This window comes from Bos grunniens, chromosome 5 (assembly GCF_055505025.1).
Source record: "Bos grunniens cultivar Pamir isolate PY7600 chromosome 5, Bosgru_T2T1.0, whole genome shotgun sequence".
Taxonomy (NCBI): Eukaryota; Metazoa; Chordata; class Mammalia; order Artiodactyla; family Bovidae; genus Bos; species Bos grunniens.
This window is the reverse complement of record NC_141169.1, coordinates 46,445,606-46,589,784: the sequence shown is the minus strand read 5'-3', so window position 1 is coordinate 46,589,784 and position 144,179 is coordinate 46,445,606. Positions and strand designations below refer to the sequence as shown.

At 39.1% G+C, this 144,179-nt stretch overlaps 1 protein-coding gene across 1 annotated transcript; it reads left to right on the top strand.

Moving 5' to 3' along the window:
- The first annotated feature begins 29,370 nt into the window (after positions 1-29,370).
- On the top strand, positions 29,371-110,131 carry LOC147371878 (uncharacterized). The gene is made up of 5 exons (XM_086400098.1): positions 29,371-29,578; positions 66,117-66,252; positions 83,700-83,811; positions 109,363-109,456; positions 109,559-110,131. Exons 2-5 carry the CDS (start codon positions 66,156-66,158, stop codon positions 109,610-109,612), a joined length of 357 nt encoding a protein of 118 aa, XP_086256224.1. The 5' UTR covers positions 29,371-29,578; positions 66,117-66,155; the 3' UTR covers positions 109,613-110,131.
- Positions 110,132-144,179: the final 34,048 nt, after the last annotated feature.

The window sequence follows — 144,179 nt, the reverse complement described above, 5'->3', positions numbered from 1 at the left end:
ACTGAACAACAACAATAACAGAATATAATGTTAACTTTTGTGTAAAGGAAATAAAAATATTCATGAACATGCAAAGAGAAATATAAGAAGAATAAACCAGAAACTAATGAGATTAACTTTCATAAAGACAGCCTTTTGTATTAAAGTCTATTTTTTCTATTTTTAATATAGGCACCTCATCTTATTTTTGTTAGTATTAGCTTTGTATATCTTCCCCATCTTTAAGTCTGGCCATTTCTGTGTGTGGCACTGAAATAGGGCACTGCTCAACTCTTTTAACAGAACCTGATGTACAGAGGTCCTTGACCGACAACCTCCAATTGCTGCACTTTCAAATCCACCACAATTTTCCCACCAAGGACATGCTTCATCAGAGATGTTCTCAGCCAAGGACTGAGAACAGTGTAGGTAGTAGAGACTGGCCACTGAAGCCCAATATGGGGGTCTCTCTAATGATTCTTCTTTGCTATGGACTCCTTTGGTCTTAGGGCTTCCCTGGTGGCTCAGCAGTAAAGAATCTGCCTGCAATGCAGGAGCTACAGGAGGCATGGGTTCAGGCCCTGGGTCCAGAAGATCCCCTGGAGGAGAGCATGGCAACCCACTCCATTGTTCTTGCCTGGAGAATCCCCATGGACAGTGGAGCCTGGCAGGCTACAGTTCATAAGGTCACAGAAAGTTGGCCGCAACTGCGACCTAGCACAGCAGAGCACCATTGGTCTTTCTTGGAACTGTGCTGCTCTCTGAGGCTCCTACTATTCTTCTTTTCCTCTTAAGGGGTCTGACCTGCCTCGCTGTTTGAAGGCTCTCTCCTTATATTCCTACTCCCTTTCCCTAAATCTTCAGATAGGCATTTTTCCTAATAAATCTCTTACGCATCTGATCCCTTCCTTGTATAGGCTTCTCAGGAAACTGACAGTGTAAGAACATGCTGTGTCCCTTGTAAAACAATTTATATTTAATTTTTAAACCCAATATAGCATCCATTTAACTGGTTACCATAGTTTTATTATATTCCTTATGACAATAGAATTGCTTGTCCTTTTCTGTGTTGATTTCTATGCATCGTGGTTTTTTAGGATTTGATTTCTCCCTTTTATGTTCCTATGTTTAGGAAATTGTTCTTTCTATTGCCATTTGTTTCATCTTATATTTCCAGAGGTTCACCAAATGCATGTTTAAGGTCTAAAATTAAACACTACTTTATCCCTCTTCTCAAGTAATGCAAGAATCTTAAAACACTTTAAAGCTTCTCACTCCCACTCCACTCACAATTTACATGCTGTTCTTGTCCAGTACTTAGGTTTGCATTTTAACCTGTCACATTAGCATGCGGTATTCACTTTAGATTTATCTATATTCATGTTCTTTGTTCAACCTTTTTCCTTCCGTCCCAGACAATATTTTCCTTCCTCCCAGAGTACATATTTCCTCAGATGTTCTCATACAGGTCTGTTGATGATAAAACTCGGTCATTGTTATCTGAAAATATATTTCTTTCACCTTCATTTTTAAAAGAGAGTTTTGATAGGTGTACTGTTGTAGGCTGACAGTCATTTTCTCAATAACATTTTGAAGACATTACTCAACTGGCTCCTGGCTCCCATCGTTGCCATAAAGTTTGCCATAGACCTAATTATTGCTCCCTTGTGGTGATCGCTTTTTTCTCTCTGGCTGCTTTTTACTTTTGATAATAATCCATTTCATTATAATGTATCTGGATGTGCATTTCTTATATATGCAGCATAATTCTCTGAGATTCATAGCTATAACCTCTTCAAATGTTTCTCTTCTTTATCTTCTTCCTCTGAGACTAATTAGATATGTTGGACATTATCATTCTATATTCTATAGATCTCACCTTCTTTTTAAACATATTCCATATCTTTGTGTCATTGTGCTACATTCTGGATAACTACTTCTGGTATTTTTTTTTAGTTCACTAATTTCTCCATTGTGTATAATTTGTAGATTAACTTTTCTCCTGGGCTATTTTTTTTTTAACATATATTTCTTCATTTGTGGCATTCTACTGTGCTATGAAAAATTTTCTGTTGCTTGTTCATATTTGTGATTTTTATCTTTTATTTTTTGACTATTCCATAAGCTTCAAAATCTGAAGTTTCTAGAAGTCTAAATATGTATGTTTTCCACTGAATATTCCTTAAGGTGCCTTGATTCCATATGCGCTGGTCAATGTTTTATTGCAACCTCCTATTTGTCTTAATACATAGGAATTCTGCAGGCCTAACATGGATATATTTTCTATAGTAAAGTATATTTGTCTATTTCTGCCAAAAGTCAAAAGATGCTACAGATTCAGACAACTTTAACTCCCTTTTAGAATGTTATGCTAATAAAGAATCTCATTTTTTTTTTACTAATTGCTAATAGATAGATTTTACCTTTATTTTTTATTTCTTCTTAGATATGAAGGTTACCCAGGAATATATTTATTCCAAACTATTAGATATTTTCTTAGTCACTTTAAAAATATTTATTTCTAACTTTATTGAATATGATCAAAATTATGGCCTTATAATATATATGCTGAAACTTTCATTAAAATTTTCTTTATGGTCAAATGAATGTCCAATTTTTAACAAAGCTTTGTCAACATAATAACAAATGCATTGTCAGATATTTGGGTTTCTTGTCAATATATTCTATGTTGTCACTTATTTAGAGGTGTCAGAGCTCATGCTGAACTAGATACACTGAATTCTGCTGTAATGATTGCATTTCTGTCATGCATGCCTTGCATCTGTAACTTTTTGCTGTATATAATTATCTTGTTAGATGGCTTTGCAGCATATAGTTTGATGACTAGTTCATCTTATTCATAGGTGTGCTTTTAAAATCTTTCTGTATGGGTATCTGTATATGTGTGTATGTAAACTCTATCTCGAATTATATAAATATTTCCATCCCTACCTTTCATACTCAAATGAAAATTTCCCTACATCTTTGAAAATAAGACATCGAATATTACTCTCTTGTTCTCCCTCAACACTCCTAATGAGACTTTAAAAGAATGACTTAATTTTCCCCTTCTTTCCCAATGACCAACTCCTGGGTTTGCTTAAGTTATTCAATTGTTAAGAGTTCTAGGCTAGTATTAGAGGCTCTTTCCTCAAAATTTAAGAGTTCTTACTCAGTACTAACATTACATTCCCTGATAGTCTATCATTATCTATGTCTGGGTTAATTTTCATTGTTTACTACCAGGCCTTCCCTCAATATTTGTAGGACAAGGACAAGAGGACAAATGAATGTCCACATACTTCATGTATAAACAGATGATAAGTCAGGTTAAAAAACTATTAAATAAAATATGCTGTATTTTCCAGTGTTGGAAATGTATTTCTATAAAATGACAAAATCAAACAGTATAGGTAAAGCTATAGTTTTTAAAAGCCAGTAGCAAGGAATTCCCTGGCAGGGACTCTTGTGTCTTCACTGCCAGGTTCAATGCTGAGATGAAAAATAAAATGTCATCACAAATATAAACATCAAATATAATTTCATCAAAAATTAAAATGTTTGTGTTTTCAAAAATATCCTTCAAATATAAACTACTCAAATTAAAACTAAAATATAATTTATAATTAAGAAAATCTTGAATTAAGCTTATTTTTAAAAGGCTGAGTTTTGATATAATTTTAAACATATAAGAAATCTTACTTTATCTTTTTCAAAAGTAAAACTATTCTCTATTTTTACTATTCAGTTTCCATCTAGTATCAAAGATTTCAAAATACACAACCCACTTCATTCATAGTATGTCTAATCTACATATGTGCAGTTAAAAAGTAATTTGCATTGTTAATAATGCAAAATATTTCTCAGTCTCAATATTCAACTACTGCAAATAGTATGCTAATTTTTTGGTACCTACAGAGCCAGGAATTGGAAGAGAAGAGAAGCAAGAAAAAAAAATAAACCCTCAGTACTAGGGAAAAATGATACTTCAACATGGAAGAACTATTGCACTCATGTTATCTCAGAGGAAGTTTTGATAAATTAATTCCAATACTTTTTCCAAACCTAAGTTCTGTGTCCCACATCCTCCATGCCCTGGGAGAGCTCTGGAGAAGCATGCTCCTGGACAACGCTCATCTCAACAGTGGGTATTTACCATGATGGTTTGTATACGCAGCCTGTGAGCACTAGCCTTAAGCATCTAGGGATATCTAGCTCTAGGGCCATCCAGTAAATTCATTTCAGACTGTCATTTTCAGTCAATTTATTCCAGTCTGTCTGTGATCTAAGCAGCCCTGTAAAGCATGAGGCCTAGGTGAGGTCCCTCTCACTTAGGTGTAAGACGAAGGAGGTCTCTGTTTTCCTCCCTTCTTCATATTCCCTTAAGAAAAGGAACATGCATTTTTCAGAATTCTTCAGATGGGGGTATATGGATATACTCCCTGAATTCTTGAATAGCAACAAATTTCCAGTGACAGCACCAGAAGAGAGGACAACTGGGCAGGATAGGATCTCTGAATATAGTTCTTTTTTGCTGCTGTTCATTTTCTTCTGTCTTTTGACTTGCAACTTTGAGATAATCTAATAATAATAGCAATATTAGTATCACTGCTAGTCTGTGTCAGGCGCAGTTCTAAGTTCTATATATCAGTTAACCACTGGTTATTTTAATCCTCATAAAACCTTATGGATTAAGTACCATTGTTATCACTATTCTATATGAGAAAACAGAAATACAGTTAAGTAATTTAATCAAGGTCACACAGGCAGTAAATGGAGAAACAGAAATAAAAACTAGACTGTGCATTTCAAGTCATTATGCTTAGCCTCTGTGCCCTGTTTCACTAATAACTTTTTAATTCTTTCTCTTTGGGGGAGGTGTCTTATTTTTTCTGTCTGGAAGAATGAAAATTTTTCTTTTCATGCTTGCAGTTCCAGAATTTTCCTACAACATGCCAAGTTATGTTTTCTGTTTTGTGTTTATCTTACCAAACCTGCCTGGAATTCAGATCTTCTTTCAAACTGTACTCAGGGAGGAAGCCCCAAACCAGCTACCTGAGAGTTAGCAGACCCAAGAACCCAAGGCCTACCACTCAGATCCTACAGTTAAGACAGGACTGGAATGGAGGGGAAGTGAGAGTCATTTAATAGGCTGGTCCTCACATTTCCAGAATCTGCCCTTATATTTGAAACAACTTATGCAAGAATACAGTAAAAACTAGATTTACATCATATTTTCCTTCCAAAATCATCACATTTTCATTCATATATTATTCATATATCTCATGAAATACCACAGCCTTTTCTTCAGCTTTAAATTTTAATCTGAACATTTTAATCTACATATACATATCGAAGATATACAATTTAACTGAAGACAGTTTTAAATGACAAGGTCAAAGAAGAGTGTAGGATGGCAAGAATCAAAAATGAAACCCGAATAAGCTTCGGCACTCACGAATTGCATAATTTTATGCTTTCAAGTGGTATCTTGGTTTCTTAATAACCTTGTAACTGTGGTGTAGTCATCTCTTAATGTATAAAAATCATAAAATTTCTCAGGCACTGGTAGATCAAAGCAGGGCTTTAAATTCACATGGAGAAAAGACATAGCTACACCAAAATCTGGACAAGTTTGAGTAGCTTTCAGAGTTCTTAAGCAGTTACTCCAGAAAACAGGCTGGGGATGGGCTCTGAGAAAGAGCAAAGTAGATGAGGAAGCAGGCAGAAGGGTGGGATACAGCAGTGGTTGGGAAAGGACACAAGACTAGGAAAGAGGTCATTAATGGAATATTTTCAAGCACAGGATGAGAAGTCTCCTGGAGGACAGACAAGAAAAACCTGTAAAATCAATGTTTTATTAATTCCCTGCCTTATTCAAAGAAAAGTTTAGGAAAGCTCATTAGAACACAGTGAATCTATCAACACTGCATAATTAGGAGTAAACAGAAAAGATAAAAGAAAAAAAGGAGAGTGGGCACTGAAGCGTACCTGGTTGAGCTCACAGACCTGGGTTTGGGTCCCATGTAGCACTAGCCAGCAGTCTGACCTTAGGACGTGGGCAGCCTCTCTAGGCCTCCACTTCCTCATCTGCAAAAGGCTAGCAGAAGGACCTGTCTTGTACAGTGGCTATAATAATGAAGCAAAAGATGTAAAAGGCTTAACATGTCAGTATACCCATAAATACTTAAATACTTAATTCTTTTATTAGTGTTCAAAGTTTTGTTCCGTGACAAGCACCCAGAATACAGCTCTTCCTGTTTGCCAATTAAATATGCCTTAATAGAAAATTGAGCTGGGGCAGAGCCAAGATCCTCTTGAAAATGCATAAGTGTTTATTTACAAGGACAATCATCAATATAGAAGGTTTCTTAACTCTATTTGGAAGTGAATTAAATTAATATTTATGTTAGGCCATTATTCTCCTTCAGTCAGTTCAGTTGCTCAGTTGTGTCCAACTCTTTGCGACCCCATGAATCACAGCACGCCAGGCCTCCCTGTCCATCACAAACTCCCGCAGTTTACCCAAAGTCATATCCATCGAGTCGGTGATGCCATCCAGCCATCTCATCCTCTGTCGTCCCCTTCTCCTCCTGCCCCCAATCCCTCCCAGCATCAGAGTCTTTTCCAATGAGTCAATTCGCATGAGGTGGCCAAAGTACTGGAGTTTCAGCTTCAGCATCAGTCCTTTGAATGAACACCCAGGACTGATCTCCTTTAGGATGGACTGATTGGATCTCCTTGTAGTCCAAGGGACTCTCAAGAGTCTTCTCCAACACCACAGCTCAAAAGCATCAATTCTTTGGGGCTCAGCTTTCTTCACAGTCCAACTCTCACACCCATACATGACCACTGGAAAACCATAGCCTTGACTAGACGGACCTTTGTCTCTGCTTTTCAATATGCTGTCTAGGTTGGTCAAAACTTTCCTTCCAAGGAGTAAGCGTCTTTTAACTTGATGGCTGCAATCACCAACTGCAGTGATTTTGGAGCCCCCAAAAATAGTCTGACACTGTTTCCACTGTTTCCCCATCTATTTCCCATGAAGTGATGGGACCAGATCCCATGATCTTCGTTTTCTGAATGTTGAGCTTGAAGCCAAATTTTCACTCTCTTCTTTGAGTTTCATCAAGAGGCTTTTTAGTTCCTCTTCACTTCCTGACATAAGGGTGGTGTCATCTGTATATCTGAGGTTATTGATTCCAGCAATCTTGATTCCAGCTTGTGCTTCTTCCAGCCCAGCACTTCTCATGGGACCAGATGCCATGATCTTCGTTTTCTGAATGTTGAGCTTTAAGCCAACTTTTTCACTCTCCTCTTTGACTTTCATCAAGAGGCTTTTTAGTTCCTCTTCACTTTCTGCCATAAGGGTGGTGTCATCTGCATATGTGAGGTTACTGAATCCAGCAATCTTGATTCCAGCTTGTGTTTCTTGCAGCCCAGCGCTTCTCATGATGTACTCTGCATATAAGTTAAATAAGCAGGGTGACAATATACAGCCTTGACGTATTCCTTTTCCTATTTGGAACCAGTCTGTTGTTCCATGTCCAGTTCTAACTGTTGCTTCCTGACTCTCCTTAGAAAACATTTATTGAGCACCAAATAAGCCAGAGATGGATGAAAAATCAAAAGCATAAAGTTCTGTGTCACATTCAAAATTTTAGCCCCGAAAAAACATTTAAGGTTTATATAAGTAGACAACTATTTTGGCCACATGGAATATCAATAAAATAGCCACAGAACTGCCTGACTTTAAGCAATGATGCTTCCTATAATGAACTATTTACCAAATATACACCATGGAAACCAAATGAGGTCATTTGCTCTTCGCCACCTTATCAGAAAGGCCTACTCTGGTTGTTTCTTCTTCCTGGAACTTGTCACCACCTGACATATCCATTTACCTGTTTATATAATATGTGGATTGAGAGTCCCAGCACTACCATCCCCCTATATTGTAAGATCTGTGAGATCAGAGACTTTGTTTCTTCCACTGCTGCCTCCCCAGTTCTGAGGTACCTGATACGTGCTAGATAATTAATAAATTATTGACGAATCAGTGACTGACTGGCTCAATCAATGATTATCTGTTTAGCTGGTAAAAGCTACATGACACTATCACAGATATTGATACTAACTTTGGAATATTTGGTTTATAATATTTCCTTCTTTTGCTGATTAAAGATTAGGCTAATTTACCTATAAAATTTACTCCTGATTTGAGATACTGGACTCAAAGTGCCATATTGTACACCAAAATAATGCACTATTCTAGAATTTTAAATAAAAAACATAGTTCTCTTTTTAATACAATAAAATTTCTCTGATAATCCCATAGCAGTTCAGTTAATCAGCTCAGTTGCTCAGTCATGTCTGAATCTTTGTGACCCCACAGACTGCAGCATGCCAGGCTTCCCTGTCTATCAGCAACTCCCGGAGCTTGCTCAAACTCATGTCCATTGAGTCAGTGATACCATCCAAACATTTCATGCTCTGTCAGCCCCTTCTCCTCCTGCCTTCAATTTTTCCCAGCATCAGGGTCTTTTCCAACGAGTCAGTTCTTTGCATCAGGTGGCCAAAGGATTGGAGTTTCAACTTCGGCATCAGTCCTTCCAAAGAATATTCAGGACTGATTTCCTTTAGGATTGCTCGTTTGATCTTCTCGCAGTGCAAGGGACTCTCAAGAGTCTTCTCCAACACCACAGTTCAAAAGCATAAATTCTTTGGTGATCAGCCTTCTTTATAGTCCAACTCTCACATACATATATGACTACTGGAAACACCGTAGCCTTGACTAGATGGACATTTGCTGGCAAAGTAATGTCTCTGCTTTTTAGGTTGGTCATAGCTTTTCTTCCGAGGAGCAAGTGTCTTTTAATTTCATGACTGCAGTCAGCATCTGCACTGATTTTGGAGCCCAGAAAAATAAAGTCTGCCACTGTTTCCAATGTTTCCCCATCTATTTGCCATGAAGTGATGGGACCAGATTCCATGATCTTAAGTTTTCTGAATGTTGAGTTTTAAGCCAACTTTTTCACTCTCCTCTTTCACTTTCATCAAGAGGCTTTTTAGTTCCTCTTCACTTTCTGCCATAAGGGTGGTGTCATCTGCATGTCTGAGGTTATTGATATTTCTCCTGGCAATCTTGATTCCAGCTTGTGCTTCTTCCAGCCCAGCATTTTGCATGATGTACTCTGCCATATAAGTTAAATAAGCCGGGTGACAATATACAGCCTTGACATACTCCTTTCCCGATTTGGAACCAGATTCTGTTGTTCCATGTCCAGTTCTAACTGTTGCCTCCTGACCTGCATACAGGTTTCTCAAGAGGCAGGTCAGGTGGTCTGGTATTCCCATCTCTTGAAGAATTTTCCACAATTTGTTGTGATCCACACAGTCAAAGGCTTTGGCATAGTCAATAAGCAGAAATAAATGTTTTTCTGAAACTCTCTTGCTTTTTCGATGATCCAGAGGATGTTGGCAATTTGATCTCTGGTTCCTCTGCCTTTTCTAAAACCAGCTTGAACATCTGGAAGTTCATGGTTCACGTATTGCTGAAGCCTGGCTTGGAGAATTTTGAGCATTACTTTACTAGCATGTGAGATGAGTGCAATTGTGCGGTAGTTTGAGCATTCTTTGGCATTGCCTTTCTTTGGGATTGGAATGAAAACTGACCTTTTCCAGTCCTGTGGCCACTGCTGTTTTCCAAATTTGCTGTCATATTGAGTGCAGCACTTTCACAGCATCATCTTTTAGGATCTGAAATAACTCAACTGGAATTCTATCACCTCCACTAGCTTTGTTCGTAGTGATGCTTCCTAAGGCCCAATTGACTTCACATCCCAGGATGTCTGGTTCTAGGTGGGAGATAACACCATCATGGTTACCTGGGTCATGAAGATCTTTTTTGTATAGCTCTTCTGTGTATTCTTGCCACCTCTTCTTAACATCTTCTGCTTCTCTTAGGTCCATATGATTTCTGTCCTTTATAAAGGACAGCAGTTAATGTCAGAATCCTATAAAAGCAGTTAATCAGACATATTGTTCTTCAGAATGTGATCATCTGTGGGGTTTATCTTATCCAGGTTATTTTCACTAGTGTCTCAGGAATTTTTGAGGTTGAAGCAAAAAGAATTATAGAGATTCTAGGAGAGCCATACTTTGATGGCTTTTTAAACCACTCCAGTAAATATTGACTGCTAATAAAATATGCAGATTTTATTTCCATAGTAACATAATTACTGTTAGACTTAGTAAATGACACAAAGTTTCTTTTAAAACCCCTAATTTTCAGTTCAGTTCAGTCGCTCAGTCGTGTCCGACTCTTTGTGACCCCATGAATCACAGCATGCCAGGCTTCCCTGTCCATCACAAACTCCCGGAGTTCACTCAGACTCAAGTTCATCGAGTCAGTGATGCCATTCAGCCATCTCATCCTCTGTCGTCCCCTTCTCCTCCTGCCCCCAATCCCTCCCAGCATCAGAGTCTTTTCCAATGAGTCAACTCTTTGCATGAGGTGGCCAAAGTACTGGAGTTTCAGCTTCAGCATCATTCCCTCCAAAGAAATCCCAGGGCTGATCTCCTTCAGAATGGACTGATTGGATCTCCTTGCAGTCCAAGGGACTCTCAAGAGTCTTCTCCAACACCACAGTTCAAAAGCATCAATTCTTCGGTGCTCAGCCTTCTTCACAGTCCAACTCTCACATCCATACATGACCACAGGAAAAACCATAGCCTTGACTAGATGGACCTTTGTTGGCAAAGTAATGTCTCTGCTTTTCAATATGCTATCTAGGTTGGTCATACTTTCCTTCCAAGGAGTAAGCATCCTGATGTTCAAGCTAGTTTTAGAAAAGGCAGAGGAACCAGAGATCAAATTGCCAACATCCGCTGGATCATGGAAAAAGCAAGAGAGTTCCAGAAAAACATCTATTTCTGCTTTATTGACTATGCCAAAGCCTTTGACTATGTGGATCACAATAAACTGTGGAAAATTCTGAAAGAGATGGGAATATCAGACCACCTGATCTGCCTCTTGAGAAATCTATATACAGGTCAGGAAGCAACAGTTAGAACTGGACATGGAACAACAGACTGGTTCCAATAGGAAAAGGAGTACATCAAGGCTGTATATTGTCACCCTGCTTATTTAACTTCTATGCAGAGTACATCATGAGAAATGCTGGACTGAAAGAAACACAAGCTGGAATCAAGATTGCCAGGAGAAATATCAATAACCCCTAATTTTATGTCAAGGTAATTCTTTGAAGGATTCCCCCTTACCATTCCTGATGTATTTGTAGGCTGCATGCATTAGTGCTCAGTTGCTTCAGCCATGTCTGACTCTGTGACCCTATGGAATAGAGCCCACCAGGCTCCTCTGTCCATGGGATTCTCCAGGCAAGAATACTGGACTGGGCTGCCATGCCCTCCTCCAGGGAATCTTCCCAATACAGGGATCAAACACCTGTCTCCTATACCATAGGTGAATTCTTTACTGCCGAGCCACCAGGGTAGTGCATATTTATAGGTTAGTGACCCACAACTCAGTTTATACAGTCAAGACTTATCCAGTAACCTCCCATGTAAGTGAAAATGGTTAAAAATGGCTCCAGAATTAGTAGGCTTGGGAGAAAATCCTGCTTCTGCCACGTACTTGCTCTGTAATGTTGGTATTTAGCTTTTCTGTGCCTAGTTTTCCCCATCTGTAAAATGGGGATGGTAACAAGAGCACTCCCCTTTTTAGACTATTGAGAAGATTAGGAGTTAATTCAGCCAAGGCACCTGAGACAATGCTTGGCCTGTAACAGCAGAGCACAGGATTTTTCTGGATTAACTTTGATTTCCCAAGAGAAATCAATAGGATTTCAAAATTATAAGACAGGGAATGATCAAAACTACCTGCATCTGCTTCATAAAGTTTCATGGAGCAGAAGTGATTCTAGTTTAGGGAAGTGAGTTTCGTGAGTTTCCATTTTCATTTCATTCCTTAAATTGTTCTACGTGACTCCCTAGAAAGCAGGAGTGCTCCAGTTCAAATGACTGGCAAAAGTCCCAAGTTCTGGCCCTTGATGGAGTAGATTCTGCTTCAAACAAGGATGTTTTGTTCTTGTAGACAGAAAATACCTTGTGCAGTTCAAGATTAGATATCTAGGAGTCAATGATTTATTCATTTCTCCTTTGTCTAACGGAAAGAACAGAAATGAATTTTGAGGCTCTTATCCCCTCAAAAGAAAACATTATTGTACTTTTTTAGAACTTTCAGACACCAACTAGAATACAGTTTCTACTTTCCTATGACAATCAGTCAGTTTGTAATGTTTTAAGATTAATGCTTACATTCTCCAGGGAACAGCATTCAACACTAGAAGTATACCTGTTTCCATGGGGACTTCTTTTTCTTTAAATTTTTTTACTTTATTGTGGTAAGAATATTAACATGAGCTCTATGTTCTTAACCAATTTTGCTGCTGCTGCTGTTACGTCGCCTCAGTCGTGTCCAACTCTGTGCGACCCCATAGACGGCAGCCCAATAGGCTCTTCTGTCCCTGGGATTCTCCAGGCAAGAATACTGGAGTGGGTTGCCATTTCCTTCTCCAATGCATGAAAGTGAAAAGTGAAAGTGAAGTCGCTCAGTTGTGCCTGACTCTTAGCGACCCCATGGACTGGAGCCTACCAGGCTCCTCCATCCATGGGATTTTCCAGGCAAGAGTACTGGAGTGGGGTGCCATTGCCTTCTCCTAACCAATTTTAAGTGTATGTTGTTAACTGAAGGGACGATGTTTTATAGCAGATGTCTAGAGCTTATTTGTCCTTCTTATCTGAAACTTGATGCCTGTTGATGACTCCCCATCCTCTTCTTCTCCAGCCTCAAGTAACAATTTTAGTCTTTGATTTTATGAATTTGACTATCTTTAGATACTAAAATAAGTAGAATCATGTGGTATTTGTCTTTCAGTAGTCTGGCTTATTTCATTTAGCAAAATGTCCTCAAGATCCATCCATGTTGCCATATCTTACAGAATTTTCTTCTTTTTAAAGGCTAAACAGCGGAGAAGGCAATGGCACCCCACTCCAGTACTCTTGCCTGGAAAATCCCATGGACAGAGGAGCCTGGTAGGCTGCAGTCCATGGGGTCGCGAAGAGTCAGGCACAACTGAGCGACTTCACTTTCACTTTTCACTTTCATGCATTGGAGAAGGAAATGCAACCCACTCCAGTATTCTTGCCTGGAGAATCCCAGGGACAGAAGAGCCTAGCGGGCTGCCCTCTATGGGGTTGCACAGAGTCGGACACGACTAAAGTGACTTAGCAGAAAGGCTAAACAGTATTCCATCCTATATGTATACCACATTTTTTCCATCCATTCATCAGCAGATGGACATTTAGGCTGTTTCCACATCTTAGTTATTGTGAATAGTGGTGCAATGAATATGGGAATGTCTTTGATATCTAAATTCAAATTATTTTGGATAAATGCTCAGAAGTAGGACTGCTATATCACATGGTAGTTTTACTTTTAATTTTTTGAGAAAGTCTCATACTTTTATCCATAGCAGCTATACCATTTTCTATCCCCACCAATAGTGTGAAAAGCTTTTAATTTCTCCACATCCTCAACAACTCTTGTCTTGCATATACATATGTATATATATATGCATGCCATCCTAACAGACAAGAGGTAATGTCTCAGTGTGGTTCTGATTTGTATCTCTCTGATGATTAGTGACATTGAGCACCTTTTCATATATGTGTTGCTCATTTCCATGCACTCTTTGGAGAAGTGTCTATTCAAATCCTTAGCCCAGTTTTTAATTGGATTATTAGTTTTTTGGTGTTGAGTTGAAGGAACTCCTACATTTCCTGTATTTTGGAAATTAACCCTGTATTAGATATGTGGTTTGAAAATATTTTCTTCCATTATGAAGGCTGCCTTTTCATTATGTTGATTATTATAGGAAACCTTTTTGGTTTTATGTAGTCTCACTTATCTATTTTTATTTTTGTTGCATCTACTTTTGGTGTCACACTCATGAAATCATTGCCAAGACCAATGTATAAAGCTTTTACCCTATGTGTTCTCTAGGTGTTTTATAGTTTCAGTTATAATATTTAAGTCTTTAATACACTGGAGTTAGTTTTTGTATATGGTGTAAGATAAGGGTCAAATTTTTTTATGTAAGACTATCCAGTTTCCTCACTTCTTTGTTGAAAGAGACTGTCCATTTCCCAAGAAGATTTCCTACAGACATCTTTGCAAGGACACTTTCATGGTAACTAAATAGAATATTGTTCTTTTGAATGTTTTCAGTCTTCAATTTCATTTAACATGTTTCCAACTAGCTTTATTATTTAGAATTCTGTCCTCTTCTCACATCTGAAAAAACAGGACTCTTATCTGAGCAGATTCCCTTTACGGATATTTGTTGATTACTATATATTGTAGCTTTTAGGCTATAAAAAGAATTTTATTTGTCTGGATTGAATCAGAAATAAAGTTTGTAAAGGTATACAGAACTCAATAAAAGAGAATAGGAAACAGACTTTTAAGAAAGGCATGTTAAAACATCTGCCCTCTACATCTATATTCCCATGCCCTCAAGTATGTGTCTGTTGATATGCAATCGGGATGGAATGGTTCACGTGGGAAAAGGAAGCTGAAATATTTACCATGGTGCTGACAAACAATATGATATTGCTGGGGTAAGGGGTGCTATGGGGAATGCTGCCCATTATCCACCCAAGCCATTTTGGCTTTTTCTTCTCAGCTAACGGTCCCCTGATTTGTTCAGTAGGGACCTACACCAGGGATGAACCATAACTGATCTAAATCGCACATTCTAATCTCATTCCTCTGGGATGTGATTGATTGATAATGGGCATGCGATATAGTTCAGCTAATGAGGTGTGGAGAAGCAAGAGAGAGCTCCTCTGCCTGACTAAAAAGACAAAGTTCTGTGGAAAGGAAAACTTAAACTTTCTCTTTTTTTCTGTCTGGAATGTGTTCTGGTTTTTGAGATGCAACCAATATTTTGTAATATGAACAAAATGTTTGAGGATGAAAGCTACAGATGATGAAGCAGAAAAACAGAAAGGTCAGAGTTCCTTCAAACAGCTGTTTACTGAGCAGCTGTATCTACTCTGAGCAGCTGAATCTAACCTACTTCTGCCATTGGAATTTTTCTAATAGAAGAAAAACACTCCTCAGTTTTTCAAGTTCCTGAATCTAGGTTTGCTCTTTCTTGCAAACGGATGTCTGAAACAGGTGCACTCTCCTGAGGTTTTCTGTAAGTCCCCAGCTAACATAGTGATATATTCATTTGGGTTCCCTCCAAAGAAGAAAAGTAGGCCCTGAGATGAGGATTCGGATGCAAGTAAAAAAAAGTAAAGAAAGTGAAACACAGAAGGGAAGGCCACCAAGAAAGAGTGCATCATCAAGACAGCTACCACTGTGGGAAAACTCTACAGACCAATTGGAAACACATGCCTCAGGGAGCTGTAAGGAAGCTGAGTTATTTATACACCAACTCATAATTTATTAGTTGATGGCTCCTCCAAGGGAGGAGCCTGGGAGGCTTAATTGTCCTGGCAAACCTGTCTACCATGTAGGAAGCAAATTGGGCTTTAGCAGTCAGAAAAAGTCCTCAGGAAAAGAAATGCAGGGACTGGTAGTTGGAAGTCCAGCTAGCATGCTCTGAAGAACTAAGAGATATGGGTTAGACATCTGCTTCAAGTAATCAGTTGCTGTTACAGACAACACATGTGTACAGTTAATGATTACATTCTCTGCATTGGTCTCTAATAAGGGACATTTTAGAAGCACCAGACAGACAAACGGAGAAGGCAATGGCACCCCACTCCAGTACTCTTGCCTAGAAAATCCCATGGACGGAGGAGCCTGGTAGGCTGCAGTCCACGTGGTCGCTACGAGTTGGACACAACTGAGCAACTTCACTTTCATGCACTGGAGAAGGAAATGGCAACCCACTCTAGTGTTCTTGCCTGGAGAATCCCAGGGATGGGGGAGCCTGGTGGGCTGCCATCTATGGGGTCGCACAGAGTTGAACATGACTGGGGCAACTTAGCAGCAGCAGCAGCAGCAGCACAGACAAAATCTGCCTTCCTGCTGACACCAAATCTAGGTCAAGTCAAATTCTTCCGTTTCTAATAATTCCCCATTAATCTGCCTCAACTGAAGGTAATTTATTACTGTCTTCCTGTACTTAGTTCAGTCAGTTCAGTCGCTCAGTAATGTCTGACTCTTTGCGACCCCATGAATCGCAGTACGCCAGGCCTCCCTGTCCATCACCAACTCCCGGAGTTTACTCAAACTCATGTCCATTGAGTTGGTGATGCTATCCAGCCATCTCATCCTCTGTCGTCCCCTTCTTCTCCTGACCCCAATCCCTCCCAGCATCAGGGTCTTTTCCAATGAGTCAACTCTTTGCATGAGGTGGCCAAAGTACTGGAGTTTCAGCTTTAGCATCAGTCCTTCCAATGAACACCCAGGAGTGATCTCCTTTAGAATGGACTGGTTGGATCTCCTTGCAGTCCAAGGGACTCTCAAGAGTCTTCTCCAACACCACAGTTCAAAAGCATCAATTCTTTGGTGCTCAGCTTTCTTCACAGTCCAACTCTCACATCCATACATGGCCACTGGAAAAACCATAGCCTTGACTAGATGGACCTTAATCTCCTAGACCCTTGCAAATGGGTAAGTAATAAATACAAATTTATCACAAAACAGAGATAGCATATTAAGAAGCATTTCAAAGGTTACAAAATTCCAATCTGTACATTTCACAGATTGACTATTAAATACATCCCAATGGGGAAACTATTAGTAAAAAAAAAAAAGATGTCATAATATGTCAGCATACTGACATTGGGCATATCTTATACTGAGCAAGACTGTTTAAAATTCTTCACATAGCATGTTCAAGCTGCATTTTAATTTAATGCCATACAGAAGTGCTCAGCTTTTGAACCATGTGATATTCCCAGTACAACAGTAAATTTCAAGAGAAAAACTGAACTGCTAAAAAGTCATGTCTGAAATTGTCCTCTTTCCCTTATTATTTCAATATATTGACCTTGGTACTCAAAAAGTTGCCTTAAATATGTTTTTTGGCATATTGGATCTTAGATTCCTGACCAGAGATTGAACCCGTGCCCCCTGCATTGGAAGTACAGAGTCTTAACCATTGGACTGCCAGAGAAGTCCCCCATTAAAACTGTTTTCTCTGATATGTGACTGCTTTGCTTGATATCAAATGACTTTACAACACAATAATAACTAATACTTGTATCACATTATATTAAACAATTTTCACATACTTTATCTCATTTAAATATCACATCGACCCTATCAGTTTTATTATTACCCTTCATTTTCATATAAGAACACTGAGACTCAAAGTGACTAATTCTAAGTCTTAAGTCAGTATTTCACAGTAAACTTTTAAAATTTACTGTCATAAGCACTGTTGACAGTTTTTCTGCAACACTTTTGTTACTTTCCCTTCATTAGCTCAAAAAGCAAGGCTCAGAGAAACACTTTAAATTCTTGTGTTGATAGAGAAATATATATCAAATTAAAAATCCAGAAAGCATAAAACCAAAACAAATATTACATAGGTATTATAAATTGTGATCTTGGGGGGATAAAAGAGTAAGGAGCTATTGTTTAATGGATATGGAGTTTCGGTTTTGCAAGATGAAAAGAGTTGTAGTGATGGCTGCACAACAATGTGAATCTACTTAATGCCAATGAACTTAAAAACTCTTTAAGATGTAAAATTTATGTGTTGGGTTTCTCAGGTGGAAATAGTGGCAAAGAACCCACTTGCCAATACAGGAGATGTAAGAGACATAGGTTAGATCCCTGGGTTGGCAAGCTTCCATGGAGAAGGGAATAGCAACCCATTGCAGTACTCTTCGGAGAAAGCAATGGCACCCCACTCCAGTACTCTTGCCTGGAAAATCCCATGGACAGAGGAGCCTGGTAGGCTGCAGTCCATGGGGTCGCTAGGAGTCGGACATGACTGAGTGACTTCACTTTCACTTTTCACTTTCATGTATTGGAGAAGGAAATGGCAACCCACTCCAGTGTTCTTGCCTTGAGAATCCCAGGGACGGAGGAGCCTGGTGGGCTGCCATCTATGGGGTCGCACAGAGTCAGACACGACTGAAGTGACTTAGCAGCAGCAGCAGCAGCAGCAGCAGTATTCTTGCCTGGAGAATTCCCATGGATAGAGGAGCCTGGCGGGCTACAGTCTATAGGGTTGCAAAGCATCAGACACAGCTGAAGCAACTCAGCATGAACCATGCATGTTATGTGTAGTTTAACCCAAAATTTTGAAATTTTCATGCTTTGAAATTTTTGAACTCTAGGGAAATAGGACTAACTACTAAGAGTCTTGTTCCATAAGGTAGCTCTTTACATTTGCCTGTATAGTTACAATGGACTTTGATTTTAAAAACTTCAATGACCTGGAAACATGCTCATGATGTAACATGAAAGTAGGTGAGGGAAGAAAGATGCAAAACCATAGAGAATAATAGCACAGATTTTTTTCCTTAAAAATTTGTGCAAGGACTTGATAGACGTTGGGGGAAAAAGGCACCAAAATAATAGTGGTTAGTTCTTGATCAAGGGTCAGCAAAAATGTTCTATGAAAGGCTAGATGGTAAATATTTTAGGCTTCATGGCACACAAAAGGTCTCAGCTGCATGTTCTTCTTTGCAGGCACACAAGGTGAAGGTGTTTACAACCCTTTAAAAATGTAAAAAACACTCAGCTCAAAGGCATACAAAAACAGGCCTTAGGCAGGATTCAACTCGGACTGACTCCTCTAAAATATCAGAGGTGTGGGTAATTTTAATTTTCTTCTGTTTTTTCTACATTCTCAAAATATTACACTATGCACACACAGTACATTTCTATAACAGAAAAATAAAACAGCAATATGTCATGATTTTAAAGATCTTCTCATATTCTGTGTGTAGTATTTTTTTTCTCCTGAGCAGCTCATAAAATTAGGAGAGTATGACTATTATCTGTTATTCTCAAGGAAACTACTCGAGGTCTGAAAGCCTCTTCCAAGAAGATGGACAATACTAAGGGAGAAGAAAATTACACATTCAGACAGAATCTGTAGTGAGACTCCCTTTTGTTAATTCTATTTGTTTGCCTCTTGTGATTCTATGAGGAAAAGGAAAGACGGTTAGATGTCACCTTTGAAGTGAGGCTGTGATGTAACCAAGAGACTTCAAGTTCTGCCTGGAAGATCCCCCCTCTGAAATAATAGTGCCACCAAGTCCGCAGGGCTTAGTTACAGGTAGTGGACCAGCTCCCTGGTGTCTGCCTCTCTGGGAAGGAAGCCGTGTGAGGTCAGGAAGCCTGGACTATGACTAGGCATGAGTTCTTTCATTGGCAGAGGAATAAAAGCAATGGGCATAACATCTGATTTCAGCTTAGTCTTGCCTTTCACAATAAAAAATTGTCAAGGAAGTAACCCAGAAAAACAAACAGTTCTCCATCTACGGGGTCATGAAAACGTTCTTTCATTGTGATCAGAATACAGGAAGTCAGTTTGACTTCAGAGAGGGGCATCAGCTCTAATTTTGAAAATCTCTTGCAGGTCAAGGTTCATACTGTCTCCATCCTCAAAGAGGGTATTGATATTAGATTATAGGAAATACAAGCCAAGTTCATGTTTTCTTATATTCCTTAATCTCCCCCTCTAAACTTAGGATTTTCCTCAAAAATTTGCTTGCTTTCCTTCATTTTCTATTCTGAATCCTTATTTTCTACTCTTTTGAATTATTCCAGTACAAGTAATCAGAAATTCTTATATCCTGGAACTGAAATTCTTATGTTTGCCAACCAAGTTTTACAGAAGAGTATTCCTGAATATCTGAGTTCCATGAAAGGAAAATGTGACAGGGATGGAATTCTTTATTTGAGACCCTTTGGGAACATGAGAGTGGCTTCATGGCGATGCTAACCAAATGGAGTCAGAACCTCCCTATATTTCCTCTGCAGCAGCACAAGGTTTACAGCTAAGAGTAAGGAGCCATTTGACTCAGAATATAACTAAGTATTTTACTCACAGGTTCACAGACCCTTCGTAATATTAATCACAAATAATAATAATCATAAACAAATTATAGAGAAGGTACTTAACTAGCATACCAGGTTTCTGGTGTTATGGCTTGGTAATAAATTCTTATTTTTCAAGGTGTTACCAAGTCCAAGCTTGCTCTGCTCACCACATGACAGGCCAATGAATCTGAGAGACGAGGGGTTGAGGCAAGGAAGAGACATTAATCAGAGAGCCCGCTGACCAAGAAGATGGCAAGCTAGCACCTCAAAATAACCATCTTATTGGGGTCTGGATGCCAGGTTCTTTTATAGATCAGAGATGAGGCGAGGTGAAGAAACAAAGTAAAAAGGCCATTAATGTTGCAAACAACTAAACAGCAAGCCTTAAGCAGGGGATGTGTTAATGTCTTAATTCCTGCCATCTACAGGTGGACAGGGTTCTGCACAAGGCACTTTAAAGCCAAACAGAGGGGGAGGGTTCTCTGAGGTAGGCCATTCTGTACAACTATAGAAACAAAAGTAATGAAAAGCAAGTCAAAGAAACAGTTCCAATATGGAGTCAGAATTGGCTTCTTCTCTGCAACAAAGGGAGATAAGGAGAACCAAGTGACATACCTTCCACACCACCCCTGCTACGGTCTGAATGTTTGTGTTCCCCCAAAATTCGTGTGCTGACATCCTATTCCTCAATGTAATGGTATTCGGAAATGGGATTTGGGGAGATACTTTAGTCATGAGGGGAGAACTCTCATGAATGAAATCAGCGCCTTATGAAATAAGCCCCAGAGAGATTCTCACCCTTTGCCACCATGTGAGAGATCCCTACCCTTTTTCTACTTAGTGAGAAGTCACCAGCTATAAACCAGAAAGCAGGCCTTCATCAGAACTTAAGCCTCCTGGCACTTTAATCTTGGACTTTCCAGCTTCCAGAACTGTGAGAAATAATTTCTGTTGTTTCTAAGTCACCCCATCTGTCGTATTTTCTTGCAGGAACCCAAATAGACTCAGACAATGACCTTGTGTGCTTTGGTTGTACATGATCTGCCCTGAGCAAAAAAAAAAAAAAATTCACTTTTGGAAATGCCACTGCAATCAGGGGCTCTGAAGAGAACTGTATTAATATATATTAATTAATGTATTAACTTTATTAATAGCTGCTGACCAAAGATGTTCTAATCTGTATTCCTCCTTGACCATTCTACCCATTCTATTAAAATAAACTCATAATGCTTTTAAAACAGCTTGTTCTTGGCCTTGTGCTAAGAGAACATTCCCTCTTGCCACTGCTCTTAAAAAGAGAGGGAGAGGAAGCAGTGTTGGAGGTGAACTTCAGCAAATGAATCAGAAGTGCCTGTGCTCCAGGAATCATGGGGCCAGGAAGGCTCCAGAGCCCTGGGAACAGTCAAAGTGCAGTCGAATGGGCTGTACTCAGGAGTTTTACATGCTCATTCCCAATTTGGAAGTCATTATCACAAGCACATCTCTGTTGTCAACTCATTAAGTAGAAACCTCCTTCCCTGTAGTCCCTGTTTTTTTTCACGTGCTTTAAAGCTTTGAAAGGGAAGTCAGTTTTGCCAGAGACAGATACACCTACAGAATACGCAGTGCTTTATTGCTCTTCTTTTCAATTAATCTTCCCTGTGCTGGCCTAGTGGGACCGTTCTCTGGCGATGTTCCAGAGGACTCTGAGACTGACCCCCATCCACCTGTCATTGTTTCCTTGGTGGTTTCATTATTTCCCTCTGTTTTCCTTGGCAGCAGCAGTTCTATTAATCGAAGTCACTTGTTTGGTGGCATGTCCTCTCTTCCCCGAGAGGAACTGAAACTCCATGTGCTGCTCTGTTGCCAGCTCACCACTGTCTGCATTTGCACTTGACTACAGAAGAGGAGGACAGTGTCAGTTTGAATCCAAATTAATCTTGCTGGGGGCCTGCAGAAACTGCAACTGCAGCAAGTGCATACATACTGCCACATCATAAGTGTGCCTTAATTTAAACAAACTGAAGTGTGGAAAAGTATAATTTAGGAAATGGAAAAATCTGAGATGATGCTTCTTAGAAGCATAATTTTTGAGATAAAAGCAAATTTGGAAGCCACTTAATTCAACCCTTTACTGAATGCATGATTCCTTCCTATAATAAAATCACCTGTAAGTAGCTCCTATGATAATATTTGGAGCATTCAGTGATAAGCGTGTTCTTTCAAGAAGTAGTTCATGCCATTTTCAGAGAAATAATAAAATTTCTCCCATATATTCAGCCAAAATCTATTCCCCTATTTAACTTCTTTACTTGAATATTCATACCTTCAACTATAAAAAATTCAATTTCCTACCCCAAACTTCAACTATTTTTAGACAGCTATAATAATCCATAAGTACTCTTTTCTCCAAGCAAGATATCCTCAGTATTTCCAACCTTTCCTTATCACATCATGATGTCTAGATATTTCCTTCTTTCCTTACTGGTTGTTTCTTTCTTCTTTGACAAAATTGCCTCTCCTATTGGTGTGGATCCCAGAACTGAACCAGTAAGCTTAATGCTGAGTGTAGAAGGAATTTATCATATCCCATAAAAGACAGAAAATATTAAAATATATGAATAGCATGTCCTTCCCTAGTAATAATACTTAAAATGTAAATGGATTAAACTCCCCATTCAAAAGACATAGAGTGGCTGAATGAATCTTTAAAAATCAATACATTGTCTATAAGAGATTCTCTTTAGATTTAAGAACATACATAGGCTGAAAGGAGGGGGAAATATCCCATGTAAACACTAACCAAAAGAGTAGAGACAGTCATAGACATCAGACAGTATAGACAGTAGAGACATCAGACAAAATAAATTTTAAGAAAAAACCTATCACAAGAGACAAAAAAATACATCGCATAATGACAAAAGGGTCAAATTACCAGGTAGATATAAAGCAAATATTGACAAACTGAAAAGAAAAGTAGATAGTAACAAAATGATAGGAGATTTCAATACCCTGATTTCAATAATGGCTAGAAATCCAAACAGAAGATCAAAAAAGACATTAGAAAACATCTTAACGCAAGTGAAAAAAAAAACGCACAACATAACAAACTTCATGGGATATAGCAAAAGCAGTATTATGAGGGAATTTTACAGCAATAAATACATTGAAAAAGTAGACAGATCTCAAATAAATAACCTAAATCTACACCTCAAGAAACTTGAAAAAAGAAGAACCAAGTAAACCTAAAATGAGCAAAAGAAAGGAAATAATATAGATTAGAGCAGAAATGAATGAAACAGGAAGTAGAAAAAACAATGAGTTTTTTTTTAAGATCAACAAATTGACAGAATTTTAGCTAAACTAACTATAAATAAAAGAAGACTCAAACTAATAAAATCAGAAAGGAAAAGAGGCAACATTTTATTTTGGCTTAGGGACCAAATGTCTCATGGAACCAAATGTCTTATGGATGTTTTGAACAGGACCAAATGTTGGCTAGCCAAGAATGAACACCAATCCTTCTTAAACTCTTCAAAAAAAAAAAAGAAGAAGAAGGGAGGAAATACTTTCAGTGGCATTTTATGAGACCAGCATTACTCTTAATACTAAAGCCAGATGATACTATAAGAGAAGAAAACTACAAATCAATATCCCTGATAAATACAGATGCAAAAATCCTCAACAAAATACTAGCAACAATTGAATTCAGAAGCACTTTTTAGTGAGGATAATATAACATGAACAAGTGAGATTTATCCTGGGATGCAAAGACAGTTCAACATATAAAAAACAATCAATAAGATACACCACACTAACAAAACAAAGCTTAAAAATCACAACATACCTCAATACATATTAAAAAAGCATTTGACTAATTCAACACCACTTCATTATATTAAACAGTTTGGGCTATAAAATCACTGCAGATGGTGATTGCAGCCATGAAATTAAAAGACGCTTACTCCTTGGAAGGAAAGTTATGACCAACCGAGATAACATATTCAAAAGCAGAGACATTACTTTGCCAACAAAGGTCCATCTAGTCAAGGCTATGGTTTTTCCAGTGGTCATGTATGGATGTGAGAGTTGGACTGTGAAGAAAGCTGAGCACCGAAGAATTGATGCTTTTGAACTGTGGTGTTGGAGAAGACTCTTGAGAGTCCCTTGGACTGCAAGGAGATCCAACCAGTCCATCCTAAAGGAGATCAGTCCTGGGTGTTCATTGGAAGGACTGATGCTAAAGCTGAAACTCCAATAGTTTGGCCACCTCATGCGAAGAGTTGACTCATTGGAAAAGACCCTGATGCTGGGAGGGATTGGGGGCAGGAAGAGAAGGGGACAACAGAGGATGATATGGCTGGATGGCATCACCAACTCGATGGACATGAGTTTGGGTGAACTCCGGGAGTTGGTGATGGACAGGGAGGCCTGGCGTGCTGCGATTCATGGGGTCGCAAAGAGTTGGACACGACTGAGTGACTGAACTGAACTGAAAAAAACTGGATAGCTGGAAATTGTTCAGTTGTTAAGTTATGTCTGACTCTTTGCAACCTCATGGACTGCAGTACACCAGGCTTCCCTGTCCTTCACTATCTTCCTGAGTTTGCTCAAACTCATGTCCATTGATTTGGTGATGCCATCCAACCATCTCATCCTCTGTCACACCCTTCTCTTCCTGCCCTCAATCTTTCCTAGCATCAGGATCTTTTAAAATAAATCACCTCTTCGAATCTGGACTTCCCTGGTGGCTTAGATGGTAAAGTGTCTGTCTACGATGCGGGAGACCTGGGTTCGATCCCTGGGTCAGGAAGATTCCCTGGAGAAGGCAATGGCAACCCACTCCAGTACTCTTGCCTAGAAAACCCCATGGATGGAGGAGCCTGGTGCAGGCTACTGTCCAGGGGGTTGCAAAGAGTCAGACATGACTGAGCAATTTCACTTCACTTCGAATCAGGTAGCCAAAGTATTAGGGATGAGCTTTAGCATCAGTCCTTTCAATGAATATTCAAGGTTGATTTCCTTTAGGACTGACTGGTTTCATCTCCTTGCAGTCCAAGGTACTCTCAAGAGTCTTCTCCAGCATGACAATTTGAAAGCATCAAATCTTTGGTGCTTAGCCTTCTTTATGGTCCAACCCTCGTATCTGTACATGACTACTGGAAAAATCATAGCTTTGACTATATGGACCTTTGTCGGCAAAGTAATGTCTCTACTTTTTAATATGCTGCCTAGGTTTGTCATTGCTTTTCTTCCAAGGAGGAAGCATCTTTTAATTTCATGGCTGCAGTTGCTGTCTGCAGTGATTTTGGAGTCCATGAAAATGAAATCTGTCACTGCTTCCACTTTTTACCCTTCTTTTTGCCATGAAATGATGAGACTGGATGCCATGATCTTTTTCTGAATGTTAAGCTTTAAGTCAGCTGTTTCACTCTGTTCTTTCACCCTCATCAAGGGGCTCTTTATTTCCTCTTTGCTTTCTGTCATTAGAGTGTTATCATCCATCCACATATCTGAGATTGTTGATATTTCTCCCAGCAATCTTGATTCTAGCTTTTGATTCATGCAGTCCAGCATTTTGTAAGATGTACTCTGCATATAAATTAAATAAGCAGGGTGACAATACACAGCCTAGCCATATTCCTTTCCCAGGAAATAACCTCAACATAAAAAGTGCTATATATATATATAGCCATCATATTCAGATGAAAAACTGAAAGATTTTTAAGACAAGGATGCCCACTCCTGTCACTTCTATTCAACACAGTCCTGAAAGGTCTAGTCAGAACTGTTAGGCAAGAAAAAGAAATAAAAGGCCTCCAAATGAAAAGGGAGAAGAAAAATTATCTCTGTTCACAGATGATACGATCTTACATATTTTGCTGTTGTTTAGTCACTAGGTCGTGTCTGATTCTTTTGCATGAAGTGTAGCTCACTAGGCTCCTCTGTCGATGGGATTTCCCAGGCAAGAATACTTTAGTGGGTTGCCATTTCCTTCTCCAGGGGATCTTCCTGACTCAGGAATCGAACTCTCATCTCCTGCATTGGGAGGCAGGTTCTTCAATAAGTCAACAGGGAAGCACAGTCTTACATACAGAAAACTCTAAAGATTGCACGCGCACACACACACACACACACACACAAACAGTTAGAACTAATAAATTCAGCAAGGTTGTAGGACAAAAAAAATCAGCTATATTTCATACACTAACAATGAACAATGGAAAAGAGAAATTAAGAAAGCAATTCCATTTATAACAGCATCAAAAATAATAAAATACTTAGGAATAAACTTGAGGACACGAAAAACTTACACACTGAAAACCATAATATATTGCTGAAAAAAATTAAAGAAGACACAAATAAATGGCAAGACATCCTATGACCATGGATTAGAAGACATTGTTAAAATGACCATCCTACCCAAAGCAATCAACAGATTCAGTGTGATCTCTAATAAAATCTGAATGGTATTTTGTTGTAGATATAGAAAAAACAATCCTGAAATTCATACAGAAGTACAAAGGACCTCAAATAGCCAAAACAATCTTCAAAAAGAACAAAGATGGCACCACAGTTCCTATTTTCAAAATATATTACAAAATTATGGCAATCAAAACAGTATGATATTGGCATAGACAGACACACAGAGCAACTGAACAGAAATAAACCTGTGCGTATACAGATAACTAGTTTCAACAAAGGTGCTAAGAATTCATAATAGAGAAAGAATAATCTTTTTAACAAATGGTGTTAAGAAAGTTGGACAACCACATGCAAAAGAATGAAAGCACAGAAATATCAATTCAAAATGGGTCAAAGACAAACATAAAACTATATGTTTTATGAAACTATAAAGCTCTTAGGAAAAAAGAGAAGGGAAAAGCTTTATGACATTGGTCTTAGCAATGACTTCTTGGAAATAACAACTGAAAGCATAGATAACAAAAGCAAAAACATAAGTGGGATTATATCAACTAAAAAGTTTCTTCACAGCAAAGGAAACAATCAAAAGAGTGAAAAGGAAATCTATAGAATGGGAAAAAATATCTGCTGACTATATATCTGACAAAGGCTTAACCTCATATATATGGAACTCCTACAATTCAACAGCAAAAAGCAAGCAAACAAAACCTAATAATAACCTGATTAAAAACTGGGCAAAAGACTTGGACATTTCTTATAAAAAAGACATATAAATGGTCAAGAGGTATATGAAAAGATGTTCAACATCACTTTGTCATCTGGGAAATGCAAGTCAAAACCACAATGAAGTACTGTATCACTATAACCAGTTAGAATGATCACTGCTATGGACTAAATGCTTGTGTGTTCCCCAAATTCATATGCTGAAACCCAATTCTTATTGTGATTGTATTGTTAAGGGCAGGGCATCTGAGACGCAATTAGGTTTGGATGAGGTCATGGGAGTAGAGCCCCTGCGATGGGATTGGTGCCACTGCTAGGGAGTGAAGAGTCCAGAGTTCACTCTCTCTGCCATGTGAAGACATAGTGAGTGACCAGAGAGCTTTCTATGAATAGGAAATAGGCCCTTCAGTTTAGTTCAGTTCAGTTCAGTCACTCAGTCATGTCCAACTCTTTGCAACCCCATGAATCACAGCACGCCAGGCCTCCCTGTCCATCACCAACTCCCGGAGTTCACTCAGACCCATGTCCATCGAGTCAGTGATGCCATCCAGCCATCTCATCCTCTGGCGTCCCCTTCTCCTCCTGCCCCCAATCCCTCCCAGCATCAGAATCTTTTCCAATGAGTCAACTCTTCCCATGAGGTGGCCAAAGTACTGGAGTTTCAGCTTTAGCATCATTCCTTCCAAAAAAATCCCAGGGCTGATCTCCTTCAGAATGGACTGGTTGGATCTCCTTGCAGTCCAAGAGACTCTCAAGAGTCTTCTCCAACACCACAGTTCAAAAGCATCAATTCTTTGGCGCTCAGCTTTCTTCACAGTCGAACTCTCACACCCATACATGACCACTGGAAAAACCATAGCCTTGACTAGCCGGACCTTTGTTGGCAAAGTAATGTCTCTGCTTTTGAATATGCTATCTCAGTTGGTCATAACTTTCCTTTCAAGGAGTAAGCGTCCAGACACCAAATCTGACAGCACCCTGATCCTGGACTTCTAAACCTCCAGAATTGTGAGAAATAAATGTTTGTTAATTAAACCACCCAATCTATGGTATTTCAGTTACAGCACCTCTAACTGATGAAGACACCCAGTATACAAAAAACAAAAAATAACAAGTGTTGACAAGTATATGGAGAAACTGGAACCCTTATTACTGTTGGTAGCAATGTAAAATGATACAGCTACTACAGAAAACAATATGGAAATTTTTATAAAGTTAAAAATAGGACTGGGAATTCCTTGCTAGTCCAGTGGTTAGGATTCTGCACTTCCACTGTAGGGGGCAGGGATTCGATCCCTGATCAGGGAACTAAGATTCCTCATGCAGTGCACTGTGGCCAAAAAGAAAAAATAGAACTATCATACGATCCAGCCATCCTACTTCTGAGTACATATCCAAAAACACTGAATTCAGTATCTTGAAAAGATATTTGCACACCATGTTCATTGCAGCACTATTCATAATAGCCAAGCAACACAAATGTTCATTGACAGAAAAATGGATAAATAAAATGCAATATATACATACAATGGATTGTTTCTCAGCCATAAAAAAAAGGAGGAAATCCTGTCATATGCTACAACATTGATGAACATTGAAGACATTATGCTAAGTGAAAGAAGTCATTTCACAGAAGGCAAACACTGCATAATTCAACTACCTGAAGTAGTCAGGCTTACTGAACTAGAAAGTAAAATGGTGGTTGCCAGGAGCTGGGGCAGGAGGAAATAGGGAGTTGTTGTTAAATGGGTATAAAGTTTCAGTCATGCAAGATGAAAAGTTCTAGAGAACTGCTATACACCATCATGTCTATAGTTAACAATACCACACAGAAAACTTAAAATTTGTGAAGAAGGTAAAGCTCATGTTATGTGTTTCTTTAACCACAGTAACACTAATTTCTGAAAGCTGACCTTGCAGGCATTCCGTGGATATCAATATCCCTAGCAAACAGAGAAACCTGTACAAGGGAAAACAGAACTACCCAAGTTTATGGATATACCAGACTTTGCAGCCCATTCATGGTCTTTAGAGTATCTAATAGCTTTGTAAAAGTGTTCATGGGTGAAAAAGAAGGAAGCACATACAGTCCAGCTGTCTCAAGACAGCCTTCAGCTTCCAGGAATAAAGTCGCACATTCACAGCTGCTTCCTGTTTTTTCAAACACCTTCCCCACCTTCTGCACATCAAGCAAGCATGCTGCAAAACGTGAGCCCAACAGGAAGCTGCCTGCAAATTCAGGTAGCTTTTCTGCGTCTAAAAGAGGTCTTGAAGATACGTTCAGAGAAATGCCAGCACAAGTTGTAGTCATTTGGGGAAGAATGAGTCTGGAAAACAAATACACAGTGGACTAGCACCAAGAGGGTAAGAACATTTTTCTGTGCAAATGCTCTCTGCAAGTTACACTGTAAACAAATACATGTGTTTTCCTTTAGGTTTTTGGCTCCTGTGGGTGAAACTAGGAAAACTCCCTGCAGGGAGTGGGGAGTATCTGTCATTTCTCTGATGGCAGGGAGGGAGAAGTAGGAGGAATGCTGTGGTGGAGAGAAGCAAGAAGGTCTTCATGGCCAGAAAACCCCAACTGAGCTCAGGGGAAGGATCACTTGAAGGATTTTTCTGTTTCGGGAAGCTCACAAACCTTTCCTGGGATTTCAGAACTACCACCTTGAAATGTGCATGTAGAGCTGATTAGATTGCATAGTGTTCACAGTAAGCTTTGATAGAGAGATTCTGGAGAATGTCATCTTAACATGGCCACAGGTGGACTAGCTGGACTGAGAACGAAGGCTCCATACTCAGCTTTCAGATAGATTCAATGAAGTAGTTCAAAGTGATGAGTACCAGGCCTCATATAGGGCCTGAATAATCTTGGGTAAAAGATTGATTTTTTTGATATAATTAAAATTCAAAATGCGAGAAATTGGTAACTTCTGGTAGCAGTACTTGTTCAGCTCCCAGTACGTGTTCTTGCAGGTTGCTTTTGCTTGGTTCCTTTTTTTTCAATCCATACTGCCAAATTAGGTTAAACTGTAAAAAATGCTTTTATTAGATTGACTTTGATTTTTTTTCTGAAATGCAATTAAAATCAATAACCACAAAGGTAAGCTTCTTCCAGTTAACTGGCTAAAGGGTTAGATAGGAGAATTTTCTTCTGTTGGGATCAAATCTCTATCTGTAATCTATACTGGTCAAAACTGGCCCATGTACATCTTAAAGAAGACCACCCTTAACAGTGAGTTAAAGGAACAAAACTATATAACAAACAAAAATCATCTAATACATTTGGAAAACTTTATACATCTAAGGGTTTGAAAAAAATCTGATTTTTTTAACTGTAAAATCTGTTCTACGTAAGAATTTCTTTGTCTTCCAGCTGACTCATGTAGCTTGGTAGAGCACCATGTCACTGTAGGTGAACATCTACTGAGGATCTCACCATGTAAATGCTATAGATTTTAAAAGTTCTTGTCTTGAGGAACCTGATGTCCTCTCAGGGCATAGATGTAACAGTAGAAAAATCACCAAATAATGACAAAGGCAGGCTGGATTCTAGTCTTGGTTGTCCCATCTAGGTTTCAATTCTCTCATTAGCAAAATGAGGGAGTTGAATTAGGTATTCACTGAAACCCCTTCTAGCTTCAAAATGTATTGCTTCTTAGGTTAAAAAAATAACCTGGAATAAAATATGTCATGTGCTAAGTGTCAGATGAGTTGTTATAATGGGTCTGAGAAGGGAGACACTGTATTGGGCTGGAATAACTAGGAAGAACTCTGCGGGGCTGAGAACATGGGTTGGGTTTGGAAAATGGACAGAACCTATGAAGGCAGAGAAGAGGAGCAGGAGTTCACAGGCTCACTCAGGAGAGTGGGGGATGCTTGAATGTGGCTTAATTAACACAGACCCCCAGATTCACCCCTGAGTGCTAGAGAAAATCCTCTTTCTTGGTGCTCTGACATGCAGGATAATAATGGTCACCTGTAGAAAAGTTTCAGTAGTCGAGACAGATGATACAATAGGCATAACATCCTCAGAGGAGAGCCACCACAATGGGCTGGATTTTTAACCCAGAGCTCTCTTTTAAAGTTTGGTATCCCTTACAGAATTTGAGAGAATAAGTTTTCCTGAAAGAAAACCACACAAAATCATATGATAATAAGACCACAGGCTCTAGGCAATGGAACAAGTCACTAAGGATAAAAATGATACTATCCACCAAGAAAGTTGTAGCCTTCTGCTTTCACGTATGACTGCATGACTCCTGCTCCTTGCCCTTTGACCTCACACTGTTCTCTCAGCCAATCAGTTTTTTTATGGTCTCCCTTGCCTCCATGCCAACTCAGGTCCCATAGCCAGCTATTTCTAGCAACAGAATACTAGAATATTCTATTATTCTAGAGTGGCCCCTTGATGCTACCATTTCTTTCTCTGCCATTCAAATCCCATTATTCTCCTCAATTCTCCTCCTGAGCTACTGAGCATTGTGGCAGAAAATTACAGCTGTACTGAGTATGTCCCCCATAAATTTTTACTTTTTAATCTCAACTGAACTATCATGAGAAACGCTGGGCTGGAAGAAGCACAAGCTGTAATCAAGATTGCTGGGGAAAATATCAATAACCTCAGATATGCAGATGACACCACCCTTATGGCAGAAAGTGAGGAGGAACTAAAAAGCTTCTTGATGAAACTGAAAGAGGAGAGTTAAAAAGTTGGCTTAAAGCTCAACATTCAGAAAACAAAGATCATGGCATCTGGTCCCATCACTTCATGGGAAATAGATGGGGAAACAGTGGAAACAGTGTCAGACTTTATTTTGGGGGCTCCAAAATCACTGCAGATGGTGATTGCAGGCATGAAATTAAAAGACACTTACTCCTTGGAAGGAAAGTTATGACCAACCGAGATAGCATATTCAAAAGCAGAGACTTTATTTTGCCAACAAAGGTCCGTCTAGTCAAGGCTATGGTTTTTTCCAGTGGTCATGTATGGATGTGAGAGTTGGACTGTGAAGAAAGCTGAGCCCCAAAGAATTGATGCTTTTGAACTGTGGTGTTGGAGAAGACTCTTGAGAGTCCCTTGGACTGCAAGGAGATCCAACCAGTCCATCCTAAAGGAGATCAGTCCTGGGTGTTCATTCAAAGGACTGATGCTGAAGCTGAAACTCCAATACTTTGGCCACCTCATGCGAAGAGTTGACTCACTGGAAAAGACTCTGATGCTGGGAGGGATTGGGGGCAGGAGGAGAAGGGGACGACAGAGGATGAGATGGCTGGATAGCATCACCGACTCAATGGACGTGAGTTTGAGTGAACTCCGGGAGTTGGTGATGGACAGAGAGGCCTGGTGTGCTGCAATTCATCGGGTCGCAAAGAGTCGGACACGACTGAGTGACTGAACTGAACTGAACTATCATTTCTACTCAACTATTTTAAAAAATTCCTCTAAAACCACCTTCTTAAAATTTCTCCACCATTCTCTTTATCCTCAAATTCTTGTTGCTCTTCCTTTTACTGTATGATAACATCTTACATCCTGCATTTTTTGAAGATTTGATGTTAGCCGATAATCACTCCCTCAGTCTTCCCTACCACTTCATCTCAGATTATGCTATATCCTCACTGAGGTACCTACATAGCTTGCATTTAAAAGGTGTTTATTATGAGCTTAGTCCTTACATGTATGAGATCACCTAATCTTTTCAACACCTTTATGAGGTAAATACTATCAACTCTGCTTTACAGATGAATAAGATGTGTGCCCAAGATCACTCAGCCAGTAAAGAACAAAACAGTAAAGAACAAAAACAAGGATTTAAATTTAGGCAGTCTCATAGAGATGGCCAACAAACAAAACCACTAAAGAACAAATAAAAATTTATATTTAGGTAGTCTCATACAGATGGCCAACAAACACATGAAAAGAAGCGCAACATCATTAATTATTAGAGAAATGAAAATCAAAGCCACAATGAGGTATTACTTCATGCTGGTTAGAATGACCATCATCAAAAAAATCTACAAACAATAAATACTGGAGAGTGTGTGGAGAAAAGGGAACCCTCTTACACTGTTGGTGGGAATGTAAATTAACACAGAAACTATAGAGAACAGTATGGAGGTTCCTTAAAAAACTAAAAATAGAACTACCTTATGACCAAGCAATCCCACTACCAGACATATACCCAGAGAAAACCATAATTCAAAAAGATATACACTTCAATATAATCTGAAGCATGCTTAAAAAATAGCCAGGACATGGAAATGTCCATCAACAGAAGAATGAATAAAGAAAATGTGGTACATATACACAATGGAATACTACTCAGCCATAAAAAGTAATGAAACGGCATCATTTGCTGAGACATGGATGAGCTTAGAAATTGTCTACAGAGTGAAGTCAGAAAGAGAAAAACAAATATCATGTATTAAATGCATATATATATAGAATCTATAAAAATGGTATAGATGGTCTTCTTTGCAAAGCAGAAATAGACACACAGACATAGAGAACAAACATATGGATACCAGGGGGAAAGGCAGTGGCAGGGGGATAGAGATGGGTAGCATGGCTTAAGAGATTAGGACTGACATATATACACTACTGTGTATAAAACAGATAACTAACGAGAACCTACTGCATATCACAGGGAACTCAGTTCTCCGTGATGACCTAAATGGGAAGGCAATCAAAAAAAGAGAAGATATATGTATACGTATGACCGATTCACTTTGCTGTATAGCAGAAACTGACACAGCAATGTAAATAACTATACTCTGACAAAAATAAATAACATTTAGGTAGTCTCAGTTCAGAGTCTGCATTCTTTCCCTGATCCTGAAGTGGGGGAAGGAGTGTATGTGTGTGTGCGCACACGCATGTGCACACATGCAAGCATGTGTGCATGTATATGGAGGCTAGGGGATTTGAACATAGTTCTGTATATATTATTTGACATTCAGTACTAATCTATCCCTTCTACCTCTGAGTTCTATCCTATCCTTACTCACCTATTCAAGAACCTTGTATCAGTTAGCTTTTGCTGTGTAACAAACTGCTTCAAAATTTAGTATCTTAGAACCACCACCATACATCATTGCTCACAAGTCTAAAGGTAAACTGGATATTTCTTGTAAGAAGAGCCAGATTGGACTAATTTCAGCTGTATTTACTCACACCTCAGTGACCAGCTGGAGGCTTGTCTGGAACTGGATAGTCTAAAATGGCCTTATTCACATGTCTGTAAATTGGACTGATGTCAGCTAGAGTGATAAAACTGGCTAGGCCACGTATTACTCATCATCCAGGAGTCTAGTTTGGGCCTATTTATGTGTTAGCAATTGCAGGATGCCCCTAAAGGCCACAAAATAGAGCAAGCTCCTGTGGACAAGCACTTTACAAGTCTCTTTTTTGCATTACAAGGGTTATCGTCCTATTGGTCAAGCAAAGTCACGATAAGGTCCAGAGTCATTTGAGAGTGTGAAGCAAAGGGAGCCACAAATACAGAAGCCTATAGACTCTGATGCATTAACTATATACACCCCTGCTCTTCCATCCGTCCCTTTCCACTGGCTTCTTCCCTTCACCTACCAATTCGGTGAAATCTATCCTGTTCTAGAAAACCTCCCTTCAATTTCATTATCCCCTAATATATAGGGGGATATCTGGGTCCATGACTGCTAGGGATTGAATGTATAACTGAAAATTCCCTGAATTAATTTCCACATAGGAAACATGATAATCAAAGGATAAGTAGTTTTAAAATGTGTAATAATCACAGCAATTGTAAAGAACTCAGACAAACAAAAAACTTTTTCAAGAAGGACTATTGTTTTATGGTGATAATAAGAAAGAAGACTGGCTTTTAGTTGGTTATATTTCTGTTTTTACATTCGCTACTGACAATGCACCCCTTTAATACGTATGCAGAAGATAAATTTTCCCATTGTCCTACCCTTGTACACCTATGCTCCAGAATCTCTCTTCTAAGTCTTAGAAAGGATGCAAGACATTTAACCTTGAAGTAACTTATTAAGTTAAAATATAAAGCAAACAAAAAAATACCTTATTTTATCTCTGGCTTTCCCTGAACTCCATTGGATGGCATATATACTTTTAGCTTTTTAAGTTGTTATATAACTTATACAACTGGTCTGCGTTTCCTCGGAAGTTTGTGTTTCCATATGTCCACATCCATGTCTATATGAAGTATTTTAAACCTTTTCAATTTAATAGGTTTTGCTGTTGTTCAGTCACCAAGTCATGTCTGACTCTTTGCAAGCCCATGAACTGTAGCACCCCAGGCTTTTCTGTCCCTCACCATCTCTTAGAGATTGCCAAAGTTCATGTCCATTGAATTGGTGATGCCATCCAACCATCTCATACTCTTTTGCCCTCTTCTCCTTCTGCTTTTAATCTTTCCCAGTATCAGGGTCTTTGCTGTTTGCATCAGGTGGACAAAGTACTGGAGCTTCAGCTTCAGCATCAGTCCTTCCAAAGAGTATTCAGGGTGATTTCCTAAAGATTGACTGGTTTGATCTCCTTGCTTTCCAAGGGACTCTCAAGAGTCTTCTCCAACACCACAGTTTAAAAGCATCAGTTCTTCAGTGCTCTGCCCTCTTTACTGTCCAGCTTTACCATTGGTACATGACTACTAGAAAGACCATCAACAAGTATACAATAGTATGTAAGATTTTATTTGCATTTCCAGGCTATAAAAGCCTTGTATGCTGCATTTTACAGAATACCAAAGTGAAGTTTTTCTTTTATTCCTCTTGCTACATTCCCCCATCTAACTTCTTTTAGGACTAATCTAATTCCCTTTAGTTCATGATATTTTGGTTGACAAATTAGTCACCATTTTTCTCTGGGTAAATATATCTCAAAGCAAGTGTTTGCTTCTTACAGTAAAAAAGAAAAGGTAAATTGTTTGTGTAAGTAGAGGCAATCTCTGTGTGTCAGTTTTAAGGCTTAGAAAACATCTCTTGGCTTCCTAATTTTCTTTTCCTTTAGTCTCCCCACTAGTTGATAACCACCACAAACAGCCAGAATACCACATGTTAAGTTTGTATCTGTGATATTTGCAGCTTGGCCTAAGAAAATGAATTAGCTGAAAACCTGACAAAGATATCCTCTAGTCATTTTCTTGCCCGTGTACCATGGTGAGGGGTTTCAGACATAAATAGGACTCCACTGGACTTGCATCACGTTGATGAAGCTCAGATAAGCAACTAGGTTCTGGGGTCTTTTATAAAAAAGGATTTATTTTTCCTTATTTTTTAATTTCAGGATTTTATTGGGCAGATGAAGGCTTTTCTTTTTTTAGAAAATCTCCCTGTCTTATGCAGTTCATGGCGTACTTTCCTCTCTTATTCAGATAAGATTTGGAAGAGCAATCTGGTGTTCATCTCCGTGAAAGCATCAAAAAATCTTTGTCATATCATTAAATGGAACATAATGTAGTTATACAACATCATAAAGCTTTCTTAAAAGGTCACTGAAGAATCTTAAGTGATCTGAAAAATGTTCATGAGTTCAGTCAGTGGAAATAAACTACAGATCTATATATGCATATCAACATTAGTTATGTCTCCATTTTGAAGTCTATTTATCCAGGTAGCTACTTAGACAAAGAAAAGATACCAAACTATTAACAATGAGTGAAGATATTGTGAATTATTAAATACTTAAAATATAGTTATGCTTTTCAATAGTTCTATCATGAACATGTATTATTTTTGTAATCCAAAATGATTAGAACAAAAAGCACTTATTAATAAAAAGGATAATATAACAAAATTCTAGGAAGATTTTTTTTTTTTTTTTTGGCCTCACAGTGAAGCTTGTGGGATTTTAGTTCCCCAACCAGGGGTTGAACCTGTGCCCTCAGCAGTGAAAGCACAGAGTCCTAACCACTGGATCACCAGGGAATTCTCCTAGGAAGACTTTATCTTACAATAGAAGCTTTGATGAAGAAATTTAATATACACAATCATTTTCCTTTTAGGTTTCTTGATTTTAATGTTAGTTTGAGAGAATAATAATGGAATTGTAACTTTCCAGATATGATTTGTAAACATACTTTCAGTAAATTCAGACATGTATAGGCATGTCTGGTAGCTTGCTGGCATCTGTTTGCATGAAAGATGTAGGGTCTTGGTAATGTTGTTATTTTCTTGTAGTTGAAGACTGGCACCACCATGACCTCCAAAACCCCATCCATTGTGTCATAAAAGAATATTTTAACTTCCCAAGCACAAGGAGACATTTCAGCTGGGGAAGGTACTCATCATTACAGGAGAACTGGAGTACACAGCTGAGTAGAGAATGTCCTTGAGGCTTGGCTACACCTTCATACAGTGACAACAAACTTCCTACCCCACCCTCAGAAAAGTGTCATGGCTCTCAAGAGAGGAAGCTAGGAAAGAGAATGAGTTAAGTAAACGCTGTCTTAACCAGTGTTGATGCAAAGCAAATGGGCTGCAGGGCACCCAGTTTCATTAGTATACATCAAAACATCACTATACCCATCTGGTAGGGAAAGAGGGACAGCAGATGAGTGATGTCATCGGGATCTCTTCAATCATAAATTCATTTATTGGATCAACAAATTTTGAGATTTAAAGGAAAATATATGCTTTACCCTAACTTGTTAAAACCCCTATATACAATTTCCTAAGACCAGGGGAAGAATTAAAGCACGTATTTATGAAGTGATAACACTTCTTAAATAGTGTCTAGCACTATGCTAGAAATTGTGGAGCCTAAAGAAATAAGGCACTTCCTCAAAAGAGGAATCTTAGGTCTTATTTAGGAGATAAAACAGACATACATACAACACTACATGTTCCAGGAGGTGTAACAGAGTGAAATATAGATAAAGGAAGTGGTCTGTGACAATTTAATAGGTACTCTGTTTCGGCTCCTCTAAAGGTCAATATAAGTTCCTTTTATTACTAATTGGGTCTAAGGTACAAGGGACAAGTTACATAACTTCTGTATGCCTCAATTTCTTTAAGTGTAAAATGGTGAAACTAAATCTGCTTCATAAAAAATCTGTATATAATATGTTTATGTCTAACAGACATAAATAATACCTCAATAAATAACACCTCCTATTACTACCAAATGCCAATAAAAATAGTTCAGAGAATACATCTGGTACTTGTTAAACACTGATTGCCAGAGAGGGACAAGACTTTTGACAGAAAGTGATGCCTTTTAGAAATGGCAGTCAGATTTGCAAAGAAGATTTTCAGATTTGCATTTTATAAAAGGCTGGGAAATACTCATCCCAATGACAACTTCAAATCATTCCCATACAGAAAAGAAAGTAAATGGTAAGAAAAAATGTCAGTTAATTATTTTCTTTAAAAAAAAAACATAGATAACTGATTTGAGGCTTCTCTTTAAAGCTTGAAAAGTTCATGACAGTCCATGATGCTGACAATCCTGAGGATATTAAGCAAATCATTGCCCATTCAGGAAATAACATATTCTAAAGTATATATATGAGTATGCAGTAATTTTTTTGGAGTTATAAAACAATATTTATTTATTCTTTCACTCACTCAGCAATACATATTAAGTGCTCGAGGGATGGTACAATCTGGAATCTAAATGACATAGTCTGTGCCTTCAAGAGCTTTTAAGACAGTCAATAAATAAGTGTTTAAAAAGCAATGTGGCCAAGGTTAGCAAGAGGCACTAAGAGGGCTGGAAGGGAAATACAACGCAGGGATCAGGACGGACGTCCCAGAGGAGATGCTGTCTAAATGGGATGCAGGAGGACGAGTTCTGCAGGTACTTCACTGTGGCTACAGTGCCCGTGTGGCAAACACGGGGTGACGCTGAGTGTGGAGAGTAAAGCAGAGGTCATGCAAAAGAGCTCTGCCTCTATCCTGAGACCAACATCCACACACTGAAAGATTTAAGGAAGGGGGATGGCATAAACTATTTTCATTTTTGAAAGATCACACTGATTGCATGCTGGGAACACGTTGGAAGGTAGACCAGGGCTGAGCTTTTATGGCTTTTATAGCTACAAAATCTTGTATAGTCTTCTGTGTTCACAGAATTGAGTGAAACTAAAAGGAGACATTTGGGGAGTCCACCCTTGAGGAGAAAATATTATGCAGTGGTTAAAAGCAGAGAATCTTGATTAAAAAGCTAGTTTTGCCCATTGCTCTCTGTGACCTTAGGTTCATCTGTCTCTATCTCTGGTCTCAGCTTCTTTATTTTAATATGGGAATAAAATTATATCTGTCTTGTATTAGAATTGGTTAACAAATAAATAAATGAACCAAATCTCAAAGGCTTATTAACATGATAAAAATTTATTTCTGGTTCAAGTCAAGAAAAGGTACTAACTAAAATGATAAAATAAGTTAAAGGTAGCAGAACAAAAGCATTATATACCAAAATTATTTTACAGATATATTATTTATAACTAGTTAGAAGACATATAAAAATTACAATTTACAATAAGAAAAAGATTAAACACTTTGCAATAAACTTTAAATGAAAGGTATACAAACTCTATGAGGAAAGACATAGACTTCCTGAAAGCTATGAAAAGAGACTTGAACAAATGAAAGACACTCCCAGTTTTTTAGGATTCAACATCATAAACTGTCAATTACCTAAGTTAATGAAAAATTTAACACAAACCCAACAAAAACATGAATAAACGTTTTTATGGAGGTGCATGTGTGGTAAGTCACTTCAGTCACATCTGACTCTTTGCAGCTCTACAGACTCTAGCCTGCAAGGCTCCTCTGTCCATGGGATTCTCCACGCAAGAATACTGGAGTAGGTTGCCATTTCCTCCTCCAGGGTATCTTCCCCACCCAGAGATCAAACTCGTGCCTATTACATCTCCTGCATTGGCAGGCAAGTTCTTTACCACTATTGCAGACAAATTAATATTTAAAAAATCATGTGGAAAAACAAACCCATGTAAGAATAGTCAAAAAGATATTAAAAAGGAAAGGCAAGGAGGAAGGTCTAGCTCAGTTATAAAACAATCTATAAAGTCATCTAATTAAAACAGTGTGACACTGACACATGAATAGACAAGCAAAGAGAGTAGATCAGAAAGCCAAGAAATAAACCCAAGTGCATATGGAAATTTAGTATATGATAAGGTGGCATCCCAAATTACTAGGAGAATATGGTAATTTTAATAGATTATTCTGGGACAGCAGAATAATCATTTGGAATAAAACAAATTTAGCTCTACATTTTATACCATGTATAAGTATAAACTCCAAAAGGAATAGGGATCTAATTTTTAAAAATTTTATGTGCTAGAAGAAAACATTGGTGAATTCCTCTTTTAGCCTTGGTGTAGGAAAAGATTTCTTAACTATGACTCAATATTCAGAGGCAATTAAAACAAACTGATAAATGGCTATATGAAACAATTTTTTCTGCATGATAAAAAAATAAAGTCAAACACAACTAAAAAACTTGGAAAAATGTTTACAACATAGATTAAACTACAGATAAAGTACAAGCACTGATGATAAAGAACTCTTAAAACTGAGAGAAAAAAATTTTATCCATTAAAATGAGAAAAGACATAAACAGACAATTCGCAAAAAGAGTTATAAAAATGACCTTTAAAGATAGAAAAAGATGTTCAGCCACACTAATAATTACAGAAATACAAATTAAAACTATACTGAGACATTGTTATCAGACTGGTTACAATTAAAAATATGACAACACAGTCTGTTAGGGATACAGGCATTATCATACATAAACTGGTACAGTATTCTCAGAGGGAAATTTGGCAATACCTAAGAAAATCACATAACTATTTACCCTTCAACTCAGCAAATCTACTTTGGGGAATTTACCCTGATATACCTCCAATAATCCAAAAATACACTTGCAAAGAGTTACTGGCCTCAACACTGATGTTACAAAATATTGGGAACAATGTAATTATCTAAATACATGAGAGTGGTTAAATAAGTTATGTACATGTGAACAGTTGTGTAACAGACAAAAGTAAAAAAGGATTTCTATGAACTAACATGGATTGTTTTCCAAGATACATTAAGTTAAAAAAGACACCCCCCCAAAAAAAAAAGTGCAAAAGAGTGCCTTTTGTGTGTCACCTTTCATGAGAGAAAAGAGAGAAATAAAACAAACATTTATCTGCTTGTTTGTGCCAAAAGAAACACAGAAAAGATAACCCAGAATCTAATAAGATAAGGGATAAGGGAGAGAGGTACTGAGTACAGACATCATGGAGGCAGAGAAGGAGCAGTTCTCTGGGTACGACACTGTGCCATTCTGACTTTCAGAAACCATGACAGTATAAATACATGATTCAAGTCAAGCAGAATGAGGGAAGAACCCAAAATATAATACAAACAATAACAGATGAGCCTAACTCTATTACAGACTACACTGAAAGGAGTGGAAGAGAAAACAACAAACTGAAATAAATGTTTGAAAATCACTATCTTGATGATACACTCTGAGATTAAAGACTAAAGGCAAAAGGAAACATCTACAAACATCATACACTATTAGTAAGTTCCTTCATTTACCAAAATGGCATGAGTTAGTAATTCTGAAATGCACTCATGTACATTTTAGGATTGTTAAGATAAGTAAGTAAACTCTGAGTGATGAGAGGCAGATTTCTTACTGTCAGAGAAAGGGGTTACAAATGAGGAAAAGAGGAAGGCTAGAATAAATCCTGGGGTGTCAGACTGGATTAAATGTAAAAACTCGTGATGATGGTAGATGATTGATAGAATCACACATGGATACATAGATTTAGATGATGCATATATGTGCATGTTTAGATGATGCATATGTGTGCATGTTTACACATACACAGATATTTTTGCCTTTGTTTGCTGAGAGGGCCTAGAATCAATGACACCAATAGCAAAGAATGCATACAGCAAAGAGAGTTTGATTTCCAGACACCATTCTCTAATTTTAAAAACAAACAAAACAAAATAAGGATTCTTGGAGAAATGACTGATCTCAAGGCTAGGGCAGGAAAAGCATAAAATTAGCTTGGAAAACCTTGAGATACAAGAAAGAAAAAGAAAGTGAAAGTGAAGTCACTCAGTTGTGTCCAACTCTTTGAGACCCCATGGACTGTAGCCTACCAGGCTCCTCCATCCGTGGGATTTTCCAGGCAAGAATACTGGAGTGGGTTGCCATTTCCTTCTCCAGATCTTCCCAACCCAGGGATTGAACCTGGGTCTTCTGCATTGTAGGCAGACACTTTATGGTCTAAGTACTCAAAATAACAACAGCAACAATAGACACATGTTGAAAGGACACAGAAGTCAACTGGAAGAGGCTTCCAATGATCAAATCTGGGCCAATTTAAAGAATAAAATAAATAATGATAGCAATGAATTATAACATATAGAGTAAAATAAATATCCAAGCTCCATACCAATATACATAAATAATTAAATAATCAATAAATAGTAAAGAAGGGAATGCACTCTTTATGGAATTCTAATTAATAAATGTTCAGAAAATAATGAACATGTAAAAATCACCGATCAGCAAATAGTGGGCCAATACAGAATAAGAAACAGTATATTTACAGTCTTAAAGTATCTCTTTGCTAAGTCACTTCAGTCATGTCCGACTCTGTGCCACCCCAGAGATGGCAGCCCACCAGGCTCCCCCGTCCCTGGGATTCTCCAGGCAAGAACACTGGAGTGGGTTGCCATTTCCTTCTCCAATGCATGAAAGTGAAAAGTGAAAGTGAAGTCGCTCAGTCGTGTTCGACTCTTAGCGACCCCATGGACTGCAGCCCACCAGGCTCCTCCGCCCATGGGATTTTCCAGGCAAGAGCACTGGAGTGGGGTGCCATTGCTTTCTCCTAAGTATCTCTTTATAAGATACTAATTAAGTATGAAGGGGAAAAGGATTAGTTTACAGTGGAGAAATCCTGCAAACACTTACCTTAACCAACTGATTAAAGTTAACATCATCAATAATAGGATCTATCAACATCATGGACTCCCTGTATGATACATTGAGAAGCTCATAATATCACTTCTGTGGTATTCTTACCACATATATATAATATGAATACAATCATTATGAATTTAATCATAATCTGGAACGAGGATCATAGAGCATTAGAGATAATTGTCAAAAGCTGAATGATGGCTTATAGATTAATTAATAGCATAGTATCAATGCTAATTTCCTAATTTTGAAAATTGTACATAGTTAAGTAAGGTATTAACATTTGAGAAACCTGGCTAAAGACTATATGGGAATTTTGTACTGTATTTTATACTTTTTTCAACTTTTTATCAGCCTGAAATTATTTCAAAGTAAAAAGTTTAAAAATTAAAACTATTGAAAAGAATAAAAAGGTATTTAAAAACTCTGTCATCTATGGTTACAAAAGTTTGTTTTAAAAGGGACAGTTTACACCCTCTTCAAATAAAACAATATTTTCTTCTCAAAATAAAAACATTAAATATACATTTTACTTTATGAAAAGCTAAAATATGTACATGGAAAGATACATTCTTTACATAAATGCTCCCCCCGATCAGTATATTCCCTCTCTCTGACTCAGTATTTTAATTTTCCAACTATTGCTCACATTTTTAGAGGATATGATACAGGTAATGATGTAATTTTTCTGTAAATTAAGTTCTAGTGATAATTCGACCCCAGTGGATATTGAGTTTCTTACAGTCTAATTTTGTGTATATTGTTCAAGGCAACAGATTTCAGGGAGCTCCATTTCTGGGCAAGGTATTAGATGTAATTTAGCAGCAAAGAAGACTTGGCTTGTATGCAGTAAGTACTTGTGCAATTAAGAAGTTTTCATTTTAAAAAGTGAAGGTGGAGAAATGGAAATAAGATAAAGGCTCTAGAAAGGTTAGGCCAATTTTGCCAACCACAATATTCTTTATTATTCTATGGTTACTTCACATTCTTAGTATCGAATAAACTATACTGAAGCACTTTATTTCCAATAAGTAGCTAATTATGATGAATGCTTTCTGTATTCTATTTTAATGAAATGTTTTGCTTTGGAGGATTCAAATGAAAATACAGAAAGCCCCCTGATTTTACCACTAGAGGGCAAAAGACATTAAGAAACGGGAAAAAAAAAAAAACTTGTGCTTTGGAGATTCTCTAATTTTACAGTCTGAGATCTCTGGGTAGCTACTTTCAAAAACGAATTTATTCCTAAAGCAAATAAGATATGTACAAATAAGGACAGGAAGAAGTTAAGAGAGGAAAACTGTCATGTTTTATAAGAATGAAATCCCCAAACATCTTCTCAACAATGTTCACCTACATACGTTTATTAATTAATTATTGATTTAGGTTAAACATTCAATTAAACACTGATATAGGCTGGCAGTGATAAATTGTGATGCTTCCTCTCCTGGTGACGTTTGAGAAAAATACTGTCTGATTAATGCAATTGCTATCCAGAAAATGAGGAATGAACTAGTCCTGAATCAATGAGGCCAAGGTCTTGAATTCAATTTGCATATAGATCAGTGAACATCTCCCTAAACCAGGACCACCTCCCTCACTCCAATCAGCAAGTGCACATTTGGTCGAGGAGGAATGATGAGAGAGTGCGCATGCACAGGCAGGAACCAGCACAGCACTGGATTACTGACCTTAGGCCAATGAGATCTCCTCACAAATGAACGGTATTTTGATCTTAAGAATAAAAATTGTGTGTAAAGTAAAACAATTCAAATTTCTGCTGTTCCTTCTACCATCCTTCTTCCAACTACCCCTTTCTCATTTCTATTTTCTTTCTCACTTAAGTCACAATGTTGTTTTTTGTTTTTTTTTTTCCTGTGATAAGAGTGTGTACATGGAAGAGGTGGTGAATTACTGATCTTCATGGTTTAAAGAAATTATTTTAACTAGTTTTGCTGCAATGGCTTGAATTAGGCTTGGAACTGAACACAATTGGTCTATCCTTATCCTCTGCAGGACATGGCACCTTACATGGCTCCCTAATGAATAAAAATCTCTAACTTTCATTTCATAAATGAGGAATTTTGAGAGAAACTATACATATTATTTAGAATCAACTTGATATTTCTACATCCAAAATGGTGTTCGTTGGTTTGAGGCTGATCATGACTAATACTGCATTTGTACAGCAGGAAATACCAGCATGTTTCCTCGGACTACTTCCAAATCTCTCTGAACTGGTAACAGTAAACTAGAGAGATGAGAAAATTATCTTCACAATCTGGCCAAAATACTGTGCAATTATTCTGGATATTAAGAGCTAATTGGGAAGGGGGAACATTGCTTAGAATGTTTATTTACATTATTCTAGTATGTATGTAATAATTGCAGTTTCTCTTTTATTTTTCAGAATAGTTCCAGAAATAATTGTATTATAGAAATGTTCTGCATTGTCTTAAAATTATTAAAGTCTATTTTTTGTCTAATATAGCTCATTATTTTATTTCTACTTCCTCACCTTCAGCTTTTTTGATGTATTCTAATATTTAGGTTTTGTTTCTTTAGGTATGGGTGTTGTTGAGCCCCAGTTATGTCTAATTGATGAAAATCATCTTTTAAATCAGCCAATTCTGACTGTTCTTATGCTGCGATACCTTTGGGAACAAAATTATTCTTTAATAGAGTTGAATGGGCTTCAGAAGAAAAACCTGCATGCACTGGGCTCTGAGCCATCTTCCAGGAGCTGCTTGGTGTGATCCCATAGAAGTTGATCCTATTATTCTACACTGAGCACCTAACTTCTGTGAATTCATACAGGAAAAAACATGGAGAAAAAGACCATGTCATGAGCATAGCAGAGTTCACTTTTCCCACCCCCAGTTACTCCTTTCTGTATGTATGTGCCCCTCAGGGATCCCCCATCACATTCTCCCCTTCCTGAACCTGGGTCAAATAGAATTCTTCCTTTTCCAGACTTGAATGACTCCCTTGCTCCAATCAGTTCAGTTCAGTCGCTCAGTTGTGTCCAACCCCTTGCAACCCCATGGACTGCATTTTGCCAGGCTTCCCTGTCCATCATTTTCAGCAATATCTAAGGCTATGCTAGTTTACATATAGCGCCAATTTGTAGGAAAGTGAAAGAAAGTGAAGTCGCTCAGTTGTGTCCAACTCTTTGCGAGTCCATGGACTGTAGCACACCAGGTTCCTCTGTCCATGGAATTTTTCAGGCAAGAATACTGGAGTGGGTTGCCATTTCCTTCTCCAGGGCCAATTTGTAGGACAGTCAAGCTTTGCTCACACCTGAGGATAGAAGGCTGGGGTGTATTGGAAACCATCCCACTCTATAGAATCAGATTGAGATTGAGGTCATCCCCCTCACACCTGGCAGGGCTTGAATATGCCCCACAGGTAGCAGAGACAGAAACTTCAACTACTTAGGTATATCAAGAAAATTCAGCTTCTTCATTTTCTATCACAGATCTACTCTTCCTCATAAACATCCACATTACTCGGTACCATGGGGTGGAAAACACTCTTTCAAATTTGCCAATGTTAGACATTAAAGTCACTCCTTTTTAAAATGGACTCTTCCATATGCATTTTTCCTTGGATAAATGTTTAATCTTTCCAGCTTCCTCTCTCTTCCTCTGCTCTTTCTAAAGGTAGAAAGGCTGGGCAGATGTAATCACATGGCAGAAAGGGCAAGGCATATCAGAGCCCTCTGACTCCTCCATAAGTGGTCTGGTTCCCTCCAAAAATGATGTATCACTTGAGTCTACATGGGTCTTTGGAATGCTAGACATTAGTCTAAATATGTTAATTTTTTCTAAGCGATTCAAAACCTTAAAACAACTTACATAAAGACAAAAACTATAAAAAGACAACACTTATTTGTTTATTTAATAAACATGTGGTGAACCTCTACTGTGTGATGTGTATTATCTGGGATTTTCAGATACAGCAGAGGTGATCAAAACAGACAAGGAAGGTTTAGGAGATGATGGATAAGTTTACAGCACTAACTGTGGGGATGGTTTCACAGAGGTATACTTATCCTAAACACATTAAGCTGTATATATTAAATATCTACAAATTCTGATTGTCAATCAAACCTCCAAAAGTGGCTAAAAATGTGGACTATGGCCCTTGCCCTCCTACTTGGCAAGGATGGAAAAGGATGAGAAAAAGTGAGGTAGATAATAAGCAATATACTAAATAAATAAATAAAATATAAGTAAATAATATTGTACACTAAAAGCAGACAAGTAGAATAACAGGAAAAGTAGAACATAAGTTATCTCAATGGTTAAAGTTGTAATGGTTGTACCCTCTTTAGCATATTACAAACTATTGACTCATTTATTCATATTTCTCTAATTAGTTAATACCTTTCCACTGTTAAAGTAACTTTTAGCCATCAACAAAAGAAATACTATCTCAGACCAGCTAAATCTGCAAATTCTGGGTTACTGATCAATTAATTCAGTCAGACCTGGGGTCTGACTGAAACTCCAGAGTGATTCAGACTTAGTCCAGTGATCATCTTTCTGCCATCCCTACCTCCCTTTGTCTTTTTAGAGTCACACGGCACTTATTAAATCAATGGGTCTTTTCAATGAGCCTACAGCTTTTACATTGTTTTTGTGACTGGCAATCAGGCAAATTTTCCTGAAATGAAACATTCTTAAAAGTTTACTTGGCCAGCAAGACATACTGTGTGTCCTTTCACTATTATAATAATTTTGGCATGATTCATTAGCATTATTAGAATCAATGATGCCTTGTTAGCTTCTCTTGATAATTGGACCATCATTCAAGAGGTTTTGTTTCCTGGAAAATGAAAGATTGAGTTTACTCTTGAGTAATGTGGTGAATCTATCTTCTTTCAAAACATTCTTTCTACACATATATTCCTATAGTACTGTCACAATCTTTCTTATTCTTGGTATAGTTCTTACTCTATCAGAACTCCTGGGATTACTCACAACTCTCTTTATCTTGCCTACAAATAGAAGTGAAGAAAAATACATATCTATGCTTTATAAAGGGTCGTATACTCAGTAGAAGAAAGAATAAACTCACATCTATCAATTTCACCATTCTCCTAAAATTAATAAAATATTAAGCATATCTACTTCCTTTTGTATTACAATGTCTTTTGTGAACTTTACAATTTTGAATATCATTATGAATTCATAAAATCATGAACTCAACTTGCTTATGAATAATTATTTTTTAATGCCAATGGCTCCAAGTTGGATAGTGGGAGTATCTCAAAGCTGACTTTATTGTCCTTTCAGCACTACCCCCCTTTAAAGCATCCTTCCATTCAGACAAGAATGAAATCCTAACAGAGCTCAGGTTTCTTTCACAGTGGAGAGTCAGAGGAGCAAGTGAAATCCCAGAAGGCAGAGTTGACATTATTTTACTGCTCAACTTCTTCAATGGTAGAACACATGTTAAGAGTCCACATTTATATGTTTAGTTTAGCACTTTATTTTCTTCTAAAGTATTTTTTAGAACATACTTAAACCCAGAATGAAACTGAGCTCTTCAGTATTCAAATCAGTATTACCCTTCATTTTTACTTTTCAGCTGGACTTAGAACTCAAGTCCTTTTTCTATAGCTTCTACTCTTATTTTTCTGCTTGGGAACTGGGGAATGTTTTACAAAAGAAGGGACATATGAGCCAGGTCTTGAAGAAACAGAGAATTTACCGGTAGACTGGTGTGGAGATAGGAGTGAGATATAAAGGGTATTCCAGGTAAAATTAAGCATGGGAATTTTAGTACAAGGGTAGTTTACCCTTGAACAATACAAAGGTTAGGAACACTGACCCTCAGTGCAGTTGAAAATTTGAGTATAACTTCATAGTCAGCCCTTCATATCTGTGATTCCACATCCACAGATTTAACCAATCCCAGATCATGTAGTGCTGTAGCATGTATTTACGAAAAACAAAAAATTCACACATAAGCAGACTTATGCAGTCCAAACCCATGTTGTTCAAGTGTCAACTGTATATAGGTACATCATGTACAGGTCCAGAAGCATAAAAGTGACTTGGAATAAAATGATGGGAGGAGAAGGCAGTGATAAGAGATAAGGATAACACGGAATGTTTGATTAGCATAGGAGGGCATCTTAGTTGGCCACACCATGGAGTTTGATTTTCACCCAGTGACTGATCTTATGACTAAACTGATTAGGTGATTTTAAGAAATATCCTGGAAAACTAATCAGCAGAGTAAATTTATAATAATAATTTCAAAAGAATAATTTGTTTATACCATCAACCTTCCTTCAATGGGAAGAGTTCTAGACAGAGTTAAAGAAGGAGAATTTTATGTATAAATATTTTTAAAAGAAATCCTTGATATTTTTATAAGCTGAGGTTGATGAGTCAAGCCCTAAGGGAAATATCATCTCATTGTTTAAGTATGATGATATTTACCTATCTCCTTCACCCACAGAAAAAGGGATAAGACATACTCATTGTGCCATGTCATAGCAGAATTCTAAGATAACCCCCAAGATCTCTGCCCCGGGTATTACAAATATGATTAGGTTACATTATATGGCAAGAGTGAAGGGACTTTGCAGATGTAATTAAAGTCCTAAATTAATCGACAAATTCATCAAAAAGGAGATTATATCCAGTGACCCTGAATTAATCAGTTGGAAGCTGTTTTAAAGAGGATTTCAGACTTCACTGAGGTCAGAGTCTCTTGTTGGCTCTGCAGAAGCTAGTTGCCATAATAAGTTCTTACAGTTACAAGGAAACAAATTCTGCCAACAATTAGATGAGCTTGGAAGAGGAACTTGAAACTCAGATGAGACTCCAAACCTGCCTGATACCTTGACTGTAGCTTTGTGACATCCTAAGCAGAGGACCCAGCTAACCTGAATCTGTACTCCTAAACCACTGAAACTGGAAGATAATAAGTACGTGTTGTTTTAAGCTCTGAAATCTGTAGTAATTTGTTATGAAACAATAAAATTAACATACCCATAGAGTGGTAAGGAAAATCATGAAAGTGAAAGTGTTGGTTGTTCAGTCCTGTCCAACTCTTTGTGACCCCATGGACTGCAGCCTGCCAGGCTCCTTTGTCCATGGAATTCTAAAGGCAAGAATACCAGCATGGGTAGCCTCTCCCTTCTGCAGGAGATCTTCCCAACCCAGGGATTAAACCCTGGTCTCCTGCATTGCAGGCAGATTCTTTACCATCTGAGCCACTTCAGAGGCCCCCAAGGAAAATCATATGCCTCTTAAAATAGGCAGTGTGGATAGTGGTTAAAGGCACAGAGCCTAAAATCAGCTTGCTGCTACTGCTAAGTCGCTTCAGTCATGTCCGACTCTGTACGACCCTATAGACGGCAGCTTACTTGGGTCCATATCCCAACATCACCCCCTACTTGGTATGAAACTTTTGGCGTGTTCTTTTATGCTTCCAAGCCTCAATGTCCTCATATGAAATAAGGATAAACACAGGACTTACCTCGTAAGATTATTCTAGAGAATTAAAGGACCTAATTATGTAAAGTCCCTGCTATCCTTATATGATGCTTCCCTACTAATTAGCAATGGATCTGGATATTAAAGTCTATCTTCATTTACCCTCTAAACAAATAAGGGTGTCATCCTATTATGAACATTCAAGGCATTTGATAAAAAGATCAAACTTATCACTTTGATAAGATTCCATAATCAATTTCATTCAGAAAAAAATACACTTTAAAGGATGAAATAATGTAAGAAAACAAGATCTCAGTTTTAAAGTACAAAATCTCTTAATGTTCCCCCTCCGCCTTAAGATCTAGAGATCAGTCACAGTTCCAAAATAATCAAATGCATCAACAGCTGCTTCACTCTTGTTAACTGCTACATGTTATTTCCAAGGAATTACACAGAGAAAAAATTTTATATATATATAAAATAAAATTGACAGAAAATACTTTGGGGTAAGTTCTGCTCTGATAGGTAGAATGATAAATGCAAATATAGATGTGTAGAAGAGACAGGAGATAGACAGATATAATGGGTGGATGGATGGATGGATTGGTGGTAGGAGACAGGGAAGGAAGAGATAGGCCGGACTCCTGATCATGAGAAATACATCTTGAATTCCCTCGGTCAAATGGATTGAATTCAAAACAAATCACAACATAAGTAAAACTTTTTCTAAATCACTAAACATTGTTGATTCATGGCATTTTTTAAAATTCAGGCAAAACTGAAAATGGAAAACCTCTCCTTAATATACCTAACTAGAAGGATTTAGACAGGAATGTGGAATTAAGTATATTGTTGTCAAAGACCAGATATATCAGAATCACATGGGAGAACTTAAAAAATTGTAGATACTTAGGTTTCCTTCCAGAGAGTTTGACCAAGTTTGGAGTACAGACCAGGAAACTGTATTTCACTCTGTGTTAGTTAAGGTAAGGTAGGCTGTAGTAACCAACAGATTCCAAAGTATCAGTAGATTAACACCAAGACCAAGGCCAAGTGAAGTCGCTCAGTCATGTGCAACTCTTTGCAACCCCATGGACTGTAGCCTACCACGCTCCTCCATCCATGGGATTTTCCAGGCAAGAGTACTGGAGTGGGTTGCCATTTCCATCTCCAGGGGATCTTCCCGACCCAGGGATAGAACCCAGGTCTCCTGCATTGTAGGCAGACGCTTTACCATCTGAGCCACAAGGGAAGTCCAGTAGAAATTAATTTCCTGCTCACAAAATTGCTCAGAGTGAGGCTGGTGGGGAGGCTCCCCTTCATGCAGTCACTCAGTAACCGAGACCCTTTCCATCTTATGGCTGGGTCTTTCATACTGAATAGTTTCACTGGTATTTGATCTTCCACCAGGTGGAAGAAGAAATGGCATGGAGGAGCTCATATGGAAAGTTCGAATGCATCTGACTAAAAGTGGCATGGATTTTCCCTTTTGTTCTTGTTCTTTTAAGGAGAACTTTGTTATATGGTCGCTCCTAACTGTAAGGAAGGGAGAATAATACAGTATAGCTACTAGGCCAGTAAGTGGATTTCAGTGAGCAAGAATTAGTCTCTGCTGTGAGCACCTCATGTGATTTTGATGTACAACTGTTACAAGATTGAAAATTCACAGGTGAACTATAAATTTGAATCAAAACAATCTAGGTTCCAAACAGTCATCTGATCCTAGGCAAAATATTTCCCCTCTCTATGCCATAATCTTTTTGATTCCTCATCTTTTAAGTAAGGATTTTAAAATCCTATCTCTCAAAATTCTTGTGAGATCAGCATGAGGTAATACATTTAAAACTATTAGAATAATAACCGACATTTTAGTCAATACTCATAAATATTCAAGATAATAGTCAACATAACTACATTGTTGCTTTGGATAAAAAAGAAAGCATGATTTTCAAAAAAGAAAGCATAATTTTCATACAAGAAAGCATGATTTTCTGTTATCTGAGCTAAGACATCAGATGTAGCAGTATCAGAATAGATATATTATTCCAACTAAATTATTGGATTGAGAAAGTTTGAGAAAGTAGAATCCTAACACAACAGAAGTTGACTTCTTGCTCTCCTAAGCAAGTGTCAAGCACTTGGGCAGCTTCCCTCCAGGTGGTCATCCCAAGATCCAGTCTTTTTCTGTCTGGTGGCTCCACCTGGGGCTTTATCATCATCTTAACCAGTGTATAGAGACACCCTGGTGACACACTAGGTGATGTGATGTGAGCTAAGAATTAGGTATCACAGTATCAGAATATCTGATGTTCACAGAGAGAAAAATTACTCCAAGAATTGAAGTGAAAGAAATCTTAAAATATTGAGGGATTGAAAATGTTGGTGGTGTAGCTCTCAAATTGAGCTTTATAACAATCTGATTAACACATATTGCAATTCAGGGTGTTTGAGGTATTTTTAGATTTAACTTTTGCCACATACAAATTTGTACCACTACACCTAAGGAACTCTGTGACCACCCAAGTGCAGAACTGGAGCTGAGCTGTGCAGTACCTATCATCTGAATCAACTGATACCATCACAGATGAGTTAAATTTGATATAATTTAAAGGATTAATTTACAGAGTAGTTCTGAAGTTTGGATTAATGTGAGGACACTAATCAACACAATTATATGTCACAAGCAGAGAATGATCTCTGTCTAGGATTTTTTTAACTCAGGCACAGACTTCTTTTACAATAATATCCACCTGCATTTGCAGATTTTTGGGAAGAAGTTACATAATGTACATGACAGTGAGAAATAGCAATGTTAGTTTCTGAGAGAGACCACAAGAGAAAAATTGCATTTACAGTGGTTGTTAAAAACTGTTAACATTTTTAGTAATCAACTGCTGAATAACTGAAACACAACCCCTAACCCACAAGAGAACACCCAGAATCTTCTGGTCTTCAGATTCCAATTTGAAGAATGCACCCCTAATTAAAAGAACTAAGAGGAAAATAAGTCCCTGTGTGCCTCATCTTCTTGGTTTCTCCACCATTTTCCAACTTTCCTGATTTCAAACCTCATTTCCCTTAACACCTTGGCATATTCTCACACTTTAGATCCTGTCATCCCTAACCCTTAGAACTTACTCTAGTTATGAACTCTTGCTGACCTGATAAACCTATGAGGAGCTGCCTCCTCCCACGGTGGGCATCATTCACAATGTGGCAGTCAGTGTTCTCAACCCAGTAAGTCCTCTGCTGTTGAACTCTTGCCTTACCTAGCTCACGTATCAGGGAAGTGGGAGGAAGAAGACACTTGGGGTACCTTCCATGTGCCAGTCCTTAAAGCATCATTTCATTACCCTGGTGATCTTGGGAAATTACTTGAGCAATACAGCTTCCTCTCCTACCTCTGCAAAATGAATATGGTTTACAATTTCCTAGGCTCAAATAATAGCCACTGTTTATTTAGGTCCTCACTATGTGCTTGTTTCTGTTACATGTTAGATGTATTATCTAATTTAATTCTTAAAACATCCCAGGGAGTAAGTCTTAGTATCATGCCCACATTTTTAGATGAGGAAACTAAGGCAAAGGAAGGTTAAGTGACTCAATCAATCTGGGTACAGTGCTTGGAGCATCAGAGTTTCCAGGTGATATCAACTCATTTATTTACTGATTTACCTACTTCCTAAAGTGCAATGCTCAAACTACCACACAATTGCATTTATCTCACACGCTAGTAAAGTAATGCTCAAAATTCTCCAAGTCAGGCTTCAGCAATACATGAACTGTGAACTTCCAGATGTTCAAGCTGCTTTTAGAAAAGGCAGATGAACCAGAGATCAAATTGCCAACATCCGCTGGATCATCAAAAAAGCAGGAGAGTTCCAGAAAAACATCTATTTCTGCTTTATTGACTATGCCAAAGCCTTTGACTGTGTGGATCACAATAAACTGTGGAAAATTCTGAAAGAGATGGGAATACCAGACCACCTGACCTGCCTCTTGAGAAATTTGTATGCAGGTCAGGAAGCAACAGTTAAAACTGGATGTGGAACAACAGACTGGTTCCAAATAGGAAAAAGAGTACGTCAAGGCTATATATTGTCACTCTGCTTATTTAACTTCTATGCAGAGTACATCATGAGAAATGCTGGGCTGGAAGAAACACAAGCTGGAATCAAGATTGCTGGGAGAAATATCAATAACCTCAGATATGCAGATGACACCACCCTTATGGCAGAAAGTGAAGAAGAACTAAACAGCCTCTTGATGAAAGTGAAAGAGGAGAGTGAAAAAGTTGGCTTAAAGCTCAACATTCAGAAAACGAAGATCATGGCATCTGGTCCTATCACTTCATGGGAAATACATGGGGAAACAGTGTCAGACTTTGTTTTTTTGGGTTCCTAAATCACTGCAGATGGTGATTGCAGCCATGAAATTAAAAGACGCTTATTCCTTGGAAGGAAAGTTACCACCAACCTAGATAGCATATTCAAAAGTAGAGATATTACTTTGCCAACAAAGGTCCATCTAGTCAAGGCTATGGTTTTTCCAGTGTTCATGTATGGATGTGAGAGTTGGACTGTGAAGAAAACTGAGTGCCGAAGAATTGATGCTTTTGAACTGTGGTGTTGGAGAAGACTCTTGAGAGCCCCTTAGAATGCAAGGAGATCCAACCAGTCCATTCTAAAGGAGATCAGTCCTGGGTGTTCTTTGGAAGGAATGATGTTAAAGCTGAAACTCCAGTACTTTGGCCACCTCATGCGAAGAGTTGACTCACTGGAAAAGACTGATGCTGGGAGGGATTGGGGGCAGGAGGAGAAGGGGTCGACAGAGGATGAGATGGCTGGATGGCATCACTGACTCCATGAACGTGAGTTTGAGTGAGCTCTGGGAGTTGGTGATGGACAGGGAGGCCTGACATGCTGCGATTCATGGGGTCACAAAGAGTTGGAAGTGATTGAGCGACTGAACTGAACTGAACCGAATTCAAGTGCAATAACATACGATAGAAAACTGTCATGACTAGAGGCACATTTAGCATAAATGCCAGAGTCCCATCGTGTCCTTTGTTAAACAGTACTTCTGTGTTGGTTCTTTACCACAAAAGCCTACTTTACCAAAAACCAAGCAACACAAACTTAAATTTGACCTAGTTTAATAGAAATGTGGGTTGTGGTTCAATTATTCAGCAATCGCTTACTAAGAATTTAAACAGTTTTTAACAACCAGTATAAATGCAATCCTTCTCTTGTGGTCTCCCTTAGAAACTAACAGTGCCATTTGTCACTGTCATGTACATACTGTAAACCCTCCCAAATAACCTGCATATGCAGAGAGAACTACATTTCTACAGACACCATATTTCAAATGGTGTGGACTTAGAGAGGTGTCATAGAATGGGTCTTGAGATGACGTTCCAGCTAATTCAAGCACCATTAACTTTTACATTTACTGTCCAGTTTACTGGCAGTGGTAATGAAACCTTGATTTTGCTCCATAATAGTCTATATTATTTTCTTCCTGTTTAATGAATAGACAAGCTCAAGGGGAGAGAATCCAGGAGTCCTGGTGTCAAGAGAATGGTCAGATTGGCCAACTAGCTGTGGTTCCCTGCACCATTTGGAACTATGTAGCTGAAATGAGAAGGTAAATAGGTGGTACAACCTTACAGCAGCTAACAGTCAGCCCTGCCCTGCTGGCCACACTCTGCTCAGTCTGCCAGGCAGGAAGCATTTCTAATAAAGAGAAAACTAAGGGTTATACACAGATTCCCATGTAAGAGCAAGCTAATGCCTTCCTGTTTCCTACTGGGTTTTGCAGGCCTCCTTCAGCTACTCTGGGATGTTAGAATAAGCAATCTGTTTTGAGCTTGAAAAGGTTTGATGTTCCTTTATGTGGGGGTGTTCAATTCATCAGAAAAAAAAAAGTGCCAGCCTCCTGCTCTCAGTAGTGTAGTATGGAAATGTAGCACATCCTACTCTGACATTTCTCTTCTGCCTCTTAAGCCCCCGTTGCAAGATTGTGGTTTCCAGATTGTTTTGCTTTTTCTTTCTCTAAATTAGTTTTACTTTTCATGCCAACAGTCTTCAGTTCAGTTCAGTTCAGTTCAGTCACTCAGCCGTGTCCGACTCTTTGTGACCCCATGAACCACAGCACACCAGGCCTCCCTGTCTATCATCAACTCCTGGAGTTTACCCAAACTCATGTCCATTGAGTCGGTGATGCCTTCTAACCATCTCATCCTCTATCGTCCCCTTCTCCTCCTGCCTTCAATCTTTCCCAACATCAGGGTCTTTTCAAATGAGTCAGCCCTTTGCATCAGGTGGTCAAAATATTGGAGTTTCAGCTTCAACATCAGTCCTTCCAATGAACACGCAGGACTGATCTCCTTTAGGATGGACTTGTTGGATCTCCTTGCAGTCCAAGGGACACTCAAGAGTCTTCTCCAACACCACAGTTTAAAAGCATCAATTCCTCAGTGCTCAGCTTTCTTCACAGTCCAACTCTCACATCCATACATGACCAATGGGAAAAACCATAGCTTTGAGTGCTGTACTCCCAGCCTTTAGGGGCAAGGTTTCCTGCTCTGCCTTGGCCCAGGCATCAACCTGCACCAGCTCTAGATCCAGCCCAAACCAACTCCCCAAAGGATCTCTTCTCTACCCTCAAAGTCTATGGAGACTTTACCCACTTCTGGTTTTTATAACCATTCATCTTCTAAATTGCATCCACCTCTACTGTTCCTTTCCCAGTCAGGGGAGGGAAAGAGGGCAGAGGTTATGATGTCTCCATTGCAAGTCTCTGATGGTTATCTCTTCATCTATCCTAGTAGACTACAGACTATGGAATTAGGGAGAATAAAAGATTAGTTATCCTCTGAGAACAGCTTTAATGTTAAACTACTTGGGAGTATCTAAATCTTTAAATGGAAAATAAGTGCAAGAAAAACAACCCACGAGTGAGGGTGGATTTTTAAGTTCTCAGTTAGAAGAGTTCTAGCTGTTTTTCAGATACAGGGTCTGATCATTCAAGCAGTTGCCGCAATGTAGAAATGGGAGCCACCAGGAACCAGGGCCAGATGACTTATTTTTAGTATTTAGACAAACGTCTTTGCACAATTTAGGTCTGAGAAGCAGGGTTCAGGATTTGGGATTTCTAGGGAAACAAGCCCAGCCCCACTTCCTCCCAATGTGGTGGTGGAGGAGGGTGCTTCAACTATGGGTGAAGCACCACATAGTTATGGAAGCCTTAGCTTCCTGGTGTAGCAGTTACACAGAGCAGTTTCCTTGACCTCAGGAATTTCCAGTCTTTAACAGATGAATGTGTAACATACAGACATACATCAATATACACACATACTATATTCACACATACAAAACAGGGCTGCACTAATTTTGTGTTGCAGGATGGGGGAGTCAAGGAGTACTGGGGAAATGGACACATTTTCAATAGGTTTCTCATATTTTTCCACATTTGCTTCTTTTTGTCCCCCTTCTCTACAAGGATGGTGTTTAAAAAAATTAATGCACATTTAATTTTCTTAAAAGTTTATGTCTTTTTCTTAAAAGACAAATATGTTTAATCAGTGAACTACTGAACTCCTCTGCTTCATTCTTCCTGGTAACCTATTAACAACTAGAATATGGTTCTGCAGAGTCCAACTTGAAAAATGCCAAGTGTGATGGTTAATTTTATGTGTTAACTTGGCTGAGCCACAGTGCCCAAATATTTGGTCAAACACCATTCTTAAAGTTCCTATGAGGGTGTTTTTTGTATGAGATATACATTTAAATCAGTGGACTTTGAGCAAAGCAGATTGCCGTCCTTAAGGTATGTGGGCCTCTTCCAATCAGCTGAAAACCTGACTAGAACAAAAGGCTTGACTTCCCCTGAGCAAGAAGGAATTCTACCAGCAAACTGCCTTTGGACTTAAATTATAACTCTTTACTGATTCTTCAGCCTGCTGATCTTCCCCATCAGATTTTGGATACACCAAGCCTGCATAATTGCAGAAACCAATTTCTTAAAATAAATTTCTTTATATATGTGTGTGCATATATACTGGTTCTGTTTCTCTGGAGAACCTTGACTAACACATTAAATTAATGTGAATTTGGAAAACAAAATGGAGTCTATTTCCAGATAGACTGTTGTTCATTGTAAAAAAAAAAAAAAAAAAGCAATAAGAACACACACATTTCTAATACTCTATACAAATAGATTTTGAGATAAAGGGCAGTTAAAAACCAGGCACTGTGATCAACTGTGAAACATGTTAAAACAAAGTAAATCTTAAAGAAAAAAGCACCACCATAAGAAGTAAGGAATTAAGACATCAAAAAAAAAAAAAAAAAAATCCTAGATTCTTACTGAGGGACTATCTAAGGCAAGCCAGACAGACATGAAGCTTTAAGCTGACATGCTGGCAGAGGCTTCAACTCAGGGCTGCTGATTTCAATCTCTTGACAGTAGTGGTTTTCAATAAACCAATGCCATGATTCCTCTGCACACTCAAGAGCCATTGGCTCCCTGGTTAAGAGAATAAACTCTGAAGTTTTGCTATAGTCTAATACGTGATTCAGGTCATATTACTTAACCTCTCTGAGATTCTCTACCTTATCCAAAGCATGAAGATAACAGAACCCTGTAAGGTTACTATGATGATTAAATAATGGATGCACAGTGCCAAGTTCATGGTCTGGTCTGGAACATAGTAATTATTATTACCTCCACATGACATTAATTTTATTTCCTCTTTGCTTTCTCATTCAACTTCAGGATTTATTAGGTTTGGTTTCCTCCCCATCATTCAACTGAAAGCAGGCAAGTGCATATCCTAACCGGCCTCCTTTCCAAATCCAATGACCTTTTTTTATCAAATCTCCTTCATCTCTGTATCCAGTTTGCCTATCAATTAGCCATCAAAACTGTATTGCACAACTGCTCTGGACCATACAGTGGGCCACATGTAAGGTACACAGTGGTGAATATGTCAGGTGCAATCCCTACCCTCATGGAACATTCAGGCTTGTGCTGGGACTTTAACTTCAACAAGTAACTGCATGTAACCATATTAAGAAATTATACAATCAAAGAAAAGAACAGTATGCACTAAAAGAGAGTGACAGAAGGGATATTTCATCAAGGAGTGTCAGGGAATTTCTGGGACCAGAGAAGGCAGGTTCCCTCCCACAGAAAGAACAGCAGCAAGTGGGAAGACCGTAAGGTAGAAAAGAGCTTCTCAGAGTGAAGGAAATAAAACAGCATCCACGTAGTTGGACAAGAGGAAGGGTGGTATGAAATGAACCCGGAGAACAGGCATGGGCTTAGTGATACAGGGCCTTGTAAATCATGCTGAAGGTTTAGACTGAATTCCAAGGGCAACTTGGGGCCATTGGAGGACTCTGAGCCAGAGATGATACAATCGCTGTGGCTGTGATCTGGAGAATGGATTAGAATGGATTAGAGACTGAGAGATCAGTTGGTTAGGGGGTTTCTGGTTATGAATGCTGAAAATGGAAGTAGACACACAAGTAGAAGAATCTGAGATAAAATTCTGGTGGAAAATTGAAAGAATCTGGAGATGAACTGGATGTGGAAAATAAAGACGAGAGAAATAAAGTGTAGTTGCTCAGATGGGTCCAACTCTTTGTGACCTCATGGGCTGTTAGCCCATCAGGCTCCTCTGTCCATAGGGATTCTCTGGGCAAGAATACTGGAGTGGGTTGCTATTTCCTTCTCCAGGGGATGTTCCTGACCCAGGAATTGAACCTGGGTCTCCCTCATTGCAGGCAGATTCTTTATCATTACTCCCAAGCTCAACTTTGAGCATCAGGCTGAATAACTGAGCCATTTACCAAGAAAAGACACAAAGTCACCGTCTGGGGAAAGGACCAGGATCTGAATATTTCCAGAAATCTTCCAGATGATTCCAATGGCTAGTCCCAGTTGAGAAAAATCAAACAAGAGGGGTGGTATAGAAGATAGTAGTTAAGTTTAATGACTAATGATTGTATATTTCTTTGGAGGTAGCTTGCCTTGTTCAAAATTTGTCACTGGGGAAGTTGGCTTCCTCATTTGTAAAATGGAAATAACAACAGAACATATGTTACGGAGCTGTTGTAAACCATTAATCTTATAAAATATCTGGAACGTTTTCAAGCTACCCTTCTTACATCAGTCAGTTGAATCACCCAGGTGCTTTCACATCTCCAAGCTCTTGCTTCTCCTTTTGCTTCTTCCACGTTGTGATATCCTATATTCTCTTCAGAGAGAGTCTTCCTTGACAACTCCCCCTACTACCACCATCCCCAGCCAATCATCAGGGCCATTTCTCCTGGTGCATGATCATAGAATTTAACACATTCCGTTCCATTCAGTCGCTCAGTCGTGTCCAACTCTTTGTGACCCATGGACTGCAGCATGCCAGGCCTCCCTGTTCATCATCAACTCCCGGAGTTTACCCAAACTCATGTCCACTGAGTCGGTGATGCCATCCAACCATCTCATCCTCTGTCGTTCCCTTCTCCTCCTGCCTTCAATCTTTCCCAGCACCAGGGTCTTTACAATTATTTCTTTATTTGTTTGTCTCCTGAACAAGACTTTAAACTTCTGGAAGTAACCAGCCTTATCTTAAATAAATGTATGTCCACAGAACTTACTCTGATGTCATAGACTGAAATCCAGAATGAATTTGTTGGATTTAACTGAATTCAGCTAAATTAAAAAACATGCTACCCTCAGGGACCAGATCTTATAAACTCTGGTTTAACTATGTTGTCATATGATACAAACACAGCAAGTTAACACTCGAGGGATATAAAAAATTTACCCTAAATGGCTATTTAGGCACAAGCTTAAGCCTAAACCAGTCATGCCAAACATAACACCTTCTTATCTGCCTCTCACCTCTGCTTTGTTCTTCCTGGGCAATGTGGGGCCCATGCCTTTCTGAGGAACAGAAGAAGGGGGAAGGCAGTTGGGGAGGAAGAGACATACTCCTACAACTTTACAAAACCTTCCTTCACTCCTTAATGGGGGAAAGGAAGGTAGAGAGAGCTGCTGCATGTGCTAGAAGAAGCACGTCAGATTGGTTTGAGACCTCTGTACCCCCGCGGCTTAGTATAGTCAGTCTAAACACCAGTAGGCAAATACCAGTGACATTACAGGCAGAGCAAACTGGCCCAGAACAATTTTTGTAAGAGACCCATGGTTTTCATCATGACCTTGTATGGGAGCAAAACTTGATCTCCTTCATGCTAAAGCTTCTGGAGCCTTCAACCTCCAAAAAGCATGCATGATGGACTGGTTGTACACTTTAAACCAAAGTATCTTCAGAATCCAACCCCACTCATGTTAATGCTTCGGGAGACCTCAATCTCCAGAAAGCATGCAGGAAATAGTGGTCAGGCATCTGAGACTGAAATAACCTGATAAAAGGTTTGGATTCCTGAGAGAAAAGATGAAAAGAATTTGTCATTCTTTAATCTCAAGGCAAATGGGCATAGCAGGAGGCAGTTTGAAATGTATAAACTGACAGTTTTTTGAGCCAAACAAATCTGTGTCTAGTCCTGACTCATTCACTTTTTAGTTCCTATGCTCATTAAAATTAATACTAAATAATAATGATAATAACAACAGCTAACACCTACCAGTCTATCCTAAAGGAGATCAGTCCTGGGTGTTCATTGGAAGGACTGATGTTGAAGCTGAAACTCCAGTACTTTGGCCACCTGATGCAAAGAGCTAATTCATTTGAAATGATCCTCCCTGATGCTGGGAAAGATTGAGGGTAGGAGGAGAAGGGGATGACAGAGGACGAGATGGTTGGACTCACCGACCATCACCGACTCAATGGACATGAGTCTGGGTAAGCTCTGGGAGTTGGTGATGGACAGGGAGGCCTGGCATGCTGCAGTTCATGGGGTTACAAAGAGTCGGACACGACTGAGTGACTGAACTGAACTGAACACTTACATATGTTTATTACATGCCAGACTGTTCTAAGTGTCTTACATATGTTAACTCATCTTAGTCCTGAGAAAAATAAAATCCACCAAGGAAGACACTTCTACCATACTTTACAGTGAAAGAAACAGTCCTTCACTGTTAGAATGATTGAGTAAATGGTACATGCTAGTAAAGAGCAGAGCCAGGATTCAAACCTAGGCAGTGTAGGTTCTGAATCCATGTAGTCTGGCTTCAAACACCAGGCTTACATCCACTGCATTTCCCTGCCTCCATGTGCCTCAGTACATCATCTGACTTCGAGAATCTATGTTTCATTGTCAAGTGGGTATAATGAGGCCAACCTTAGTGATGTGTTGAAGGATATGGTGTAGGGAGAATCCTGGATACCAAAGGAGCACCTAGATAGATGAAGTGCCTTTAATTTTCAACCTGTACGCTCATAATGTATTATGTGAATTCTGCTGCTGCTGCTAAGTCACTTCAGTCGTGTCCGACTCTGTGCGACCCCATAGACGACAGCCCACGAGGCTCCCCCATCCCTGGGATTCTCCAGGCAAGAATACTGGAGTGGATTGCCATTTCCTTCTCCAATGCATGAAAGTGAAAAGTCAAAGTGAAGTCACTCAGTCGTGTCCAACTCTTAGCGACCCCATGGACTGCAGCCTACCAGGCTCCTCCATCCATGGGATTTTCCAGACAAGAGTACTGGAGTGGGGTGCCACTGCCTTCTCCGATGTGAATTCTAGGAAAATGCTAATAAAAGTCGGTTATCTAGAGTATCTATTTTGGGGGGTTCCAAAATCACTGCAGATGGTGATTACAGCCATGAAATTAAAAGACGCTTACTCCTTGGAAGGAAAGTTATGACCAACCTAGACAGCATATTGAAAAGCAGAGACATTACTTTGCCAACAAAGGTCCGTCTAGTCAAGGCTATGGTTTTTCCAGTGGTCATGTATGGATGTGAGAGTTGGACTGTGAAGAAAGCTGAGCGCTGAAGAATTGATGCTTTTGAACTGTGGTGTTGGAGAAGACTCTTGAGAGTCCCTTGGACTGCAAGGAGATCCAACCAGTCCATTCTAAAGGAGATCAGTCCTGGGTCTTCTTTGGAAGAAATGATGCTAAAGCTGAAACTCCAGTACTCATTGGAAAAGACTCTGATGCTGGGAGGGATTGGGGGCAGGAGGAGAAGGGGTCGACAGAGGATGAGATGGCTGGATGGCATCACTGACTCAATGGATGTGAGTTTGAGTGAACTCTGGGAATTGGTGATGGACAGGGAGGCCTGGCATGCTGCGATTCATGGGGTTGCAAAGAGTCGGACACGACTGAGCAACTGAATTGAACTGATCTAGAGAATCCAAGAACAGCAAATGTATGGGTGGGTGGTTGGACTAATTGGATGCTCCAGAATGTACTTTTCTGAAATTTTAATTGATCCAGAAGGCAGTTTTAGTCTATAAAGTCAATTATCTCAATACTTCTAAATAAACAATGGCTTCTGTTGTCAACAGAAGCCCACCAAAGAGCAACAACCAGCTGGAGGTATGAGTCAAAAGGCTGGAGAGCCTGAGGGAAAACAATTATTTAGATCTGGAGCAGCCAGTTCCAGAAAAGTTACTGATGCATAATCAGAACATTTCCAGAAGAGAAGAGGGAAGGCCAGTGTAATGAGAGGAACCTGCATGATCAAAGGCACTGAGGTGTGAATGAGAACTCCCTTTTCTCAGGGTCAGAGCAGAGTGAACAGTGAACAACAGCAAGGATGACGGAGGCCTGGGAAGCTGGACAGAGTGATGGATGTCACACAGTGGAGTGTGGATTTCATTCTATGTGTGACAGGGAGCCACCAAGAGTTTTAGAAAGGACATCAGACTTGTGCTTCAGCAAGACAATTCATGCAGTGTTGTGTGTGGATTAAAGTGGAAAGTATAGACATCAGGGAGACCCATTTTGAGGCAGAAAGTATAACAGAATTTTTTTTCACACCAATATATTAAAATATACACCAAAATACACCACTGTATTAAAATCTTGAGAGAGAAGGACCAAATATTATTTGCACTAAGAATGAAAATAAATCATTACTGCCTCTAATGAGATTAAATTAAAAAACTGTAGTTCTTAGCAAAACTGCCACGTAAAATTATAGACACACAAAGAAAATAACTGTAGAAGTATGCACATATTTCCACCAGAGAATGGAATCTGGACAAAGTGGGCGAAGTAAGCAAAGAAGTAAACAGTGTTCAGAGCTTAAGAAATTCCTTGCTTTTCACCAAGAAGGGCCAACACTGTTTTCTTTGAATTGGCTCTTGTACTTCCTTGAAAAGAAATTGATGGTGTTGTGGGAAATTCAACTATTGAAATAACAACGAAAACTGCAACCCAATATGAGGAAACTGGTATTATGTCACAGAGACAAGTCACTGAACTTTTGACCTCCACACCCAAAAAACTGGAGAGAATGTTTCAAAAGAATCAAGTCTGAATAATAGAAAACAGCCTACCACTTCCCCTCATCCACATCTGACCTTGGGGGGACAGACAGGAACTTGGCTAACTTAGGTCGTCCACACTGGTCATTAATTCTCCACAGAATCCAAAGCCAAAATACTGTTTCTTCAAGGTCCCTCCCAAGACCCTCTTTCTAAGTGACATGTTCCCTCACTGAATATTCTTCCCCATACTGATCATTCTCACTACTTGTATGGGTAATTAGTCTAAATATTTGTTCTTCTCAAACAGGGCCTTTTAACTATTCTTTAAATATTTTATGTATACATAGTTTGTTTCTCCAATTTAACAGTAAGCATTTAAAGTGGGAATATATGGGTATATTTTTATAATACTTTCATTGGGGCATACAAAAAGAAAAAACAATAAAGCAACAGTAACAATAACAGCTAAGCCAGTCTGAATGCTAGCCATGTTTTCAGCATTGTTTCAAAAGCTATACATGTATTAATCACTACAACAACTACATGAGGTTGATGCCATTACTGCCCTCAGTTTACACTTGAGGAAACTGAAATATAGGAGAGGTAATTATTTTTACCACAGTTACACAGCTTGTATGCATATGATCTCAGGAAGTCTGATACCAGAATTGTGCTTCAAAGTACCATTTAATGTATTATTTTATTTGAATTTGAATTCAAAAAGAAATTTGAAAATTAGAGGTGCTAGGTAGGAACTGGAGGCATGATCTGAGATCAAGTAAGGTTTGGTTTTTTAAAACTTTGAGAAACAATTTTTTTCGTAGCCTCCAAAAGATTTTGTGGGCCATCATACACAGGGTCATCTTTAACTTGGACACCAAGGGAAACATGGTGTCCTAGACCTCTGCCTCCACTGTGTTGCCTCTATTTTAATTCGCTGTCATTTACTGTGACCTAAAAATAATGTGAATAAAGCAGATACAGTGGTAGTAAGTAGAAGATGCATACCAAACAGAAAACATATTCACTTCTCACTGAACCAATAAACTCGTCTCTCACTTTCTATTTAGTTAATGGCTGTGACTGGCATGTGAGAAGAGTGAGGAGAAATGACTTCAGTGGCCCCACAGGAGTTCGGAGCAGAGAACGGGGCATCATCTGGTCTGGCACTGTTCTTGGGCACCAAGTCCCTCGTCTACCACCACAGTAAGTACCTGCCTTCCTTTAAGCCAGAACAGCACACCCCACTGGAAAGCAGGATTGAGCTGTGAAAGCAACAGGTACTATCTCCAAGCTGTCCTGGTCTTTGAGGCTTTGTGTTCTTGAGTGGTCTACACATTGTGTTTCAAATTCAATTTTTCTAGTGTACAGCTTGGCCTTAACTTTCCTCTCTCTCAGGTTTCAGTATACTCTCTTCTCTAGTTCTATCCCTATGCTCACTTGAGTACCTGGCCAGCCCGTCATATTCTCATGAAGGGAGGGTTTGACCATAGGTAATATCTTATCAGAGTACAGACTCTGGACCAACCTGCACCTTAACTCACTCCTACCCTTATCATACCCATCATGTATCATGCACAAGGCCTATTCTGGGCATAACTGGCAGCAGGGACATTGTAATAGGACACCTGAGGCCCTACTAGGTAAGCCTCTGGTAGTGACATGACAAGTAAGCCATCAAACCACTGTGCTGCCCTGAGACCACCATGTAAGAGAGCCTGGCCAGCCTCCATGAGGAGAGAGACCACTGCAGTCAATACACAGAACCAACCTCGAGAAATGTGGGTGAGGTCGTCTTGTCTCTGCTGTGCTGACAGATGACTGCAGCTGTATCAGAAGTGACCCCAGGCAGGGCAACAAAAGAATCACCCAGCTGAGCCCTGGCTCCTCAGATCTCAGACCTTCCCTGCCCAAACTGCTAAGATGTAGTAATTTATGAGCAGATAATAGTAAGTAGATTTTGGCAAGGTTTGTTATGAAGAAATAGATAACTTCTAAAAACTCCAAGTGAAAATTGAGAAAAGAATCTTAATATCTCTTAAAGTTATACCATGATACAACATACTATCTTCTTCAACAGTCACCATTAAACCATTAAACCAAGGTATAGTGTCTAACTGCCCTTTCACTACTGCCACGACTACAACAACATCATGCATGCACACATTCTCCAATCTCTTGCCTGCTCTATCAGATGTTCTTCTGGACTTTCCATTTCTCTGTGTCCATATTGCTATATTTCTAGCTCAGTCCTTTTAACTAATCCCATTCCCATATTTCCAGTTTCTTCAGTCTATGAAGAGTAGCCATCACTTACTATGAAAGTGATGGTACTTACAGTACCATCTGGTACTGTACTTACAGTATGAGAAACTGTCAGCTTCTCACTATCAACTTATCAAGCAGACACCATTGTTCTGTTCACTTGGTTTAAGAGAAAGCTTAAGTATAGTAGATTAAGTCTACTCAAAGTCACAAAGCTAGTAATGGTTGATGGAGCTAGGATTTGAATCCAGGCAGAAAGCCTCAAATTCAAACCCTTAAAATTTATGCTATACAAACTCTCCAGGTGACCCCTCAACCCCCAGGCACTCCAGACTTTACATTTCAAAACCAAACTCATCCTTTTTCTCTTACAAACCTCACATTCCCTTCTTTGATAAATACCATTTACTTACATGCCCAAAGAATAAACTTCCCACACATCTGATGAGGAACCTCACCCCCTGGAATCCATGCACTCTTATTCATCTCGCTATCACTGCCTTACATCAGGATATCATTATTTTCATCTTAAATAACTGCAAATAGGCTTGCTGCTAGTCTCCTTACCTGTGACTGGATGGGTGAGTCACTTTTCCTCTTCACTATCTTTTTGTTTTCCCTCAATCCATACCTACATCATTAAGGATATACTTTGCCAGCAGAATATACCATGATAGGTACAAGACAGTTGGCCATACTGATATGAGTATGACTATGTACGATTACTGGAGCTTGTGGGTGTGTGTTTGTGTGCGTGTATGTGTAAGAGGTAAGTGTTGCTTGTGAATAGGGCAACCAATTCCTTCCAGTTTGCCCCACCAAATTTCCCCTATTTTTGCACTAAGAGTCTTGCATCCCAGAAAACTGCTGCCTTCCAGGCAAAACCCAACAACTGGTCAGCCTTCCAGAGGGAGTGACTGAGTACAGGATTTAACTAAGTGACTCAATGTGGAAGGCTGTGCTGATGTTCTGTCTCCACTGAAGCCAGTTGACATTATGGCTTCTCTCTCTCCCTTTCATAAAACTAACCAGAAACAGGAGTGATAATAAATGCCACCAGTCTCTTATATCCTCATTTAAATCAACCTACCAGCATCCTCTGAAACAGATGACTGTGGTGTGCTTCTTAAAATACGGTCTTCACTTGGTTTCCAGCCCTCACACTGCCCTGACTTTTCTCTAGTCTTAATCTCTCAACCTTCTTTGATGACTCCTCTTTCATTGTCTATCTTCATGTTGGAAAGCCCCAACTTTCTGTTTGGCCCTAGTGATTTTTCTCTTCCAGTATCTACTGGATACATGACTTATCTAATACACTGTCAAGTTCAGAATCAATTACAGAATAGATATACAGTTAAGAAGAGGAGATTAAAATGTCACTTTGTTACTGATTTTTAATATACTGGAGAATATGGTTGAGTCACAGATAACTGGGCTTGCTAATAGTTTAGTGACGAACCCATGCAGAGATAGTTACATTTAGACAACCACAGGTTTCTCCCAAAGCAAACAGACTTTGGAAAACTCACAATATAAAAGATTAGAAAATGTATATTCTCTGAAGGTAGATATCCCCAAAAGATACACGGAATTAATTAACTATGAATAGTGCATCTGTCTTCCAAAATGACCAATTAGTTACGTCAACCCTCCTCCCCTGGGGAACAGTGACTAAGAGGACAGTAAGAAGTCAGGACTGGGACACTGATAGCAGTTGGGCTTCCCTTGTAGCTCAGTTGATAAAGAATCTTCCTGCAATGCAGCAGACCCGGGTTCAATCCCTGGGTCAGGAAGATGCCCTGGAGACGTAAATGGCAACTCACTCCAGTATCCTTGCTTGGAGAATCCCTTGGACAGAGGAGCCTGGAAGGCTAGACCATGGGCTTGCAAGTGTTGGACACAATATACCAATTTACTTTAATGACTTTCTACTACATCTCCAGCTTCAACCTCTTCCCTGAGATTCAGATTTACATGTCCACCCACCTACCCAGCCTCTCTGCCTTAAAGTCTAATAAGCATTTCAAACTCAACATGTATAATAGAGAACTTGAATTTTTCATTATCCTCTTCACTTCTGGGTTAGTTTGCTAGGTTTGCTTGGGTATTGCTATGCCATAATAAAATGCCATAGGCTGAGAGGCTTAAACAACAGAAATTTATTTTCTCAGTTCTGGAAGCTGGAAATCTAAGATCAAGGTGCCAGCAGGGTTGGTTTCTCCATGGCTTGGTTTCTCCAAGTCCCTCTCCATGGCTTGCAGACAGCCTCCTTCTCATTTACTTCACATGCCTTTTCTCTGTGCATATGCATCCCTGATGTCTTTCTCTTCTTATAAGAACACAAGCCATGTTAGATTAGAGCCTGTCTTATGAACTTATTTAACCTTAATTTCCTCTTTAAAGGTACTATCTCTAACTACAGTCACATTGGGAATTAGGGTTTCCAAACAGAAACTGGGAGAAAGACAGAATCCAGTCCATTAAAAACATTTTTCCACAATCTGGCCCCATTTCAGGAAATGGCACTACCACTGGCCAGTTGCCAAAACTTTAGGAATCGAGTAGGACGTATCCAGCACATTAGCAAGTTATTAACACCATTTCCATATCCCACCACCTCCATTACAGACTCTAGGTTCAACCATTATCTTATACCTGCTCTATTGAGACAGTCTCCTAAATGGTTTTCCTGCTTCCTTCTTGCCTTTCCTGCTTCCTTTCATGCCCTGCCATAGTCTATCTTCCATATATCCATCAGAGGTATCTTTAAAAGTAAGTCAGATGTTACTGCTTCTCTGATTTGAACACTCCAATGGCTTCTCATTACTCTAGAATAAAACCCAGTATAGTCTCTGACTCACCATGATCTATCCCTTACCTAGCTATCCTTACTGCACATCACACTTCCCTACCATTCCCTCAATTTCAGTCACTTTGGCCTCCTTGATTTTATTAAAGCAGGAAAAGCTCATTTCTGTGTCACAAGCATTGCAATGTGGTGGTCCTTGTCCTTCTGCCTGGAACTCTGTAGGATTGTTTTCCCCTTTTAATTTTATTTATATCTCTACAATTGTAACTTCCCTAGTAGAATCTTCCTTGACTTCCTTATTTACAATACACTTTCCCCCTACCATGACTCTCTACTCAACTTACCCTCCTCTGTTTTCCCTCAAAGCCTTTATGACCACCTGAAACTACAAATCAAATTTGTATTTGATTAGTTGTTTACTGTTAGTCTTTTCTATCAGACTGGAAGCTTTGAGAAGCTTCTTGTTCTCTATGGTACTGAGAACAGTTCTTTAACACAAAACAGAAAATTTGATCATGCTATTTCCTTTCTTAAGTGCTCCAGCATCTGACTTCCCACCCAGTTAAAATCTTAGCATTTTATGCAGTATATAATAAAGTTTTCCTACTCTTCAGTTTCACCTCTAGCTACTCACCATGCAGCCTGAGCTCCAGCCCCTAATAACCTTTTCAAGACCAGAGTCATGCTCACTCATCTTGGAATGTTTGACCTCTAGCATAGTACCTAGCACAAAATGGCTACAAAGTAACTGACCTTAAGTGGCAGGAATTATTATAAAAGCAGAGCGCATAAAGTGTCTGCATTTTACATTTAACTAGTTTGCTACTATGTTGATAAAATGGTGATAATAAAATTATCCCTACCAATCCCACAGGTTTATTGCTTTTTCAAAAAAATCAAATTCATTAGTATTTATAAAGCACCTGCTATGTGCCTGGCACCATCACAGGTGGTGGGAATACATTAGTGAGTAGATCAGATGAAGATTTCAGCGTCCATGGAATTTATGCTCTAGTAAAGGGAAGATATTTAAACACACACACACAGGCACACACACACACCCCCCCAAGTGCAACAGAGAGAACCAAATCAAGAAAGAAGAGTGAAGAGTATCTGCTGCAACGCATATCACATTTCACATCTGGTGGTCAGGGAAGTCCTTACAATGACATTTGAACAGAGACTTGAAAGTGTTGAGGGAACAAGCCAGGTAGGAAGTTCTGGGGAAAGAACATTCCCTTCAGAGGACACAACAAAGGCAAAGGCCCTGAAACAAGAGCATGGTCTACAGAGCTCAAGGCTACATTAAAGGTCATAAAATAAGTGCCGGTATATACAAAAGGATCAAATTAGACGTATGCTCCCAGACCAAAGTTGAATTGAAGGTAGGAGGAGAAGGGAACCACAGAGGATGAGATGGTCGAATGGCATCACCAACTCAATGGCCGTGAGTTTGATTAAACTCCGGGAGTTGGTGAGGGACAGGGAGGCCTGGCATGCTGCAGTCCATGGGGCCACAAAGAGTGGAACACAATTGAGTGACTGAACTGAACTGAACTGATAATAAATTTAATAAATAACAAAGCATCTCTGGATAATTCCCCAATATTTGGAAACTAAATAACACTTCTAACCACCCCATGGATCAAAGAAGAAGTTAAAGGGAAAATTAGAAAGTACTTTAAACTGAATGAAATTGAAGACACAAAATATCCAAATTTTGTGAAATTTATAAAACTAAAACACCTATATTAGAAAAGAACAAAAGTTTGAAATTAATGACTTGAGCTTCTGTCTTAAGAAGCCAAAAAAATAAAAGCATATAAAACCCAAAGTAAGGAGAATAAAATATACTGATAAAGATCAGAGTAGAAAATAATGAAATAGAAATCACACAAAAAAAAAAAAAACAAGAGAGAGAAACAATTAAAAAAAAGAAACTTACTCTTCAGGAAATCAATAAAACTGATAAACCTCTCATAAGCAAGATCAGAAAAAGAAGACATAAACTACCAATATCAGGAAGGAGAGAAGTTACATGACAAATTCTACTGCTATTAAAAGAAAAATAAAGAAATATTATGAACAACTTTATGCCAAGGAATGCAACTAACCTTGCTGAAACATACAAATTTCTGGAACAATGTAGGCTACCATAGCTTATATAGAAAAGAACAGATAGTGAATAGCCCTATATCTATGGTTCAAGATGGTGGAGTAGAAGGACATGTCTTCATCTCCTCCTGCGAGAGCACCGAAATCAAATCTATTTTTAAATGCCATCTATTAAAGTTGAATGAAAACCCTTTCCACAAAAACATCTAGGACCAGATGATTTCATTAGTGAATTCCACCAAACATTTAAGCAAAGTGTAATACCTATTCTAAACAAACTTTTCTAAAAAATTTAACAAGAGGGAAATTAAAAGATGCTTGCTCCTTGGAAGAAAAGTTATGACTAACCTAGACAGCACAGTAAAAAGCAGAGACATCACTTTGCCAACAAAGATCCATATAGTCAAAGCTATGGTTTTTCCAATAGTCATGTATGGATATGAGAGGTGGACCATATAGAAGGCTGAGGACTGAAGAATTAATGCTTTCAAACTGTGGTGCTGGAGAAGACTCTTGAGAGTTCCCTGGACAGCAAGAAGATCAAACCAGTTAATCGTAAAGGAAATCAAACCTGAATATTCATTGGAAGGACTGATGCTGAAGCTCTGATACTTTGGCCACCTGATGCGAAGAGCCAACTCACTGGAAAAGACCCCGATGCCAGGAAAGATTGAGGGCAGGAGGAAAAGGGGGCAACAGAGGATGAGATGGTTGGATGGCATCACTGACTCAATGAACATGAGTTTGAGCAAGTTCCAGGAGATTGTGAGGGACAGGGAAGCCTGGCGTGCTACATAACAGTTCATGAGGTCACAGAGAGTAGGACACGACTTAGTGACTGAGCAACAGTACTTGCCAACTCATTCTCTGAGACCGGCATTATGACCGGCATTATCTGATACCAAAACCAGGCAAAGATAGTAATGAAAACTAAAGCTCTTATGAGAATAGATGTAAAAATTCTTAACAAAATTTTAGCAAGTTGACTGTGACAATATATAAAAAAGGTAATAGCTCAGGGTCAAGAAAGGGTTTATCCCAGATGTACAGTGTTATTAATAGAAAAAGAGCAAGGAGGCCCAGGTGCCTAGACTAAATGAGTCGTGAAACTGAGCTAAGATCTGAAAAGAGGAACTAGATCATGAGAGCAACAGCATAGGTTCTAGATTACTTGACTTAATTGGTTTTAGTGGCCCTAAGCTGAATGCACAATACTAATGGTGAGAATTTGAGACCCTTTTATAGGCAAAAAAGGAAGATTTGGGGGGAGAGTGACAGAGAGAACTGTCAACCTCAATGTAAAGCCTTAGACTTTAAATCTGAGAAGCTATTACAGAGTTTTGAGCAGAGGAGTGATATAATAACATGGCTTGACTCTGTTTTAATAATCTATTTTGTTGAGAACATATTTTAGTAGAGTAAGGTTAGACACAAGTAAACCAAATAATAACATGTAAATGAAAGTATTTTATAAATTATAAGTCAAATACTGTGATAACTTAGTCATTTCTTAGCACATCATTTCTGACATTCATTCTGCTCTACATATATTTCTTACAAAGAATAGACTTTTAATAAAATACACTTTGATAGGGAGGGCTCTCAGAGAAATGTGGGAATCTTGCTTGGTTGTGGGGTGAACACTGAAGTACAATGGAGTTCATCAAACCTTCTTACTACACATCCCTCAGTTTAATTATCATAAACAAAATGTAATGTTTAATGGTAGGACCTTAGAATAATATTACACTCCTAATGCCATGGTCCTGACTTGATTGTGATGCCAGAAATACATAATATTTAACATTTTCCCAAAGCATTGGTCTCTCCTAGATCAGCCATCTGCAGTCCTTGTCTTCCTGACTGATGGTATCTTACAGGATTTAACTCCTACTTGTGTCAGAGTAAGCCTGAAGAAGCTTCATCTACTACTAGGCACAACAGGGTGTGAAGTTTCCAAGGCATAAAGATATTAGAAATGGTATTTATTTGCAATGACTGGAGACAACTTAAAACTCCCAGAAAGTGAAAAACTAGAAAGACCGAGGAAGAAGAGCCAAAAATATAACCAGATTAATGAAACCAAGGACCAAGTCCAAGATGTAAAGCACCAGTGGGTGACAAGTTCATGTCCAGGACAGCTGGAATCAGAATTTTTGTTCAATGTTGTGGATATGGAATAAAAAATAAGAGTTTTCTTTTATAAAAGATTTGGAATATGCTCAGGGGTAAAATGGCCATTTTAAAACATATATAATACAACACATGCTTAATTTTTTGTTCAAGGTCATAATGATTTAGTTTGTTTCAGCACTCCTAACAGAATAATACAATGGTGAGAGTGCTAAGTCCCCTCACAGCTGGACAGGGAAGACTTTTTTGGAAGAAGTAAATACCAGGTGGAGAATTATCAACATCATCCACACATAAGTCAGTTCTGCTGACATGAAAATGTTTTTCACAGGTAGTCTTTGCAGTTTCTATTTAGCACACAGGCCTTCTACCTGGGAAAGTCCAGCTTGGTGATGACATTTCGGTCCAGCTCACAAAGTTACCTGTGCTTCAGGGTAATGTTTTTTAAAGCTGAACATTATTTGGAAAACAAAAGTGATGAGCCAACTAACCCACACATGTCATATTGAAATCTTAGGAGGAAATTACTGCCTACAAAACACATACACATACGCACACAACCACTTTTTAACATTTTTTAGTTTCACCGAGTTCTATTTAGTTGACTTCGGAATGTTTGAAACATATGAGAATGTTTGAAAATTTCTGAGAAATTTTGTTTCAATAATTTTCTTATAGAAATGTTCGGGAAATAAAAGTGTTTTATTTTATTCATTTACATATTCACTCAGTAAGCAAATGCTGAAATGTATCCTCAATAGTTAGCACTCAGCTTATAACAATGAAAAATTGAGGTTCATGTACTCAAGGACTTTAGTGAAGAATAGGAGCATATGCAAGTAGCTATAATTCAAAGAGACAAGGTGATCAGAGAAGTATAAACAAAGTACTTGGGGTTAAAGAGAAGTAAGTGTCTAACTGCCAGGGTCTTTGAAGAGCAACAGAAAGAGTTATATAAAACTTCAATCTTCATGGATTAGAAAGAATTTATGAAGATGAGAAGCAGAAAGCACGACATTTCAAGCAGAGAGAATAAAACCTGAAGGTACAAAAGAGCATGTTAAGCCTTATGCCATATTGAAGAAGCCTTCTACCTTTGGTACCCCCAATACCTAGCACCTAACCAGTAATTAATCAGATGGTGATTGCAGCCATGAAATTAAGAGATGCTTATTCCTTGGAAGGAAAGTTATGGCCAACCTAGATGTTGATGTATGGCAAAACCGATACAATATTGTAAAGTAATTAGCCTCTAATTTAAATTTAATTAAAAAAAAAAAAAGCAGAGACATTACTTTGCCAACAAAGGTCCGGCTAGTCAAGGCTATGGTTTTTCCAGTGGTCATGTATGGATGTGAGAGTTGGACTGTGAAGAAAACATAGAGCCAAAGAATTGATGCTTTTGAACTGTGGTGTTGGAGAAGACTCTTGAGAGTCCCTTAGAATGCAAGGAGATCCAACCAGTCCATTCTAAAGGAGATTAGTCCTGGGTGTTCATTGGAAGGACTGATGCTGAAGCTGAAACTCCAATACTTTGGCCACCTCACGTGAAGAGTTGACTCATTGGAAAAGACCCTGATGCTGGGAGGGATTGGGGGCAGGAGGAGAAGGGGACAACAGAGGATGAGACGGCTGGATGGCATCACTAACTTGATGGACATGAGTTTGGGTAAACTCCGAGAGTTGGTGATGGACAGGGAGGCCTGGCGTGCTGCGATTCATGGGGTCGCAAAGAGTCGGACACGACTGAGCAACTGAACTGAACTGATCTTGTGATTGAGAATGAAAATGTTGTGATCATTTTGTGCTTATTATGAACTTTTGATGATGACTATAATGATGACAAAACAGGATCATGCTATAGAACTTGATCAAAGTGTCCATGTGGCTATGCTAACCACTTATTTACTACCACAATCAACCTGCTTGCACTTTCCATTTTCAAACCCTTCAGTGTACTCTGAGAAAGTACAGTATCAAAACTTCACACACACAACCAAATTGTTCCAAAATAAATCAGGAAAGTAATAGAGATGATAGAATAAAGAAAATTAGTACAAACTAAGATTGGACTAATTCTATTACGTATACCCTAATATATAGGGTCTTTATAGACTATAGGGTTTCTATAGTCTTTAAAATAAAAACAATTTATCACTAGACTAAAAATAAACAGAATGTACAGCCCAGAAGTAGAAGCTATTAGATATAGCATCATGATAGTCAATAAAGGAGACATCATTAATCAACAAGAAAGTGAAGGTTTGGCCAATAACTGCTGTCTGAGTGATTAGTTAGCAATTTGGAAAAAATCTATTTAGAACCTTATTTCATTTCACTCAACCAAAACAAATTGTAGAAAAATTAAGGAAGTAAATATAAAAAATCAATATGTATATCTATGGCTGATTCATATTGATATTTGGCAGAAACCAACAAAATTCTGTAAAGCAATTATCCTTAAATTAAAAAATAAATAAATTTTTTAAAAGCAATAAAGCATAAAAAATTAGAAATTAGTTGGAAGAAAGAAGCTACATGAATATTTATCAAGTGTCTAGAGGCAAAACGATTTACTAAGCTTAAAAATGATAAAAGACATAAGGGAGAGAATGAAAGATTACACTATATGAAAATACAAAACTTCATGTACAAACTCTGAAAATCATGAGCTTAGTATCAAGTTGTAGAAATGCCTACAGAACATACTAAAAGCATTAATATCTTTATAGTATTAGGAGCTTACATAACTTGACCAAAAACTCCACATAAAAAGGGAGGGTTTAAAAAAAAAGGGGGGGGGGGAGATAAAATACTTAAAAAATTTAAAATTGTTTCTGTTGTTTAGTAGCTAACTGTCTGACTCTCTGGAACCCCATGGACTGCAGCACACCAGGCTTCCCTGTCTTTAACTATCTCCCAGAGTATCCTCAAACTCATGTCCATTGAGTCCCTGATGCCATCCAACCTTTTCATCTTCTATTGCCCCCTTCAGCTTCAGCATTAGTCATTCCAATGAATATTCAGGGTTGATTTCCTTTAGGATTGAGTGGTTTGATGTTCTTACTGTTCAAAGGACTCTCAAGAGTCTTCTCCAACACCACAGTTTGAAAGCATCAATTCTTCATCCCTCAGCCTTCTTTATGGTCCAACTTTCACATTGATATATGACTACTGGAAAAATCATAGCTTTGACTATTAGACCTCTGTTGGCAAAGTGATGTCTCTGCTTTTTACTATGCTGCCTAGGTCTGTCATAGCTATTCTTTCAAGGAGTGCCTTTTGATTTTATGGCTGAAATCACTGTCCACAGTGATTCTGCAGCCCAGGAAAATACCTGTCACTGTTTTCATTTTTTCCCCATCTATTTGCCATGAAATGATGGAACCAGATGCCATGATCTTAGTTGTTTGACTGTTGAGTTTCAGGCCAGCTTTTTCACTCTCCTTTTATTCTCATTAAGAGGCTCTTTGGACTTTCCCTCGTGGCTCAGATGGTAAAGAATCTGCCTGCAGTGTGGGAAAGAAAGAAATTGAAGTCACTCAGTCGTGTCCGACTCTTTGCGACCCCATGGACTGTAGCCTATCAGGCTCCTCCATCCATGGGATTTTCCAGGCAAGAGGGCTGGAGTGGATTGCCATTTCCTTCTCCAGGGGATCTTCCTGACCCAGGAATCAAACCTGGGTCTCCTACATTGCAGGCAGATGCTTTACCATCTGAGCCACCAGGGAAGCCTGCAATGTGGGAGACCTGGTTCAATTCCTGGGTTGGGAAGATCCCCTGGAGAAGGGAACAGCTAACCACTCCAGTATTCTGAACTGGAGAATCCCGTGGACAGAAGAGTCTAGCTGGTTACAGTCCATGGGGTCACAAAGAGTTGGACATGACTAAGCGACTTTTACTACTTTCAAGAGGCTCTTTAGATCCTCTTCGCTTTCTGCCATTAGCATGGTATCATCTGCATATTTGAGGTTGATATTTCTCCCAGCAATCTTGATTCTAGCTTGTGATTCATACAGCAGGGAAATTTAAAATTATTGTATTTATAACTAATCAATATGTATATAAAACTTATATTCATTGTTGGTAATAGAAATAAAACAACACTAAGATATCATTGTTCGGCAGATAGCAATGTTATTTTTCTAACTAATAATAATAGTGCAGATGCAAAGATGGTACAGTGTAGAATCTTTATGTTTGGATAATGGGGCTGATATTACTTTTAGTTTATTGATTTTTTAATGACAAGGAAGCCTGGCATGCTGCAGTCCGTGGGGTCACAAAGAGCTGGACATGACTTTGCAACTGAACTGAATTGAACTGAATGCAATTTCAATCAGATAAAATGCTTTACTTTTTTAAAACTAAAGCAGAAAGTTGTAAGTTACAGAGAAAACTTGCACATTAATACAAAAATAAATGTAGCAGATTGCCTATAAATTTTTTTAAAGAAGAAAATTAAGGAGGGTGCAGTACTTGTTATATGGCTATTAAAACTATCTACAAAATTACTGTCATCAAATTAAATGTGATGCTGATAAAGAAAGACAAATCAGCAGTGGCCAGTAAAAGATCCAATTACCAATGATTATATATAACAAAATTAACATTTTCAATATAGTGGGGAAAAATCAGGCTATTTACAAATGGTGCTATGATTGTTGATTCACTAGAAAAAAAGTCTGTTAAATCTTTATCTCACAATTAAACACAAAAATTTATATACACATATATATGAAGTATACATATATGAGTGTATATATAAAGTATATATATGCAATTTGTTCTTTCACTTACACTTTGGATTTTTTTCATCAGTATGTGTATCTTATTCTTGTTTAATGACCTTTGAATGTAACAATTTATTTTTTTTTATGGACATAGGTCTTGGTTCCAAGTTTTTAAGGATACATTCATAGAAACAATTAGTAGGCAAAACTATATGAGCATTTAAAATAGTTTTGGCACAATTATTGGCAGAAAATTCTAGAAAAAATTCCTCATGTTGTCTCTTTTTTAAGGGATTATTTTCAGTTGGTTCATTGATGTTTTAATTTGCCCACTATTGTACTTAATCAAGATAAGTTTTAATTGAGCACTTTTCTTGCTTCTGACAGTGAGCAAACGACAGGGGCAGATGATATGGGGACAGTCAAAGGATACAAAAGAAAGTCCTTATCCTTAGGACCATTCAAAAAAAAAAGGAAAAATACAGATATTTAAGTACCAAATTGGGTGATAATGTCTAGTGTATGTGCTTTAAAAGAATCAGAAATAAAATTTTTTTTCAAAGGTAAAACTTAACTATCTTCTGTAAATACATCTAATATTTATGGTGATTACTGCTAATAATATCCACGAGAATTGACTGACTGCAGTTAGCTCTTCTATACCATAGGAAAGTTCAAAATGCATGAATGATCCTGAGATAAAGCTAATGAGCACTTCTTAGCCATGTACTGAATGCTAAGTGCTTTGATTACAGTCTCTTCTTGTCATGGCTTGACAGGAGGATGTTTTGCCAGTGATACTCTAAAATTAGAGACAGTTTTGGAGAAGGCAATGGCACCCCACTCCAGTACTCTTGCCTGGAAAATCCCATGGATGGAGGAGCCTGGAAGGCTTCAGTCCATGGGGTCGCTGAGGGTCAGACACGACTGAGCGACTTCACTTTCACTTTTCACTTTCATGCATTGGAGAAGGAAATGGCAACCCACTCCAGTGTTCTTGCCTGGAGAATCCCAGGGACGGGGGAGCCTGATGGACTGCCATCTGTGGGGTCGCACAGAGTCGGACACGACTGACATGACTCAGCAGCAGCAGCAGCAGAGACAGTTTTAGAGACCAAAGATTAAAAAACAGAAGCTAGCATCCATAGAGCCCCTAATATCTGCCAAGCACTGCACTAGAATCCTGAAGAATACTGCTTCTGTTTCGCAAAAACTTGATACTCTAAGTGGAGCTCGAAGATACCTTTTAACTAGAGATCAAAGAAGTAAGTACTGAAGACAGAATGGAGTCCTCAGGGACATCATCCTAAGGGTTACAAGTTTTCATTTGAGGATCAGAAGTTAGACATACATGAGAATGGCCTTTGGCTAACAGAAGTCAGCTCACCTAGATATGCCTAGGAGATCACCCTACCATCAACACAACCACCACCTCACCCTACCATCAACACAACCACCACCTTCCACTCAGTTCAGTTCAGTCGCTCAGTCCTGTCTGACTCTTTGCGACCCCATGAACCACAGCACGCCAGGCCTCCCTGTCCATCACCAACTCCCGGAATATACCCAAACCCATGTCCATTGAGTCAGTGATGCCATCCAACCATCTCATCCTCTGTCGTCCCCTTCTTCTCCTGCCCTCAATCTTTCCCAGCATCAGGGTCTCCAAATGTCAATGGCTGACTCATTTGGAATACAAAAGGCCAATCTGCTCCAATCATAACTCTGTGTGCCATTTATTCTCCAGAGTCCTCCAGTGGTCAGGTCAAGACTAGATTTTACGTGTGACTATATCCATGGTGAACAATGGGCCCTTTCCTGTTTTGCCTCTCTGTCTTTGTTATAGGTTTTTCCAGAAGAACATTCTCTCAGTAAGTCATTTGGCTCAAATCTATCCCAGGTTCTGCTTCTAAAGAACCCAACCTGTGACAAAGGGGCTTTGGGGGTCCTGGCTGTATTTCTATGTGTATCATACCTAACATTTTCTAATCATCACATTGACTCTTCAAAGTAGGTACTGTTACTCCAGTTTTATGCAATGGCATATTAAGATTGGTCTACTGAGCCGATTCAGCAAAAAGACAAATCCCAGAGAAAATAGGAGTTAACTGCTTAAATAATTCCAAAAGGAAAGGCCAAAAACTGCCTTTAATAAAGAGGTGTTTCACTATCCCACTCTAGGGCCATCCATTCTAACTTTCCACAAATTTGCCCTTCAGAGGAAAGTCATACCTAAGATGACACAAGTGATATTTTATCAATCCTTGTTACAAAGTCACTGTTCTCTATCTTTAATCTTACTCATTTCTGATCCTGGGCCAAGTGGAACTTACTAAATATTGGATTGGCCAAAAAGTTTGTTTAGGTTTTTCCATAATATCTTACAGAAAAACCCAAGTGAGTTTTTTGGCCAACCCAATAAATATTTTTCAAATTAATATATGCCTAAGGACTCTAAGATCTAAACAGAGGTGTCTTTTCTCTAGGCTTGTAGTCTCCATCATTTGTACCTTCCCTAGAGCTAGACTTATTTCCCCATTGTGAGCCTTTTGACTTGAGTGCAATAACATTTCTCTACCTCACCTTCCAGTTGTGTGGGTCAGGATCAATAATAGATTCATAAATATACAAACATGGAGGTCTCAAACTATACTCTGAATCAACTGGAACTTTCTGGACCAATTTTCCAGTCTTGAAGTATGCCTTCATATGACTAGCAAGAATGGCAAATATGCACTGAATGGGACATTATGTCACACTTGACCAAGTGAAAGAAAACTTAATTGAGTACAGAGTGGTATTATCAACATTTAGGCTATAGTGTGTTATAGTCCATTGGTCAGCTGATATTAATGAAAGGATCTACCTATTAATGTTAATAGCTAAATCAGAGCTTCTCACTATAAAGCTACCCAATTAGGTCCTATGCTTTGTACTTCATACACCTTAGTGATCTCTTGAAAGTGAAGTTGCTCAGTCATGTCTGACTCTTTGCAACCCCATCGATTGTAGCCTACCAGGCTCCTCTGTCCATGGGATTTTCCAGGCAATAATACTGGAGTGGATTGCCATTTCCTTCTCCAGGGGATCTTCCCAACCCAGGGCTCGAACATGGGTCTCCCGCATTGAAGACAGACGCTTTACCATCTGAGCCACCAGGGAAGTCAGCGATCTCTTGAAAAACTGACCCTAAATCAGACTAGGTATCTTGGAACCCAATAGTTTAGAAAAATAAAGAGGAGTATAGTAGCTTGGAGGAACAGGACATTATTATGAGTGAAGCAGAAGTATCTTTAAAAATAACCCATCACTACTACCCAGTCCACCGTCATGGCTGGCTCTTAGAGCATCGTATTTTCCACTGACAAGCCGCAGATTCCAAAATGTAGTAGAACACTAAGAACAAAGATTTTCAAAAATTCAAGGCACTACATTCATAAATTAGGGACTCAGCTAGTTTATGAGCTGCTTCAACTGCTTCAACATCTCTTCAGCTGCTTCAACATCTCAAATTTTCTGAGTCTTCCAGTTCATATCTGTTATGCCCTTAATCCCAGAACATGTGTATTACTCTCCATTCAAATTATTTCCTTACAGATATCACCATGGAGCAGGGATGTCAGAGGTAGAAGTAATTACACTGTCACAAAGATACCAATTTTTTCTTCCAGTGATGAAAGGCAGAGATGAAAATAAGCAATAGCATCAGTCTTAGACCTACAGATTCATGACTACAGATTTTTAAAGCTCATAGTAGAAAATAAAGAGAAAGAAATGGCATGGCAGGTAAACACATTTGGGGAGTCTTAAAGAACAGAGCAAGAATAATCACTTATGTCTGTCAAAACAGATGGATCTGGAAATAGTTTGATCTTCAGGGCCAAATGTGATCATAGTAAATTGTTTTTCCCACAAGTCAAAAGCCTATTTATGTTTAAAGCAAAATAAAAACAAAACACTTTGGAGGAATCCAAATGACCAATACTGAAAGAATACAGGAAATAATGTTAATTCTATTTAATAAATTCCAATTTCTCTGACAAACCTATATCCAGCATTGCTTGCAACAGACCTGCTTGCATGGGAGTCACCCTGGAGGCTTCTTAACACAACAAAACAAGGAGACAAAAATCTACTTAACCGTAAAGAAATCTTTATCTCAAATCATCTCCCCTGTAATGATCTAGATTCAGGCTGACGTTATAACAGTGGTTTTGCTCAGTAAAAAAGGACTGGAGGAGGCTTAGGAAACAGATCTAAGAATCCTGACGGAGTGTCTTGCTGCCTCTTTTGAGTCTTTTTATCTCTCTGTTTACATGTCAACTGGCAAGTCAGTCAGCAGGTGCACAACTCTGATTGCAGAAAAGAACCCCTGGAATATACACCAGATAAGCCACCTCCTCTCTCCACTCCCACTTTCAAGGCAAGGAAGGTTAAACTTCAGTGGTCTGTTACACTAAACATGGGCGGCAAAGCAAAGCGGCAAACCTGGTGGCTGTGGCAGGGAGACACTGCAGTTCTGTCGCTCCTCCAGGTGAGATCCTGAGTTCACTTTGTGTGAATAACATTTTTTATTTTTATCTTTCTTTCATGTGTAGAGAAGCCTCGACTACCCAGAGATAAGGAAAGTAACTCAAGGATGTTGGAAAAAGTACAATATGGACTATGGCTTTGGGACTGGCAACTTCTGGACTCCCCATTCCACTGCTGGTAATGGCTCTTGACACCACATATGCTTTCCAGGAGTTTTTGAAGCTGAGCCCAAGAGGTTTCTCAGCTATGCTTCCACAGTCTCTGCAGACAGCCAAGCACATGCCCACTACATTTACTGCCCTCTAAACAGCTTGAGCACCTTTATCCGCTTTAAATATTAACCTTCTGGTTCAGACTATATTTAAAGGGTTCCACTTAACGCACCTCATTCAGTTTCTGAAAACCAGTTAGATTTCTGGAGTCAGAGTTCGATTCTGCATGACACTGACCACCTTCAGCTACATTCTTTGGGTAACTCCATCTATGCCAGAGCACTATTTGTATGGTACAATTTCTCCTCTTATAAAATAGAGAAGATGTGCTTTCATCCTTGCAGGATAAGTGTGATGGTGAATAAGATAAAAGCTAAATTTACTCAGAGATAAAAAATGCATATTAAGTGTTATAACTACACATCAATAGACTCCATTTTTGATTGTGGTTTCAAGAGTATTAGGCTATCTGCTGGCTTCACTCATCTTACCCCTTTGGTAAGACTGGCTCTTATATTTTCTGTATAGTTCAGTTCAGTTCAGTCGCTCAGTCATGTCCGACTCTTTGCTACCCCATGAATCGCAGCACGCCAGGCCTCCCTGTCCATCATCAGCTCCCGGAGTTCACTCAAGCTCATGTCCATCAAGTTGGTGATGCCATCCAGCCATCTCATCCTCTGTCGTCCCCTTCTCCTCCTGCCTCCAATCCCTCCCAGCATCAGGGTCTTTTCCAATGAGTCAACTCTTCACATGAGGTGGCCAAAGTACTGGAGTTTCAGCTTTAGGAACAGTCCTTCCAATGAACACCCAGGACTAATCTCCTTTAGAATGGACTGGTTGGATCTCCTTGAAGTCCAAGGGACTCTCAAGAGTCTTCTCCAGCACCACAGTTCAAAAGCATCAATTCTTTGGCGCTCAGCTTTTTTCACAGTCCAACTCTCACATCCATATATGACCACTGGAAAAACCATAGCCTTGACTAGATGGACCTTTGTTGGCAAAGTAATGTCTCCGCTTTTGAATACGCTATCTAGGTTGGTCATAACTTTCCTTCCAAGGAGTAAGCATCTTTTAATTTCATGGCTGCAGTCACCATCTGCAGTGATTTTGGAGCCCAAAAAAATAAAGTCTGACACCGTTTCCACTGTTTCCCCATCTATTTCCCATGAAGTGATGGGACCGGATGCCATGATCTTCGTTTTCTGAATGTTGAGCTTTAAGCCAACTCTTCCACTCTCTTCTTTCAGTTTCATCAAGAGGCTTTTTAGTTCCTCTTCACTTTCTGCCATAAGGGTGGTGTCATCTGCATATCTGAGGTTATTGATATTTCTCCCAGCAATCTTGATTCCAGCTTGTGCTTCATCCAGCCCAGCATTTCTCATGATGTACTCTGCATAGAAGTTAAATGAGCAGGGTGACAATATACAGCCTTGCTGCTGCTGCTAAGTCACTTCAGTCGTGTCCGACTCTGTGTGACCCCATAGACGGCAGCCCACCAGGCTCCCCCATCCCTGGGGTTCTTCAGGCAAGAGCACTGGAGTGGGTTGCCATTTCCTTCTCCAATGCTTGAAAGTGAAAAGTCAAAGTGAAGTCACTCAGTGTCCAACTCTTCGCAACCCCATGGACTGCAGCCAACCAGGCTCCTCCATCCATGGGATTTTCCAGGCAAGAGTACTGGAGTGGGGTGCCACTGCCTTCTCTGATACAGCCTTGACGTACTCCTTTTCCTATTTGGAACCAGTCTGTTGTTCCATGTCCAGTTCTAACTGTTGCTTACTGACCTGCATATAGATTTCTCAAGAGGCAGGTCAAGTGATCTGGTATTCCCATCTCTTTCAGAATTTTCCACAGTTTATTGTGATCCACACAGTCAAAGGCTTTGGCATAGTCAATAAAGCAGAAATAGATGTTTTTCTGGAACTCTCTTGTTTTTCCATGATCCAGTGGATGTTGGCAATTTGATCTTTGGTTCCTCTGCCTTTTCTAAAACCAGCTTGAACATCTGGAAGTTCATGGTTCACGTATTGCTGAAGCCTGGCTTGGAGAATTTTGAGCATTACTTTACTAGCGTGTGAGATGAGTGCAATTGTGTGGTAGTTTGAGCATTCTTTGGCATTGCCTTTCTTTGGGATTGGAATGAAAACTGACCTTTTCCAGTCCTGTGGCCACTGCTGAGTTTTCCAAATGTGCTGGCATATTGAGTGCAGCACTTTCACAGCATCATCTTTTAGGATCTTAAATAGCTCAACTGGAATTCTATCACCTCCAATGAACTTTGTTCATAGCTTTGTTCGTAGTGATGCTTTCTAAGGCCCACTTGCCTTCACATTCCAGGATGTCTGGCTCTAGGTGAGTGATCACACCATCGTGATTATCTTCGTCATGAAGATCTTTTTTGTATAGTTCTTCTGTGTAGTCTTGCCACTGCTTCTTAATATCTTCTGCTTCTGTTAGGTCCATACCATTTCTGTCCTTTATCAAGTTAGATAAGGTGAAAAGATAAGATATTCCTTAGCTCATGCCTTCATTCATCATTTTTTTAAGAGACCCCTCTGATTACTGTATGGAAAATAGACTGAAATGAGAAAGACTAGCAATGGGGAGATTAGTTAGGCAGCTAATGTCATCACCCAGTCAAGAGATTAAAAACCCATACTTCAAAGTACATTTACTTTTACAAGTTATGAAAGTACACAAGTCTCACATGGATGCCTACTGGATTGGCTTTGCCATACCAAAGAAGAGGGGGATAGTGCAACACTAGACTCTTGTTTCAAATTCCAGCTTGGCCATTATAGGACCTTGATTCTTGCACCTTGGTAATTTATTTCTTGTATCTATGTATCCATGTTTTCTCATATTTAAAGATGAGTACCACATCTTTAAGTGGTACTCACTTAAAGTGCCACATAGGGTTGTACCACATAGGGTTGTCAAGAACACGGGAGTAAGTATACATGAACTGTTCAAAATAGTACCCACCAGGTAACAAGTGCTCATTGTTTTTTGCCTGACATACAAGTGGGGCAATGTGGTTTGTGGCCCCAAGAGGGCAGCAGAGGAGTAAGAACAGATGTGGAATTACACAAAGCCAGATTCACATTAGTTATCAAAGATGTATTGTCTGAAGTGGGAAAAAAAAACAGGAAGAAGACCTCTATGAATCATGCAAAATGGAAGCTGAGCTCAGAGTCACTTAGACCTTGCTATTTTGTTCTGGCTAACAGTTCAAGACACAAGTATAGTCAAAATCAATCCTTCGAGTAATCAGAAGGATCCAGGAACTCATCCTGGAACATGCTTTCAAGATGGCTCACTCACATGGCCAGTGAGTCGATGCTGGCTCCTGGCTGGGAGCTCAGCTAAGGACCAGCGCCTTTGGTTTCTCTCCACCTGGACCTCTCTATGTGGTCTGGCTACGGTAGCTGAGTACCAGGGTACGCATCCCAGACAGGATAGGTAGAGTGGCATCACTTTTCCTGATCTAGCCTAAAAAGTCACATGTGTCACTTCTACACATTCTAATAGTCAAAGCTGTAACAAAAGTCCACCCAGTTTTGAGGGGGAAAGACACAGATGCCACCTCCTAATGGGTAATGGCAAGTTCTGGAAAAGCATACAGAGAAATATCCTTATATTCACTTTTTAAAAAATATAATCAACCACAAAGTGGATCCTAGAAATATATACTGGATTCTTTCTGTCTCTCATTTTCTCATGCAAAGCATGAGAAACTCTTTGCAAGTCTGGGGGCAAAATACATTCTAAAACTAATTTGATCTCACTTCTACCTCTCCCCCTGGAGTCCAAGCTGACATGCTTTCTCCCTGGGTTACAGCAAAGCCTCCTGAGAGGCTTCTTCACTTTCAATTTAGCCCCACATATCTCTCATTTATACTGGAGCCAGTGAAACTTTTAAAAATGTTAACCTGATCATGTCACACTGATCAGCTTAAAACCATCCAATGGCTTCCTATCATCCTTAAAATAAAAGCCTAAACTCTAATGGCAGCCTACAAGATCCCCTGTATTCAGATTTCTGTTTCTCCTTTTCATTTCACCTTTGGCTTTCCCTCCAGCACACACATACTGACCTTCTTCCTCTAATGCTAATGCCTGAAGGTGTTTCTGTCTCAGGGTCTTTTGTTCCCAAATCACTTTATACCTGCCCTATCCCATTACTCGCATCTCTGCTCAAATACCATCTCTCTGATCACCCAATATAATGAGCACTTCTTTCCCTTAACTCTGCTTTATTTTCTTATCACTGAGATTGTTATTTATATGTTTGATTCCTTGTACATGGCCTGCTCCTCCCTCAAGAAAATGAGCACTTCACAGACAGGACTTTGGGTTTTATTCACTGCTTTTACTAGCAGCACCTTGATCCATTCAATAAACAGCTATGTTGAACACTGACTAAAGAATTTTTTAGAAAGAAATACATTTTTTGTGTCCTTCCTGATTGAATGTGGCATATAAAGTAAGCTGTACTTTCACTCTAATGAAAACATGTTTGTGCTCCCTACTAGTCATGGGCAATTCTTTCCTAGGATCCCATGGTCTTGTGGACTAGTTTGGGAATAGATGGTTGTTTCAGTGTGTACACTTTAGAGGTTTCAACTTGATACTGGCTTTTATACTGCTGAAGTTTAGTCATGTCTGGGCTTGTTTAGTGAGCTGATGGTGATGCCTCAGAGAGTTCAATTCTAATGAATTTTTTGGTTTTGAACAGTTGAAGATAAAGGAAGCTGTGGTTGGGGTAAATGCAAGAGGTAGGAAATGGGGACAGGATGGGAATCTGAGGGTAGTGATGGCTAAGTGAAGATGCTGTCACTTTTCTGGGCTTCTCAGCACCATCAAACATGCTACACTTGGAGAATTTTCCACCTCCCTGGCAGCTATGACACTGGGCTACATACAACATAGGCCCCAGCAAACACATATACCAGAAAGGCATTGAATCACTGCAGAGAAACAAGTGCCACCTGGGGTCCACTCTAGAGCAACAGACAGCAGGCAATTCTAGTTGCCAGAGGGAGGGGTGGCTAAGGTCACACACTAGCCAAGACTGAACACCAGCAGTGAGTCTGTGGCCAGCAGAGGCAAGTGAGCAGTTTCTAGCAGAGCAATTCTTTAGTGCAATTCTGGGCATCGATCCTGGCTGGGGAGCCTCCCAGTCTGGTTTCTGGCCTCCTGAGATATCCTGTATTCACTAATAAATTCCTTTTCTGCTCACACTACATTTCAATTAGCTGCAACTGAGAACTCTGACAGAGATGAGGAGTGGATGGACTGGCTATTTATTTCCAGTCTAACCCAGGGACCATGCCCAACACCTCTGAAGAAAGAAGCTGGAAGCCAAAATGGCAGAAATTATTTTAATAAGCAAGTCTGTGAGACTCAGAGTCTGAACAGAAGTGCTTTGTTCTGCAGGTGACAGAATTCTACTTTGAGCAGGAAACTGAGCCTCTGCCCACTTTACCTTGGAACATAGCGGAATCCTTCACCAGAGGGACACCAGAGAAACTGTCTTCAAACAACTTTTAGAAGTTCTAATTGGCTACAGTCTGTGGAGTCACAAAAGAGTTTAATAGACCTTAGCAACTAAACAACAACAAAAAAAAAAAAGAGAGAGAGAGAAACAAACCCTTTATGAACTGGATAAAAGTGAATTTCTTTGGCTGAGGTGGAACTTGGTGCCCCTACCACAGGGGCGAGGGTGCTTACTGATCCCTCTGCCCACTTTGCGATAAATCTCCAGAACTCAATGATGGTGACAGGCAGGAGGCTTACAAACTCTGTGACACCCAGGTGACCATGGAGAATCTCCTGAGATAACACCCAGCAGGTGCATGCCAGAAAGGCAGTGGTCCCAGGTGAGCAGATTCATTTCTGGGCACATCACCTGAGGGTTCCCATAAAGCTGGTGGGGAACCCACTGGGTCTTGTTTCAAAGCATCCAAGCCCTGCTTCAGGGGAGAATTAACCAGAGGGATTTGAACATTATATCACTAATGTGTTTTCTATCAAAATTTAGTAAAACCTGGAGAAATTTTGGCTGCACACTGGTTTACTCAACACGATCTCATTGGTGGTATACTACACATATTCAAGTTATTTAACTTTCCTTAAACTTTAGTAAACTTATTAATTTCTGTTGTAAATTCAACTCTGAGGAAGAGGAACTCAAGTTGCTCACAAATTCTCTGCCTGCATCTCCAAGCATTTTCCATGCTCACTCACCTACCCTACTGATGGACTTCTGAATTCTAAACACATCAGAGAGCCCTGGGCATCTCCTTGCATAAGGGTCTCCTGATTCAATCTTTACCCACTGGATTGGACCCCCTTACATCACCTTAGTTGACTTTGTTAATGAAGTCCCTGTGGGTATTAGAGTGGAAAGTGTGTGAATGTGGGATAAATTCAGGGTTCAAATAGCAATGGGATTTTCAGAGAGTTGTTTAAGCTCTCTGAGCATCCAAATAGATAAAATAATGGAAATGGCAACCCACTCCAGTATTCTTGCCTGGAAAATCCCATGGAGGGAGGAGCCTGGTGGGCTACAGTCCATGGGGTCACAAAGAGTCGGACACAACTGAGTGACTTCACTTTCACTTTCAATCTTGTTATAAGGAATTTAAAGTAACAAGTAGGAAGCCTTGAACCTAAGTGCTATATAAAAACATTACCCACTTCTGTGAGGGCATTTACTTTCTCAGGACCACTCTTATTATTAGAGGTTTGGTCTCTCTCCCTGCCTGTGGTCTCCCAGTCTGCGAGCTAGCACTAGGAGATGGTAGATCCTACAGACTTAAAACATTTGCTCACTTCATGTCTCTATCACGCTTTGGTAATCCTTCTGATATTTCAAATGTTTTCATCATTATTACATTTGCAGTGGTGATCTATAATCAGCAATCTCTAGTGTTACTACTGGCACTGTTTTGGGGTGCCACAAACCATGCCCATATAAGATGGTGAACTTAATAAGTGTTGTATGTGTTCTGACTACTCCACCAACTAGCTATTCCCTGTCTCTCTCCCTTTCCTCAAGTCTCCCTATTCCCTGAGACACAATAATATTGAAATTAGGCCAATTAACAACCCTACAACATCCTCTAAGTGTTCAGGCAAAAGGAAGAGTTGCACATCTCTCACTTTAAACCAAAAGCTAGTCGGACACGACTGAAGCGACTTAGCAGCAGCAGCAGCATACATAATTCAGCCTAATGATGAAGGCATGTCATAAGCCAGGACAGGCTGAAAGCTCAGCCTCTTATGGCAGCTAGCCAAGTTGTGAGTGCAAAGGAAAAGTTCTTGAGGGAAATTAACAGTGCTACTCCAGTGAACATATGAAAGGCAAAAAAGCAAAACAGCTTTATTCCAGATATGAAAAAAGTTTTAGTGGTCTGGATGGAAGATCAAACCAGCCAGAACATTCCCTTAAACCAAGTCTAATACAGAGGAAGGTTGTAACTCTCCTCAATTCTATGAAGGCTGAACGAGGTAAGGAAGCTGCGGAAGGTAAGTTTGAAGCTAAGAGAGGTCGGTTCATGAGGTTTAAGGAAACAAGATGTCTCCATGACTTACAAAGGTGTCTACACTGAACAGATTTTCAATGTAGACAAAACAGCCTTATATTAGAAGAAAATGCCATCTAGGACTTTCACAGCTAAAGAGGAGGAGTCAACACCTGATTACAAACCACCAAAGGGACAGACTGATGCTCTTATTAGGGGCTAAGGCAGCTGGTGATTCTAAGTTGAAGCCAATGCTAATTTATTATTCTGAAAATCCTGGGCCCTTAAGGGCTAAATCTACTCTGCCCGGCCCAGCTGGTAAAGAATCCTCCTGCAACACAGGAGACCTGGGTTGGATTCCTGGGTTGGGAATATCCCCTGGAGAAGGAAAAGGCTACCCACTCCAGTATTCTGTCCTGGAGAATTCCATGGACTGTATAGTCCATGGGGTTGCAAAGAGTCGGACAAGACTGAACAACTTTCACTCTCACTTTCTGTGCTCTATTATTAGAACAGTGAAACCTGTATTACAGCACATCTGTTTAAAATATTATTTACTAAATATTTTCAGCCCACTGTTGAGACCCACTGCTCCAAATAAAACATTTCTTTCAAAATGTTACTGCTCACTGACAATGTGCCTGGTCACCCAAGGGCTCTGACAGAGATGCTCTACCAGATTAATTTTGTTTCCATGTCTGCTAACATAGCATCCATCCTGTAGTCCATGGATCAAACAGTAATTTCACTTTTCACACTTTAATATTTATGAAATTAATTTTGTACAGCTATAGCTGCAAGAGACAGTGATTCCTCTAATGGATCTGGGCAAAGAAAATTGAAAAAAATTTTTAAAGGATTCAGCCCTATATGCCATTAAGATTACTCATGATTTATGGGCAGAAGTCAAAATACCAGAATTAACAGAAACTTAGAAGAAGTTGAATCCAATCATCATGGATGACTTTGAAGGATTCAAAATTTCAGTGGAGAAAGAAGCTGTATATATGTTGGAAATATCAAGAGAATTAGAAGTGGAACCTAAAGATGTACCTGCGTTGCTGTAATCTCATGATAAAATTTGAACAGCTGAGGAGTTTCTTCTTATGAATGAGCAAAGAAAGTGGTTTCTTGAGATAGAATCTACTCCTGGTAAAGATGCTGTGAAGACTGTTGAAATGAAAACAAAGTATTTAGAACATTATATAAACTTGGTTGACAAAGCAGTGGTGGGGTTTGAGAGGACTGATTCCAATTTTGAAAGAAGTTCTACTGTGGATAAAATGTTATCAAACATCACCGCATGCTACAGAGAAATTGTTCATCAAAGAAAGAGTCAACTGGTTCAGCAAACTTCACTGATGCCTTATTTTAAGAAATGGCCACAGCCACCCCAACCTTCAGCAAACACCACCCTGATAAATCAGCAGCCATCAACATAAAAGCAAGATCCTCTACCAGCAAAAAGATTACAACACACTAAAGGCTCGGTTTAGGATTAGCATTTTTTAGCAATAAAATATTTTCATTACAATATGTACATTATTTTTTAGACATAATGATATTGTACACATATTAGACTAAAATATAGTAGTATGAATGTAACTTTTATGTGCACTGGGAAACCAAAAACTCCTGTGACTTGCCTTATTGCTATATTTGGTTTATTGAGGTGGTCTGGAACCCAATCTGTCATGTCTCTATGGCATGCCTGTAGATGGGAGAAATGAGTTGCAAAAGCCTACAAACAGTATAACACCATTTTAATAAAGCTCAAAACAACAAAACTACATGATTATACATATATATATATATATATGTAAGTACTAAAACTGCCAATTAAAACAGGCAAAGGAATGATACCTACAATTTACAGGATAATGGTTGCCTCTTGGAGGGAGGCAGGAGGAGAGAACATGATACAAGCAATGCATTGGTAATGTGTTATTTTGTTTTGGGGAGCAGAAGTCATGGGTGTATATTTCATTATTATGTTACTATATTCTTTTATATGTGCCAAATACTTCATAATAAAAACAAAGAGTGACCAATAGAGCTAGAGGAGTTAATTAAAACCAGTAGAAAACAGGCAATCTTTTGGAAATGGCACAGACTCTGTCCACTAAGGGAAGGGTGCCTGGATCCAGCCTTTCCCTTTCAGGTATTTGACACTTGCTCTCGACAAGCTATGATAAATTTACCCATGCTACCAAAACATGCAAGAGCCAGAGAAAGACATCAAGATGCCAATGAACATGTTTATAATGAGAAGCACAATTCTCACATACTGGACATACTCATCTAGCGTGATTAGCAGATCCTGTACCTATAGGCAAACTACACAGGAAGTCACATTATAATGAGAAGTGTCATTACTGAGTTTTTACAAGAATTCTTGGTCAGAAAGATGGGCTTACTAGTTTTAGCAACTCGTCAGACAAGAATGAAATAAACTGAAACTTCACAGAACAATATATCTTAAGAACACAACTAATACAAAAAGCTAGTTTCACCCTCATATCTATGTAGACAAGTCTGCGTGGGAGTCAAAACACGAACATGGATCAGAATTCAAGAAGTAGACTAAGTGAGAATAAAACAAAGCTAAGCCTCAGTTTCTCATTGTCTTCAGTCGAGTTTAACATAGCCAAGCACATGTGATGTCACTCTCACTCTTCATGCCCAGGACAGACACCATTCATTCATCAGGGATTTTTTTCCACAGGAATTACTCAGGACTCTTCTAAAAGCACTCCAGATAGCCACTATTAACTGGGTTGGTACATAAAGTAAAAGCTATTATTTATAAACATGGACCAACAGTTTAAATGGTACAAATTAACCTACTTACAAAACAGAAAGAGACTCAAAGACTTAGAACATGAACTTATGGTTGTTGGCGGGAATGGAGAGCTGGGGACTTTGGGAAGGTCATGTACACACTGCTATATTTAAAATGGATACCCAACAAAGACCCATTGCATAGTACATGGAACTCTGCTCATGTTATGTGCTAGCCTGGATGGGAGAGGGGTTTGAGGGAAATGGATACACATATACATATGCCCGAGTCCCTTGAAACTACTACAACATTGTTTGGGTTTTTTATTCAAAGATAATTGCTTTACAGAATTTTGTTGTTTTCTGTCAAACCTCAACATGAATCAGCCATAGGTATATGTATATTCCCTCCCTTTTGAACCTCCCTCCCATCTCCCACCCCATCCCACCCCTCTATGTTGATACAGAGCCCCTGTTTGAGTTTCCAGAGCCATACAGCAAATTCCCGTTGGCTATCTATTTTATATATGGTAATATAAATTTCCATGTTACTCTTTCCATGCATCTCACCCTCTCCTCCCCTCTTTCATGTCCATAAGTCTATTCTCTATGTCTGTTTCTCCATAGCTGCTGCTGCTGCTAAGTCACTTCAGTCGTGTCTGACTATGTGCAACCGCATAGACAGCAGCCCACCAGGTTCCATTGTCCCTGGGATTCTCCAGGCAAGAACACTGGAGTGGGTTGCCATTTCCTTCTCCAATGCATGAAAGTGAAAAGTGAAAGTGAAGTCACTCAGTCGTGTCTGCCTCTTCACGATCCCATGGACTGCAGTCTACCAAGCTCCTCCATCCATGGGATTTTCCAGGCAAGAGTACAGGAGTGGGTTGCCATTGCCTTCTCCATCTCCATTACTGCCCTGTAAATAAATTCTTCAGTACCATTTTTCTAGATTCTGTATATGTGCGTTAGGATATGATATTTATCTTTCTCTTTCTGACTCACTTCACTCTGTATAATAGGTTCTAGGTTCATCCACCTCATCAGAACTGACTCAAATGGATTCCTTTTTATGGCTGAGTAATATTCCATTGTGTATATGTACCACAACTTTATCCATTCATCTGCAGAAGGACATCTGGGTTGCTTCCATGTTCTAGCTATTGTAAATAGTGCTGCAATGACCAATGGGATAGATATGTCTTTTTCAATTTTGGTTTCCTCAGGGTATATGCCTACGAGTGGGATTGCTGGGTCATATGGTGGTTTTATTCCTAGTTCTTTAGGGAATCTCCATACTGTCTTCCATAGTGGTTGTATCAATTTACATTCCCACCAACAGGGCAAGAGCATTCCCTTTTCTTCACACCCTCTCCAGCATTTACTGTTTGTAGACTTTTCAGTGATGGCCATTCTGACTGCTGTGATGTGATATCTCATTGTGGTTTTGATTTGCATTTCTCTAATAATGAGCAATGTTGAACATCTTTTCATGTGTTTGTTAGCCATACGTATGCCTTCTTTGGAGAAATGTCTGTTTAGGTTGTCTTTTTCCCACTTTTTAATTGGGTTGTTTGTTTTTCTGATATTGAGTTGTATGAGCTGCTTGTATATTTTGGAAATTAAACCTTTGTCAGTTGTTTCATTTGCTATTCTTTTCTCACATTCTGAGGGTTGTCTTTTCACCTTGCTTATAGTTTCCTTTGCTGTGCAAAAGCTTTTAAGTTTAATCAGGTCCCACTTGTTTACTTTTGTTTTTATTTCCATTACTCTAGGAGGTGGGTCATAGGGGATCTTGCTTTGATTTATGTCATCAAGTGTTCTATGTTTTCCTCTAAGAGTTTTACAGTTTCTGGTTTTATATTTAGGTCTTTAATCCATTTTGAGTTTATCTTTGTGTGTGGTGTTAGGAAGTGTTCCAGTTTCATTCTTTTACATGTAGCTGTCCAGTTTTCTGAGCACCATTTATTGAGGAAGCTGTCTTTGCCCTATTGTATATTCTTGCCTCCTTTGTCAAAAATAAGGTACCCATTGGTGCATGGGTTTATTTCTGGGCTTTCTATCTTGTTCCATTGGAAATATTTCTGTTTTTGTGCCAGTACCATACTGTCTTGATGACTGTAGCTTTGTACTATAAGCTGAAGTCAGGAAGGTTGATTGCTCCAGCTCCATTCTTTTTTCTAAAGACTGCTTTGGCTATTCTGGGTCTTTTTTGTTTCTATACGAATTTTGAAATTTTTTGTTCTAGTTGTGTGAAAAATGCCATTGGTAATTTGATAAGGATCACATTGAATCTGTAGACTGAGTTTGGTAGTATAGTCATTTTCACAATATTGATTCTTCCTACCCAGGAAAGTGGAACATCTCTCCATCTGTTTATGTCATCTTTGATTTCTTTTATCAGTGTCTTATAATGTTCTGTGTACAGTTCTTATGTCTCCTTAGGTAAGTTTATTCCCAGATTTTTAATTCTTTATATTGCAATAGTAAATGGGTATGATTCCTTAATTTCTCTGATTTTTCATTGTTAGTATATAGAAATGAAAGTAATTTCTTTGTATTGATTTTGTATCCTGCAATTTTGCTAAATTCACTGATTAGCTCTAGTACTGCCAAAGAATGCTCAAACTACCACACAATTGCACTCATCTCACACACTAGTAAAGTAATACTCAAAATTCTCCAGGCCAGGCTTCAGCAGTACGTGAACCGTGAACTTCTTGATGTTCAAGTTGGTTTTAGAAAAGGCACAGGAACCAGAGATCAAATTGCCAACATCCGGTGGATCATGGAAAAAGCAAGAGAGCTCCAGAAAAACATCTATTCTGCTTTAACGACTATCAGATCAGATCAAATCAGTCGCTCAGTCATGTCCAACTCTTTGCAACCCTATGAATCACAGGACGCCAGGCCTCCCTGTCCATCACCAACTCCCGGGTTCACTCAGACTCACGTCCATCGAGTCAGTGATGCCATCCAGCCATCTCATCCTCTGTTGTCCCCTTCTCCTCTTGTCCCCAATCCCTCCCAGCATTAGAGTCTTTTCCAATGAGTCAACTCTTCGCATGAGGTGGCCAAAGTACTGGAGTTTCAGCTTTAGCATCCATCATTCCTTCCAAAGAAATCCCAGGGCTGATCTCCTTCAGAATGGGCTGGTTGGATCTCCTTGCAGTCCAAGGGACTCTCAAGAGTCTTCTCCAACACCACAGTTAAAAAGCATCAATTCTTCGGCGCTTAGCCTTCTTCACAGTCCAACTCTCACATCCATGCATGACCACAGGAAAAACCATAGCCTTGAGTAGACGAACCTTTGTTGGCAAAGTAATTCTCTGCTTTTGAATATGCTATCTAGGTTGGTCATAACTTTCCTTCCAAGGAGTAAGCATCTTTTAATTTCATGGCTGCAGTCACCATCTGCAGTGATTTTGGAGCCCAAAAAAATAAAGTCTGACACTGTTTCCATTGTTTCCCCATCTATTTCCCATGAAGTGATGGCACCAGATGCCATGATCTTCGTTTTCTGAATGTTGAGCTTTAAGCCAACTTTTTCACTCTCCTCTCTCACTTTCATCAAGAGGCTTTTTAGTTCCTCTTCACTTTCTGCCATAAGGGTGGTGTCATCTGCATATCTGAGCTTATTTATATTTCTCCCAGCAATCTTGATTCCAGCTTGTGCTTCTTCCAGTCCAGCATTTCTCATGATGTGCTCTGCATATAAGTTAAATAAACAGGGTGACAATATACAGCCTTGACGTACTCCTTTCCCAATTTGGAACCAGTCTGTTGTTCCATGTCCTGTTCTAACTGTTACTTCCTGACCTGCATACAGATTTCTCAAGAGGCAGATCAGGTGGTCTGGTATTCCCATCTCTTTCAGAATTTTCCACAGTTTATTGTGATCCACACAGTCAAAGGCTTTGGCATAGTCAATAAAGCAGAAATAGATGCTTTTCTGGAACTCTCTTGCTTTTTCCATGATCCAGCAGATGTTGGCAATTTGATCTCTGGTTCTTCTGCCTTTTCTAAAACAAGCTTGAACATCTGGAAGTTCACAGTTCACATATTGCTGAAGCCTGGCTTGGAGAATTTTGAGCATTACTTTACTAGCGTGTGAGATGAGTGCAATTGTGTGGTAGTTTGAGCATTCTTTGGCATTGCCTTTCTTTGGGATTGGAATAAAAACTGACCTTTTCCAGTCCTGTGGCCACTGCTGAGTTTTCCAAATGTGCTGACATATTGAGTGCAGCACTTTCACGGCATCATCTTTCAGGATTTGGAATAGCTCAACTGGAATCCCATCACCTCCACTAGCTTTGTTCGTAGTGATGCTTTCTAAGGCCCACTTGACTTCACATTCCAGGATGTCTGGCTCTAGGTCAGTGATCACACCACTGTGATTATCTGGGTCGTGAAGATCTTTTTTGTACAGTTCTTCTGTGTTTTTTTGCCATCTCTTCTTAATATCTTCTGCTTTTGTTAGGTCCATACCATTTCTGTCCTTTATCGAGCCCATCTTTGCATGAAATGTTCCTTTGATATCTCTGATTTTCTTGAAGAGATCCCTAGTCTTTCCCATTCTGTTGTTTTCCTCTATTTCTTTGCATTGATCGCTGAAGAAGGCTTTCTTATCTCTTCTTGCTATTCTTTGGAACTCTGCATTCAGATGTTTATATCTTTCCTTTTCTCCTTTGCTTTTTGCTTCTCTTCTTTTCACAGCTATTTGTAAGGCCTCCCCAGACAGCCATTTTGCTTTTTTGCATTTCTTTTCCATGGGGATGGTCTTGATCCCTGTCTCCCATACAATGTCACGAACCTCCGTCCATAGTTCATCAGGCACTCCATCTATCAGATCTAGGCCCTTAAATCTATTTCTCACTTCCACTGTATAATCATAAGGGATTTGATTTAGGTCATACCTGAATGGTCTAGTGGTTTTCCCTACTTTCTTCAATTTCAGTCTGAATTTGGCAATAAGGAGTTCATGGTCTGAGCCACAGTCAGCTCCTGGTCTTGTTTTTGCTGACTGTATAGAGCTTCTCCATCTTTGGCTGCAAAGAATATAATCAATCTGATTTCGGTGTTGACCATCTGGTGATGTTCATGTATAGAGTCTTCTCTTGTGTTGTTGGAAGAGGGTGTTTGTTATGACCAGTGCATTTTCTTGGCAAAACTCTATTAGTCTTTGCCCTGCTTCATTCCGTATTCCAAGGCCAAATTTGCCTGTTACCCCAGGTGTTTCTTGACTTCCTACTTTTGCATTCCAGTCCCCTATAATGAAAAGGACATCTTTTTTGGGTGTTAGTTCTAAAAGGTCTTGTAGGTCTTCATAGAACCGTTCAACTTCAGCTTCTTCAGCGTTACTGGTTGGGGCACAGACTTGGATTACTGTGATACTGAATGGTTTTCCTTGAAAACGAACAGAGATCATTCTGTCGTTTTTGAGATTGCATCCAAGTACTGCATTTCGGACTCTTTTGTTGACTATGCCAAAGCCTTTGACTGTGTGGATCACAATAAACTGTCGAAAATTCCAAAAGAGATGGGAATACCAGACCACCTGATCTGCCTCTTGAGAAATCTGTATGCAGGTCAGGAAGTAACAGTTAGAACTGGACATGGAACAACAGACTGCTTCCAAATTGGGAAAGGAGTACGTCAAGGCTGTATATTGTCACCCTGTTTATTTAACTTATATGCAGAGCACATCATGAGAAATGCTGGACTGGAAGAAGCACAAGCTGGAATCAAGATTGCCGGGAGAAATATCAATAACCTCAGATATGCAGATGACACCACCCTTATGGCAGACAGTGAAGAAGAACTAAAAAGCCTCTTGATGAAAGTGAATGTGAAGAGTGAAAAAGTTGGCTTAAAGCTCAACATTCAGAAAACGAAGATCATGGCATCTGGTGCCATCACTTCATGGGAAATAGATTGGGAAACAGTGGAAACAGTGTCAGACTTTATTTTTTTGGGCTCCAAAATCACTGCAGATGGTGACTGCAGCCATGAAATTAAAAGATGCTTACTCCTTGGAAGGAAAGTTATGACCAACCTAGATAGCATATTCAAAAGCAGAGACATTACTTTGCCAACAAAGGTTCGTCTACTCAAGGCTATGGTTTTTCCTGTGGTCATGCATGGATGTGAGAGTTGGACTGTGAAGAAGGCTGAGCGCCGAAGATTGATGCTTTTGAACTGTGGTGTTGGAGAAGACTCTTGAGAGTCCCTTGGACTGCAAGGAGATCCAACCAGTCCATTCTGAAGGAGATCAGCTCTGGGATTTCTTTGGAAGGAATGATGCTAAAGCTGAAACTCCAGTACTTTGGCCACCTCATGCGAAGAGTTGACTCAATGGAAAAGACTCTGATGCTGGGAGGGATTGGGGGCAGGAGGAAAAGGGGACGACAGAGGATGAGATAGTTGGATGGCATCACTGACTCGATGGACATGAGTCTCAGTGAACTCCGGGAGCTGGTGATGGTCAGGGAGGCCCGGCGTGCTGCGATTCATGGGGTTGCAAAGTGTCAGACATGACTGAGCGACTGAACTGAACTGAACTGAATATTCTGATACTATCTTTAGGGTTTTCTATGTACAGTATCATATCATCTGCAAACAGTGAGAGCTTTACTTCTTTTCTGATCTGGATTCCTTTTATTTCTTTTTCTTCCCTGATTGCTGTAGCTAGGACTTCCAAAACTATGTTGAATAATAATGGTGACAGTGGACACCCTTGCCTTGTTCCTGATCTTAGGGTGAATGCTTTCAGTTTTTCACCATTGAGAATAATGTTTTCTGTAGGCTTATCATGTATGGCCTTTACTATGTTGAGGTAGGTTCCTTCTATGCCCATTTTTTGAAGAGTTTTAATCATAAATAGGTGCTGAATTTTGTCAAAGGCTTTTTCTGCATCTATTGAGATTGTCATATCATTTTTATCTTTCAATTTGTTAAAATGGAAATCACATTGATTTATTTGCATATATTGAAGAATACTTGAATTCCTGGAATAAACTCAACTTGATCATGGTGTATGACCTTTTTGATGTGTTGTTGAATTCTGTTTGCTAAAATTCTGTTGAGGATTTTTGCTTCTATGTTCATCAGTGATATTGGCCTGTAGTCTTCTTTTTTTTGTGTTGTCTTTGGTTTTGGCATCAGGGTTTGTTGGCCTCATAGAATGAGTTTGGAAGTGTTCCTTCCTCTGCAATTTTTTGAAAGAGTTTTATAAGAATAGGCATTAGCTCTTCTCTAAATGTTTGACAGAATTCTCTTGTGAAGCCATCTGGTCCTGGGCTTTTGTTTTCTTTGGGAGATTTTTGATCACAGATTCAATTTTGGTGCTTCTAATTGGGTTGTTCATAATTTCTATTTCTTCCTGGTTCAGTCTTGGAAGATTAAACTTTTCTAAGAATCTGTCCATTTCTTCCAGGTTATCCATTTTATTGTCATATAGTTGTTCATAATATTCTCTTATAATCCTTTGTGTTTCTGCATTGTCTGTTGTAACCTCTCCTTTTTCATTTCTAATTTTGTTGATTCAATTCGTCTCTCTTTTTTCCTGATGAGTCTGGCTAAAGGTTTGTCAATTTTGTTCACCTTCTCAAAAAACAAGCTTTTAGTTTTACTAATCTTTACTACTGTTTCTTTCACTTATTTTTCATTTATTTCTGCTCGGATCCTTATGATTTCTTTCCTTCTGCTAATTTTGGGGGTTTTTTGTTCTTCTTTTCCCAGTTGTTTTAGGTGTAAAGTTAGGTTGTCTATTCAATGCTTTTCTTGTTTCTTGAGATAGACTTGTATTGCTATAAACTTCTCTCTTAGAACTGCTGTTGCTGCATCCCATAGGTTTTGAGTTGTCGTGTTTTCACTGTCATTTGTTTCTAGAACTTATTTGGCTTCCCTTTTTATTTCTTCAGTAACCTGTTTCTTATTTAGAAACATGTTGTTAAATTTCCATGTGCTTGTGTTTCTTACAGTTTTCTTGTAATTGATATCTAGTCTTATAGCATTGTGGTCAGAGAAGATGCTTGATACTATTTCGATTTTCTTAAATTTACTGTGGTTTGATATGTGACCCAAGATGTGGTCTATCCTGGAGACTGTTCCATGTACACTTGAGAAGAAGGTGTATTCTTCTGCATTTGGATGGAATGTCCTGAAGATATCAATGAGATCCATCTCATCTAATATATCATTTAAGACTTGTGTTTCCTTTTTAATTTTCTCTTTTGATGATCTGTCCATTTGTGTGAGTGGAGTGTTAAAGTCTCCTACTATTATTGTGTTACTGTCAATTTCTCCTTTTATGTCTGTTAAGTGTTTGTCTTAAGTATGGAGGTGCTCCTGTGTTGGGTGCATAGATATTTACAGTTGTTATGTCTTCCTCTTGGATTGATCCCTTGATCATTATGTAGTGCCCTTCCTTATCTCTTGTAATCTTCTTTATTTTAAGGTATATTTTGTCTGCTATGAGAATTGCCACTCCACCTTACTTTTGCTTCCCATTTGCATGGAATATATTTTTCCATCCTCTCACTTTCAGTCTATATGTGTCTTTAGGTCTGAAGTGGGTTTCCTGTAGACAGCGTATATATGGGTCTTGTTTTTATATCCATTCAGCTAGTCTGTGTCTTTTGGTTGGAGCATTTAATCCATTTACTTTTAAAGTAATTATTGATATATATATTCCTATTGTCATTTTCTTAATTGTTTGGTGTTGGTTTTGTAGATCCTTTTTCTTCTATTGTATTTATCAACTGTATAAATCCCTTTCATATTTGTTGTAATGCTGGTTTGGTGGTACTGAATTCTCTTAACTTTTGCTTGTCTTTTTATTTCTCCATCAATTTTAAATGAGATCCTTTCTGGGTACAGTAATCTTGGGGGTAGACTTTTCCCTTTCAGTACTTTAAATATATACTGCCATTCCCTTCTGGCCTGCAGAGTTTCTGCTGAAAGATTAGCTGTTAAGCATATGGGGTTTCCCTTGTATGTTACTTGTTGCTTCTCCCTTGCTGCTTTTAATATTCTTTCTTTGTGTTTAGTCTTTGTCAGTTTGATGAGTGTATGTCTTGGCATGTTTCTCCTTGGATTTATCCTGTATGGGACTCTTGGATTTCTCCCTTGTGCCTCTTGGACTTGATTGACTATTTCCTTTTCCATGCTGGTGAAATTTTCAACTATAATCTCTTCAAAAATTTTCTCATACCCTTACTTTTTGTCTTCTTCTTCTGCTACTGCTAAGTCACTTCAGTCGTGTCCGACTCTGTGCGACTCAATAGACGGCAGCCCACCAGGCTTCCCCGTCCCTGGGGTTCTCCAGGCAAGAACGTTGGAGTGGGTTGCCATTTCCTTCTCCAATGCATGAAAGTGAAAAGTGAAAGTGAAGTTGCTCAGTCATGTCCGACTCTTCGCGACCCCATGGACTGCAGCCTACCAGAGATTTTCTAGGCAAAAGTACTGGAGTGGGGTGCCATTGCTGGGACCCCTATGATTCAAATGTTGTTGCATCTGATATTGTCCCAGAGGTCTCTGAGACTATCCTCAGTTATTATCATTCTTTTTTCTTTATTCTGCTCTTCAGAAGTTACTTTCACCATTTTATCTTCCAGTTCACTGATTCGTTCTTCTGCTTCAGATATTCTGCTATTGATTCCTTCTAGAGTATTTTTAATTTCAGAAATTGTGTTGTTTGTCTCTGTGTGTTTATTCTTTAGTTCTCCTAGGTCTTTGCTAATTGGTTCTTGCATTTTCTTTGTTTTGTTTTCAAGGTTTTTGATCATTTTTACTATCGTTATTGTGAATTCTTTTTCAGGGAGTTTGCCTATTTCCTCTTCATTATTTGGACTTCTGTGTTTCTAGTTTGTTCCTTCATTTGTGTAGCATTTCTCTGCCTTTTCATTATTTTTTTTAACTTATTGTGTTTGAGGTCTCCTTTTCCCACTCTTGAAGGTTGAATTCTTTCTTCCTTTTGGTTTCTGCCCTCCTAAGGTTGGTCCAGTGGTTTGTGTAAGCTTCCTATAGGGTGAGATTTGTGCTGAGTTTTTGTTTTTGTTTTTCCTCTGATGGGCAAGGCTTCATGAGGTGGTTATCCTGTCTGCTGATGATGGGGCTTGTATTTCTGTTTTGTTTGTTGTTTAGATGAGGTGTCCTGCACAGGGTACTACTGGTGCTTGGGTGATGCCAGGTCTTGTATTCAGGTGGTTTCCTTTGTGTGAGTTCTCACTATTTGATACTCCCTAGGGTTAGTTCTCCAGGAGTCTAGGGTCTTGGTAAGTGCTCACACTCCAAAGGGTCAGGGCTTGCTCTCTGGTCAGGAATGAAGATTCCACAAGTGGTTTGTTATGGCATTATGTGAGATTAAAACAAATATCCAAAAACGAGAAACCAAAGATGAACCCCCAAAAAATGGCAGTTACAAAACCAGGCAAATAATAATTAAAATCATGGAATATACACATATACATATACACCATGCTGCTGCTGCTGCTAAGTTGCTTTAGTCATATCTGACTCTGTGTGACCCCATGGACGGCAGCCCACCAGGCTCCCCCATCCCTGGGATTCTCCAGGCAAGATCACTGGAGTGGGTTGCCATTTCCTTCTCCAATGCATGAAAATGAAAACTGAAAGTGAAGTCGCTCAGTCATGTCTGACTCTTAGCGACCCCATGGATTGCAGCCTACCAGGCTCCTCCGTCCATGGGATTTTCCAGGCAAGAGTACTGGAGTGGGGTGCCACTGCTTTCTCCAATATCCACCATGAGCAAAGTCAAAACAGACAAACAAAAATAAAGTACAATAGATTGACTCAGTGAACAAAGGAAATCAAAAGTTATATTTATGAGTTAACAACAAAACTAACTAAAGCACAAAGTGGAAAACAAAACTGAAGCAAGGTGCCAAGTGGGGAATAAAGCAATGAAAATAAAACTAACAAATATGTTAGAGGAAAGGAAAGACAAAAAAGAAAGAAACAATAGACACGCAAAGTTAAATAAAGGTAGGTGAAGATTTATACACATTAAAGATTAACTGCAAGGGGAAAAGAACAGTAAAAAAGGCAAATGAATAAATGTAGAAAAATATAATAGGCTTACAAAATTAAAAGTTAAAAATATAAAAAAAGAGAAAAGAAAAAAAAATGGAAGAAAGAAAACAAAAAGAGGAAAACTCCACAGGACTGCAAAAGCCCAACGTAGATTCAAAGGTTTATAACAACAATAAAAAGTGTGACTGAATATACACATATACATATACACCCATAAACAAAATCAGAACAGTCTAACAAAAATAAAGTCCAATAGATTGACCTGGAGAACAAAGGAAACCAAAAATTATATATACCTGGACAAAGCTAACTAAAGCCCAAACTTGAAAACAAAACTAAAGCAAGGGCCAATTGGGGAATAAAGCAATGAAAATAAAACTAACAAATATGTTGAGAGGAAAGGAAAGAAAGAATAGATATGCAAAGTTAAATAGAGGTAGATAAAGATTTATATATATTAAAGATTAACTGCAAGGTGAAAAGAACAGTAGGAAAAGCAAAGGAATAAATGTAGAAAAAATAATAATAGGTTTAAAAAACTAAAAATTAAAATTAAAAAAAGAGAAAAGGAAAACTCCCCAGAACTTCAAAAGCCCAATGTAGAGGCAGAGGTTTATAACAACAATTAAAAATGTGACTGAGGAGGAAAAAAGCCTCAAACGCTTAATTAGATTTTATCAGATCAGATCAGTCACTCAGTCGTGTCCAACTCTTTGCAACCCCATGAATCACAGCACGCCAGGCCTCCCTGTCCATCACCAACTCCCGGAGTTCACTCAAACTCACGTCCATCGAGTCAGTGATGCCATCCAGCCATCTCATCCTCTGTCATCCCCTTCTCCTCCTGCCCCCAATCCCTCCCAGCATCAGAGTCTTTTCCAATGAGTCAACTCTTCGCATGAGGTGGCCAAAGTACTGGAGTTTCAGCTTTAGCATCCATCATTCCTTCCAAAGAAATCCCAGGGCTGATTTCCTTCAGAATGGACTGGTTGGATCTCCTTGCAGTCCAAGGGACTCTCAGGAGTCTTCTTCAACACCACAGTTCAAAAGCATCAATTCTTCGGCGCTCAGCCTTCTTCACAGTCCAACTCTCACATCCATGCATGACCACAGGAAAAACCATAGCCTTGACTAGATGGACCTTTGTTGGCAAAGTAATGTCTCTGCTTTTGAATATGCTATCTAGGTTGGTCATAACTTTCCTTCCAAGGAGTAAGTGTCTTTTAATTTCATGGCTGCAGTCACCATCTGCAGTGATTTTGGAGCCCAAAAAAATAAAGTCTGACACTGTTTCCATTGTTTCCCCATCTATTTCCCATGAAGTGATGGCACCGGATGCCATGCTCTTCGTTTTCTGAATGTTGAGCTATAAGCCAACTTTTTCACTCTCCACTTTCACTTTCTTCAAGAGGCTTTTTAGTTCTTCTTCACTGTCTGCCATAAGGGTGGTGTCATCTGCATATCTGAGGTTATTGGTATTTCTCCCGGCAATCTTGATTCCAGCTTGTGCTTCTTCCAGTCCTGAGTTTCTCATGATGTACTCTGCATATAAGTTAAATAAACAGGGTGACAATATACAGCCTTGACATACTCCTTTTCCTATTTGGAACGTCTGTTGTTCCATGTCCAGTTCTAACTGTTACTTCCTGACCTGCATACAGATTTCTCAAGAGGCAGATCAGGTGGTCTGGTATTCCCATCTCTTTCAGAATTTTCCACAGTTTATTGTGATCCACACATCAAAGGCTTTGGCATAGTCAATAAAGCAGAAATAGATGCTTTTCTGGAACTCTCTTGCTTTTTCCATGATCCAGCGGATGTTGGCAATTTGATCTCTGGTTCTTCTGCCTTTTCTAAAACAAGCTTGAACATCTGGAAGTTCACAGTTCACATATTGCTGAAGCCTGGCTTGGAGAATTTTGAGCATTACTTTACTAGTGTGTGAGATGAGTGCAATTGTGTGGTAGTTTGAGCATTCTTTGGCATTGCCTTTCTTTGGGATTGGAATGAAAACTGACCTTTTCCAGTCCTGTGCCCACTGCTGAGTTTTCCAAATGTGCTGGCATACTGAGTGCAGCACTTTCACGGCATCATCTTTCAGGATTTGGAATAGCTCAACTGGAATTCCATCACCTCCACTGGCTTTGTTCGTAGTGATGCTTTCTAAGGCCCACTTGACTTCACATTCCAGGATGTCTGGCTCTAGGTCAGTGATCACACCACTGTGATTATCTGGGTCGTGAAGATCTTTTTTGTACAGTTCTTCTGTGTTTTTTTGCCATCTCTTCTTAATATCTTCTGCTTTTGTTAGGTCCATACCATTTCTGTCCTTTATCGAGCCCATCTTTGCATGAAATGTTCCTTTGATATCTCTGATTTTCTTGAAGAGATCCCTAGTCTTTCCCATTCTGTTGTTTTCCTCTATTTCTTTGCATTGATTGCTGAAGAAGGCTTTCTTATCTCTTCTTGCTATTCTTTGGAACTCTGCATTCAGATGTTTATATCTTTCCTTTTCTCCTTTGCTTTTTGCTTCTCTTCTTTTCACAGCTATTTGTAAGGCCTCCCCAGACAGCCATTTTGCTTTTTTGCATTTCTTTTCCATGGGGATGGTCTTGATCCCTGTCTCCTGTACAATGTCACAAACCTCCGTCCATAGTTCATCAGGCACTCCATCTATCAGATCTAGGTCCTTAAATCTATTTCTCACTTCCATTGTATAATCATAAGGGATTTGATTTAGGTCATACCTGAATGGCCTAGTGGTTTTCCCTACTTTCTTCAATTTAAGTCTGAATTTGGCAATAATTAGATTTCATAGTACCAATAAAATTGATGACTACAACAGAGGGGGGGGGGAAGAAAAAAGAAAAAAATTCAAAAGAATCTACAGAACAAGTCAAAACATAAGAATAATAAATGTTTTTCTTGAATCACTTCTAAGAGAGTCCTTTCCCTTGTGGGGAGGGAGTCACAGTCCACCTCACCTCCCTAGGATGCCCTCCAACACTGTGCTGATCTGGACCTGTTGCGGGGGCAGCTCAGATTCTAATCTGGTCCTACTCCTCTATGTTCTTGCCTCCAATGTCCACAGCTATCATAACTAGTGCATCTTCTTCTGTGGGAGGTCTCAATGACCTTTTATATATTCCATAAACACAGAATCTGCCTAGTTGATCATGTGGATTTAATCTGGGGTTTTGGGTCTTCTTTCTTAGTCACACTGCCTCTGGGTTTCAATTGTGGTTTTATTTCCACCTCTACATGTGGGTGGTCCACTGGGGTTTGCTCCTGAGGCTGCCTTGGAGGATTTGGGTTTGCCTCTGTGAGGGCCAAGTGTGGAGGTGGTGCAGCTGCTTGGGTCGCAGAGGTTCTGGCAGCACCAGGTACTCAGGGGAGTTGGCGCCTAGGGCAGCAGGAAATATAGTGCTCTAGAAGGGTATGGCAACCAGTAATAGCCGATACACTCCAGTATTCTTTCCTGGAGGACCCCTCTCCCTGACAGAGAAGCCTGGCATGCCACAGTCTACAAGGTCACAAAGAGTTGGACACTTCCAAAGCAACCCTATACTCATAGATGCAAGACTTCTTTTGCCTGTGGCAGCTGTGCCCCAGTGAGAGTTAAGCATGAAGGTGGCGCAGCTGCTTGGCTTGCAGGGACCCTGGCGGCGCCACGTGCGCAGGGACACGGACTGCCTCCACCACAAGAGTTATGACCCTTTTGGAGTCTTTTTTCAAGCCTCTTGTAGCTGGCAATCAGAAGGCCTCTTTGGCCAGTCTTTCTCCATAGCTCTGCCCATTCAGGCACTTAAGAGGGCTTCCTTGCCTGGGTTCCTTCTCTGTTGTTCAGTGCATCAGGCACATAGAGGGACCCCCCTGACTGGGGTCCTACTCTGTAATTGGCACATCAGGCACTTAATGGGACACACTGGGTGGGGTCCTACTCTGTAGTTCAGTGTGTCAGGCATTTGATGGGCCAGCCTCTCTATTGTTCAGCTGCCAATACTGGCGTGTTGGAGGATAGAGGCTATGGTGATGGCTCCACCCGCTACGTGTGACTTAGCAGTATCGCCTTGCTTCCATGGCCGCCCGGCTTTCCTCCACAGGCATTTCCCACCACAATCTCCTCCCTCACATCCCCTCGATCTGTCTCTCCGCAGTCAACAGCAGCCCTTGCCCTGGGATTGCTCCACAATTCCTAAACTCCAGCTCCCAGCCGCTGCACCTTCCAGGGCATCTACATCCCTGCCCGGGGTACGTATGGCTGCGGTAAGGACTGTCTGATTCTCATTCCATTTAGGCTGCCACAGATCAGCTGTTTCACTCTCCGCCTTAAATGTTTCTCCTCTGACTCAGGCAACTGCCCCGATGCAGGGACCGGACCCCTGCTTCAGTTCCCCTACCCGCTGAGGGCAGGTCCAGTCCTACTAATGAAGGAGGAAACAGACAGAGCTGGACTGCATCTCAGGCCAGGCTGCAAACATCAGGCTACATGCATGGTCACCCTCCAATGGACTCTGAACTTTGCACCTGGTGTCTACAGAAATAGCATACCAATGGAAAACCAGACCTCCCAGATAAAAGAGCCTCAGGACTTGTACTTGGACTCTCCATCGCCTAAAAGAATATGCTAATTATCTCTGTAACAGAACAAAGTCGTAAATTCCATTATGTTTATCAGGATACGACCACAGGGCTATTAATAAATGTCCACTGTTTAACTATCGGCTTATGACACATGAATCATGGGTTAACTTTGATTGTATCTCTCTTTTACCCTGTCCAGACTAGTTTCAAGGAATTTGGGGAGGTGGGTTTGAGCACGTACACTTAGGGTATATATAAGGTTTTCACAAAAACTGGTCAGAGTCCTTGGCTAAGAGGAGATTCTGCCTTTAGCCCGCCGGCGTAATAAACTGCACTCCACTATCTGCATTGTCCTTCTGAGTGAGTTTGTTTCCCAGAATGCATGGCTACAACACTGGTTTTCCCTTCATCCTACCAAGTTTTGCGTGGGTCTATATATTCGTTTCCGCTGGCTAGGTACTCCTGTCTGCTGTCAGCTGGTGTTCTGCATGCACTTCTGTGTCTGAACATGTATTCCTGATGTATCCATGGAGATGCACTCCACATCCACCTACTCCTATGCCATCTTGTTCTCTTGAAACTACAACAACATTGTTAATCAGCTATACCCCAATACAAAATAAAAACTTTAAATTATACTGTCATAAAGGACTTAACAATCTGGCCACAAACCACCTCCTTTGGCTCCATTTGAAGTAGTATTCTCACTGGCCCCCAAAATGTTCTGTACTATTCTCACATGCTCATCTGTGTTCACTCTAGAGCCTCCTACACACACACACACACACACACACACACCAACCTGAAGTGTCCATTCTTTCTTCTCTGTCCTGTTTGAATCCAACCTCTCCCATGAAGTTTCCCTGACCATCCCTGCCAGAAACTCTGTGTTACTCTTCTAAATGCCTGATATTTACATGTTTGAGGCATAAAAAAATTAATATCTTTAATTCTAAGAAAATCCCATGTAATCTTTCACTCTAAAAAGAGAAGAAATGAGCAATAAAAGAACATTTCACAAGATATATGTTCTAATTGTATTTTTAATTGAATCTTTCATTAGGACATTGGGGGAAGAGACTGGAGGAGGCAATATGCATGAATATCAAATTACTAAAGTAACCAAGAGGGTAAATGGATCAAATCCCAGAAAAATTATGCATAATTTCCCCATTTTCTGTCCTATATATGATGCATTTTTAGTGATAATATCAGGATAATAAACTCGGTAAAGAGAAGTTATGCCTAGTCTTTTGTATTTACAAAAATTTATTATCTTTATAATGTTCACTATAAAAAATTCAAAAAAAGAAAAGATTAAAAAAAAAAAAAAAACAGGAGTCCTCAAAAATCTCACTACCCAAAGATAACCATAGTTTGGCATATATTTATTGTTATTCATTTCCAAATGCACATATGAAGCTAAAATATATATTATTTTATATGATAGGGTCATGTTTACTTAAAACTTGCTTTTCCACCCAGGAATCTATTATGGAAATTTTCTTAAATCCATAAACATTGATATACATCATCTTCTGCCACTACACGGTACAGTGTTGTATGTGCATTTGTCTTCAAGTAACAGAACACAAATATGAACTGACTTTAACAAAATAGGAGGCGAATTAGATCGTGGAATCCAAGGAAAGGCTAAATAACTGAGAAAAGGGCAAGGATGCAGTGGAACCTCAGGAAAAACTTAGGAGGAGGGACTGAAACAACATTAAGAGTTCTGTTCTCCTCATCTGTTTTCTTTCTTGGGTCCATTTCATGTTCTTTCAAAGAAGTATGGATTTCTCCACACAGTAGGAAACATTGCTCTGACTGTACTGACTATACTTTTTAGGCTACAATGTTCAAAATCTCAAGGAAGGGGCTCATTACTTAATTTCCACCCCTATGCCAATCAGCTATTAGAATGCAGCAACTCCATAGTAGCCATGGGAATGGACAGACGCAGGACCTGGAAGAACCAAGGTACTCAGCAGACAAAAGTATAGATGTTCACCATAATTCACATAGTCAATATCCTATAAATGACCATAGAGGAGGCTTACAATTTTTAGTGCTGTAAATTCTCAGTAAATATTTTAAATTACCGATACTCTGAACATTCTTATACATTTAACTTTTGGCACTTATCTGATAATATCCTTGGGTTTCCCTGGTAGCTCAGACAGTAAAGAATCTGCCTGCAATGCAGGAGACCCAGGTATATCCTTATGGTATACTCCTAAGCTGTATTTATTCAATTTATCTATTCACTCGATAAATATTTTGAATATCTATATCCCAGGCTATATTCTAAACACTAGAAAAATAGCAGTAAACAAAACAGAAAAACCCCAACTTTGAGGAGCTGATGTTCTACTGTGGAAAGACAGGCAATAAATAAAGTTAAATATATGGGGGAAGGGGTGAAAATGGCAATTTTTGTCTTGTATTGTGTGCTGAAACCCAGGAATGAAAATATAGCTTCTTTTAAATAACTAGTGAAAGAGGGTGGTATTTAAAAGAGACATTAATTGGCAACCTGAAGGAGATGAGAAAGATCTATATGACTTTCTGAGGAGAACTCATTCTAAACAGAGAAAATTTCAAGTGCAAAGATCAGGGGTGAGAAGATGCATGGCCTGTTCTGAAAAGAGCAGGAGCCTAATATGGCTGGCCAAGAGGCAAGCTGCCAGAAAAAAAGCAGAAAAATATGATAGGAGGCCAGATCACAGAGGCCTCTGAGGCCACCACTAAGTCTTTGACTATTGCCGTGGGCAAGGAGAAAGTGACTAGTAGGCTTGAGCAGGGAACTAACATGATCAAAGCTGCTGCTGCTGCTGCTGCTAAGTCGCTTCAGTCGTGTCAGACTCTGTGCAACACCATAGACAGCAGCCCACCAGGCGCTCCCATCCCTGGGATTCTCTAGGCAAGAACACTGGAGTGGGTTGCCATTTCCTTCTCCAATGCATGAAAGTGAAAAGTCAAAGTGAAGTCGCTCAGTCATGTCCAACTCTTCGCGAACCCATAGACTGCAGCCTACTAGGCTCCTCCGTCCATGGGATTTTCCAGGCAAGAGTACTGGAGTGGGATGCCATTGCCTTCTCAAATGGTACTACCCAAAGTGGGGTCCATGGGTCTGTGCCATCTGTAAGTGGTGTATTATCAGTTGGTGACAAAGCAACCTGTAACTGAAATTTAATTTTATACTTTTTGAATCAAATAATAAAAGTGATGTGTTCTGCTTGTCTTTTTAAATTTAATTTTTCCAGTAGTTCATTCTGTACTGTATTTTACAGAGGCATCAATCCATGATGGAATGAAATTTTTAAAATAGATCTTTATCACGGGGTAGTTGCCGAGTACTGCCTTAACTTACATTTTAAAGGACTGCTCTGGCTTGCCTTGTTGAGAACAAATATAGATGAGAATAAAGAGAATAGTTAAGAATCTTCTGTAACAGAGTCTTGGTGGATGAGACCAGGATGGTAAGAGAAGATGTTGCTGTTTATTATTATTAAAAAAAAAAGTGGTGGGTAAATTCTGTATGTATTTTGAAATTAGAGCTTTCAGGATTTGTTAAGGAAATGAACATGGTATATGAGAGTCAAATCTTTCCCTGAGTAAATGAAGAACAGGAGAAGAGTAAGATAGAGGAATTCTATTTTGAACATTCTGAATTTCCGAGGGGCTTCCTGGTGTCTCAGTGCTAAAGAATCCACCTGCCAATGCAGGAGACACAGGTTCGATCCCTTCCCACATACTATGGAGCAACTGAGCCTTTGCTGTGCTCTAGAGCCTGTGCTCTAGAGCCCAGGAGCCACAACTACTGAACCCATGGGCCAGAGCTACTGAAGTCTGGGCACCCTAGAACCTGTGTTCCACAACAAGAGAAGCCACTGGAATGAGAAGCTCGTGCACAACAACTAAGGAGTAGCCCCACTTCGCTGCAACTAGAGAAAAGCCCAAGCAGCAACAAAGACCCAGCACAGCCAAAAATAAATAAATAAAATAAATATTTTTTAAAAGAATTTGAATTCATGGGAGATTCAAATATATGGAGATTTAGAGATTGGGGAAATACAGAGGCTCCAGCAAAGGAGTCTGAGGTAGCCACTGAAGTAGGAGGAAAACAGGAGAATGATATCTTCTAGGAAAGTGAAGAATATCCAAGAAGCAAGGAGTGATCAATTATGTTAAATGCAGTTAACAGATAAATAGGATGAGGGTAGAGAGATGACCACTGAATTTGAAGAAACTGACAGTTTCTAGAGACTTTGGCAAAAGCAGCATCTATGGAGTAGTGGGAGGCAAAGGCCTGTTTAGACATGGTTCAAGAAGTAATGGGAAGAAAAGAATTGTGACAGCAAGTATAGATAACTTCACTACGTTTTGGTTTCAAGGTGAGCAAAGAATTAGGGACATATGGCTATCACCAAAAAAGATAATAAATAGCAAATATTGGTGAGGATGGGGAGAAAGGGAACTCTCATGTACTGTTGGTGGGTGTGCAAAATGGTGTGGCCCCTATGGAAAACAGTATGGAGGTTCCTCAAAAAATTAAAAATGGAATTGTCATTCTATCTAGCAATTCCACTTCTGGGTATTTTTCCAAAGGAAAAAACCACTAATTTGAAAAGATACATGGACCCCAACATTCATAGCAGCATTATTTATAATAGTCAAGATACAGAAGGATCTAATTATCCATCAATAAATGAATGGATAAAGAGGACATGGAATATATATGCAATGGAATATCTATCTCAAAGACTGAATACTTTTTAAAATCTAAACATACCAGTTTTCTATCACTGCTATAGCAAATCGCTATGAATTTAGTTGCTTGCTGCTGCTAAGTCACTTCAGCCGTATCCGACTCTGTGCGACCCCATAGATGGCAGCCCACCAGGCTTCCCCGTCCCTGGGATTCTCCAGGCAAGAACACTGGAGTGGGTTGACCTTTCCTTCTCCAATGCAGGAAAGTGAAAAGTGAAAGTGAAGTCGCTCAGTCGTGTCCGACCCTCAGCAACCCCATGGACTGCAGCCTTCCAGGTTCCTCTGTCCATGGGATTTTCCAGGCAAGAGTACTGGAGTGGGGTGCCAAATAACATAAATTTATTACCTTACGGTTCTGTAGGCTAGCAGTCTGACACTGGTCTCACTGGGATGACATTATTCTGTCAGGCAACATCATGTCCCTTTAAAAGGCTCTTGGGAAGAATCTGTTTCCTTGTCTTTGCCAGCTTCTGGCTTTTCTACCTCCTCCATCTTCAAAACCAGCAACAAGAAATCAGAGCCTCCTACACCATTCTACTCTGACCTCTTCTTCTGACTCCCTCTTCTGCTTCTAAGAACCCTTGTGATCACACTGGGCCCACCCAGGCAATCCAGAATAACTCCTTTAAGGTCATCTGATTTAGCAACCTTAATTCCACCTGTAATTCCCTTTTGCCCTATAACATATATTCAGAGGTTCTGGGCACTAGGATGTGGACATTTTTAGGGTTTTGGGATCTGCCTCCCACAACACATAATGCCAAAGTGTCCTGTAGAAACATCATACTCTCTCCAATATAGTATGAAAAGGACTATTCACCACTACTTCACTAACTCTAGGCATTGTTTTTCAGTTTGTCAGTGGACAATATCACAAATAGTCTTTTTTTAGCACCTATTTGATTACTAAAGAGCCTAAGCACCTTTCCTATAGAGTTTTATTCTTCTTTTGCAAAGAAAATTAGTGCCCTCTGCAAAAATTTTAAAGGTCTTTTTTGTTTGCTTTTCTAAGAGTTAAGAGAGATTAATTTTGTGCCAAGCATATATACTATAAATCTGAGGGGGTTTCCAGCTTATCATTAGTCTTTCAACTTTCTTTTCATTATTTTCTCATCAAATCTGTCAGTTATTTTAGGGGTGTGTTGGCCTTTATGTTTTTAGAAAAATATTCTCCACTATAGGTAAGTAAAATTTCCCTAATTTCTCAGTGCCCTAGTAAAAATGTCCTAAGCCTCCTGAGACATGGACATGTATCTAAGATAGGGTATGTTTATTTTCACTTTCCCTAGAAGAACTTTGCTCTGCACATACCAAGAGAATTAAATTCTGTAACCAACTGTCGAGTTTACTGCTCTAATTCAAATGGTTACAGTCTGGTCTAGGCCTCCAGGGTAGTCCTCATGCAGTCAGGATGGGAGCTCTAAGTATTTACATTTTAAAAGGCATGAAGTCCAGACTTTGGACACATCTTCATATGGGGCTTCCCAGATGGTGTTAGTGGTAAAGAACCCGCCAGCCAATACAGAAGATATAAGAGATGCAAGTTCGATTCCTGGGTCCAGAAGATCCCCTGGAGGAGGGCACGGCAACCCACTCCAGTATTTTTGCCTGGAGAATCCCATAGACAGAGGAGCCTGGAAGGCTACATACGGTCCACAGGGTCACAAAGAGTTGCATATGACTAAAGTGACCTAGCCTACATGCATACAGGTGCTGATCAGATTAGGGTATACAGTGAAGACACCCATGGTTTCTCTGACCCTTGGGAGGACATAATTACCTTCCAAAACAATTAGAGAACTTAGGATTCTTTCTATACCTCAATAAGGAGACTAAGTTGTTTTTTTCTTTCCGGATGGCTGTATGTTTCATTTTTACCAGATGGCTCTTTCCTGTACATAAACAGAAATAAAAAAAAAAAAACCCACAGTAGTGTATAGCTACTCTCGTAGGACATTTGGCCTAGCTTTCATTTCATTACCCCTAGGGTAAGATCTGGGATAAGTGAACTATCTCACTTATTATTATATTGTGAGGTAATTACAAGAAATCTCCCTCCTACCCAGAACACCTCCTATGCATACTCAGGTTTAAATTAATAAAGATGAATATTAAAACTCAACAGCCTCTCTATAAAAATAGTCTATCTTCTGGTAATTTATAGTTTTATTTCATACATTTAAATGTTAATTGTATTTTATTTGGTGTATGAACTGAGATGGACTCTGTTTTTCCCTATAGATGGCTCTCCAATTGCCATAGCCCATTTTTGGAAATAAGCAACTTTTCCTCTGCAATTTGAAATATTGTGAGGTGGGAGGCACAGAGAATTTTATTTCTATTTTATAATTCAGATATCCAAGGGCCAAAAGATTAAATGGTTTATAGAAGGCAATGGCACCCCACTCCAGTACTTCTGCATGGAAAATTCCATGGACGGAGGAGCCTGGTAGGCTGCAGTCCATGGGGTCGCTAGAGTCGGACACAACTGAGCGATTTCACTTTCACTTTTCACTTTCATGCATTGGAGAAGGAAATGGCAACCCACTCCAGTGTTCTTGCCTGGAGAATCCCAGGGACGGGGAAACCTGGTGGGCTGCCGTCTCTGGGGTCGCACAGAGTCGGACACAACTGAAGTGACTTAGCAGCAGCAGCAGCATTATCAAAAAACATTGGTGGAGTCAGGAATAGATTTTTGGTTTAAAAAAGAAGAAAAAGACTTTTTCTGTAGCTTTTTTCTGGCAACTAGTGGCTTGCTGTACCTAAAAGTAATCTACAGGAAGAAGTTACTGGAAGATAATGACATAGTGTGACCTGCAGCCTCCATCAGCAGGCACTATTGGAGCAAAATACAGTATCAGTGTCAATCAATTTCAAAGTGACTTTGTATTTCCTATCTATAAGTAATTTCTCTCAATGGCATAAAGCTTAGGAAATTTGTACATGTGTAAATAAACTATGATGCTGATGCTGAAAGTGTGGCCTCTTATGTACTGGTGGCAAATCGAATCTCAGAGACGAGTTTTAGGTGTAGCAGAATAAGAAAAGCTTTATTGTTCTGCCAGGCAAAGGGGGCCACAGCAGGGTCCTGTCCATGGAACTGGGTGTCCCAACCTGGGAGGACTTGATGAAGAATTTTATAGCAATGGTTCAAAGGTAGAGGTGCTGATAAGATTAGGAGGTAAACAAAGCTAGTGAAGGTGATGGAACTGCAGCTAAACTATTTCAAATCCTAAAAGATGATGCTGTTAAATTGCTGCACTCAATATGACAGCAAATTTGGAAAACTCAGCAGTGGCCACAGGATTGGAAACAGTCAGTTTTCATTCCAATCCCAAAGAAGGTCAAAGCCAAATCAAAGTCAAAGCCAAATCAAAGTCAAAGTCAATCCCAAAGAACGTTCAAACCACCACACAATTGCATTCATTTCATATGCTGGCAAAGTAACCTTCAAAATCCTTCAAGCTTGGCTTCAAGAATATGTGAACCGAGAACTTCCAGATGTACAAGCTGGATTTAGAAAAGGCAGAGGAACCAGAGATCAAACTGCCAACATCCACTGGATCATAGAAAAAAGTAAGAGAATTCCAGAAAAACATCTACTTCTGCTTCACTGACTGCACTAAAGCCTTTGACTGTGTAGATCACAACAAACTGTAGAAAATTATTAAAGAGATACGAATATCAGACCACCTTACCCGCCTCCCGAGAAATCTGTATGCAGCTCAAGAAGTAACAATAGGCACCAGATACAGAACAACAGACTGGTTCCAAATTGGGAAAGGAGTATGTCAAGGCTGTATATTGTCACCCTGCTTATTTAACTTATATGCAGAGTACATCATGAGAAATGCCATGCTGGATGAAGCACAAGCTGGAATCAAGATTGTGGGGAGAAATATCAATAACCTCAGATATGCATATGACACCACCCTTATGGCAAAAAGTGAAGAGGAACTAAGAAGCCTCTTGATGAAACTGAAAGAGGAGAGTAAAAAAGCTGGCTTAAAACTCAACATTCAAAAAACAAAGATCATGGCACCCAGTCCCATCACTTCATGGCAAATAGATGGGAAAACAATAGAAACAGTGGCTGACTTTGTTTTCTTGGGCTCCAACGTCACTGTGGACAAAGACTGCAGCCATGAAATTAAAAGACTCTTGCTCCTTGGAAGAAAAACAATGACAAACCTAGACAGTGTATTAAAAAGCAGAGACATTTCTTTGCCTACAAATGTCTGTATAGTCAAGGCTTATGGTTTTTCCAGTAGTCATGTATGGATGTGAGATTGGACTATAAAGAAAGCTGAGCACCGAAGAACTGATGCTTTTGAACTGTGGTGTTGGAGAAAACCCTTGAGAGTCCCTTGGACTGCAAGGAGATCCAATCAGTCCATTCTAAAGGAAATCAGTCCTGAATATTCATTGGAAGGACTGATGCTGAAGCTGAAACTCCAATCCTTTGGCCACCTGATGTGAAGAACTGACTCATTTGAAAAGACCCTGATGCTGGGAAAGATTGACAGTGGGAGGAAAAGGGGACGACAGAGGATGAGACGGTTGGATGGCATTACGACTCAATGGACATGAGTTTGAGTAAACTCCAGGAGTTTGTGATGGACACGGAGGCCTGGTATGCTGCAGTCCATGGGGTTGCAGAGTCGGACATGACTGAGTGACTGAACTGAACTGAGGCTTTCTTCGTTTCCTTCAAAAACATCTGTATCCCATGAGCAGAAGCTGCAGAGAAGTTCTTTGAGGTTTACTATAAAGAATACATGTTTTACCAACAGGAAAGAAGCTCAAAAGCAGACTGGTCTCTTCAAAGGGGCAGTAAATCCTACAACTCTCCTAACCCCTTTACCTCTGCTAGTATGCAGAGATTAGATGACAGCTTGTTGAGGACACTGCAGAAAGAGATTTATGTATGATCGATGACAAACAGTGCTCTGCCTATATTCTCTTCTACAAACTTTACAGTATCAAATCTTTCATTTAGGTGGGAATGTAAACTGGCATAGCCACTGTCGAAAACAGTATGGGGGTTCCTCAAAAATCTAAAAATAGAACTACCATATTATCCAGCAATTGTACTTCTGGATATATATATCCAGAAAAAGTGAAAACACTAATTTAAAAAGATACATGCACCCCCAATGTTCATAGCAGCACTATTTACAATAGCCTAGCTATGAGAGCAACCCAAGTGTCCAGCAAAAGACAAATGGATGAAGGGGTGTGTGTGTGTGTGTGTGTGTGTGTGTGTGTGTATAGAAAGAGAGAGATGGAATACTTGGCCACAAAATAATGAAATTCTGCCATTTGCAGCAACATGAATGGACCTAGAGAATATGATGCTTAATGAAATAAGTCATACAGAGAAAGACAAACACTATATAATATCACCTACATGCACAATCTAAAAAATAAAAATGAATATATATAGCAAAACAGATCCAGAAAACAAAGTAGTATTTACAATGAGGGGAGAGAAGGAAAGAGGGGCAAGTCAGGGGAATGGAATTAAAAGATGCAATATGCAACATATGAAATAGATAAGCAACAAGGACATTGTATAAAATGGGAAATTATAACCATTATCTTAACATAACTTTTAATGGAGAATAATCTGTAAAAATACTGAATCACTATGCCATATACCTGAAACTAATATAATATTGTAAACCAAGTATACTTTAATGAAAGAAAAGGAGATTCATGTAACTGCTTCCAGGATATCCCTATCTCTTCCTGTCCTCAGCAGGATCTTGAGGACAAAGCTTTCACTATAGCAATATAGCCTCTTTCCCCTATTTCAAGGGCAAGTGGACTTCTTGACCAGCCTCTAGGCCCAAGGATGAGGAAAGTTTTCCTGGGATCTCCAGGAAGAGATAAATATTTCTCCTTTTCTCACTTTAGATCATTTTTACACATCACTATCAGATGACCAAGTTACAATATCTAAATGTTCAAGGATCCTCTAGGTCATGTATGGAAGTCTTTATGGTCTAGTCTCATCAGCACAACTTCAGGATCTTTCTTAGCATCTCCTAGAGCTCTGACTCCTACTGCTGGGAAATCTAGGGGAAAGCAAGCCCTTAATCTCAAGATTAGTCTACGTCTATATTTGTTCTCTTTCTGGCTCCTCCCAAAGATCTCAAGACCAATTCTGCTGAGGTGCAGAAAATGCAACCAGGTCAGGCAGATGTGACCTCAGGGAATGAGCATGGTAAGCCTTAGGGAAGATGCCCTATAGTCTGGGGCAAAATGGGGGCAGGAATAAAATGACCCACGTCACCGTTTTGTGTTAATCTTTCTCATCAAGTTTGTGCCCCAAAGCGGTATTTTTGGAGCCCAGATTCTTACAAAGTCATTACATTAATGTGGCATTTTATACTTAACAAAGTGTTTCCCAATTTTCCCTCGCTTATTCCTCTTCACCCACAAAAGTATTTTTGGAGATAAAGTATCTATCAATTATGATTAAATACATACAGGAGAAAACTCAACCAACAATAGCTTAATCAACATAGAACTGTATTTTTATCTAATGTAAACAGGAAGCCTCAGAGTACAAGGCTGATCTGGTGGCTCCACTGACATCAGGGACCCAGATCCAGAGTCTTTCTGCTTCCTCATTTTCAGTGGATTTCCACCCACAAGGTGACCTCCTGTATAGTTACAGGAGTTCCAGCAATCAAAATCTTGCTCTGGGAAGGAGAAGGAAGAAAGGAGAAAGGGTATATCTCCCAACTGACTTACTTTCATTTAGAGATTCTGCATTGGCCACTCCTTTCTGCAAGGAAGGCTAAGAAATGGCCTTTAACTTTTTTAAAAAATGTAGACACAAATCTATCCCTATCAATAGGGATCTATTACTAAGGAAATAGAGGAGAATGATTATCGACTAGGAAAACAGTGGTCTCTAACCAAAGAAACAGAGGCTAATGAAGATTTAATTATTAACATTTGGTCAGGGTAACATAACTACTTAGTTTCTTATATAGGTCCTAAGAAATCTGTAAAACTCTCTCCTGTTATTGCCCAGTCCACAGGGGCATACTGACCTCACATTCTATATAAATGAAACCCTTGTGCACCTTCTATTCAGTGCACAACTTGTACCATCAGAGATGGCAACATGCCTCTCTCTTCTACACTTGGTAAAACTGTGTGTGTCATATCTTTCACCTCCACCCTGGAATCCTTCTTTCTTTGCTCTAATCATTTGGAGCTGAATACTCAGTGCTGCATATTTTATTAGAGGAGTTAGGTCCCTGTCCATTTACTCAAAATTAATAAGTCCTCTTCAGGTTTCTGCACCTCTGGTCAGGGACTTCCCTGATTAGGAACAGAAATGGGAAGAGGCCACCATCTTTTTACTTCTAGATGGATGAAGTCACCAGTAAGTTTGCACAACACGTGTACTTTCTTCAATTTGTATGAAAAAAGTATATGTTATGGTAAATGAAATGAGTCAGACAAATATTATATAATTTCACTCATACATGGAATATAAAAAATAAAACAAACAAGAAAAATAAATAAATGAACAAACAAAAACAAACACATAGATACAGAGAACAAAGTAGTGATTACCAGAGGGGAAGGGGTGGGGGTGGGGTGAAGTGTGTAAAGGGGACCAACTGTATGGTGGCAGATAGAAAATTAAACTTTTGGTGGTAAGCACACTGTAGGATATACAGAAACAGAAATATAATGTTGTACATGTGAAATATAATTTTATAAACTAATATTACTTGAAAAACAAACCTTAAGAAAAGAGTGTGGGGAGGACTGGAGAGTTGAGAAAAGAGTAAATACAATCTTGCCCCACTCCCAATTTCACCTTGGTCACTAACCCCATGTCTGCCAAAAAAAAAGTATATATTGAACACTGGCTTTTAAGGGCCTCGTTTGTTTACTAGAAGCTTCATTTTAGGCATTATAGGGCTTTTACTAATATTAATAGAGTAATACTTTAACTTTCATCTAATTATACTCCTCATATATATTTTCTTTATTTAGAACCCTGAAGGATGGGAGGAAACCACTAATAATATCATTTTATTGTAAATTGGAACAGAGTGTGGAGTCTTACTTTTAAAAATTAATCATATTTTATGCCTATTTATCATAATACTTTAAAAGTAAATGAATATATTCCTGAAACAGTTCCTATTTTCTACTTTCCCTAGAAACCGAATTTAGGAGTGGGGACCATTGATCAAAGATTCAGGAATAGATTGGGTTATTGGAGATTTCATTATATGAAGTTGTAAATGCAATAAACAGGGATCTCACTTTCCTGATAGGATAGGACATGGGTATACTTTCCTTAGGGGTTTCCCTGGTGGCTCAGTGGTAAAGAACCCACCTGCCAATGCAACAGACGAGGGTTCTCTCCCTGGGTGGGAAAGATCCCCTGGAGAAGGAAATGGCAACCCATTCTAGTACTGCTGCCTGGGAAATCCTATGAATAGAGGAACCTGGAGAGCTACAGTGCATGGGGTCGCAAAGAGTCAGACACAACTTAGTGACTAAACAACAACAATATACTTCCCTAAGTATAGAATTTTGGTTTTGAAGGTGTGATCACTGCAGCCTAAAGTCAGGAAATGAGGAGTCTTCTTGGGGCCATCCTGGGGTCTTTTAGTAAACTGAAAGTAACTGAATGAAAAGGAATCTCCAAGAGAGGCCAGGGGAGTGCCACCAGCCCACCACTACAGAGAAGTTCAAAGATAAGTCAACTCAGAAAAAATGCTCAACCACAGGGCGGATGTGCTGCTTTTCACACCCAAGTCATTTATTTGAAAAGCAAAGGCAGTAAATTTTTGAAGACTTCACAATGTTAGGATTACTCCGGAACAAAAGAGAAGATAAAGAAACACTAAGCTTCTCCTTCCAGTGTCTTTCTTGCTCACTCATTTCTTCCAGGCAGATTCTTTAAACCTTGTTTATTTCCTTAACAGAAAACCATAAGATTAAGACAATCATTTTTAACTTTTAGGGGTATTTATTTGTTGACTGTTGTATCTATTATAAAAACAGTAAGAACTCCCTGGGAAGTGAGTACAAGTTCCACATGAATAAATGACAAGACTATTAATTGGCTTAAAATACCAATAAGGCTTTAATTCCAATAGGTGTTAAATACATGAGTAATAGGAAATCTAAAGAGAACGGACTATGTTTCAAAAAGCCAAAGTAGTATAATCAATTAAGACTGAAAAAAATTAGCCAATTAAGTTAAAAAAAAAAAAAAAGATATATCCAAATGTTCTTTATATGCTGATATCTTCAAGTTTTCACTATGTCTCCTTAATTTATTGCCTAAGAATTAATGTAAAAAATCTTTAAGGTCATCCCCAAACAGCATGTTGTTTAAAAAGGGCAGATATTTGCTAAAGCATATATCCAGTTTGAATAAGGTTTAAAACTTACTCAAAATATTTCTGTTGAAAGCATACTTGAATGTCACTGGAAAAATGTTGTCTGGACAGGTTGTTGGGGCATAAACTACCACAGGACAGTTTTAGCATCGTTCATCTCCTGCTTGCAACCACAGTGATGAGAATGGAAATTCTATACATTCAGTTAAATGATTTGCATACTGGAGCAGTACACAAATACTGGAACAGAGGCCCCAAACTTTGGTCTCTTGCATTTCCCACACTCTTCTCTGAACTCCTGTATCACTTATGGTCAATACCACATAGCTCACTGCTTAGTCATGCAATCCTCTATTGTTTGGGTGTCCAAACAGATTGGAAGCTCTATATGTGACAGGGACCACCCTGTTAATACTAATCATGTATCTTCCACAACACCTTTTTACAAAGTAGCCGTGTTTAAATGCATTCATCCATCCATTCATCCACCATATGTGCAGAATTCATTCTACATATATGCTGAGGAGATGGGATGCACAAAATCTTTACTTTTCTAGGGTTTAAATTTAAATGAGATGGGATAGTAAAAAAAACAAGAAAAATATAAGAAGTAAAAATTACGATAGAGAAAATTAAACTAGGGTAATATCATAAAGAGAAATTGAGCAGCTACATTGAATTGGAAGGGCAGCAACCTCTCTGAGAAGGTGCTATCTAACAGAGACCAAGGACTTAATGATGAACTGTGTTGGCAGGTACTATGGAACCAGCAGAGGCCCTGTATGGCTAAAGCACAGTGAAGGAGGAGTATGACATGAAATGACGGGAAAAGAGCAGGGAAAAGTTCTTGGGATGTTGGAACCACAGTTTTGTATGTGAATTTTATGATAAATGCAGCACAAGGTTTTATCCAGAAAACATGATCCAATTTACATTTTTAAAAGACTGTTCTAGTTACTGTATACAACATAAAGCAAAACATGAAAGGGAGTAATTAGGTTATTATAATAATTCATGAGAAAATATTATGCTACTTGGATGAGGGAGTAATTAGAGCTATAAAAAAAGACTGAGATATTTTAGGGGTATCTTCAAGAGGATTTTCTGATGAACTGTCTGGGGGAAACGATGAAAACAAAGAAATCAAGGATTACTCAGATTTTTGGCTTAGGCAAATGAATAAATGATGATGATTTCTACTGAGATGAATGAGGAACAGGTATGCAGGAGGTGAAGGTAGAAGAGGAATCAAGAGTTCTCTTTAGATAGAGGTGCTAACTGAAGATGCACAAGTTGAAAGGTCAACCAGGAGGCTGAATACAGACTTCTTGAAAAAGGCTGGGGAGAAACTAACATCTGGGACCCATAAACCCACACATGGTATCTACAACCATGGGCTGAGGTTAGATAGAGAAGCTCAGAGGGACCTGCTTAGAGGTTGGGGGCCCTTCCTGTTTACATTAGTAATTAGCAGATGAGCAAGCTAAAACAAGTAAGAGGGCAAAGAAGTGGGTTTTCACAGCATTTACATAAAAAGGTAAAGAATTAGTATCACCAAAAAAAGACCCATATATTTGCTTCCTATAAGAGACTTACTTCAGATCTAGACACACATACAGACTGAAAATGGGGATGGGAAAAGGTATTCCATGCAAATGGATATCAAAAGAAAGCTGGAGTTGCAATATCAGACAAAACAGACTTTAAAATAAAGACTGTTGGATGGTACTGGCACAAAATAACAGAAATATAGACCAATGGAACAAGACAGAAAGCCTGGAGATAAGTCCATGCACCTATGCACACCCTATCTTTGACAAAGTGAGAGCGTAACAGGCAGGAAGGCCAGGGGTCTCCAAACGGAGGAAATAGCCTGCAAGTGTCAGACATTTTTATCTCTTTTAAGTGGCAGGAGGAAACAAATTATCGATATTTTTTTTCCTTCTCTATACATATTTAAAAAGAAGTTTCTCTTAAAATGCTGTGTTGCCATAATGACACCTGGTTTCTCCTGAAGTTAACCAATGCCTTTTTCTTATGGAAATGTTTGTCTTAAGCTATGCTAATGTACTATGCATTTACCCCCAAACTCTGTCTTCAAGTCAGTCCAACTCTTGGCTCAGAACCTGCTTGACAAACCACTATGTTATACTCAGATATTGTTTCCCTAATCTATGTAAATGACACTATTTGTATGGTGGTCTGCCCTTCTTCAAGATTCAAGTTAATCATTTTATGGCCCAGGATAAACCATTTGATGCCAAGATTATCCCAAAATGCATCTTATGGGTGAGGGGCCTGGTGTCATTCTGAATTTTAAGACATTCCTTTCTTTCATTAACAGACTGCTAGTGACTATATAACATCCAGCTGAAGACTAGCAGGGGGGTACTCTTCTGCCCCCTTCTGTGCCTTTGTCAGAAGCTTTCTCTATCTCCTTTATACTTTAATAAAACTTTATTACACAAAAGCTCTGAGCGATCAAGCCTTGTCTCTGGCCCTGGATTGAATTCTTCTCTGGGGGCCAAGAATCCTGGTGTCTTTGCATGATTCAACAACAACCTTTCAAAAGGAGGCAAAAATATATAATAGAAAAAGAGCAAAATCTCTTCAACAAGTGGTGTGGGAAAAACTGGTCAACTACAAATAAAAGAATGAAATTAGAACACTTCCTAACACCTTATATAAAAATAAACTCAAAATGGATTAAAGACCTAAACACAAGACCAGAAACAATAAAACTCTTCAGAGTAAAACATAGACAAAACCCGCTCTGACATAAATCACAGCAAGATCCTCCTACAGTAACGGAAATAAAAGCAAAAATAAACAAATGGGACCTAACTAAACTTAAAAGCTTTTACACAATGAAGAAAACTACAAGCAAGGTGAAAAGACAACCCTCAGAATGGGAGAAAATAATAGCAAACGGAACAACTGACAATTAATCTCCAAAATACACAAGCAGCTTATGCAGCTCAATACCAGAAAAACAACCAACCAAATAAAAAAGTGGGCAGAAGACCTAAAAAGACATTTCTCCAAAGAAGACATATATATGGCTAATAAACACATGAAAAGATGCTCAACATTGCTCATTACTAGAAAAATTCAAAACAAAACTACAATGAGGGGTCATTTCACACTGATCAGAATGGTCAATATCAAAATGTCTACAAACAAAATGCTGGAGACACTGTGAAGAAAAGGGAACCGTCTCACACTGTTGGCGGAAATGCAAATTGATACAGCCACTATGGAAAACAGTATGGATATTCCTACAAAAACAAAAACAAAAAAATGGTGGATTAAAACCACCATTTGTTGTTGTCGTTCAGTCTCAGTCATGTCCGACTCTCTGTGACCCCATGAACTGCAGCACGCCAGGCTTCCCTGTTATTCACTATCTCCCAGGTATGCTCAAACTCATGTCCATTGACTCAGTGATGCCATCCAACCATCTCATTGTTTGTCACTCCTTTCTCCTCCTCCTGCCTTTAATCTTTCCCAGCATCAGGGTCTTTTTCAATGAGCTGGTTCTTCACATCAAGTGACCAAAGTGTTGGAACTTCAGCGTCAGCATCAGTCCTTCCAATGAATATTTAGGGCTGATTTCCTTCAGGATTGACTGGGTTAATCTCCTTGTTGTCCAAGGGACTCTCAAGAATCTTCTCCAACACCACAGTTTGAAAGCATCAATTCTTTGACAGCTCTCCATGAGTGCCAACTCTCACATCCATACATGACTACTGGAAAAACTATAACTTTGACTATACGGACTTTTGTTGGCAGTGATGACTCTGCTTTTTAATATGCTGTCTAGGTTGGTCATAGCTTTTATTCCAAGGTGCAAGTGTCTTTTAATTTCATGGCTACAGTCAACATCTGCAGTGATTTTGGAGTCCAAGAAAATAAAGTCTGCTATTGTTTCTATTTTTTCCACCATGTATTTGCCATGAAGTGATGGGACCAGATGCCATGATCCTAGTTTATTGAATGTTGAGTTTTAAGCCAACTTTTTCACTCTCCTCTTTCACCTTCATCAAGAGGCTCTTCAGTTCCTCTTCACTTTCGGCCATTAGAGTGCTGTCATCTGCCTATCTGAGGTTGTTGATATTTCTCCCAGCAATCTTGATTCCAGCTTGTACTTCATCCAGCCTGGCATTTCACATGATGTACTCTGCATAGAAATTACATAAGCAGAGTGACAATACATGTACTCCTTTCCCAATTGATGTACTCCTTAAGGCAATGGCACCCCACTCCAGTACTCTTGCCTGGAAAATCCCATGGATGGAGGAGCCTGGTAGGCTGCAGTCCACGGGGTCGTGAAGAGTCGGACACAACTAAGTGACTTCATTTTCACTTTTCACTTTCATGCACTGGAGAAGGAAATGGCAACCCACTCCAGTGTTCTCGCCTGGAGAATCCCAGGGATGGGGGAGCCTGGTGGGCTGTCATCTATGGGGTCGCACAGAGTCGGACACGACTGAAGCGACTTAGCAGTAGCAGTAGCAGTTTCCCAATTTGGAACTAGTCTGTTCCATGTCCTGCATATAGGTTTCTCAGAAGGCAGGCAAGGTGATCTGGTATACCCAACTCTTTAAGGATTTTCCAGTGGTGCTAGTGGTAAGGAACCTACTTGCCAATGCAGGAGATGCAAGAGATGCAGGTTCAATCCCTGCATAGGCAAGATTCCCTGGAGGAAGGCATGGCAACCCACTCCAGTATTCTTGCCTGAAGAATTCCATGGACAGAGGAGCCTGGTGGGCTACAGTCTATGGGATTACAAAGTGTTGGACGGGACTGAAGCAACCGAGCACCAAACACAGCACAGTTTGTTGTGATCCACACAAAGTCAATGAAGCAGAAACAGACATTTTTCTGGAATTCTCTTGTATTTTCTATGATCCAGTGGATATTGGCATTTTGATCTCTAATTCTTCTGCCTTTTCTAAATCCAGCTTATATATCTAGTTCTTGGTTCACATACTGTTGAAGTCTAGCTTGAAGTATTTTGAGCATTACCTTGCATGCATGTGAAATGAGTGTAATTGGGCAGTAGCTTTGAACATTCTTTGGCATTGCTCCTCTTTGGGGCTGGAATGAAAACTGACCTTTTCTAGTCCTGTGGCCACTGCTGGGTTTTCCAAATTTGCTGGCATATTGAGTGCAGCACTTTAATAGTATCATCATTTAGGATGTTAAATAACTCAGCTAGAATTTCATCACCTCCACTAGCAAGTCTGCAATAATGCTTCTTTAAGGCCCACTTGCATTCACACTCCAGGATGGCTGGCATTAGGTGAGTGACCACATAATCATGGTTATCCAGGTCATTAAGACCTTTTTTTTTTTTTAAAAACAGTCCTTCTGTGTATTCCTGCCACCTCTTCTTAATCTCTTCTGCTTCTGTTAGGTCTTTATCATGTCTGTCCTTTACTGTGACAATCCTACTTGCAGGACAGCAAAGGAAACACAGACATAAAGAACAGACTTTTGGACACAGTGGGTGAAGGAGAAGGTGGGATGATTTGAGAGAATAGCAATGAGAAATATATTACCATATGTAAAACAGGTATCCAGTTTCATGTATGATGCAGGGAACCCAAAGCTGGTGCCTTGTAACAACCTAGGGGGGTGGGAGGAGGAGGGGTTAAGAGGGAGGCAACATATGTATACCTATGGTGGATTCATGTAGATGTATGGCAAAAACCATCACAATATTGTAAAGTAATTATCCTCTAATTAAAAGTTATAATATAAAGACTCTTGGGGATTCCCTGGCAGCCTAGTGGCTAGTAGTAAGCATTTCCATTGTAGGGGTCATGGATTTGATCTCTGATTGGAGAACTAAGATCCATAAGCCATATGGCACAAAAATAAATAAATAAATTTTAAAAATTCTTAATTAAGTTTTTAAATTAAAATTTTAAATTAGGTTTAATTTTACCAAAATTTAACATTTTTTAATTTACAATTTTTTATTTTTAAATTAAAAAATAAGACTGCTATAAGAGACAAAGCAGGACAATACATAATGATCAAAGGATCAATCCGAACAGATGATATAACAACTGTAAATACATATGCACCCAACATAGCAGCACCTCAATATATAAGACAAATGTTAACAAACATAAAAGGAGAAATCAACAGTAACACAATAATAGTGGCAGACTTTAGCATCCCACTTACATCAATGGACAGACCATCCAGAAAACCAATAAGGAAATATAGGGCTTAAATGATATATTAGATGTGATGGACTTAATTGATATTTATAGAGCATTCTATCTGAAAGCAGCAAAATACCCATACTTGCCAAATATACATGGAACATTCTCCAGGATAGATCACATGCTGGGCCACATAACAAGCTGCAGTAAATTTATAAAACTGCAATCATATCAAGCATCTTTTCCAACTATAATGTCACAAAATATCAATATCACTAGATATCAACTACAAGAAAAAGAAAACTGCAAAAAAACAACCACATACAGCCTAAACAACATGCTGTATGCTGTGCTGTGCTTAGTCTCTCAGTTGTGTCTGACTCTTTGCAACTCCACGGACTGTAGCCCACCAGGCTCCTCTGTCCATGGGGATTCTCCAAGCAAGTATACTAGAGTATACTTGCCATGCCCTCTTTCAGAGGATCTTTCCAACCCAGGGATTGAACACAGGTCTCCTACATTGTGGGCAGATTCTTTTACCATCTGAGCCACCTGGGAAGCCCAAACAATGTGCTACTAAACAACAAATGGATCACTGAAGAAATCCAAGAGCAAATCAAAAAATACATAGTGATAAATGAATGAAAACACAATGATTCAAAACCAATGGGATGCAGCAAAAGTAGTTCTGAGTGAAGTTTACCGTGATAAAAGCTTACCTAAGGAAACAAGACAAATCTCAAATAGACAACCTAACCTTACACCTCAAACAACTAGAGAAAAGAACAAACAAAATGCAAAATTAGCAGAAAGAAAGAAATCATAAAGGTTAAACATAAATAAAGGAAATAGAGACTAAAAAAATTACAGAAAAGATTGATGAAACTAAAAGCTGCTTCTTTGAAAAAATAAACAAAATTGATTAACCTTTAGCCAAACTCATTATGGGAAAAAGGGAGAGAGCCCAAATCAGTAAAATCAGAAATGAAAAAGAAGTTACAACCAGCACTGCAGGGTCATAAGACACCAGTACAACCAACTATATGCCAGTAAGATGGACAATCTAGAAGAAAAGCTTTGTCCAAATTATTCAAAAGGTAAAATCTCCCAGGGTTGAACCAAGAAGAAACAGAAAACATGAACAGAACAATTACTAAAATAATTACTCCCAATAAGCAAAATTTCAAGACCAGATGGCTTCACAGGTGAATTTTACAAAGTATTCAGTGAATAGTTAACATCTATCCTCTGAAACTATTCTCAAAATATTCAGAGGAAGGAACACTCCCAAACTCATTCTATGAGGCCACCATCACTCTGATATGAAAACTAGACAAAGTTATCAGAAAAAGAAAAAGAAAATTTCAGGCCAATATCACTGATGAACACAGATACAAAAATCCTCAACAAAATACTAGCAAACCAATTCCAACAATGCATTAAAGCAATCATATAATGTGATCAAGTGGAATTCAACCCAGGGACACAAGGATTTTTCAATATCCACAAATCAATCAATGTGATATACTACATTAACAAACTGAAGAATAAGAACCACATGATCATCTCAATATATATAGAAAAAGCTTTTGATAAAATTCAACATCAATTTATGGGGGGAAAAAATTATCCAGAAAGTAGGCATGGAAGGAACCTACCTCAACATAATAAAGGTCATATATATATCCTATATATGACAAACCCACAGCTAACAGCATTCTCAATGGTGAAAAATTGAAAGCATTTCTTCTAAGATCAGGAACACAACAAGAATGCTCACTCTTGCCACCATTATTCAACACAGTTTTAGAAGTCCTAGCTACAGTAATCAGAGAAGAAAAAAAAATAAATGTAATTTAAATTGGAAAAAAAGAAGTAAACTGTCACTAAAGATGCCACCAGAAAACCACTAGACCTCATCAATGAATTCATTAAAGTTGGAAGATACAAAGTTAATATACAGAAATTTTGCATTTCTATATGCTAACAACAAAATAGCAGAAAGCAAAATTAAGTAAACAATCCCATGTACTGCATCATCAAAAAGAATAAAATACCTAGGAATAAATCTATCTAAGGAGGCAAAGACCTGTACTCCAAAAACTATAAGATACTGATGAAACTGAAGACAACACAAACAGAAAGATATACCATGGTATTGGACTAGAAAAATCTATATTGTTAAAATGACCACACTACCCAAAGCAAGCTACAGATTAAGTTCAATCCCATCAAATTACCAATGGCATTTCTCACAGAACTAGAACAAAAAGGTTTTTAATTGGTATGGAAACACAAAAGTCCCAAAATAGACAAAATAATCTTGAGAAAGAATAACAGCTGGAGGAATCACATGCTATGACTTCAGACAACACTACAAAGCTAAAGTTATCCAAATGGTATGGTACTGGCACAAAAACAGACATACAGACACAAAGATATATGAAACAGGATAGAAAGCCTAGAAATAAACCCATATACCAATGGTCATTTAATCTATGACACAGCCAGCCAGAACATATAACGGAGAAAAGACAGTTTCTTCAATCAGTGGTGCTGGAAAAACTGGACAGCTACATGTAAAAGAATTAAATTAGGACATTCTCTAACACCATATACAAAAATAAACTAAAAATGGATTAAAGATCTAAATGTTAAGACCAGATACCATAAAACCCCTAGAGGAAAACATATTCAGAACACTCTTTGGCATAAAAGGCAGCAATATTTTTTTGGATCCATCTCTTAGAGCAGTGGAAATTAAAACACATATAAACAAATGGGACCTAATCAAACTTAAAAGTTTTCACATAGCAAAGGAGACCATAAACAAAATGAAAAGGCAACGGAAAGACTGGGAGAAAATATTTGCAAATGATGTGACAGTTGTTGTTGTTCAGTCGCTAAGTCCTCTCTTTGTGACTCCATGACCTACAGCATGCCAGGCTTCCTAATCGGTCACTATCTCTCAAAGTTTGCTCAAATTCATGTCCACTGAGTTGGTGATGCTATCTAACTCTGCGGCCTTCTTCTCCTTTTGCCTTCAAACTTACCCAGCATCAGGGTCTTTTCCAGTGAGTCACCTCTTCACATCAGGTGGCCAGAGCACTGCAGCTTCAGCTTCAGCATCAGTCCCTCCAATGAATATTCAGGGTTGGTTTCTTTTAGGACTGACCGGTTTGATCTCCTTGTTGTCCAAAAGATTCTCAAGAGCTTTCTCCAGCACCACACATCAATTTTTTGGTGCTCAAACTTCTTCATGGTCCAACTCTCACACTCATATGTGATGTAGGAAAATATAGTGTTTTCTACCAAAGGGGAAGATATGAGGAATAGAGAAATGATTCCTATTCATTTTTTTAGCTGAACAGGAAGATATATATTTGTGTGTGTGTACGCAGATTCTGAATAAGATTTCTAAAAACAGCTCATTGCCAGTCCCTTGTCCTCTCCCCTTCCTGGTTCCCCTTCCTCATAAAAACTATTTGGTGGGATAATTTCACGGGCTTTTACCCTGGGCATGTGCAGAGAGAGAACTATAGGGGTACAGAATACAGTCCTTCACTCAGGGCTTGCAAGTATTACTCATGACCCCATAGACCAATAAGAATCCTAGACAGTATCTGGGAAGATTGGGACTCTGTGCTCCTTGGCTTATGAGGAGCCAGGGGAGGGAACCTGCATCTTAGGAATAAAACCCGAATGGGCTGCCCACTCAGTATAGATCTTTTATCTGTAGCACACCCTTCTGCAGAAGTGAAAACTGCCTTGCCCGAGCCATTTTTGATTGTCTGTTCTATTCTGCCAACTCCATTTTGAGAACATTTCCAACATGTGACTCCTGGAAAAACCATAGCTTTGACTATATGGACCTTTGTCAGCAAAGAACACATACAAAGGACTCATACAGCTTAATATTAAAAAAAAAAAAAACTCAATCAAAAAATGGGCTGCTGCTGCTGCTAAGTTGCTTCAGTCGTGTACGACTCTGTGAGACCCCGTAGACGGTGGCCCACCAGGCTCCCCCGTCCCTGGGATTCTCCAGGCAAGAACACTGGAGTGGGTTGCCATTTCCTTCTTCAATACATGAAAGTGAAAAGTGAAAGTGAAGTCACTCAGTCGTGTCCAACTCAGCAACCCCATGGACTGCAGCCTACCAGGCTCCTCCATCCATGAGATTTTCCAGGCAAGAGTACTGGAGTGGGGTGCCATTGCCTTCTCTGAAAAAATGGGTAGAACACCTCAATTGTCATTTCTCTAAAGAAGACATACAGATGGCAAACAGGCACATGAAAAGGTGCTCAATATCTCTAATTATTCTTGTTGTTGTTTCGTCACTAATTCTTGTCTGATTCTTTTGCAACCTCAAGAACTGTAGCCTTCCAGGTTCTTCTGTCTATGGGATTTCCCAGGCAAGAATCCTGAAGTGGATTGCCATTTCCTGTGTCAGTAGATCTTCCCAATCAAGGATCAAACCCATGTCTCCTGAGACATGCACATCTAAACTACAATGATGTATCACCTCACATGAGTCAGAATGGCCATCATCAAAGAGTCTGCAAATAATACGTGCTGGAGAAGGTGTGGAGAAAAGGGAACCCTCCTTTGCTTTGTGTTGGTGGGAATGTAAATTGATGCACTTACTAGGAAGAAGAATATGGAGGTTCTTTAAAAAATAAAAACAGTTACCATAAGATTGTGAAATCATACTCCTGAATATATAACTGGAGAAAACTCTAATTCAAAAAAATACATACACCCCAATATTCATAGCAGCACTATTTACAATAGCCAAGACGTGGAAGCAACCTAAATGTCCGTCAATAGATGAATGTATAAAGAAGATGTGGTACATACACACAATGGAATATATGTCACAGAAAATAATGAAATAATGCCATTTGAAGCAACATGGATGACCCTAGAGATTATCATTTTAAGTGAAATAAATCAGACAGAAAATGATAAATATCATATGATATCACTTATTTGTGGAATCTAAAAAATTATAAACAAAATATATTTCCAAAACAGAACAGACTCATAGACACTGAAAATAAACGTATGATTATCAAAAGGGAAGTGCCAGGGAAGCAGGGGGGGAAGATAAATTAGGAATTTTAGATTACTATATACACACTACCATATATAAAACAGGTAAACAACAGGGACCTACTGTATAGCACAAGGAACTATATTCAATATCGTATAATAACCTACAATGGAAAAGAATCTGTAAAAGAATACACACACACACACACACACACACATATACATGGTGGCTCGGTCGGTTAAGAATCTGTCTGCAATGCAGGAGACCCAGATTTGATCCCTGGGTTGGGAAGATTCCCTGGGGAAGGGCATGGCAACCCACACTAGTATTCTTTTTTTTTTTTTCCCCACACTAGTATTCTTGCCTGGAGAATCCTCATGGACAGAGGAGCCTGGTGGGCGACAAACCATGGGGTCACAAAGAGTTGGAGACCACCAAGTGACTAAGCACAGCACACACACATATAATTGAATCACTTTGCTGTACACTCAAACACAACATTTTAAATTAACTGTGCATGCCCAGTCACTCAGTGGTGTCCAATTCTTTGCAACCATGTGGACTGTAGCCCTCCAGGCTCCTCTGTCCATGGGGTTTTTCAGGCAAGAATACTGGAGTGGATTGCCAGTTCCTCCTCCAGCAGATCTTCTCCACCCCAGGGACCAAACTCCTCTCCTGTATTGCAGATGGATTCTTGATGGCTGAGAAGCCTGGGAAGCTCCGATACCTCAATAAAAAGATAAAAATTAGTATTATTACAGCAGGCAGGTAGCTACATATAAGCAGAGAAATGCGAGGCAGGGGGCAGGTGGCAGGAAATATGCATCTTGTAAACATCAGGGGTCCACGAGCAGACAAAGAAAAGCAGGAACTTTCAGACTGACAGGAAACCACACTTTTGAGTGATGTGTGGGGGGAGCGGGGAAGACAAAAAAGGCGAGGAAAGGCAGGACTCTCCTGTGTCCAACTGTAACCTGCTGCTCATTATGCTCTCATTAAAATAAGATAAGCCTTGCAGATAATACCATCATGCACCAACACCATGACACTTCTTATCTTCTCTGTATCTAAAGTAAATATGGACAAAAATCCCTTCTTCCCTTTGGAAGATAAACTAGAATGAAACTCAAATTCCTCCTGTGGCAACGACTATTTGGCCCCTTCATTTGTATTCCCCTCATAACTGGCTTTCCAAAGAAATGCAGGACACCAGGTCCCCTCACCTGTCTCGTGTATTCTTGTTAAATAAATCCTCAGTTTACCTTCCTAACCTCCCTCCCTCACTTTTGAATTCTTTCCATGACGAGGCAAGAACCTTAAATTCACTGGGAACAGTATCAGATTTCCCGCCCTTTTTAGCAGAAAGGGACACTGATTAATAATGGTGATTTGCTATTAATATTTGCACCAAGACATTCAGCATAAGAACCTCTAATCAAAGTCACTGAGTACTGGAAGAAAGAACACTATATATTCAGTGGATTTCTGTTTTAGTTATTACATGTTTCTCGTATTTCACAAATTGGACTATGAATGATCACATTATTATTAAACAGAAAATTGAAATAATATCTGCTTCAAAGAACTATTCTATAACTGTCTTGACCTAAGAAATCCAAGAATGAATAAAGCTCACTGGAATCTTAATGTGGTTCCTTTAATACATTTTATTTGAGATAAGTATAAGAAAGCCAAGAAAGACTGGATGGGTTGGGACAATGGAGTCATTGCCTATGTGAGAAAGTAAAACACATGTTTTTAAAAAGCTTATTTTCTAATTACATAAGAAATAAAACATACTGTGATTATTAAAAAAGCAAATACAAAACTAAAGCTCACCTACTTTTGTCTGTGTGTTTGCGCCTGTGTGTGCACGTGTGTCATAGATGCCCTGCCCAGATTTCCTTTTCTGCTGCTGTCAGAGTTGGCTTACAGCAACTTTGAACTTTTTTCTCTGAAGAATTGTTCGTGGCCAAAAGAGAGTTGTGACTACTCCCCGTACCCCTGGAGTATGAAAGTAGGCCACATTTAATCAACAGTGAACTGACACAGAGGGATATAAAATCACCTCAAGGTGGAAACCATCTTGGAGCAATTTGTGCTCCAGAGCACCACTGCCGACCGAGCAGGTCTCCACCCAAGACCACATTCCTGCTTTGCTTTCCTTCCCCTGTCCTACTCTGCTTTTCTCACACCCCTATCCTGGGAACACTTTCTTGATAAACTGCTTGAAGAACAATCACTGTCTCAGGCTCTGCTTGCATAGGATCCAACTAAGTGTATCTCTATATATCCATATATGCATATGAAAGCAAGTTTTACATAAATGTTAGCATAATATGCATACACATAATGTAGCATAGTGAAGCTTTTTAGAATAACAATTTTCCTGGAAAGCTTTTGTATCAATATGCACAGACTTATTCCATTGTTCTTAACTGAAATCACATTGTAGGAGAAAAGAGAATTTCTCAAAAAACGTTTCAATGCCATAAATAAATGTCACCATTGTTGGTTACATTTCCTTGATTACCAGAAGTAGAGTTATTTTGTATGTTTATGATCCACTTGTAACTCTTTATCTGTGACTCATTCTCATACCCTTTACCTATTTTTCAGTTGGATTGCTTTTCCCATATGTATCATCAGTGGTTCTTTATAAATTCTGAATATTGTTCATTAGTCTTTGATAGGTTGCCAATACTTTTTCCTATTTATCGCTGTCTGTTTTTTTCTGTGCATGTAGTCTTTTGTGTTATTCAGGAGTTCGGTAATATGTTGAAAAATGATATTTTATTCATCATGGACTTATTGTATTTACTTTAAGATCACTTCACTACAAAGTCATAAACATATCCTCCTGTATTCTAATATTTTAAAGATTTTAGAGTTATTCATTTAATCCACCTGGATTTATTTTCATGATTACATTAGGGGTTGATAAAATTTCACTGTATTATCTATAATGGATAACTGTCTCATACATATGCATGCCTCACTCCTGGACTCTTAATCCCATTCCTATTTATTTTCTTTCCCTTAGTTGAATACCACATTATTTTTACTACCATATATTTGCTAAATATTTTGTTTCCTGGTGCATATGACCTTTTTTATTCATTTTGTTTTTTTAATTTCCTTGGTTATTCTTGTGCATTTATTCTCCCATATTAATTTTAGAATTAATGAAATTTCTAAATTGATTGAAATTTCAATCAATTTAGAAATTGATTGAATCAATTTCAATTGAAATCAATCAATTTCAAGATGAAATTTCTTTAGGATTTTGATTGGGATTGTATTGAATTCATAATGTAATTTGGGTATAAGTGACATTGTTAAAGTACAGTTGATCCTTCAACAACTCAGCAGTTAGGGGCTTAGACCCCCATACAGTGGGAAAATAGGTACTGTTGTCCCATGGTATCTACTGGGGATTGGATCCAGAACCTGCTGCAGATACCAAAATCTGCACATGATCAAGTTCCATAGTTGGTCCTCTAAATTCATGGTTCCTTATCCTCAGATTCAACCAAAAAGCACAGACCATGTAGTATTGCATGTACCAAAAAACATCTGTATATAACTTCATGATCAGACCTGCATGTCCATGATTCTACATTCACAAATTCAACCAACCATGGACAGTATAGTCCCACAGTATGCATTTATTGAAAAAAATCCACATATAAGTGGACCCACACAATTCAAACCCATACTGTTCAAGGATCAACTGTACTGAATTTCTCCATGCTCAAATACTGTGTACAACTGTTTATTTTCAATATTATCTGGTACTCTTTTATAGGCTTCAGTAAATTTTCATTAGTTTTCCTATAAATATCTTGAATATTCCTTATTGGGCTTGTTGCTAAATATTTCACATTTTCCTGCAATGACAAATACTTTTTCCAATACATTTTTAACTGGTCACTGCTGGCACTTTTTTTTTCTTTTTAGAGCCCAAGGGGCTGTGAATGGCTGTGTCCTCCATCAAACCCCGGGCACCAGGGATGGCCCAGGACTCAGGTGCAGACACATAATGGCAGCACACACATACTGCCCCCCCTCCGACCCTGAGCATCCTCCCTGGGAAAGGGGGCCAGGGCCACAATGCCACATCTCCAGCCTCTTGTCTGTACCCTGCCTCTCACTGCTGGCATTTTGAAGAGCTGGTGATTTTTACATGTTGATCTATATCCCCTTTAAATCTCTCCAATTCGTTCTAATAATTTTTGTATTGGTTTCTTGGAGTTTTTACATACTCTATCAGACATGTTATATAAATTACAATCTCTTGTGTCTTTGTTGATAACAGCTACATCTCTTGTATATTTTTGTTTTGGTATTACATTGAACAGGCCCCCAGTACAGTATTAAGCAGTAACTGTGATACAAGGCATCTTGACATTGTTTCTAACTGTAGTAGATATACTTCAAATGTGGCATCATGGAGCATAATGCTAACTGTAAGGTTTTGATATACTCTTCAAGAATTTTCTTCTGTTTGCTATGAAGTTTTTACTTACCAACTGTAAATAAATGTTAAAGATTAACAAATACCTGTTCAATATTAATTTAAATGGATTTCCTCCTTTTATCTAGTTAATGTAAAGAATTTTGCTAGTAATATTCTTCTTTCAACAGAAGAGTTAATACAATTTATTAATTCATCAGAACATTTTTTCAAAATCTTGACATGCCATTTTTATGTACTGATCATTAACTACATTTTCATCTTTAATACCTTACAGGACTTTTCCAAATTCCCCCTTAGAAACAGGTACAGGGTTTATTAAATGGAATACTTTCCCACCAGGTAACTGATTAGAAGAGAGAGCTCAAGTGACTTCACACTTTAACTTAAATATACTATTTTTAAACTTCCAGTCAACTTGTTGGGAATTCCCAGTGGCTCAGTGATAAAGAATCGGAGACTTGCAGAAGATACAGTTTCCATCCCTGGGTCAGGAAGATCCCCTGGTGTCTAAGTTCTAAGTTCAGTCGCTCAGTGGGGTCTGACTCTTTGTGACCCCATGGACTGTAGCACACCAGGCTTCCCTGTCCATCACCAACTCCCGAAGCTTGCTCAAACTCATGTCCATTAAGTCGGTGATGCCATCCAACCATCTCATTCTCTGTCGTACCTTTCTCCTCCTGCTTTCAATCTTTCCCAGCATCAGGGTCTTTTCAAATGAGTCAGTTCTTTGTATCAGGTGGCCAAAGTATTGGAGTTTCAGCTTCAACATCAGTCCTTCCAATGAAAATTCAGGACTGATTTCCTTTAGGATTGACTGGTTTGACCTCTTTGCAGTCCAAGGGATTCTCAAGAGTCTTCTCCAACACCACAGTTCAAAAGCATTAATTCTTCGGCATTCAGCTTTCTTTATAATCCAACTCTCACACCCATACATGATTACTGGAAAAACCATAGCTTTCACTAGACAGACATTTGTTGGCCAAGTAATGTCTCTGCTTTTGAATATGCTGTCTAGGTTGGTCATAGCTTTTCTCCCAAGGAGCAAGCATCTTTTAATTTCATGGCTGCAGTCACCATCTGCAGTGATTTTGGAGCCCCAAAAAATGAAGTCTGCCACTGTTTCCACTGCTTCCCCATCTATTTCCCATGAACTGATGGGACTGGATGCCATGATCTTAGTTTTCTGAATGTTGAGCTTTAAGCCAAATTTTTCACTCTCCTCTTTCACTTTCATCAAGAAGCTCTTTAGTTCCTCTTCACTTTCTGCCATAAGGGTGGTATCATCTGCATATCTGAGGTTATTTATATTTCTCCCAGCAATCTTGATTCCAGCTTGTGCTTCATCCAGCCCGGCATTTTGAATGATATACTCTGCATATAAGTTAAATAAGCAGGGTGACAATATACAGCCTTGATATACTCCTTTCCCAATTTGGAACCAGTCTGTTGTTCCATGTCTGGTTCTAAATGTTGCTTCTTGTCCTGCATACAGATTTCTCAGGAGGCAGGTAAGGTGGTCTGGTATTCCCATCTCTTGAAGAATTTTCCACAGTTTGTTGTGATCCACACAGTCAAAGGCTTTAGCATAATCAATAAAGCAGAAGTAAATATTCTTTTGGAATTCTCTTGCTTTTTCTTTGATCCAACAGATGTTGGCAATTTGATCTCTGGTTCCTCTGCCTTTCTAAATCCAACTTGAACATCTGGAAGTTCACAACCCACTTCAGTATTCACTTCAGTATTCTTGCTTGGAGAACCCCATGTACAGAGGAGCCTGGTGAGCTATAGTCCATGGGGTTGCAAAGAGTCAGACATGACTGAGTGACTCAACATCAACAATAAAACAGCATCAAATTGTTTAAAAAAACTGTGCACACTATTATGTACTTATTTAATAAAGGTAATAAATAATAACATTTAGAAGCAGCATAAACATTTTGCTTATCATGCTGAAGACAAACAGTAAATTCAAAATCAATTAGAAATCTACATTCTCAATAGCTTAGTCTCTGGAAATGAACAATTCTGATATTTGGTAAGACATTTCCAATTTCATCCAAATGGGTTGATGTCTGAAGTATCACTGTTAAGATATCTGCTGGGAAACCTGAGGATCTTCCTTTATTCCCCACTCAGTCTATTCTTTCATTTCAGATGTTCTTCCTTACTTCCTGAAATGCATCCTTTAGACATTGATACAGAGTGGCCTATTGATGGTAAACTCTATTTTTCTTGAAAATGTCTCTATTTTTATTCTAAAAATATAATTTTGCTTTCTTACAGTATTTTAAAAATATTACTCCATTTCTTCTGGCTTCCCCTGTTGCTCTTAAAAAGTAATCTGTAAGTATATTGGTCATTTGTAGGCAATTTGTCTTTTCTCTTTATTTGCCTTTAAGATATTTGCTTTAAGCATTGGAATGTTCAGACCTTAGATGTCTTCTCTTGTCACTCCTTCTCTTAGATATCTCAGCCAGTCTTGTTATTGTTGTTCAGTTGCCCAGTTGTGTCCAACTCTTTGCAACCCCGTGCACTGCAGCATGCCAGGCCACTCTGTCCCTCACCATCTCCTGGAGTTTGCCCTCGAAAAACACAGCCAGTCTTACAACTATATATACCACTTACATGGTAATGACTTCCAAAATTATACCTTCAACCCAGACCTCTCCCTCACTCCAGACTGGCATAATCAATTATCTGAACCCGGGTCTCCCACACTGCAGGCAGATTCTTTACCAACTGAGCTATCAGGGAAGCCCTATATAACAAACACCTCCTCTTAAAACATCTAAAACATAACACGCCCAAATCTAACCATAAGATTTTCACTCTTTTTCCCAAATGTGTTCCTTCAGCAGTCAGTCTTCCCTATCTCAGTAAAAGGTAACACTATTTTCCATTGTCTTAGGACAAAAGGAAACCTTTTTCTTTAGACCTCACATTCAGTTCTTCAAAAATTCCACCAGCTCTACATTTAAAATATTACCAAAAAATCCATGTCTTGTCACTCTCACAGCTTTCAGTTACCATCATCATTCTCTTGGCTTATTACAGTAGCTTCCTACTTGTTCTCCTTGATTTTATACTTGGCCTTCGTCCAATTAGTGTATTTTCAACACAGTAACCAGAATGATGCTGTTTTCTGTGAACCACATAATATCACTCATCTACTTAACAGCCTCCAGTGGCTTTTCATTTGACTCTGAATAAAAACCAAAATCATTTTAATGGTCTACAAGGCTCTTACATGATTGAGGCCCTTCTACCTGTCTGATTTTATCTCTTATTTATCTTCCTCTTAATCATTCATATCTAGCCACACTAATTTCCTTGCCATTTGTCTATCACAGAAAGCATAATTTCTCCTTAGGGCCTTTGCACATGAATTTGCCCCTCAGATAATCACATGGCTCATTCCCTCACCTCTTCCAGGTTCTTAGTCAATTTTCAGTTTCTCAAGGAGATTTGCCCTAATAACTATTAGTATATTTAAAATTACAACTACTACATCTGCACAATTCCCTACCTCCCTTCTCTGTCAAATATTTTGCAAAGCATTTAGACATACTATCAGACAAACTATATATATTTATTTATTTGGTGCCTAATACCCCTTCTCTTACAACATGTACACTAGAATATAAGCTTCATGCAGCCAGGGGCTTGTTTTGTCTTTCCTTCTTTCTTTTCATTGTTGTATTCTTAATGCTATAAAATTAGCTGGCATACAGTAAGTGCTCTGCTCAATAAATATTTGTTCAGTAGATGAATAAATTATGTTTTTCAGTTTCTCCACAGTGTTTCTAATTATGGATTTTGAAAACTTAATTTTTTGGCTAACTGCAAATCTGTATTTTATCAAGACTACTATAAGCATTAAAATCTGAGAAAAACTTTTCTAAGGTGTATGCCTATAATTTCTGGGTCACAGAATATGAATGAGTGTGTGTATGTATATGCTAAGTCGCTTCAGTTGTGTCCAACTCTTTGAGACCCCACAGACCATAGCCCACCAGGCTCCTCTGTCCATGGGATTCTCTAGGCGTGAATACTGCAGTGGGTTGCCATGCCCTCCTCGAGATCTTCCCAAACCAGGGATCAAACCTGCATCTCTTTCATCTCCTGCACTGGCAGGCAGGTTCTTTACCATTAGCTTCACATGGGAAGCCCCTGGAATATAAATAGATTTACAAAATAAAGCTGAATTGTTTTTCAATGCTTTTTATAGCATTGAAAGCATGTTTTTCAATGTTTTTATGCTATTTGCTCCAATAAAGTGTTAATACACATTTTTTCTAACACCTAGTACCATCAGACTTCTTAATTTTTTCCAATTAACAGATGTAAAATGACATCTCACTATGGTTCTAACTTGCCTTTTCAGATTATTGATGATTAAGCACCCCTCCACATAGATATATTTATCACAAATAGTTATTATTCTATAAAATACCTACTTTTTTCTTGTGCTCATTTACTAAGTGAGCAGTTATTTCTTTATCACTTCAGGTGC

Excerpts from the sequence above, each read along its gene's own strand:
- LOC147371878 (XM_086400098.1), top strand. The coding sequence starts at position 66,156 with ATGACTTCAGTGGCCCCACAGGAGTTCGGAGCAGAGAACGGGGCATCA. Across the intron at positions 66,253-83,699 it reads GTCCCTCGTCTACCACCACA|AGAAGCCTCGACTACCCAGA; the intron begins GTAAGTACCTGC and ends TTTCATGTGTAG. Across the intron at positions 83,812-109,362 it reads GACTCCCCATTCCACTGCTG|TCAACAGCAGCCCTTGCCCT; the intron begins GTAATGGCTCTT and ends GTCTCTCCGCAG.